This window comes from Oryx dammah, unplaced genomic scaffold (genome assembly GCF_014754425.2).
Source record: "Oryx dammah isolate SB20612 unplaced genomic scaffold, SCBI_Odam_1.1 HiC_scaffold_16, whole genome shotgun sequence".
In the NCBI taxonomy this organism is placed as follows: Eukaryota; Metazoa; Chordata; class Mammalia; order Artiodactyla; family Bovidae; genus Oryx; species Oryx dammah.
In genome coordinates, this window is record NW_024070200.1 from 60653605 (window position 1) to 60797783 (window position 144179).

Below are 144179 nucleotides of genomic sequence, written 5' to 3' on the forward strand. Positions count from 1 at the left end.
GCAAATGGAAATTATGTGGCTCTGTGACTGGCACCGTGAACACCATCACCATTGTTAGTTTGGGTAGAGAGTACCGGCTTCCTTTTTTAAAAACATCTTCTCAAGAATGGTGTCCTGGATTTCACTTAAAGGGGTTTCCTAACTTATCATTTCAATGACTGAAATGGCCAAAGCGTATCTTGTTACACTAAGTTTCCATTTTCACGTCTTGCTTTTGAAAATGCTTGTAATCATCCTTGAGCACCTGATCAACTTGAAGCAGGCATAGCCTCTTTCTACACTGAAATGAGCAAGATGAAATCCTTTCCAGTGGCATCTTGTAGCACTTTAATCGAGTATGTGTTGACCAAGGAGCGAGCTCACACGCACGTATGCACACGGGCACACAGGCGCCCATCAAAACTCCCAGCTGAGATAAAATTGCAAGCACGGCATTGATTAACCCATCAACACTTTGGAGCTGAGCAAAGAGAAAGAAACCCAGCTGGACATGGGGAGAGTCATGCAGCGGGTGTTGACAGCATCTCCTGTAAAGGATTCTTGAATCAGACGGTCCTTTCTGTTGGACATCACAAGGAGCATATGGACATGCCTTCGCCAAGCTCAAGATGCAGCCAGACACCTGGCAAAGCTGAGGCTGGCCCCCTGGATGAGGCACAAGGAAATCCATTTGCACACTCTCCTTTGCCTCCCCTTCAAGGGGCCTGGGAAACCCGGAGGGAATTCGAGGTTTATGCCAAAAGTAGACAAAATTCAGATGGTCGGTCTGCTAGCAAATGAATACTTTCTCCTACACACTGTTATTTTGGGGTGAAGGAAAGGCCAAAACAAACTCACAGGGCAGGTCCTTTTGTTCTTAATCTTATTCACTGCTACCTCCACCTACCTTTTCAGGTGATGCCAATTAACAGCTTCCATGACAATCCTGCCCACGTTATTAAGGCAGGTCCTCTCCTGGACTGGCGTTTTATTTGGGGACCCGTGGTCAATCAGTTTCTCAACAGGAACAAACTCAGCACCATCTGCCAGCTCCACTGGCCTGACTGTGAGCAGGAGGTGACATTGGACAGACGCCATCGAGGCCCTTCGTGCTCCAAGAGAGGGGCTGCCAGGTCACCCAGGGACACTGGGTCTTCCAGGTAGAGGCCGGGATGCTGCTAAACACCTTCCAGGGCACAGAGGCCCCACCACAAAGATTCATCCAGCCCCAAGCGTGAGACCAAAAAACCTGGTCTGGATCATCACCCCAGCCAGGCAGGCACTGGGCTTTTCCTTGTTCCCTGTTTCATACCCAGTGCCCGTGACACAGTGACTGGTTCACGGATGGTGCAGAAGGGAGGAAGGGAAGCAGGGAAGGGAAGGGAGGGTGAGAGGGAAGGAGGTCTCACACAGTCTCTGGGAAACCTAAGGCTGGATGAAGGGCCATTAGTCATTCTGGCTCAACGGACAGGCTGCAGTCTCCCACCCAAGAGTCTGAACTCCTCTAACATGTCCTCAACCCAAGCCCACTGACGCTATCAAGCCAGACCCCACTCCCAGACATTGGGCCGCATCACTGCTAATCAGGAGCCCCTTCTTCCAGGTCAGAGAGCTGAAAGAGGGGTGTGTCTTCCCCATGCTGGGCGCACACTCCCGGAAGCCCCAGAGTGACCTCCACCCTCATCCCGAGAACCCGCAAAGGTCTGACCACCCCATGGCCTGTGTGCAGACACTTACCCCTGCACATGCCTGTGTGCACACTAATGTTCAAGGTAACTCAATTCTACTGCCCTGCCCCAGATCTGGTGACCTAGAATGGTCTCACTGCCAGCTGCAAACAAAAGCTGGTAAACTCTGACCTCTGCCATTCCAGAGCCCATACAGTTCTCTCTTCTCCTCCCGAGTTGTCAGCGGAAAGAAGAGAAACTCAGGTGAGACACAAGGCAAGGCCCCCTCACCATGCTGCCCTCTTCCTCAGGGATCACTGTTTCCTGGGCCTCGCCAGCCCATCTGAGGTCAGCATCCCTGGTGACCACCTGGCTGATGACTGAGCAAGAAAAGGAGGAAGGGCTCTGCCCAAGGCACCGGTGTGCCCCGCTCTGCCTGCCAGGATTGATGCGACACCAGAAGCATCTCTGAATGAAACGCCCAGCCTTTCTGTGCTCATCCAGCAAGTTTTTATCTGTGGCCAGGAAACGTGCATTCTCAAAGACCAGAAACACAAGCTGTGGCCTTGAGGGGCCAGAGCACAGCCTGGTTGGGCTGGGATCCTCAAAGTCAGGTCTTCCTCCTTCCTCGGGGTGGAAGGCCCCCGGACTGACCTGGTCACTCAATTTCTGTCTCCTGAGGCCCTGACATCTCAGGCCTTACTGGTCCGGGAGGGCCTGTCCCTTCCAGGGTTCACCATTTCCTCCAGATGAGCAGCAATTTCATGACACTGGAAGACCAGCCAATCCAGACCATACACCTTCAATCACCCTATCGGCGCTCCACTCAGACCCACTCTCCAGCCGCCCCACCCACCGAAGGGCCAGGCCTCAGACGATCAGCCCACATGCCCAGGGCACTGAAATGACTCTAGCCAGCCCAAGGCCGCACACTCTGCCTCAAGCATTGCCTCTGTGGAAACCACAGTAAAGGCTGCTACCCACCCCGCCCCTTGCCCCCTCTCCTCTGGATCCACCCGGGGCTTCCCCTGTGGCCAAGGTGGGTCCTGTGCCTTCTAGTCCTCGAAAACGGTGAGCACGATCTCAGTCTGCTGCAGGACAGCGATCACATTCATTTCTGTACGTCTTCCTGGACCAGGTCCGTAGCAAGTCTGGGTACCTCGCAAACAGTGCCAAACAGCGAAAGTCAAAGGTGGCAAGGCAGCGGGAGCCCACGGATGACCGTGCCCACGTGGGCCTGGGTCCGGCAGCACACCCAGCACCTGGGCCTCCTGCTGGGTCTCTCCCCGACCCCCTGCAGAGGAGCGAGCGGAAAGGTGGCCAGGAGGCGAGAGCAGGCAAGGACACCGCACTTCGGAGACACCAACTGTGGGCAAGCACGATGCCCATTAGACACATTCTCTGACACTGGTGCCAACTTTGAACATGGAAGCAGCTCAGGAGTACTTCCAGCCCCACGATGTCAGAGGCAGAACCAAGATCTGAATTCAAGACTCAAGCATGGCTCTCCTGCCACCTCCGCAGGCATCAAGCATCAGAACAGAAGTGTCTTCTTTCCTTCCTAGACCGGCAAGGACCACACAGAAGACTGCCTGCAAGGATGTCCCTGCTGCAGCCGCGAGCCCCTGAGCCCCTGCGGCCCAGCACGCCCCATCCCTGCTCCAGAGACACTGTGCTCACCCCCGCACCCTGCAGGGATGTAACAGCTTCCAGCACCCGCTCTCCTTGAGGGGTGAGCACATCCCCTGGGCCCCAGCGTTCCCACCACCCCCCTGCCGTTTGTGACACAGCACACACTAGAGTGTTTTCAACACTGTGCAGACACCACCAGGGGGGCAGAAGGTAGGCCAGTCCCAGCCCGGATCCGCTCCTCGGTGGGGGGCTCCACCCGAGGCCCTGGCAGTCGGTGCAGAGGACGCTGCGCAGAGGGAGCCGCGGGGGCCGCCAGCCTCACTCCCTTCCGAAGCCAGGCCTTCCTGCCAGAAGCCAGGAGGCGCCTTCAGGTCTGACAACCAGAGCTGAGAAGAAAGACTTTTTCTTTTTCCAGAGCTCACACGGGAAAAGAGCCGCCTCCCGAAGCGAGAGCGTTTGCACAGAAACTGTGGACGCAAAGAGGAATTGGAAGAGGGGACTGAGGGAAGGCACTCAGGAAGGCTCTGACTTTAAATTTGCCTCCAGACACGACACCTGAGAAGGAACAGCAGCCTTACTACATTCTTCAAACAGGTCAACGTCATTAAGAAAAGAAAGAAAGAATGTGGAGACAGGACTGAAGGGCCGTGGCATAATGTTCCAGTCAGCAGAGCATCAGTCGGCACCAAAGTGTGGCCTGACAGGGATGGGGCCAGCGCGGGGCACAGGAGGAGGCCAATTCCAATTTTCTCCAGGACCCACTAGGTTCTAGAATCTTCCCTAGGCCTGAGCACAGTGGAGATCAAAATCGACAGTGTCGTGGAGCTGAGAGGGAAACAGGAGGCAGATGACAAACCAGGGAACACACAAGCAGATTCATCATCACAAACCACTGGACACTCCAAGGGAGAAGTTCAGAGAAAGATGTAAGAAAGTAAAGTGGGAGGAAGTAAACTCGGAAACGTAAATTAGATCACTTCTCAGCCTTCCCTGGGACAAACCCACTGGTCCCTGTCTTCTGCCTGCCTCTCGCCTGTAGAAAACTTTAGCCTCCTAGGCTTCCCCAAAGCCTAGGTTCCTAGCCCCAAAGTTCCAAAGGGCAAGTTTAATCAGAGAAGTGAGAAAATGCAGGAAAAAAAGGAAAACAGTAAAGCAAGGCAAAATAATAATGGTTTCATTATTAAACGAAAGTCAAAGAATTGAATTCCTCAAGGACCATAGATAATATTCTGAGCCATGTCCTTTGAGCCATTTTTCAGATATTGAAACCCCCATCAGGTGGAAGGAGTTAACTGCGTGCTGTCCACAAGCACAGTAGACCCCAGACCGGTCGGAACCAGAAAGTTGATGATGTTGACTGCCAATTACCTCACCACCAATCAGTCAGAAGAATGTCCATGAGAGGATCACAACCCGCCTCCCTCGCCCTGTCTTTAGAAACCTTTCGCTGAGAGCCTTTGGGGAGTTCAAGCCCGTGAGTGCCAGCTGCCTGGGCCGCTTGCTTGGCGCCCGCAATAAACCCTGCGCTTGCCTTCAGCCCAACCCTGTGTCGGTACATGCTCTTTACTGGACGTGGGTGAGCGGACCCGAGTTGGCTTCAGCTACATCACGAGGCGTGAGGAGCTAGGTGTCTGGGGGTGATCCTGACGGTCTCAGAGTTGTATCCGCTCCGGGGCAGAAGCCCGGGAGGGGTGGGGGCTAGAGCAGTAAGGTGAAGGGGTGCCAGCCACCAGGCTGAGACCCGCGCAGACTCCCGTGGACACGCCCGGCCCTGGCGGACTGCCTGTCCTGACACGGGGCTCCCGAGCGCCCCCGCCTGGTCTCGCCCCACCTGTGGCCCAGGTCCTCTTCCGGAGAAGACGCCCCCTCTACAGCGGCAGCTTCAGCCGTCCAGCTCAGTGCAGCCTTGGGGGGGGGGGGGCGGTGCTGAGCGATTCTGCAAGGTCCCCCCGGAGGAACCAGAGCTGCGCCTGTGAGAAGCCGAGGCGGCTCCTCAGGACCCTGGGGGGCCTCCCCCAGAGCCATGTGACCCCGGCGTGCTGGGGCCCTCTGGCTCCTCTTTGGCCTGAAGCCCGTGAGAAGAGATGAACCCCAAGAGGCCCCAACAGAGGCAGCACCCCCCTCAGTCAGGAGGCCGTTTCCAGGGACCCCTCCTGGAGCCAACGGCCGCCAGCTTTGTGTCCAGGAGGTTCTGGAGCCAAAGAGGCTGGTGGTGCAGCCTGCCTCTGCCCTTCATGTGGTGCGGCCTGACCCACCCCTCGGTGCCTCTATCTCCCCACCTGTAAATTGGGACGCAGGGCTTCCCCGGTGGCTCAGTGGTAAAGAATCTGCCTGCCAGTGCCGTTGACGAGCGTTCGATCCCTGGGTTGGGAAGATCCCCTGGAGGAGGAAATGGCACCCCACTCCAGGAATCTTGCCTGGAGAATCCTGGACAGGGGAGCCTGACGGGCTACAGTCCATGGGGTCACAAAGAGTCAGAACACGACTTAGGGACTAAATAACAACAAGACTGGGGCACACACCTCCTTCTTCATAGGGGCAGGGGTGGGCGTCACACGTGTTGGTGCTGTTGAACCGCGCCCTGTGCGTGGTAAGCATTCTACTGTTGCGGCTGCTGTTGTTCCACAGAAAGCGCCCTCCTGGGCGGCGCTGATGTGGCCCCTGGCCGCTCTGCAGCCGCGGGCGGTTCTCAGGCGCCCAGCGCCGTGTCCCGGGCTCCAGCCCCCGCGCCGGTCCTCAGCCCGGGCCCAGTCTGCCTGCCCCACGGCTCCGGCCCCATGCCTCACACTTCACGGCGTGCTTTCTCTGTGCGGAAAGGCCCTTGCCCTTCTGGGCAGTTTCTGCTTTTTACTCCCTGTCATGGCTGAGCTGATGCACACACACACAGATACACAGAGACACACACACAGAGACACACACACAGACATACAAACATGGACACAGATACACACACAGACACACAAACACACACTACTCCCTGTGTGGCTGAGTTGATGCTCACACACAGAGACAGATACACACAGACGCACATACACGGAAACACACAGAGACAAATACACAGACACACACACACCGACACACACACACAGACACACACACAGAGACACATACAGGCACAGAGACACACAGACACAGAAACACACACACTACTCCCTGTCGTGGCTGAGTTGATGCTCACACAAACACACACGAACAAGAGGGATGGGATCAGACGAGAGGCCGCCCAAGAAGCAGCAGCCCGCGTCCCGGTGCGCTTTTCTGCGCGCTCCTCTGATAATACCAGGGCCTGTGACCAAGCCCTGCCCTCCGGGCGCCGGGGGCGCGCGGGGCCTGCGGGTGGGACAGTCAAGTCCCTCGGGGCTTTGCAGCTCCGACCCACGCCCAGCGCCCCCTCCGTCCAAGGCCTCCAGGCTCATGTCCTTCCCCGGACGCCCCAGTGAAAGGGGCCCGGGCTGACGGCGCGCTGTCACTGCCCGGCGGGGCCGGGAGGGCGCGCAGCGCGGAGCCCGCGCGGAAGTGCAACAGCGCCACCTCGCGGCCGCTGGGGGCAGGCGCGGAGCTGCGCGCGCCGGAGCCGCCCGCCCCTTCCCGGGAAGTGCAGGGACGCCGCCTAGGGAGCTCAGACAACACTAGTGGCTGCCAGTGCCACATCGCTAAGAAGTAAAAGCCAATGCGTACACACGGATCGACTGTTCGGCTTCGGCGCCGATGAAGGACCCAAAAGGGTCTCTGGAGTGGGGATTGCCCAGACTTCCCGCCACGTGGAACCTCATGCGAGACCTCCCAGGTCTCGGGGCCTACTTGCCTAGCCGAGAGCCGCCAGTCCGGGGTCTGCACGCTGGGTCTGCAGCTCTGAGCAGTGCTGCCCTGGGAAGGGTGTTAGTCACTTAGTCCTGTCTGACTCTGCAACCCCATGGACTGTAACCCACCAGGCTCCTCTGTCCATGGATTGTCCAGGAAAGAATACTGCAGTGGGTTGCCATGCCCTTCTCCAGGGATCTTCCCAACCTAGGGATCGAACCTGGGTCTGTGCACATTGCAGGCAGATTCTTTACCATCTGAGCCAACAGGAAAGCCCTCAAATAAAGACTGTGTTCTTTCAAGCAAACATCATAACAAGGCACAGGTTCTCAGACCTGAGTGAGCCTCAACTTCACCTGGAGGGCTTGTCAAAACAAGGATTCCTGGCCGCGACTGGAGTCTCTGAGAACCTGCATCTCTATCGTGTTCTTTTGGTGACAGCTGATGTTGCTGTTCTAGAGCCCCACTCTGAGACCCGCTGTTGAAGCTTAATAGTTATTTACCCCGGACAGCTTCCTCCTGACATTTGGCAAGCTCCCGAGGTCTACACTTATCTTGCTCCTGGCAGAGCCCCAGGGCCTCCGTGTGGGAACTCTTTTAGGAAAGGCGGGGGAGGCGCTGGGGGGACGTGGGAGAGGAGATAAGATAGAACAGAACATCCGGGCTCTTTCCCACCCCCACCCCCATGTGCTTGCAGGCAGGAATCCACTGGCAGACAAGGCTGGGCCCAGCCCCAGACCTTCTGACTCCGGGAAGACCCTTGATTCTAACCTGTGTCCACCCAGTCAATGAAGTTAGAAGACCAACCACCAACATTCAGGGACAACTTTCGGTAAACTCTGCAAAATGTAAATTTCCCTAAGTTTTCCATAACCTTTACAGAAAGACTTGTACTGGGGGCACTTAAAGCGAAAGGCTTTTCGACAGATGGGCAGCTTCTTTGCTGGTGCAACCAGCCCGATTCCATTACAGTGTGGTTTTCTTCAGCCTGCAGGCTTGAGCACATCCGGGCATCTGCTGACACTGGAGCCAATGAGCCAGTGTTTGCATTCAGCCAATCAGAAGTAAGTAGTACTTTTAGTAACAGCCTATTGCATTCTGGTTCAGTTCAGTTCAGTTCAGTCGCTCAGTCGTGTCCGACTCTTTGCGACCCCATAAATCGCAGCACGTCAGGCCTCCCTGTCCATCACCAACTCCCGGAGTTCACTCAGATTCACGTCCATCGAGTCCGTGATGCCATCCAGCCATCTCATCCTCTGTCGTCCCCTTCTCCTCCTGCCCCCAATCCCTCCCAGCATCAGAGTCTTTTCCAATGAGTCAACTCTTCGCATGAGGTGGCCAAAGTACTGGAGTTTCAGCTTTAGCATCATTCCTTCCCAAGAAATCCCAGGTCTGATCTTCAGAATGGACTGGTTGGTAACAGCCTATTACATTCTGGTATCAGACCAGAAATGTATTCAGCCACACAGAAGCCAGCATTCCTTGAGTCCCGCCCCATCCCATTCAAGTCAAATACACCACAAAAGCATTCAGCCAGTCGGAAGTGAGCTAGTGATCTGTATCACACACACACACACACACACACACACACACACACACACCATCGCAGTAAATCAGACCACAAATGAATCGACCCAGTCAGAAATGGTCAGTGGTCTGAGCCCCTACCCAACACTGCTTATACCTGTAAATCAAGAGCTGGATCTCAGTTGATGTGGCTCTTAGTTGTATCATACATCAACCGAAGAAGCAACTTGCTTGTAACTAGGAACTATCTGTTCACTACAAATGTATGCCCACACAAAAAAGTGTGTACAAACAGGAGAAAAGTTAACCTCCCTAGAGTTGACTTATCCATTAGTACAATAGGCACCGTGCCAAGGGCCCATGAAAATGTTTTATTTTTAAATAAGAAAAAAAAAATACAGTCTGTCCTGGTTTATGCTCGTTATGCTAATACAGTAGCAAAATGGGTTTTGCGGTTTTGTCTTTTATGGAGGGAGAGACCCACGGGGGCAAAACTGACAGGTCCCATGAAAGTCACGTGTGAGGTCCTGAAGGTGTGTACAGCACTAACCATCTGTCGGTCCACGTCACCTTCCTGTTCCTTCCATTATCACAAAAGACAGTAAATTAGCAGTGTGGACTCTAGGTTTCAAGTAACCAAAAAATAGAGAGAGAAAGGGAGGAAGAAAGAAAGAGGAAAAAGGAAGGGAGAGAGAGAGGAAGGGAGAAAGAAAGACAGAAAGGGACAATTCAGACCTACCTAGGCAAAACAGGGAGACCTTTAACTCTCACGACTGAACCCCCTAGGGACAGCGCTAGCTTCAGGCAAGGCAGGATTCAGGGACTCAGTCACGGAAATCGAGTGTCTCTCCTGGTGCTCCTCTGAGCCACAAGATGGCAGCTGCCTTCCCACAGGCTTCCCGCCAGCCTCTTTGCAGTCTACTCAGATTCATTCTGTCTCGATCAACTCCTGCTCTGACTGGCTTAGGTCTGGGTCACCTGCCACATTCAAACTGCACGGGGCGTTCTACACTCAGAACAGCCAAGGTACCAGCCCAGCGGCACACACCTTACAGCTGAGAAGCCCTCACATGCATCAGTTTATGGGACCACCCAGCAAGCCCTGGGAACCAGATCTCAGTATCCCCGTTTCCCAGATGAGGAGACTGAGGCCCAGAGACACTAAACTCAGCCAAGACCACCTGTGTGCAGAGTGGCACAGAACACAAAGCCAAATCTTCAGAGAGAGGCTGGGGCAGGGGAGGGGCGTGGTGCAGGGATAGACTCTTAGACCTAAAGCTTGGGCCAAGGAAATAGAATCCCAAGGAAAGTTGGTCTCATGAGGGAAGGGTTTCAGAGACATCGGAAATTCTCCCCAACCAAGAATCTGCCCCTACCTCCACACTTTGCTTTTATTTCTTTGGATAAGATCTCTGTATTTGGCAGATTGTTCTTTATAACCACTAAAAATAGGAAACAGCCTAAATATCCAAGAAGAGGAACGTGGCCATGTAAATTGTGTTACACCTATTCCAGGAGATGTTAGGCAGACTAAAGTACGATGGTTAAAACATTGGGATAAAATAACTCAGGTAATGCTCATTTAAAAAAAAAAAAAGCAGGAAGCAAATTGCATGTACAATATTAACTACTATGGCCTTACTTTAAAGCAACGGGTCTAGAAGTATAAACACCAAAATATAGCAGTGTACCTCCGGGCATCAGTGGTCAGGGCATATACTTGGATTACTGTGATGTTGAATGGTTTGCCTTGGAAACAAACTAAGATCATTATGTCATTTTGGAGACTGCACCAAAGTACTGCATTTCAGACTCTCTTCTTGACTGTGAGGGCTACTCCTTTTCTTCTATGGGATTCTTGCCCACAGTAGTAGATATAATGATCATCTGAATTAAATTCACCCATTCATGTCCATTTTAGTTCACTGATTCCTAAAATGTCAATGTTCACTCTTGCCATCTCCTATTTAACCACTTCCAGTTCACCTTGATTCGTGGACCTAACATTCCAGGTTCCTATGCAATACTGTTCTTTACAGCATCAGACTTGACTTTCACCCCAGTCACATCCACAACCAGGCATCATTTCTTCTTCAACCCAGCCATTTAATTCTTTTTGGAGGTGTTAGACAATGCCCCAACCGCTGATGCTGAAGAAGCTGAAACTGACTAGTTCTATGAAGACCTGCAACACCTTCTAGATCTAACACTAAAAATGATGTCCTTATCATCATAGGGGACTGGAATGCAAAAGTAGGAAGTCAAGAGATGACCAGAATAACAGGCAAGTTTGGCCTTGGAGTACAAGATGAAGCAGGGCAAAGGCTAACAGCGTTTTGTTAAGAGAACATGCTGGTCACAGAAAACACCTTTTTCCAACAACCCAAGAGACAACTCTACCCATGGACATCACCAGATGGTTGATACAGAAATCAAACTGATTGTGTTGCTTGCAGCCAAAGATGGAGAAGCTCTACACAGTCAGTAAAAACAAGACCTGGAGCTGACTAGGGCTCAGATCATGAGCTCCTTATTGCAAAATTCAGACTTAAATTGAAGAAAGCGGGGAAAACCCCTAGACCATTCAGGTATAACCTAAATCAAATCCCTTAGGATTATACAGTGGAGGTGACAAATACATTCAAGGGATTATATCTGTTAGACAGAGTGCCTGAAGAACTATGGATGGAGATTCAGAACACTGTAGAGGAGGTAGTGACTAAAACCATCCCAAAGAAAAAGAAAATGCAAGAAGGCAAAGTGGCTGTCTGAGGAGGCTTTACAAATAGTTGAGGAAAGAAGAGAAGCCAAAGGCAAGGGAGAAAGAGAGAGATATACCCAAAGGAATGCAGAGTTTCAGAAAATAGCAAGGAGAGATAAGGAGGCTTTCTTAAATGAACAACACAAAGAGAGGAAAACAACAGAAAGGGAAAGACTAGAGATCTCTTCAAGAAAGTTGAGATATCAAGGGAACATTTCATGCAAGGATGGGCTCGATAAAGGACAGAAATGGTAAGGATCTAACAGAAGCAGAGGAGATTAAGAAGTGGCAAGAGTACACAGAAGAACTATACAAGAAAGGTTATAATGACCAGGACAACCACGATGGTGTGGTCACTCACGTAGAGCGGGACAGCCTGGAGTGTGAAGTCAAGTGGGCCTTAGGAAGAATTACTATGAATAAAGTTAGTGAAGGTGACAGAATTCCAGCTGAGCTATTTAAAATCCTAAAAGATGATGCTGTTAAAGTACTATGTTCAATATGTCAGCAGATTTGGAAAACTCAGCAGTGGTGACAGGACTGGAAAAGGTCAGTTTTCATTCCAATCCCCAAAAAGACCAATGCCAAAGAATGTTCAAAGTACCATATGATTGCATTCATTCCACATGCTAACGAGATTATGCTCAAAATCCTTCAAGCTAGGCTTTAGCGGTACATGAACCAATATACAAGCTGAGTTTTGAAGAGGCAAGGGAACCAGAGATCAAGTTGCCAACATGTGCTGGATCATGGAGAAAGCAAAGAAGTTCAGAAAAATATCTACTTTGGCTTCACTGACTACCCTAAAGCCTTTACCTGTCTCTTGAGAAACCTGTATGCGGGTCAAGGAGCAACAGTTAGAACTGGACGTGGAATAACAGACTGGTTCCCATTTAGAGAAGGAGTATGACAAGGCTGTATACTGTTGCCTCTCTTCTTTAACTTTTACACAGAGTACATCATGCTGGACTGGAGAAATCACAAACTGGAATCAAGATTGCCGGGAGAAATATTAACAAACTCAGATATACAGATGATACCACACTAATGGCAGAAAGTGAGGAGGAACTTCAGAGCCTCTTCATGAGGGTGAAAGAGAGTGAAAAGGCTGGCTTGAAACTTGATATTAAAAAACTAAGATCATGACATCCAGTCCCATCACTTCATGGCAAATAGAAAGGGGAAAAAGCAGAAGCAATGACAGATTTTATTTTCTTGGGCTCCAAAATCACTGTGGACAGTAACTGCAGCCATGAAATTAAAAGATGCTTGCTTCTTGGAAGGAAAGCTATGACAAAACTAGACAGCATATTAAAAAGCAGAAACATCTCTTTGCCTACCAAGGTCTGTCTAGTCAAAGCTATGGTTTTTCCAGTAGTCGTGTATGGATGTGAGAGTTGGACCACAAAGAAGGCTGAGTGCCAAGAATTGATGCTTTCAAACTGTGGTCTTGGAGAAGACTTTTGAGAGTCCCTTGGACTACAAGGAGATCAAACCAGTCAATCCTAAAGGAAATCAAGCCTGAATATTCATTGGAAGGACTGATTTTGCAGCAGAAGGTCCAATACTTTCACCTGATGCAAAGAGCCAACTCACTAGAAAAGACCCTGATGATGGGAAAGATTGAAAACAGAAGGATAAAGGGGTGTCAGAGGATGAGATGGTTAGTTAGCATCACCCACTCAATGGTCATGAATTTTAGCAAACTCTGGGAGATAGTGGAGGACAGAGGCACGTGGGGTGCTGCAGTCCATGGGGTTGCACGACTCAGCAACTGAAAAACAACCACCACTTCTGGGCAGGGTAGGAACACAACAGGATTTGACCTTCTTAAAGGCAAGGGCACCTGTTCTCCTGCAGAGCCTCAGGCTCCCCGATTGCACGGCTTTGCCCCTCAGACTCCACAAAGCTGTCTCCTAGAGCTCAGGCCTCTAACCTGGGTGTTGGATCACCCACCCTGCCCTGGGCTTCTCCAGGGGGTCACCGCCAGATGTGACAGCATCCAAGGTCTCTGGACATTCTTGCCATCTTTTCAGGCTTTCACGATTAGGAGGGTGGGGGTGGAGGGCAGGACAACTGCCTCAATTCTGCGAGGTCAGGAGCCCAGACCTTGAATTCAGGGAGCTGACAACCAGGGTGAACAGCCACAGTGGACCTTCACTTCCCGGCTGCTCCTTCAGCATGGTAACAGAAAGTCCCGAAGGCCGGACAAGGCCATCAGCCACTGCCACCTACCTTATCAGCCATGCCCCAAATACTCCTCCTCCAGCTCCTTCCTTCCTCCACCTCCCTCCCTTTCTCAATAAGCTGTTTTTAAAAAGAGAGCTTAATGGAATTTCTCCCTGTTTCTCCCAGTGCAGATGGAATGGTGCATGGAAACCGAAGGGAACAATTCCCTTTGCAGGGCGCACACCATCCGCGGCAGATGGTAGTGTTCACTCAACATTTTTCTTTCCCTCCCTTTCACAGCATCATGGAAGCACTCACTCTGAGCAACCCAGGAAGCAGGCAGGCCTCTTTCAACCTAGAGGGAGGCAGGGTGCATTTTAGTGGGTTGGTGGCTCCAAGTCTCCACCCCACCCCCACCCCGACCTCCGGCAAGTCTACCGGGTGAGTAAAGAATTCAGGAAACTTTGGCTTCTGTCTACACTCCTCGACTCACAAAAGCTAAACAATTTTTCCTTTAAAAAGGAAGAAAGAGATTTGCGCTCTCTCGAGAGTAAATCTAACCCATTGTCTGTCGTATTGCTCACTGCAATTCCAGAGCTGGGGGGCGGGGCGGTGACAAACTAGTTCCATATCGAAAATCAACAGAGGCAGGCATGAGCAGTCTGCACGGCTCTTTCTTTCCCTTGCAAAGCGCCGACTTCCCAGCTGCGATTAGAGATGCCGGCTCGGGCTGGGCTTCCTCCGCGGACTCTGCAGGCGGCAGGCTGGGTGCCCTGTCGGGAACGTACCGCCTGGGCCAAGCGGGCTTTGGTTTGTGCAAGGCTGCCATCGTGTGGCAGCTGCGGGTATTTCCCTGGGAAAACGGCCCACGCTCCGCAAGTCTAGGAACGCTGTTCTCTGCCAACGGTCAGAAGGAGGGCTCAAGATGAATAAGAGGAAAATCCAGTTCTAAGGTTCCCGTCCAGGCCTGAATCTTCTTCAGAGCATCTCACGGGCCCTTCCACGGAACTCAACTGGAAACAAGGAAGGACTTCAGTCAGGACAGATGGAAGGTCCAAGAGATAAAGCATCCATAAGACTGGCCTGGTCTTGCTGGATCATCTTCCAAGATGCCCTCAGTCTCAAAGATGGAAGCAGCCCTATGAGTCCCTGGAACCACTGTGTGTAGGGACCGGGCCGGCACAGAACAAGTGCTCAGCTAAAAGCGGTTTCGAGTGTCTCACAGACATCTCCTCCAGGCAGAACTCTCAGCTTGCTGCCCAGCTAAACAACCCTGAGACGGACCACCTGCAGATACCCAGGGCTGGAGGGCTAAGGGCGCTGCTAGTCTGCACAGGGTTTCTCAACCTAGGATGATATTTCAAGCCACATCATTCCTGGGGCTCTGGGGACTGTCCTCACGTTGCAGCATACCCGGTTTCCACCTACTAGTAGCCCTCCTCACCCAATGGTGATAACCAGAAATGCCTCCAGATGGGGCCAGTTGTCCCTCGGAGTCAAGTCAGCACCAGCTGAGAAGCACTGTCGAGGGTCTGCTAGGGTCTTACTGCTGCTGTTAACAATTACCACACATTTAGTGTCCCCAGACTGCATGGATTGATTATCATGCAGTCCCGGTGGTCAGAAGTCCAAATGGGTCTCCTTGGGCTAAAATCAAGGCATCAGCAGGGCTGTGCCCCTTCTCCAGGCTCTAAGGGAGAATCCATATCCTTGCTTCTCCCAGACCCTAGGAGCCACCTGCATTCCTTGGCTCATGGCCCCTCCCTCCAAATTAAAACCCTGGGAGGTTGGTGGAGTTTTTCTCACACTACATCCGTGTCCGACGATGCCTTTTGTAGTCAGATCTGCCTCTGTCTCCCTCTTTAAGGACGAGGTGATGACAGTGGGCCCATCTGGATAACGCACGACCATCTCCCCCTTGTGAGATCACTAACCGCGTCGGTAAAGCCCCTTTTACCTGGAAACATACCACCTAAGGGAACTTAGCCACAGGGTCTGAGGAGCCTGACATGGGCACTGGGGCGGGCTGGGGGGATGGTTACTCAACCTGCACAAGCGAATACAAATGTAATTGGCTCCAGCAGAGCTGAGAGCACAGGTCAGCAACACCGCCAGGGGGAGACGGGCCATGCCCTCGCTGAGAAGGACAGCAGCGCCCGCGTCCCAAAGCCCTGGGTGACCCAAACAAGTCTCACCTGCAAACTGAGCTGCTAGTTTTTCACAGACCCTGACTTTCCCCATGAGGGTCCTCTGATCCCCAGAAGGGAACCCACCGGAGGGAGGGGAAACAACGCCATGCCCTCCTGTGTCACAAATCCTGGTTACCAGCCACCCCCCAAGGGAAGTCATTTCTAACGGTGGGACTTCAAGCTGCATGTCAGGCCTGGGAGAGAGAAATGGCCCCACGGCCCTCTACGGCCCTACCCCACACGAGTCTAGGAAATGACAACTGTCAGCCTGGAGCCTGCCCTGCCTGAGGGGCTTGACGTGGGAACGGCATGGGGACCGTAGCTCTCACTGGGGAGACGAGACCTGAGCTCAGCTCTGTGCTGAGTACAAGGATACAAGGTCTAAGTGAAAGAAACCAAAAAGTTAATTGGCTCTGAAGTCAAAAAACAATTTCAGTTAGGCAGGGACAGGAAGGGGCTGATGGAAACTCTCTAATTGATTAGGGGGCTCCAAAGTAGAGAGAGGGGGCTTCCCCGATGGCTCAGCGGATAAAGAATCTGCCTGCAATGCGGGAGACAAAGGAGACGTGGGTTTGATCCCTGGGTCAGGAAGATCCCCTGGAGGAGAAAATGGCCACCCACTCCAGGATTCTTGCCTGGAGAATCCTGTGGACAGGGTTCCAAAGAGTCGGACATAACTGAGTGACTAAAGAGAAGCTGAGAGCCGGTAGAAAGGAGGTGTGCCCCACCCCAGCTGGGAGTTCCCAGAGGGCCCCCCATGAGCTCCAGACCGCAGGAGAGAGCCACACGGGGTCACCAGGGCCCGCCCCTCACAAAGCCACCTTGGCTTGGGTGGAAGCAAACGATTCCCCTGCGGCCAGTGAGGATGCAGGCTGAGAGGGACCTGAGTCCCAGCGCCGCCTCCCTGTGGCACCAGGGGAAGCATCAGTGGACGGCAGCAGGACCACGCAGTAGGAGACCAGGTGGATGGGAGCTCCAGAGAGCCGTGCTTCCCCTCTGGGTGGCTGCCTGAGCCAGAGACTCAGAGAGGCATGCCTGTGCGCTGGCACCATGTGGATGGCACAGACCCAGGCCCAGGGCCCGAGTGTCCTCCTCACTGAAGCCCCTGTCTGCTCTGCACAAGATCCCGGGAGGAACGCGGCACAGAGAAACGTCCTTTCAACATCTTTTAATGTAGCTTACCTGGATTTCATTATATGGGCTTTCATACTTATTTTATAAATGCAGCCTGTGTGGTTGGTTGTGTGTGTGTGTGTGTGTGTGTGTGTGTGTGTGTGTGTGTGCACGCGCACGCGCGCACACGCTCAGTCACTCAGTCCTGTTTGAAATAAAGTTACTGTACTCAATACAGTTGTTAAGTCACTAAGTCGTATCTGACTCTCTGCAACCGTGTGGACTGTAGACCACCAGGATCCTCTGTCCGTGAAACTTGCCAGGTAAGAACCCTGGATGGGGTTGCCTTCACTTCCTCCTCCAGGGATCTTCCTGATGCAGGGATCGAACTTGCAGCTCCTTCCTCGGCAGGTGGATTCTTTACTCCCGGGCCACCAGGGAAGCCCATATATAACCCTGTAAGCCCCCTACATACGAATGGGTTCCATTCCAATAATAGCATGTTCCAAAATCCAGTTTGTTCGTAAGTCCCACACGGTTAGCCTAGGTACCCAGCTAACAAAATCAACTATACAGTACTGTACTGCAATAGCTTTATAACACTTTTCACAAAAATACTACCAAAAAAAAACACAGAGAAAACATTTTTAAGCTTACAGTACAGGACCTATAAAACTACAGGAGTCAGTACAGCAGCTGGCACAGGGGCTGGCATCCAGTGAACAGGCGGGCAGAGTTACTGACGGAGCAGGCGCGGTGGTGGGAGACGGGAGAGCTGAAGGGTCCTCAGCAGCAGGAGACCGAGGCCCAGCTGAGTGTCACTGGTGCCCGTACTGATGGCACAGGTTCTGGCTGCTGGATTCGATTCCATCCACCCTCTGGAAAAACAATCCAGCGGTGTCTGGGCAGTGGCTCTCCTGTCCTCATCACAGATCACGCGGGAGCCCTGGGCTGTGTGCTGAGTGGCTGCTGCAGCCTCCTCCGAGCGGTCCACATTCGGGTCTTGCGCCTCAAAGCCAACAGTGCCTCCTCCAGTGAAGACAGCCCCCTGCCACCTCCCCGTCTCTGAAGTTCTTCGATTGCTTCTCCTTCCTCTTGTCTCTGTCCCTCCTCTAGGCCTCCAATTCCATCAGATCTTCGTTAGCAGGCGCCTCGTGCTGCCCGGCAGGTTCCGAGGCTGTCGCGGGGCGCTCCTTAGCAGCACCGGCTACGTCACTGCTGTGCCCACACTTGCTTCCCGACGTCCTGGGTTTGCAGTAAAGGTGCTGTGCTGCTGGGGTCTACACAGTGCTGTACGGGAAGGGACAGGCAGCGCAGCCAGGGGGAGAAATGCGTGTGCGTGGTGATGGACGCCAGACACGTGAATTAACGAACACGATTGGCCTTGTGAACACGTGTTCGCTGCTTTGAAAGTTCGCAACTTGACGGTTTGTAAGGAGGGGACTTAGTGTTTACACACACGTACATATCTGTATGTATATACTGATAGATATGTCTGTCTATATATACATATATATATATATATATGATCATGTTGATTTTATCTGCTTCTCTTGGTCATAAGAGAACCCAGCAAACATTCCCCAAATCAAAGCCGCCTGATTTGCAAGTGGAGAGCAGAGAAGGAATGATGATGATCAACCGAGCCAACCCCTTCCACTCGAGCTGCCCCGGGACAAATCTTCCAGAGTGTCTAGCCCTGCAGGATTTGAACAGATCCCAAGCACCCAAGGACATGCAAGGACCCAAGGTTCCGTCTGCTCAGTGTATGCTCTGTACAGCAACCCAGAGCCACCTCAGGCTGTGGACAACGGAGGCCGAGAGAGCCCACAAGCTTTGCAGCCTGCCACACACTGTCAAGAGCCTGTTAGGGAAACCAGAAGGAGAGTAGTCTTATTCAGGCTTCAGAGACAAGAGAGAGAGCAGGCCTCTGACCTTGCTGTGACCTGCCTGGATACCGCCCTGACTTCATGCCTGCCCACAACAAGCGCACCAGTTGATCCCAGTAAGCTGAGAGGCACTATTGATAAGAGAATGAGTAAGACTTGGAATTCTCCTGAGCCCTGAGGGTCTGGCCAATCCCCTGGGGGTCTGGAAAATCTCATCACTCACAAACATTGTAAAAAAAAAAAGGTTAAAGTGGAATAAGAGCTGCATTTTTGCTCACAAACTGAAGATGATATCAGTTTGTGGCCAGGAATTATAAGCAGGAACCCCCAAAACTGCAATGTGAAGTCTCGCCCCTGGGGTGGACACACTGCTAGGACCTTCCGCCAGCAGGGACTCCAGACTGCTGTCCGATGGGACTTCCCAGCGCTGTCGGAACCTTGATGCTAGTCAGCCCAGGTCAGCAACGAATGTGCTCTACTCTCCTCCACTGTTTCTACCTCTCTTTTCTTTTAATGATGGTATAGTGAAAGTAACTCAGATAATTCTCTATTAAATATTGAAATTGCTTATTTGTGCATAACGAGTGGTTTCTTTTGTTAACGACGCCTTCGAACCTGAAACAAAAGTAAAACCTCCCAGCAAGACAGGGTACCTGGTGCAGAGGTTGCCTTCTAGCAAGTCTGAAGGTGACGTTTGCTTGGTAGAAAGGAGGGCTCGGTAAGATAAGCGAGTAAGCATTAACACTCACTCATGGCAGCCTCTCCACTGCTGTGGCCATTTACAGGGCTTCTCTGACAGGAAAAGAAACTCCTCTTTCTGACTGTCTCGCTCGATGCTGACAGGGACAGAGACCCTGCTCCTCGCTGTCTGGCTGGGCGCCGGGCCTGTGGGCCTCACGTGATCGTGTCCACATGTCCCGGCTGCCCTTCCCTGGCATGGCCATGGCGATATTCTGTGCCCTGTGAGGGGGTGAGAGACACAGAGGCAGAGACAGGGAAGCGGCCGCAGAATGCCACGGCTTCTCAACGTGGAAACCCAGCCCCTCCCTCCAGAACTCCCTGCTGCTGACCATCTTCTCCTCAGAAAGAGAACTAAATCAAAATCAGAAATCTTACATTCCTTCTCACAGAAAATAGGGATTCTAGAAACCATCTCACAATGTGTTGGCCTCCCACCCAACCTGCTGGATTCATTCGTCCCTCATCCCAAAGGGCTTGTTCCCAAAGACCCTCTGGAACAAGATGCCCAATGCCGAGGTGGCTGAAAACGGAAAGTCCAGCTGAGGTCCAGTTCGGAGCAATGAGTGTCACCACCGCCGCTGGACCCTGCACCCTGAGGTGAGCTTCCGCAGGACCCTAGGTCCCCAACACGCTCCGCCCCCCTTGCGTCTGGTTTTCCTCGCTGAGTATGCTGCTAAGGTTCATCTGAGCTGTAGCACGCGTTAGCACTCCATCCCTTTTTATAGCTGAAGAATATTCCACCGCATGGATATACCTCATCTTATCTATCCCCCTACCAAGCAATGGATTTTGAATTTATTTCCAATTTTTACTATTATCAGCAATGCTGCTATGAACATGTGTGTACAAGTTTTTGTGTAGACAGTTGCCTTCAGCTCCCTTGGGTATCTACCAAGAGTGGGATTTCTGGATCTCACAGTGTGCGTCTGGGATCTCAGGACAGCTTTCTTCCAAGTAATGGCTCCTCTGTGGATTTTTCTATATTCATTATAGAGTCAAATAACTTTCTCCCCAATAACTGCCATTAGACGGGAATAAAAAGACACATGTTTATAAAACACAACCATTAGTACTGCAATGCCAAAAGTAACCCAAGGAAAAACAAACTGGACTTCATCAAAATTCAACATGCTGGGCTTCAAATGACACCACCAAGAAAGTGAAAAGACAGCCACGGAATGGGCAAAAATATTTGCAAATGATACGTGTGATCCAGACTTACATTCTTCAGCTATAAAAAGAAATGAAGTGATACACGCTACAACATGAGCGAACCTTAAAAAATTATGCTTAAATAAAAGGTGCCAATGACCGAACATTGTATGAGCCCACTTGTACAGCGTGTCCACACAGGCAACTCTACAGAGAGAGGGTAGGTTCATGGTTGTCTTGGGATGGGCAGAGGTGGAAAGGGAGAGACTGCTCACAGGTACAGAGTTTCTTTTTGAGGAACTGATTGCGGTGATGGATGTACCACTCTGTAAACATACTGAAACATGGCAGTATATGCATTAAATGAAATAAAGTTTATGAACTGTAAATTAGATCTCAATGAGCTGTTATATAATAACATGCAAGAACATGGAGAACTGAATAATATATTTTAAAAGGTGGTTTAACAAAACAACACCCCATGCATACCGCCTCGCTGATACTTATGCAGGCCCATCACACAGAAGGATTCCTGCACACAGCCCCGCACCAGCAGGGCCGTGCACTGCCAGGGAGCGGCTGCTCTGAGCCCATCACGTGTCCCTCTCATGCAGTTCGTTTGTATGTCTTCAAATGAATGACATCAACAGATGGGTTTTCCTTCCTTGGGAGGATTCCTTTATTGAGTAGTAACTTTATCAAACCCCTGAGCCATTTTGATCAGTTAATTTCCACATAAACACAAAGCACCGATGATTGATCTCAAACAGTACAATGTTCGCAGCTCACATCAATGCGTGTGGGAGGGTCCATCCAACGTCACTCACAGCAGCCCCTCGGCTGTACACCCGAGACCGCTGGATGGCTGTGCCTCCTTCCAGAGAGCCCACATGCCCTGCGGGTGGCTTCTGGCATCTCCGCACGGAGCCCTACGGTCTGCTTCTATGCAGCTGGCCTCCTCTCTCTTCCCAATGGTATAAGAGAGACATGCACACTGGAGACTCCAGGAAGGACGCTTTCAGAGAACGGCTTCCTTGGGTCCAGGGACCATGCCCCACTTCTCTGTAAGATGCAGGGTTGGCCCTGAGCACGCACACTGAATATGTGCTGTACAACAGGATGGACGGACCACGGGTGGTCAGACGGACAGACGTGAAGAGATGGTGGGTGGACAGGCAGGAGGGTAGCAGGGTCAATGGGCAGGTGAGCAGATGAGTGGAGAAATGGAGGGAGAGAGCAAGAGAGCCAGGGAGACGGATGGGAGGGTGCAGGGATGAACAGATGGATGGACAGACACGTGAGTGAGTAATAACTACCACGTCCCACCCCACGCGTCCTCGGATCACTCAGGAAGCAGCAGGTCGCCATCTCACCAGCACTCGGCACCAGGGGTCTCCTCCCCAACCTCGGGCTCCAGGATGGGCTTCCCTGTGTCCCTAAAAAACCAAAACTGTCCCTCCGCCCACCTCTTGAGGGTCCAGCAACAGAGGAACAGAAGGAAGGTGCCACCCCTCCCTCCCAAGGAGACCTGTTACCATCCACTCCCCCCGCCCCAGTTACTGAGGGCCAGCTCTGCCCTGATACTGGGGACAGGAGAGACAACTCACCCCACCCTGGGCTGACCCTAGTGGAGGCTCAGGGAGGCCCAGCAGAGACCAGGGTGTGGAGGCCACGGTTAGGGGGGATGCCTGAGCTGAGAGCAGACGTGTGTGCAGGAGGGAGCCTGACTCATCTGCCTGACTGATGTGCGTGTGTGCATGTGTGCATACGTGCATGTGTGCGTGTGTGTGTGTGCAAGAGGGAGCCTGACTGATGTGCGTGTGTGCGTGTGGGCATATGTGCGTGTGTGTGTGTGTATGTGTGTGTGTGTGTGCAGGAGGGAGCCTGACTGGTGTGCGTGTGTGCGTGTGTCTTCGTCTGTGTGCGTCTGAGGGCAGGAGGGAGTGGTGAGAGAGGAGAGGCATAGACCCTCAGCTCAGTTCAGTTCAGTTCAGTCGCTCAGTCGTGTCCAACTCTTTGCGACCCCATGAATCCTCAGCAAACCCTAAATAAGACCCTTGTGCGTCTGAAGATGGGAGGCCCTGGAGACAGAAGGCAGGGCAGGCAAGCGCAGAGGTGATGCAGGCTTCTGTGATGGCCCCAGGCGCTGCAAAGACAGTCTTAAGCCAAGGGCGTGGGGGTCACCAGTGATATGACCAGATGGACACGCCCCCAGAAGTCAGGGCAGCACTCAGCTCACCCACCCAAGACAGCTGACCGGCCTCCCCTGGAAAGAATCCTACTGATCCCGGTGAGCCCAGGCCAACGCGTGGAAAGTCCACCTCATGCTCAGGAGACGGGCTCTGGGGCCTCGTGGGGCTGCTGGGCTGCGCCACGCCCCGTGAACCGCCAGCAGCACAGCCGGGCGAGCTCGCCTGTCCTCCCTGGGGTCCGGGTGCAGGAACCCCAAGGGCGCCTGGGAACTGCTCCTGGCAGGGTTGGGCAGGTATGCAGAGAGGGGAGCCCGCTGTCCCAAGTGGGCCAGGCCGGCACCTTAACAGTCGCCTTCCTTAGCACAAGCCTGACCAGTGCAGGCACCGTCACTCCAGAAGGGCCACTGGCCCAAAGACTCCCAGGAACTTCCCCAGCAAAGCAGAAGCAGGCTGCCTGGAGCCCACCCTGAGCGCCTCCCACACAGGCCAACCGGGGGGGTTGGAGGCCCGGGTGCACCAGGCGGCCTGGCCCTGATCTCGGAGAGCGGCCGGCTAAGCTGAAGCTTCTCTGGAAAGAAAAGCGACTGCTCGGAAAGCTCTCTGGTGTCCGGGGTCTCGCCGTTACAGCAGGGCTGTGGTGAGCGAACCCCCGGGGGGTTTCTGCAGTGCTTCCTGGTGCTAAGGCAAGAGGGTCCAGTCACGTGGGCCTGGGGCAGTCTTTACCAACTCATCCTGAGCTAGAGAAACCCCATTAGGCTTAACGAACGGGCTTCTGAAGCTCTAGCGGGAATATAATCACTTGCCCCCAACAGGGCTTCGGGATTCACTGCAGCGCTTCTCAGACTTGGCATCACCTGGGCCCACACATCAATCCTGGGGTAGGAGGGTCCGTGTGGTCGTTTGTTCCTCAAAGGACAGCACAGCAGGGACACGGGGCAGCGCCCCGCGACAGGAGCCTGGAGGGACTGCAGCGCTCCAACCCGAGGGCGGGGCCGGCCTCCCCGGGGTCAGCTCGGCCTGAGGGGGTCAGGGGCGAGGCCGCATGCCGCCACCCCCACCCCCACCCCCGCCCCCGCCCCCGCCCACGAGTAGCCCGGCATCCGCCGCTGTCCGCCCCTCCTGCCCCGCCCGGCAGGCTCGCACAAGCTACCCCGCTGCTGCCTTCACTGCGTAGTCTCCATCGGTCTGCTCCTGGTCTCCGCTGATCCTCTCCTAAAACCAGAAGAGAAGCAACAGAGCGTCTCAGTTAACACTGAAAGGCCTGTTGGGGTCCTGGACTGGCTGCGCGCCGCACTGCGAGCTCAGAGCAGGCAAGCCAGGTTCAAACACCAGGCCAGCCACAGGGTGGGCCGTCGTATGTTTTCTATGTAAGATGCTCCGTGTGCAGATTTACTGATGGGAATGTATTTACTGGTGGGGCGTGCAGTCTTGGCCAGGGGAGATCAAAGAAAGAACGAGGCTAAGGAAACTCTACTTCAAAAGTTGGGAAATGCAGGTGTCCCCAGACACACACGCCCATGGGCACACCCAGGACACCCTGAACATATCCTGGTTCCTCTAACGGCTTTCAAGGTTGAAAAGAAGAAGCAGAGATCAGCGAAGAGGCACAGCCCACACTCGACTCAGTAGCCTGAGAGGGTCCTAAGCCAGCCCATCTTTCCACTGTGACTCAAGGAACATGAAGGCCCTTCTCTGCCAGAGGATGAGAATTGATGTCAGACACCGGGCAGCTTTTCCAAGACAATCCAGCGGTTTCTGGGAGATTTTCTGCCTTTGATGTTGAGTTTTCTATCCCAGAACCACCTACTTTCCAAGATAAGCAGCACTCCCCACAACGTGCAATTGTCATCTTTGGAGTTTAACATTGTTATCACTTCTCCAGGGATTCAAGAGCAGAGGTTCTTCTATGCCAACGAATGGATGTCAGCGCAATCACCTTATGAGGACAAGTGTCTGGCATGGCCTCAGGAAAATGCTCATGGAATCATATCTCTCCAAAATCTTACAAAATACTGAGTGGCAGCCGGCCACCAAGAAATACCCAGTAGCCCAACCTTGCCCACGGTTCTATCTGCCATCACTCTGGACCATCTCATAACCTCATGCCCTATTCCATTTTCTAGCATCTGGACTCAGCAGTAAAGAATCCACCTGCAATGTAGGAGACACAGGAGATGAAGGTTCGATCCCTGGGTTGGGAAGATCCCCTGGAGGAGGGCAGGGCAACCCACTCCAGTATTCTTGTCTGGAGAATCCCATGGACAGAGGAGCCTGACGGGCTGCAGTCCATGGGGTCGCAAAGAGTCGGACACAACTGAAGTGACTGAGCAGGAACATGTGGACTGGAGGAGCAGGGGAAGAAAGAAAAACACATTTGTCTACACATTTGTTCTGCCTGAAAGATACTGGTCCATCGCAGAATTTGAAATTCGTATTTTTCCATATTTCCTTAACGATGTAAAGTTACGGCTGATTCCCATGTGTTCTCTGTTTAGTCTTGGCTTCGTTGGAGCTTGTCAAGCTTAGAGAAGAGGGCCACGAAAACTCTGATTACAATGGTGTTTCCATCCACCACAGCTCAGAGATTCAGAGCATAAATCAAGGGCCCACTGCTGCAGAGGAGCCCAGAGCAGAGGTGTTCAGGAGGCTATGTGAGCACGGTCCCAGGAACAGCCCTAGAATGACACACATTTGTCACCATACCTTGTGGTCTTCTCCGTTATGGGAGAGCCTGGGTCCATCATCCTGAGAAGGCTGCCCACGAGTAGCCACGGCCTCCTTGGAATGTCCTGAGTGAGCTGCCCTCCCCAAGCAAGAGAGTGAGGTGAGCAAACGGAGTGACTCACAAGGGAGCAGACAGACAAATGATTACTAATAGAAGGGGGACCCTTTACGATCATGTAAAGCGTGTCTCCCCACCACCCAGTTCCATCCTTTTTGATCTTCACCCTGACATTTGCTACATGCCCTCCTAGGACAGGAAAACCTGCCAGGTTGTTGGAAGAGCACCTTTACTCAAGCATTTCTGAGCCAGAATTTAGATCTATTCTCCCAGCTTTTCAGGCATTATTTGGAGTCAGATTTCCTATTCTATTCCTCACCCCTCCCCTTTGCCCACTGGAATTCCTACTCACAAGAGAGACCAGACTCACACACACAGTAATTCAGCCTCCCTCTGCGTCCTACCACACCAGCACCAACTTGGAAGTGGGTAACCTTCTTATTCTAATGTGTAACCTCCCCACACCTCAAAATCCATATGTGAAGGTGTGGTGGGGGATTCAGATACCTTAGGAAAAGAATGGGCAGTTTTCTAATTGAGCTGAAAAGACAAATCGCATTTTTCAGATAAAGAATACATGGACTACATTTTACCTATATAAATAAATATGTAAAGTTTCATTTCCAGACATCATAAATGACCAAAATTTGGTTTGGGAAAATTTAATTAGAAGCATTTAAAAACACCAGCCCTCATTAGCTCTCTTTGATATGTAACGATTTTATACAACACAGTACTAGTTGCCCGTGTACCTTCCTTCACAAAAACCAGCCTTGTTCACTACTGTATCCTGATCACCTGGACAGTGAGAAATGCTGAGAAATGCTCGGTAACAGCAATCAGCTGAAGGAGGGGATGAAGCAGATCATTCATTACACGTGTTCTCCCTTCCCTGGTGTGTGAACCTTTGCTTTCCATGTGTCATGGATGCGTGTGTATGTGCTAAGTCGCTTCAGTCGTGACTGACTCTCTGCGACCCCGTGGACTGTAGCCCTCCAGGCTCCTCTGTCCATGGATTCTCCAGGCAAGAACACTGCAGTGGGTTGCCATTTCCTTCTCCAGTGTTATGGATGAAAGTATGCCAATAGGTATCAAACTTCCACTTGAATTTTATTCCTAGGCAATGAAGGTGCGATACTTTATTATTATTATTAATGAGCGCACTAATTTGGACCCCCAAGGATGAGAAACTGAGAACAGCCGCCCAGGGCAAAGGCAGAAGCCTTACCCATTACCAGCTGGGGCTGCAGACGATAACAGTGGCCGCTAGAGGGAGCCACACAACCTTTCAAAGAGCAGCGATAGCCCAAAAAGCCCTTCCGATGCGGCGCTTCTGCCCTTTGCTCCTCTCAGCATAGCTCTCCCCCATGAATGTGCTCCACGTAATGCCCGACGCTCCAGAACAAGCTGGAACAAGTTAGAGCTGCAGTCTGCAAAGCATCAGGCTTTTAGAAAAATGCCCCCACTTCCTCAGTGCAAATATTTTACATCTCTTAATGTCCATTCCCTCCAGCTTAAAAATTACATATAAATGAAAAAAAAAAAAAATTTTCCCCCTGAAGATGACAATTGAATCTACTAAAAATTCACCTGGAAAAAGAAAGCAAAAATATAACATAAAAATGAAAAAAAATTAATCTGTGTGTAATTACTTCCTGCCTCCAGCAACTTTTTTTTTTTCTAAAAAAAAAAAAAAACACGATGTATTCAGTTTCTTCTCCAGGAAAGAAACTTAGGCATGTGCAGGCTTTCAGGGAAGTCACATAAGACAGAATTCTGATCCTATTGGTCAAGTTTCAAAGACTTCATCTGTAACTGAGTGTAGAAAGAAAAAGTTTTCCCACAAACTCCTTCTCTCATAAGGTCTGCATAACCCTGAAAATATTTTCAGGGCCTTTATAAGGCACAGATGTTATCAACAGTCAAGACCATGCAAACTCTAAAAGCCCCAACAAGGCTTCAAAAATAGATTTTAAAACATCTGAAAGGAGCAGAAGTTAATTTCCCGCTGGGATGTTGTGGAATGTTGTAAAATGTCTACGCCTTACTTAGAATGTAAAAAGCCATGGCCCCACCGGGCTTCTTGCTAAAGTTCGATTCCTATGGTCCGTGAAACTGTGGGAGACCTCCTCAATAATAGTCAGGAATGAAGGGACAAAAGACAGAAGTTGAAAAACAGAACAAATCAAGAAAGTGACCCTAAGAATAATTAAAAACTAAAAATAAATGGTCTCATGAGATTTCCAGGGAAGAGAAGCTTCCAGTACCTGCACTGTTTGGTGATGGTTGGGAAACCCCAGTGGGCTAATATGTGCTGACTTCTGTGCGGAGAGAAACAGACCAAAAATTGAAAAACTGCAAGCATCTGGGCTCATCTGTGACTGCATCTGTGGCCCCCACTCGCCAACCTGGAAAAAACCTGAGTGTCAGCGCTAACTGACAAAATTGTTACAAGATGAAGCTGGTTGGCGGAAAACCTTGGCGAGTGAATTAAAATCCTGACTGCTGGCCCTGGGGGAGACAGGAGGTGTGGGTGAAACTGGGAACTAACCATGAGTGAAAAGACCATAATTCAGAGTTTTTCAAAAAATTACAGTTTCTGTAATCTAATTATAGCCATAATTATAAGAATGACCCTTCTTCCTTCTACTCCAGCATGTTTCTAGAACGTTCTCTGTGAAAGTTCATTTGCCGTTTTAAGGAGAGAGTTGGTGCATCTCGGAGTGAGCTACAGTGACAGGCCTGGCATCGGAATCCTAGCTCGCTTCCCCTGACCAGTCCACACCGGCTCCTCAGCTCTTGAAATAACCCCCAGTGGAATTCTCCTCAGAGGAAACCATCTCCCCAATTATGCGACAGTGTCCTTCCCTGCCAACCCCCTCCAGCTTGTGCTATTTCTGCATTCTGAAGGGCAGCCGCCCCTTTTTTCCCCCACTTCCAGCCAAGGAGCTGTAGTGTCCAAGCCGCAGGGCTGGGCCTGCGTGGGGGCTGCGGGCTCATTTGTGAAGCCCCACGGCTGCCTGGCCAAGCGCTTGGGACCCAGCGGGCTTCCCTTCATCTCTGACTGCGTGCCGCAGGGCAAGTCACTTAACCACCTCATTAGAATTGCAGTCACGGCCCTGCGCGGCCTCCTCCCCAGGTGCCTGGCCACCCTATTAATTTCTGCAAAGACCCATTAAGCCTCCTGGCCCAAAGGCAGCTGAGGAGCAAAACCTATCGCTATGGTCATCAATGAGCTCCCTGGCGCTCTCCCTGGTCTCCACCTCAGGGGAATCCATCTCCCAGGGGAAGAGAAGGCCTGGCCCCCAGAGCGCCCATCCCTAACGAGCTGCCTGCAGCCGCAGGGCTGGCACAGACACTGAAGGGGGCTGGGGGCCAGAAGGAGAGGGCAGCCACGCCTTCGCTCTGGCCGGTAAATCTGAACAGTTAGACCCCTCACACCCCACTGCAGCCCTGACCCCCAGCTGCCACTGAGACCCGGCCTGGGGGGTCAGCATCCCCACCTGAGACCCCCGACCCGGGCACAGACGCCATCCGCCGCCAAACCCACTGAACGCTTGTTGGAGGCGGCAGGTGTGTCCCCAACAGGGTTGCCCACCACCCAGCGCGAGACCGCAGACACAGAACGTGGGCCGCTGCCCACGTGAACCCTCCCAGCAGATGAGGGGCAGAGTCCACTCCCCCGCGAACCTCTGTGTGCCTCAGAATCTTTACAGATGACGCACTCCGCTTGCAGGAACCAGCATCTCCAAGGCACCTTCCTGCAGACTTCCTGATCCTTCCAATCGGAACAGGGGGACCCTGACTCCCAGGGAATCCGATCTGGCTACACTGAGGGAGAGCTAATATTTGAGGGTCTGGAAAGTGTGGCTCCTTCAGGAAGGGAGGCGGCAGCAGGCTGGATGCCACCACCCGGCTCTCGCTCCCTCCTTTGTCCCTGCAACAGCGACGAAGAGAGGGTCTCCCCGGTAGACTCGAGCCCAACCTGTGCCTCTGCTACCGACCCTAGAAGCAATCAGCCCACAGGGCACGGCTCCACCCCACTCACAGTCCAGATGAAGTCTTGACTGTTGAAGCTGAACCTTTAGCCAGATGTTGCCTCGCTGGCCCCAGGCTCCGGGGGGCTCCACCTCCCACAGGCGTCCCCGCTCAGCTGGGTGGGCCGCCAGGAACTTCCTGCAGACTGGAGGGAGTGCACAGAGCAGTCAGGGGGGCCGCTGGCCCTGCCCACCCTCCCCTGTGTCCCCGGCCCGGCCCACCCCCAGCTCTCTGACCCCTCTGTGCCCTCCCCTTCCTCCCACCTTCACCAACCCAGTCCAGCCTGCTCAGGGGGCCACAGTGAACACCACTCGCCAGGGGCCCTTAAACCACTGACAGTTGTCTTCTCATAGCTCTGGGCTGGAAGTTCGAGATCAAGGCGTCAGCAGGCTTGCCTTCTCCTGAGACCTCCCTTCTTGGCTTGGAGATGGTTCTTCTGACTGTGTCTTCTCCCCATCTCCCTTCTGTACCCCCTGGGCCCTATCTCCTCTTATTACAGGGGCCTTCCCTTACTTGTCCTGTTGGATCAAGGCCACCCTTAGGACCTCGTCCAACCTTAATCACCTCCTGATTGCTCCTGGCATCACTGACACAATGGACATGAGTGTGAGCAAACCCCAGGAGACAGTAGAGGACGGGGGAGCCTGGAGTGCTGCAGCCCACGCGGTCACAAAGAGTCGGACACGACTGAGGGACTCCATCTCCACATACAGCCACCCTGGGGGTTAGACTTTGGGGGGGACCCTATTCAGCCCCATAACATCACCCATCCAGTCCCCTCTGCAGACACCGTCCCTGCCTCTGAGTTCCACAGCCCTCCTCTCCCAGCGACCCTTCCCGCTCATCCACAGACGTCCGGACTCCAAACCCGCTTAAGGTTGTAGACGTCTATGCCACATCCACAGGATGAGCATTTCCACACGGCAGGGGCCCGGTTCTGCCGGCGCGGGGGGCTGCATCAGGCCCCTGGCAAGAGCACAGATGGAAACCCACAGGGCGTGATGCTAAGAAGGTGGAAGCCGAGCTGGTTGAGTGCTAGAGAGGAGGCCCTGCTCTTCTGTCTTGACAAACATAACTCCTCAACAAGAGGAAAAGCCAGTTTTAAATCTAGAATTCTTAGACTCCTGGGCATTTTGCACTTGGAGGTGGCCATGCCAAGAGAGCTGGCCCCCAGCTGGCAGCCCACCCTCTCCTCCCCGTCTAGCTCCCCGCACATTGGACAACGAGCGTGGACCCCACACCCAAGCTCCATGACACCCACCAGAATAAGGACGTGCAGATGGGTGTTACGGTCCGCCTTAGGAGCACAGGCCCAAGATGGAGTCCACTCGGGCCCTCGGCAGCCCCAGGCAAGAATCCTGGGGTTCCAGTAGCCTGAGCTGCTTTAGGAGTAGCCTGGACCCGGCTGAGAACATCCTCTTGGGCCCACAGATTCCTCATTCCATGGACAGAGGTTCAGCCTCGACAGGGCGCTAAAGCATCGGGCCCTGGGCAGCAGGCCCTCTGGGCCATTCCAAGGCAGGACTGTACAGGATAAAAGGCGGTCAAGGAGGTGTGAAGCAGCCGGCCTTGAGCCTCCAGCTGCCGCTCTGTCCACACGCTACCTGCTCACCCCCGAGCCCAGGCAGAGCAAGGGTGATGCAGAAGCAACTGAGACCCCAAGTGTGATTCGCAGTCAGCACCTTCAGAGTTTCCTTCCCTGCCAGGTGGAGATACAGGCCATGGGAGGGTCTTTGCAGTGCGGCCCCTGTCCTCTGAAGCCTGCTCCTCCCCAGGGGAACCCGGGGAGGGCTTGGAACACGCTTCCCTCAGCTCCTGGTCCCCCTGGGGCTCCTGGCTGGAAGGGCAGAGTGATGATTACCATCTTCTTGGGAGAGAACAAAAGCCCTCTGAGGACGGACAGCAGCCGTCAACGGAGTGCAAGTTTCCTGCATTCTGCTTCTCTCTGATGCTAGGTTGGTTTGGTTTTTATTATTTTCAAAATCCAGCTCTTTCTCAGGGGCTGGACAAGGTTTGCCCCTTGTGATCAAGCTTGTGGTCTCAGTGCTGAAGCAACGGGAGGTTTCTCAGAAGGAAGAGAAAACCCACAGGTCTGTCATGGTGCTAGGGCCTCTGAGGGACCTCCCGCCCCGTAACACACGGGAGTTATGCGTCCCGCTCCCCAGATGCCCCTCCCCGACGCAGCCGTCACCTTGGTACATAGCGGGCGAGATGGGCCAGCTGACGCCCAGGGCCTCGTCCTCTCGGAACGTCTGGCAGAAGTCCCGCAGCATGGCTAGCCCCAGGCCCCGCCGTCGGTGGCGCCTCCGGACAAACACGGTGTCGAAGACTGGCAGGAGGTAGCAGGTGCCCGTGCCGTCGCCGCACAGGCTGCCTGTGGGAAGGCGAGACACACGTGTGGACCCCCGGCCGGACCAGCCTGCTGGGACCCGGCGGGACCCCACTTGGCCAGGTCCCTGGTACCCCTGGAAGCAGCGCCAGCCTCACAAACTAAACGCCCGAAGACGAGACAGCAGATCACTTAAAACCACCCACTCCTCAGCTGACTGGCAGCCCAGACGCTCTCAACTGCTGCAAGCAAGGCCACTCGGCCTGAAATCACAGCGAACTCAGGGGACGAGGCAGGGTGAAGCCACGATGCACACAGACTCCTCACGCCCCTCCCTCACTGAACACAGTTCAGAGACCCCCAAAGCCAAGGAGGAACATCCGGGCAATGTCAGAGTTCCCCCTGAACCCAGGGAAATGGTCTAGGACTTGTTCCAGGGTACGGACTTGTTCAGAGTTCACCTTGACCAATTATGGCAAAGCACATTTACCACAAACAAACCAAGTCCTGTTTTCCATGGAACATGAGTGACACTGCTATTGCAGAGCAAGACGGGCTACAGCTGGCCCCTCTCCCACTTTTCCACACTGATTTAACTTGACTGCAACCAGAACTAATACCGGTATAGTTGCTGTTTCTGCAACAGCAATATGCCCTTGCAGTCAGCCACATACATCACTCTTCTCACTTCCCAACTACACGGTTGCTTGTGCTCTGAATGCCCTGGAATCTAAGAAAAGAAATATGTCACCTACTACTACTACTAAGTCGCACATATTGGAAGAGGTGGTATTTGTGCCTGCAAAAAATTCAAAGGTAAGTAATTTCCCAAAGAAACAAACAAACAAAGAGTCTAATTAGGCAGGCTGAATTACAGAAGTACACACTATAGTCATGAATTGTGTGCAAAAATGGCCACAGTTATTCCTCTTTCTACACCCACATACCTCTGCATGTGATTCTGAAGCTCCTCCCATCAAGAGATGGGGTTTATCTCCTCTCCCCTTCAATCTGGCTCACTCTGAGCAACAGAATGAAGCTGGCAAGAGCACACCAGCTCTGAGCCCGGGCCTGTTAGGGTCCAGGGCCTCTCCATTCTCTCAGATCTCTACCACTCACATGAGAACAAACCTGGGCTAGCCTGCCACCATGCAAGAAACATGGCCCAGGCACCCTCATGGTGCCAGCCAACATCTGGCTAGTCCTAAGAAACAGGTGATCAGGCAACTGTGGACACACAGGCCAACCCAGCTTAGCGCAGAAAAGCACCAACCGAAATGGGAGCTAAATAAATAGCTGGTTTTGTGCCCCAAATGAATGAATAAATAATCTATGACCAACAAGCAACCCCCAAGTCACTTGAGATGGTAATTATAAAGTATACTTTACCCTTAATGTACCTGAAATGACAGCACCAACTTGGTTGGAATTATATAACTTCCAACTTTTATAGATGATGAAAACAATGTTTCCCAAACAGCAAAGTCCTCCAAAGCTAAGAATGCTTAAAATTACATAAAGATACAATTCCACTCACAACAGCATTAAAAGAGAAGTAAATACTCAATATATTTAACGACGCATGAGCCTTAAATTACTGAAGACGACAAAACATTGTTGAGAGAAATTAAAGAAGATCTAAATAAATGAAGAGAAATTCCATGTTCAAGGACTGGATGACTCAGTACTGTTAAGTTGGCAATTCTTCCCAAGTAGATCTGTAAGTTTAGTTCTAGCAAAATCCCAGCAGGCTTTTTTTTGTGGAAATCGACAAGCTGATAGTAAAATTCACATGAAATGGGTCTCTAGGATAAACAAAACAGTTTGGGGTGGGGAGGAAGGAAAAAAGTGAAGCTGGAGGCTTTACACTACCCAATTTCAAAGCTTCTTATAAAATCAAGGTATTCAGACAGTGTGATAACGGGCCAAGTGTAAGCTACAGATGAGTAGAGCAGAAGGGCGGGTCCAGAAGTAAACGCTTATGCTTTGAATTTCTATCAAATACCAAGGTAACTCAATGTGGGGAAAAGATGGTCTTTTCAACAAATAGTGGTAGTATGACTAGACATCCATAAGCCAAATACTAATTAATTAAAAAATGAATATATAAAGCTGGGACACAACAAAGCCCAGAATTAGATCCACACAAATGGTCAACTGCTCTCAGACAAAGGAGGAAAGCAAAGTCAATAGTGGAAGAACAGTCCTTTTCAACAAACAATGCTGAAACAGTTGGACGTCACACGCAAAACCATGAATCAACCTGAAACCCTTCACAAAATGTAGCTGAAAATGGATCACAGACACAAATGTACAATGCAGAACTGTAGTTCTCCTAGAAGATAACATATGAGAAAATCTAGATGACCTTGGGTTTAGCAATAAACTTGTGCCTACAGCATCAAAGGAATGATTCATGAAAAACAATTGATAACTCAATTTCATTAAAATCAAAATTTTCTACTCTGTGAAGGATACTGTCAAGAGAATGAGACACTACAAATTGGGGGGGGGCAAATATCTTCAAAATACATATCTGATAAAGAACTATTATACAAAATATACAAAGAACTCATAAAACTCAAGAATAAAAAAACCAAGAACTTGATTAAAAAGTGAGCCAAAGACCTTCATAGACATTTCACCAAAGACGTTATGCAGATGGCAAGTAAGCATATAAGAAGATGTTCCACATCATATGTCATCAGGAAAACGCAAGTTTAAAACCAGTGAGATCTGATGAACATAGATGCAAAAATCCTCAACAAAATTCTAGCAATCAGAATCCAACAACACATTAAAAAGATCGTACACCATGACCAAGTGGGCTTTATCCCAGGGATGCAAGGATTCTTCAATATCCACAAATCAATCAATGTAATTCACCCCATTAACAAATTGAAAAATAAAAGCCATATGATTATCTCAATAGATGCAAAAAAGGCCTTTGACAAAATTCAACATCCATTTATGATAAAAACTCTCCAGAAAGCAGGAATAGAAGGAACATACCTCAACATAATAAAAGCTATATATGACAAACCCACAGCAAACATTATCCTCAATGGTAAAAAATTGAAAGCATTTCCCCTAAAGTCAGGAACAAGACAAGGGTGCCCACTTTCACCACTACTATTCAACATAGTTCTGGAAGTTTTAGCCACAGCAATCAGAGCAGAAAAAGAAATAAAAGGAATCCAAATTGGAAAAGAAGAAGTAAAACTCTCACTGTTTGCAGATGACATGATCTTCTACATAGAAAACCCTAAAGACTCTACCAGAAAATTACTAGAGATAATTAATGAATATAGTAAAGTTGCAGGATATAAAATCAACACACAGAAATCCCTTGCATTCCTATACACTAATAATGAGAAAGTAGAAAAAGAAATTAAGGAAACAATTCCATTCACCATTGCAACAAAAAGAATAAAATACTTAGGAATATATCTACCTAAAGAAACTAAAGACCTATATATAGAAAACTATAAAACACTGATGAAAGAAATCAAAGAGGACACTAATAGATGGAGAAATATACCATGCTCATGGATCGGAAGAATCAATATAGTGAAAATGAGTATACTACCCAAAGCAATTTACAAATTCAATGCAATCCCTATCAAGCTTCCAGCGATATTTTTCACAGAACTAGAACAAATAATTTCAAGATTTGTATGGAAATACAAAAAACCTCGAATAGCCAAAGCAATCTTGAGAAAGAAGAATGGAACTGGAGGAATCAACTTGCCTGACTTCAGGCTCTACTACAAAGCCACAGTCATCAAGACAGTATGGTATTGGCACAAAGACAGAAATATAGATCAATGGAACAAAATAGAAAGCCCAGAGATAAATCCACACACATATGGACACCTTATCTTTGACAAAGGAGGCAAGAATATACAATGGAGTAAAGACAATCTCTTTAACAAGTGGTGCTGGGAAAACTGGTCAACCACTTGTAAAAGAATGAAACTAGATCACTTTCTAACACTGCACACAAAGATAAACTCAAAATGGATTAAAGATCTAAATGTAAGACCAGAAACTATAAAACTCCTAGAGGAGAACATAGGCAAAACACTCTCCGACATAAACCACAGCAGGATCCTCTATGATCCACCTCCCAGAATTCTGGAAATAAAAGCAAAAATAAACAAATGGGACCTAATTAAAATTAAAAGCTTCTGCACAACAAAGGAAAATATAAGCAAAGTGAAAAGACAGCCTTCTGAATGGGAGAAAATAACAGCAAATGAAACAACTGACAAACAACTCATCTCAAAAATATACAAGCAACTCCTGCAGCTCAATTCCAGAAAAATAAACGACCCAATCAAAAAATGGGCCAAAGATCTAAATAGACATTTCTCCAAAGAAGACATATGGATGGCTAACAAACACATGAAAAGATGCTCAACATCACTCATTATTAGAGAAATGCAAATCAAAACCACAATGAGGTACCACTTCACACCAGTCAGAATGTCTGCAATCCAAAAATCTGCAAGCAATAAATGCTGGAGAGGGTGTGGAGAGAAGGGAACCCTCCTACACTGTTGGTGGGAATGCAAACTAGTACAGCCACTATGGAGAACAGTGTGGAGATTCCTTAAAAAATTGCAAATAGAACTGCCTTATGACCCAGCAATCCCACTGCTGGGCATACACACGGAGGAAACTAGAATTGAAAGAGACACATGTACCCCAATGTTCATTGCAGCACTGTTTATAATAGCCAGGACATGGAAACAACCTAGATGTCCATCAGCAGATGAATGGATAAGAAAGCAGTGGTACATATACACAATGGAGTATTACTCAGCCATTAAAAAGAATACATTTGAATCAGTTCTGATGAGATGGATGAAACTGGAGCCGATTATACAGAGTGAAGTAAGCCAGAGAGAAAAACACCAATACAGTATACTAACACATATATATGGAATTTAGAAAGATGGCAATGATGACCCTGTATGCAGGACAGCAAAAAAGACACAGAGGTGTATAGCGGGCTTTTGGACTCAGTGGGAGAGGGAGAGGGTGAGATGATTTGGGAGAATGGCATTGAAACATGTATAATATCATGTAAGAATCGAATTGCCAGTCTATGTCCAATGCAGGATATGGCACGCTTGGGGCTGGTACGCGGGGATGACCCAGAGAGATATTGTGGGAAGGGGGGTGGGAGGGGGGTTCATGTTTGGGAACGCATGTACACCCGTGGTGGATTCATGTCAATGTATGGCAAAATCAATACAGAATTGTAAAGTAAATAAAAAATAAATAAAAATAAAAAATAAAACCAGTGAGATGCGACTACATACTTAGAACAGCCAAAATCCAGAAAACTGACCCCACCAAATGCGGTGAGGATGTGGAACAAATGGACCCCTCCTTCACTGTTGGGAATGCAAATGGTACAGCCACTCTGATGACAGGCTGGTGGCTTCTTATAAAACTAAACCCACTCTCACTACAGGACCCAGCAATTGTGCTCATTTATATGTGCCTGAAGGAGTTAAAAACTTAGGTCTACACAAAAACCTGCACACAGATATTTACAGCACCTATATTCATAACTTGTGCCTACAGCATCAAAGACAGAGGAGCCTGGTGGGCTGCAGTCCATGGGGTTGCTAAGAGTCGGGCATGACTGAGCGACTTCCCTTTCACTTTTCGCTTTCATGCATTGGATAAGGAAATGGCAACCCACTCCAGTGTTGCCTGGAGAATCCCAGGGATGGGGGAGCCTGTGGGCTGCCGTCTATGGGGTCGCATAGAGTCGGACACGACTGAAGCAACTTAGCAGCAGTAGCATATTCATAACTACTAAAACTTGGAAGTGGGACTTCCCCAGTGTCCAGTGGCTAAGACTCTGTGCTCCCAATGCAGGGGGTTTAGCTTCGATCCCTGATCAGGGAACTAGATCCCACATGCTGCAACTAAGGCCCAGCACAGACAAATAAATAAAAAATAAACTTGGAAGTGACCAAGATATGCTTCAGTGGGAGAGTGGGTAAATAAACCATGGTGCATCCAGATGATGGAATATTATTCAGTGCTGATAAGAAATGCACTTTCACGCCATGAAAAGACACGGAGAATCTTATTCAGTGCAAGAAGCCAATTGGCAAAGAATGGGCTGCGTGCTTAGTCGCTCAGTCGTGTCCGACTCTCTGTGACCCCATGGACTGTAGCCCGCCAGGCTCCTCTGACTATGGGGATTCTTCAGTCAAGAATAATGGAGCAGGCTGCCATGCCCTCCTCCAGGGGGTCCTCCCAACCCAGGTCTCCTGCATTGCAGGTGGATTCTTTACCATCTAAGCCACCAGGGAAGCCCCCGAATCCTGGAGTGGGTACCCTATCCCTGGTCTCCAGGGGCTCTTCCTGACCCAGGCCATATAATTATTAACACAATTATATGATATTTTGGAAAACGTGAAACTATGAAGGCAATAAAAGTACTAGTGATTGTCAAGGGGTGGAGGGGCATGGGATGAATAGGTGGAACATGGGATTTTTAGGGCAGTGAAGCTACTCTGTATGATGCCACACGCCTTCCTACAGCTGTCAAAACCTACAGAATGTATAACATGAAGAATGAACCCTAATGTAAACTATGGACTTTAGTTAATCATGATGGATCCTTTATGGATTGACTTGTGTCTCCCCAACCCCCAGTACATCAGAATACAACTGTATTTGAAGAAAGGGCCTTTAAGAGGTGATGAACTCAAAATGAGGTCTTTAGATGGGCTCTAATCTAAGCCAGCTGGTGTCCTCCTAAGAAGAGGAAATTTGGACACGAGCGGGGTTCCAAAGAATGAGCACATGCAGAGAAAAGCCAGGAGATGACACGGTGAGCAGATGCCATCACAAGACAAAACACAGGCCTCGGAGGGAACTAATCTGCCTACACCACGACCTTGTACTTCCAGCTTCCAGAATCATGTGGAAATTAATTGCTTAAGCCACCCAATGCGGGTGCTTTGTTACAGCAGCCCTAGTGGACTAATATATGCATCAATATTGGCTTATGAAATATAACAAATGTGCCGCACAAGGCACTATGTTAATAAGAGAGGATACTCAGTGTGTGTGGAAGGGGATGGGAGCGCTCGGGACTTTCTGCTCAATTTTCCTATAAACCTAAAGACTGTTCGAAAATGTAAAGTATGCTAATTTTTTAATGTGTAAGGTATTTTTTAATGAAACTGGATCCTTACTTCACATCATATAAAAAATTAATTCAAGATGTATCTAGACATAATGTAAGAATTGGAGCTATAAAGCTTTTAGAAGAAAATCTTCATAACCTTGGGTTAGGCAAAGAGTTCTTAGTTTTGATATTAATGAACACAACCAACTGGCAAATCTGACTTCATTAAAATTAACTTTTGTGCTTCAAAAGACACCACTAAGAAAATAAAAAGGCAAGCCACTGACTGTAAGAAAATGTTTGCAAATCACATTCCTGATAAATGACATATTCAGATTATATAAAGAAATCTTAGGATTCAATAAAAAGGAAATAAACACCCAATTAAAATTGGACAGATGATCTGAACAGACATCTCTTCAAAGAAGACATACAAATTATTAATAACCAATGAATAGATATTCAATATATTAGTCACTTAAAAATGTAAATTAAAACCACAATGAAATGCCACTTTTGACCTACTAAATGGCTATAATTAATGTACTTGAGTCAGTTCTAATGAGATGGGCGAACCTAGAACCTATTATACAGAGTGAAGTAAGTCAGAAAGAGAAAGACAAAAATCATTTATTAACGCATATATACGGAATCCAGAAAGATGGTATCAATGATCCTACATGCAGGTCAACAAAGGAGACGCAGACGTAAAGAACAGACTTTTGGGCTCAGTGGGAGAGAGGATAGGATGATCTGAGAGAAAAGCGTTGCAACATTACCATATATAGAACAGACGACCTGTGCGAGTCTGATGCATGAAGCAGGGCACCCAAAGCTGTGCTCTGGGACAACTTGGAAGGATGGAGTGGGGAGGGAGGTGGGAGGGGGTTCAGGATGGGGGGACACATGTATACCTGTGACCAATTCATATTGATTTATGACAAAAACCATCACAAATATTGTAAATTATACTTTAATTAAAATTAATAATTTTGTTAAAAAGGACAAGCAAGTGTTGACAAGACATGGAGAAATTAGAAGCCTCATATGTTGCTGGGAGGATAAATAATGATATAGCAACTTTGTCAAGTAATTTGCCAGTTTCTTAAAAAATTAAAACATATGCTAACCAAATGACCCACTGATTGTACTCCTAGAATCCCACTTAAGAGAAACAAATCCATGTCCTTACGAAGATGGGTATATGAATATTTATACCAGCATTATTCGTAACAGCCAAAGCTAGAAACTATAGTGGTAAATGCATAAACAAAATGTGGTATAGTCATACCAGGAAACATTACTCAGCAATAAAAAGGAATGAAATACTAATATTTGCTACAATTTAGATGAACCTCCGGAGAAGACAATGGCACCCCACTCCAGTAGTCTTGCCTGGAAAATCCCATGGGCAGAGAAGCTTGGTAGGCTGCAGTCCATGGAGTCGCGAAGAGTCAAACACGACTGAGCGACTCCACTTTCACTTTTCACTTTCATGCACTGGAGAAGGAAATGGCAACCCACTCCAGTGTTCTTGCCTGAAGAGCCCCAGGGACGGGGGAGCCTGGTGGGCTGCCATCTATGGGGTTGCACAGAGTCGGACACGACTGAAGCGACTTAGCAGCAGCAGCAGCAGCAGATGAACCTCAAAAACACCAAGCTCAGTGAAAGAAGCCAGATGCAGAAGACCACATACTGTATCTTTCCATTTATATGAAACATCCAGGAAAGGCAAATTGACGGAGACAGAGAGCAGAACAGTGGCTCCCCAGAGCTGAGATGGAAAGAGATTGACGCCAACAGGCAACTTTGAGGGTTGATGGAAACATCCAAAATTGGGACTGTGGTGATGGTTATGCAACTCCCTATATTTGCTTTGAAAAAATCTTTGAATGGTACACTTAACATTGGCAATTCTTATGGGATGTAAAATTATACTTTAATAAAATTGACATGAAAAGATATAATAAACTGTATTAGAAAGATACAATTAAGGAAAGGAAAAAATAATAAATTCATAGTATAGAAAAGGGACAGACACCCCCTTGAGTGACCAGGGTGAATATCATCAGTAGTAACGTTGACATCCTGCACCCCAACATGTGATGTGAGCACTTGAGGAAAAGGGCACTTCACTGTGCCCCAAATCCATAAACCCTGGTGAGTCATAAGAAAATATCATATAAACCTACATTAATGCACATTCCATAACTCTCGTTATAGAGACCAGCACTCCTCAAGTGTCCAGGTCATGAAAGACAAGGAAAACCAAGAAATGGTCCCAAATGACCTGAAGATTAAAGGCAGCAAAGAATCCTAGGTCAGATCCTACAAGAGAAGAACACTGCTGGAAAAAATTAGCCAATGTTAGTTTCTCAGTTCTGACCATTCTGTCATGGTTATAAAAGAAGCTAACATTAGGTCAAGGTGACTGAAGGGTATAATGGTCTACCTTACCTTTGCAACTCTTTTGTAAAACTAAAACTATTTCAAAATAAAAATCTGAGGCAGTGCAGGGGGACACTCCACCAGCCCTCCAACATGAAGGCTCATCACGCCTTCATGCTGGTCAAATAAAACCATCACCATTCCCAAAGCCAACAAATTTGCCTTTAAATAAGAATATTAATTAACTCTAGTGAGAATATTACAGCCTGACTGTGTACTGGCTGAGGCAGTAAGCTGGTTGCACATGGATGGATTCCACTCATAGTCAGGAAACCTTGCCACACAGCACAGAACAGTTGGTAGGAACCTCAGCTATGACCTCACCCACTCTACCCACTTTATAGACAAGGCAACTGACAGGGCCAAGAAAGGTTAAAAACATGGGACTTGGCTCCTTTTTCATCAGTAACAACTGCCCAGCAGCCTCCTGTCAGCTCACAGGGAGTCTTCATGCCACAGCAAAGAAATTACAGGGAAGGAGACAAAAGGATAGAAGTGAATTAAAAAGAAAACATTTTTTAAAGAATTCAAGTGTTGCTAAAGCAGGGAAGAGGACACAATTCATAAAGCACATTAGGAATTAAAGTAGAGACATCATTACAAATGTGGCAGAAATTTAAAAGGTAGAAGAATATGATAAATAACTGCAGACTGATAGATTTGAAAACAGATGAAAAGGACAAATTTCTAAGATTGTGTGTGTGTGTGTGTGCGTGTGTGTGTGTGTGCGTGCGTGCACACAGGCACGCTAAGTCACTTCAGTAAGGTCTGACTCTGTGTGATTCTATGGACTCCTCTGTCCATGGGATTCCCCAGGCAAGAATAGTGGAGTGGGTTGCCATGCCCTCCTCCAGGGGATCTTCCCAACCCAGGGATCGAACCCTTGTCTCTTAGTCTCCTGCCTGGGCAGGTGGGTTCTTTACCACTAGCACCACCTGGGCTGGGAAGCCACCTAAGATAATACAACCCACAAAAACTGACTCATGGCAAAACAGAAAAGCTAAGCTATCCTATGACCATGGAAATCTGAACTCAGTAGCCCTCCCACACTGAACACACCAGGTCAGGTGACTTTAGAGAGTTCTGCCAACTTTTCCAGGAAAGCCTTCCAGAGCACTGAAAAGGAGAGGAGAGTATTCTCCAACTCAGTCTATGAGTACAGAGTCAACTTCTCAGAGAAAAAAACAAAAAGCAGACAGAGATCGGATAATTAAACAAATAACAGCTATTCATGAACATAAGACAAAAAAGTTTAAACCAATATTAACAAACCAAACCCAAGAGGGTAAACAACGTTACTCTAGATCAGGGGTCCTCAAACTCTGGAATCTAATGTCCGGTGATCTGAGGTGGAGCTGATGTAATAATAATAGAAATAAAATACAAAATAAATGTAATGTGCTTGAATCATCCCAAAACCATCACCCCCAACCCTGGTCCACGGAAAAACCATCTTCACAAAACTTAATGCCAAAAGGTTGGGGACTGCTGCTCTAGATCACCATGAGGAGCTGGTTTCTCTTCTCACTCCCAAGGCTGTGCTGGGGGAGATACACATGACCGAGAAGGTATTCAGGGTGAAACTACCATCCCAGGGTCCAAACACACCACCAGAGTGAGAGGGCTTTCCCATCAACAGCTTGGGAGGACCTAAAGGAGGACCCTCAGTGAGGACAAGACGAAGCCCACCAGAGAGTAAAGGAGGGGCACCAGCGGGCTAACCCCTGAACACGAGCCACAGCAGATCAAAGACAAGGAGGAAGACTGTCACTCCAGAAGAAAGGAGTAAGTCTTGGGCTTCCCTTGTGGTTCAGCTGGTAAAGAATCCGCCTGCAAAGCAGGAGACCTGGGTTCGATCCCTGAGTTGGGAAGATCCCCTGGAGAAGGGAAAGGCTACCCATTCCAGTACTCTGGCCTGGAGAATTCCATGGACTATACCGTCCATGGCATCACAAAAAGTCAGACACGACTGAGTGACATTCACTTTCACTTTCACTTTGGGAGACCCAAGACAGATTTCACAGACGATGCACTCAGGGAAGTTATAGCAGCGGACAGCCAGGAAGAAGTAGAAGAAACTGTATCTGCTTCAAAAAGAGACTGGTCAGGAAGGAAGAAGATATAAAAGACAAGTGGTAAGACAAATGCCACAGGGCTTTCCCACTGCCCAGCCGTCTTGCTACTACAGGCCTGGACAGCAGGAAAGTTAAGGTGTTGCTCTAAAAAATCCAGTTCAGGCCAAGCAGTCACAGCTGCTAGTCCAAGAGATCAGGTGCAAATTATATAGATATTTGGGATACTCCTAAACCAGGGAAACTCTAAACAGAAGCAGTAAAAATAGTGTTAACTTTTGCTAATCATTCACACTATTTTTTTCATGACAATATTTTGTCATGACATTTTTTGCATGTCTGTCATGAGCCCACTTCACAAAGTTAGAGCCAGACTCCCTGGGCACTTGGAGCAGCTGATCATCATCATAATACCAGTAAATGATCTAGACGTTCCCGAATTCTCCCCATCAAGGAGCATTACTAACGTCAATCGGGATAAAATCATTTTCCTTAAAGTATGAAACATTTAAATTTGTATTCTCTAGAACAGACACTGGCAAACTTTTTCTATAAGGACCAAGTAGAAAATACTTTAGGCTCTGGGGGCAACCACTCACCCTTGCAGTTGCAGTGCAAAATCACCCGTGGACAATTTGAACGAGCAGAGGCTCCGTTCCAATAAAGTTTTACTTACAAAAATAGGCAACAGGCAGAATTTGGCCTCTGGGCCACAGCTGCCAACACCTGCTCCAGAAAAACATTACTTTCAACAAGCAAGACTGAGTGTTTAGAATCCTATTTGTATAATAACATCTTTTCTCAAAAACAACTGAGAATAATGTATTAACATAAACCTCCCCAAAATAAGATATACTTGGAGATAAGCTCTAGTTATTGTTTTCTCTTTTAAAAGTATCATTTACTTCTATGTATTTGACTATTATAACAGGAATTTATTTAAAAGGTATGATAAAACTATATTTTTTAAATATTGAAGAAAAACTTTTTGCTTAAAGAAAGTAACCTTGGCCAAGCTGGCTTTATCCTGGGTGGTTAAACATAAGAAAATCTGTATCAGTAATTCATCTCATTTATCAATTACAAGAGAAAGAACTGCTTTGGTTTAATGTGCTGGACCCTGTACATTATCAGTTCATGCAACACAAAACGTAGAAAACAATTTTTAAGCAAAAGAAACCTACCACTGAAAAGTGCATGCCTTGGGTGACTGGATCTCAAACTCTAGAATGAAACATGAGAACCACCGGGAGGGCTTATTAAACCCTAGATGGCTGGGTCCCACTCCAGCGCGGTGCCAGAGGTCAAGGGCAGAGTCTGAGGACTCGTGTGGCCCAGGATATACAAGCAGTGCAGACTATGCCGCTGGAACATTTTGTTATGAGTGGTCCACTGTGCATCAGTGAAGGGCTGCTGGGTGGTCCTGACCGGAAGCACTCCAGCCGAGGCTGAGACCTCATCTACCGGTTCCTCTCATGGATGGTTATGGGGTGTCTGCTCAGCTATAGTTCTTCTTTACTATTCCCCTGACTGCAGCTCCAGCTAAAAAGCTGAGGCTCATGGACCGTATCAGAACCACGAAAGCCTGCCATCACAGTGGACCCACGATCCACAGGCCAGCTGGAGCAACCAGATACTCGCAGGAGGTTCTGAGTGAACTGAAACTAGGACTGTAACAGGTCCCAGTCCTTTGAGACACTGTGAGTAGAGCTGGGTAGGCATCATGGCAAGGTTATGAGGAAGCAGGAAGCATAAGTAAGTAAAGGAAACTGGCTTGCAAAGATCAGAATGGGACAATTTCTGGGTACCCATCCCAGCACAGGAAGCTAGGCTGCAATGCCATGAACGTCCCCTACCCCCTTCCAATACCCCATCCTGTAAGCCCTTCTCTGTCTTACAACAGAAACCCCCTCTCATCAGACAGCAGAGTTGGTACCTGAACCTACAGCACAATCCCACTACTCCACTTATGCTGTGTGTGCTGGGCTAAGTCGCTTCAGTCATGTCCGGCTCTTTGCAACCCCATGGACTGTCATCCACCAGGCTCCACTGTCCATGGGGATTCTCCAGGCAAGAATACTGGGCTGGGTTGCTATTTCCTCCTCCAGGGGATCCTCCTGACCCAGGGATTGAACCCAGTTCTCCTGTGGCTCCTGCATTGCCGTCAGATTCTTTACCTCTGAGCCACCAGGGAAGCCAGTGTTCTGCTGTTTATGTCTCTGCTAAAGTCCAGAAGTTGGCATGACGGGCCCACGGTTGAGGGTACAACAGGAGGAGTGGCTTGTGACATGGAGTATCAGGGGACGGGGCACAGAAGGGCCTGGTGACCAACATGTCAGCTGAGGCCACTTCAAGGCATCACAGGTCATACGCTTGTCTGGACGCCTAATCACTCCATTGAACACTTTTAAGTGCCATTCCTATTTTTACAACTTGTATCAGCATTGGGCTTTCAGGAATCTGAAATGCAAAGTGTCCTTTTTATATTTTTATACAAAAGCAAAATACTTACTAGCTCTGCCTTAAACGGGCCGACTCTCCACTTACCGGTCCAGTGTTTTCTTCCCTTGAGTGCTAAGTCTTGCATATCAATGGCTTGAGGGCCAAAGTTAAAGTAAATCCCCACTATTTTGACTATAACACAAGCTGGAATCAAGATTGCCAGGAGAAATATCAATAACCTCAGATATGCAGATGACAACACCCTTATGGCAGAAAGTGAAGAGCAGCTAAAAAGCCTCTTGACGAAAGTGAAAGAGAAGAGTGAAAAAGTTGGCTTAAAGCTCAACATTCAGAAAATGAAGATCATGGCATCCAGTCCCATCACTTCATGGGAAATAGATGGGGAAACAGTGGAAACAGAGTCAGACTTTATTTTGGGGGGCTCCAAAATCACTGCAGGTGGTGACTGTAGCCATGAAATTAAAAGACGCTCACTCCTTGGAAGAAAAGTTATGACCAACCTAGATAGTATATTCAGGAGCAGAGACATTACTTTGCCCACTAAGGTCCATCTAGTCAAGGCTGTGGTTTTTCCTGTGGTCATGTATGGATGTGAGAGTTGGACTGTGAAGAAGGCTGAGCGCCGAAGAATTGATGCTTTTGAACTGTGGTGTTGGAGAAGACTCTTGAGAGTCCCTTGGACTGCAAGGAGATCCAACAGTCCATTCTGAAGGAGATCAGCCCTGGGATTTCTTTGGAAGGAATGATGCTAAAGCTGAAACTCCAGTCCTTTGGCCACCTCATGTGAAGAGTTGACTCATTGGAAAAGACTCTGATGCTGGGAGGGATTGAGGGCAGGAGGAGAAGGGGACGACAGAAGATGAGATGGCTGGATGGCATCACTGACTCGATGGACACGAATCTGAGTGAACTCCGGGAGTTGGTGATGGACAGGGAGGCCTGGTGTGCTGCAATTCATGGGGTCACAAAGACTCAGACATGACTGAGTGACTGAACTGAACTGAAGGAGAATTTCAGCATAAAATAATGAAATGACTAAAGTGTCAATATTTTGTAAGAAAGGCAATTACAGAACCATCAAACTAGGGGAAAAACTCAAACTGGCCCATCAACAAATGTTCCCCCAAAGAGGTCTAGCTGAAAAGATCTCATTCATTCTACAACAAGGTACCCACTTGTTTCAAAACTGGATGCTTTCCTCACACTAAAGAGGCACAAACTACTAACAGACACACCAATGTGGATAACTCACAAAGGCATCACGAAAAAGTGAACACAGTCAGTCCTACAAGGTTACACATGGTAAGACCCCACTGTGCAATATTCCGGGAAAGACAAAACTACACTGATCGAGAACGTATCAGTGGTTTCCAGAGGTTATCAGTGGGGGTGAGGGGATAGAAAAGACTAGAAGAAGAAGGAGCTTTGGAGAGGGGTGAACTATTCTGTATTTTAAGTATGCTTGTCGTTATAAAATTCACAGAACTGGAAAGCCAAAATAGATGAATCTTACTGTCCAGTAATTTCTTTAATGACACTTCAAGTCACACACATACCAAAAAGAACGTGTTTAGAAACAACGTATACTCTTAAATAGGTGAAACGAGCCCGCTGTGACCCAATTCATGCAATAAATCTGCACATTTTCTTTTCCTCACAGAATGAAACTATAAACTGCAGCTTCGCTGGAACTACATTAATAGATATTCTGAATCATGTGAAATTAAAAGACGTCTTCCCCTTGAAAGAAAAGTTATGACAAACCTAGACAGCGTATTAAAAAACAGAAACATCGCTTTCCCAACAAAGGTCTGTATACTCAAGGCTATGGTTTTTCCAATAGTCATGTACGGATGTGAGAGTTGGACCATAAAGAAGGCTGAGCACCAAAGAACTGATGCTTTCAAATCATGCTGGAGAAGAGTCTTGAGAGTCCCTTGGACTTCAAGGAGATCAAATCAGTCAATCCTAAAGGAAATCAACTTTGATTTCCAGTGTTCATTGGAAAGACTGATGAAGCTCCAATACTTTAGCCACATGATGCAAAGAGCTGACTACTTGGAAAAGACTGATGCCGGAAAAGATTGGAGGCAATAAGAGAAAGGGGCAGCAGAGGATGAGGTGGTTATATAGCATCACTAACTCAATGGACATAAATTTGAGCAAACTCTGAGAGATAGTACTGGACAAGAGGAGTCTGGCTTGCTGCAGTCCATGGGGTCACAAAGAGTCAGATACGACTTATTGACAGAACAACAACAGCTGACCCATGTGAATCCAAATTAATGAAGAGAAATTGAATTGCTGCAAAGTTGTGTAGCATGCCAGGTGCTATGCCCATAATTTAGGTATCAATACAACATTACATGACTTTGTGACAAGCACTAAGGATAGGACCACAACTAAAGACACATCATTAACCGTTCTGAACTTTTGATCTATAAACTCCTGCCGTAGTCAATTAAACAACCTGTACTTGCCAGTGACTTTTTTCACAAATCATATGTGTAAAATAATAAAACATTGTAAATTATGTCTATTCATTATCTAAGTTATTTTTTGCTTAATTTACCTGCAGGTTGCTAATATCAACCATTTTTTAGTTCATCAAAGTAAATTCCTCTCTTACCTTATAGAAAGGGATGGGAAAGCAAGGAATAAAATTTTATGATTCTTCCCTGGACAGAGTCTTCATCAGATGATGGTGGTAGAATGAAATGGTCATGCAGAGTCCCATATATAATAACTATTTAAAAAATAAATTTAAAAAAATCACTCACAGATGCCATAGGGCATTCAAAAGCACACAGAAACCAGAGGGAATTTTAATTTCAAAAAATTGCAAATAAAATAGCTAAAACCTGTGTGTTTGCAGCTTACTGGCCACAGGGTATAACTCAACCCCCAAGGCTACAGAAAATATTGGTAGGAAAAACTGCAGTCTTACCAGCTAAAAGTGTCAAAGATCAAATTTCAGGACTAGGAAATTTTCAGGCAGCTAGAAATTTAAAGGCAAAGTGTCAACATGGAGCCACAGAATGAATGAAACCCTAATTCAGAGCAACTGCCAAATTCCTGGCTCATAAATAATCTACACACAAGTGAAGGAGACCCCAGGGAACCCAACCAAAAGAAGTCAGAAACCAGAGATACCCAGCCTTGAAGGATGGAACTACACAGGATCAGATCTTTATGAGTTTGATGCTTTTTTAACCAAGGACATTCCTCAGCTGGCAGAAAGCTGAAGCCAAATGGGCTTGATGAGTGAGGGTACAGACCCTAAAGGCAGCAGAAGCAAGGAAACCACAGGGGTCAACAGCATCCATGCCCAAACCTTGTCGAACCATCAACTTTGCAGGCACAGAGAAGACCTCTACAGAGCTAAGCTACAGAGGCAGCCATGAGACAAAGCACCAATACACAGTAGCAGCTACATATCAAAGGAGACAGAGCTTGTGATTTGAATCCAGGCAAGCTGACTACCTCTCAGATCAAAAATCCTCAAAAACACATACTTAAAAAGTCAGAGTTGCTGCAATGTGTCTGCAACATCTAGTCTTCAACCAACACATGCAAAGAAACAGGAAATTGTGACCTATGGTCAGGGAAAAAAAGAAAGGTGAAAGTGAAGTCGCTCAGTTGTGTCCGACTCTTTGCGACCCCATGGACTGTAGCCCACCAGGCTCCTCAGTCCGTGGGATTTTCCAGGCAGGAATACTGGAATGGGTTGCCATTTCCTTCTCCAGGGGATCTTTCTGACCCAGGAATTGAACCCGGGTCTCCCGCATTGCGGGCAGACACTTTACCATCTGAGCCACCAGGGAAGCCCGAAATTGTGAGCTATGGTCAGGGAAAAAAAGAAAGGTAATAGTCAAAAGAACCGATTTCATTTTTTTCGCCATACAGTTCAGCCCCTTTACCCATCTCACCCTCCCGCTTCTGCCCCCTCCCCTGTGGCAGCCACTACTCTGGTCTCCATATCTAACTGACCTTACTAGGTTTGGTTTGTTCATTTACTTTGGGTTTTTGTTTGTTTTCATATTATTTCCCATATGGGAAATCCCCATATGTTTTCATATTATTTCCCATATGAGAAATTCTGCAGTATTTGTCTTTCTCCATCTCACTTATTTCATTTAGAATAATGCCCTCAAGGTCTGCTCATGTTGTCAGAAAGGGCAATGTTTCATCTTTACGGCTGTATAGTATTCCATTGCACATATATGCCATGTCTGTGTCCATTCATCTGCTGACAGGCACTTAAGTTGTTACCATATCTTGGCTATTATGAAGAATGCCACGATGAACATAGGGGTGCATATATCTCTTTGAATTAGTGTTTTCACAGCCTTTGCACACCCAGATATAGAACAGCTGAATCACAGAATAGTTCTATTCTGAATTTTTCAGTAATCTCCCCGCTGTTTTCCACAGCGGCTACACCCATTTATGCTCCTACCAACAGTATATGGGCACATACAAAGGTTTCCTTTTCTCCACATCCTTGCCAACACTTGCTATTTCTTGCCTTTTTGATAACAGCTATTCCAACAGGCATGAAGTAATATCTCATTGTGGTTCTGATTTGCATTTCCTAATAATTAGTGATGTCAAACATCTTTTCATATTCCTGTTGGCCAACTGTATGTCTTCTGTAGGAAAAAAGTCTATTTCAGATATTCTGTCCTTTTTTCAAAACCAAGTTGTTTATTTTTTGGTGGTTGAATTGTATGAGTTCTTTATATATTTTGTATATTAACACCTTATAATATGTACATTTACAAGTATCTTCTCCCATTTGGTAGGTAATTTGCATTTTGTTGATGATCTCTTTCGCAGCTGTTTCTCTTGCCTGAGGAGACATATCTAGACAGGGACTGCTAAAATCAAAGTCAAACGGTGTGCTGCCTATATTTTATTCTAGAAGTTTTATGGTTTCAGGCCTTTCATTCAAATCTTTAAGACATTCTGAGTTGACCTGGGGGTATAGGGTGAGAGTGTGCAATTTCACCTATTTCCATGTTGGCTGTCCCCAACACCATTTACTGAAGAAACAATCCTTTCCTCATTGTATGTTCTTTGCTCTTTTGTTATAACTTAATAGATTTTATATGTGTGAGTTTATGTCTGGGTTCTCAATTCCATTCCATTGACCTATGTACTTTTTTCTGCAAATACCATACTGTTTTAATTGCTATACTTTGTAAACAGAGTATGGAATCAGAAAGTGTGGTCTCTGCCGCTTTGTCCTTTCTCTCGGGATGGCTTTGGCTACTTCAAGTCTTTTGTGGTTCCATATAAATTCTAGATTTTTTCGGTTTAATTTCTGTGAAAAATATTCTTGGTATTTTGATAGGGATTGCACTAAATCTGTAGATTGCTTTAAGTCATATGGACATTTTAACCATGTTAATTCTCCCAATTCACGAGCACAGAATATCTTTCCATTTATTTGTGTCTTCTTCCATTTCAGGTCTTTTACCTCCAGGTCAAATTTATTCCTAGGTATTTGATCCTTCTTGTGGCAATTATAAGTAGAATTGTTTTCTTAATTTCTCTGTCTGCTAGCTCATTGTTAGCATATATGAACATAGCACATTTCTGTATGCTGAATTTGTACCTTCCAACTTCACTGTATCTGCTGATTATGGCTAATAGTTCTTTGGTAGAATCTTAAGGGTATTCTATACATTAATATAAAATCATGTCATCCACAAAGAGTTTTACTTCTTCTTTTCTAAAATGGTACCTTTTATTTCTTTTTCTTGCCTAATTGCCCTTGCTAGGACTTCCAATACTATGTTAAATAAGAGTGGCAAGAGTCTTGTTCTGGTCTTGTTCCTGATTTTCAAGAGAGAGCTTTCAGTTTTTCATGACTGAGTGTGATATTGGCGTAAGATTACCAGATATGACCTATATTATGTTTATGTATGTCCTGGCAGTCAAGATTCTCAAGAGAAATATCAATAACCTCAGATATGCCAATGACACCACCCTTATGGCAGAAAGCGAAGAAGAACTAAAGAGCCTCTTGATGAAAGTGAAAAAGGAGAGTGAAAAAGTTGGCTTCAAACTCAACTTTCAGAAAACTAAAATCATGGCATCTGGTCCCATCACTTCATGGTAAATAGATGGGGAAACAGTGGAAACAGTTACAGACTTTATTTTGAGGGGTTCCAAAATCACTGCAGATTGTGATTGCAGCCATGAAGTTAAAAGACGCTTACTCCTTGGAAGGAAAGTCATGACCAACCTAGACAGCATATTAAAAAGCAGAGACCTTACTTTGCCAACAAAGGTCCATCTAGTCAAAGCTAGGCATGCATGGATGTGAGAGTTGGATGGTAAAGAAAGCTGAGCGCCGAAGAATTGATGCTTTTGAACTGTGGTATTGGAGAAGACTCTTGAAAGTCCCTTGGACTGCAAGGAGATCAAACCAGTCATCCTAAATGAAATCAGTCCTGAATATTCTTTGGAAGGACTGATGCTAAAGCTGAAACTCCAATACTTTGGCCAGCTGATGTGAAGAACTGACTCATTGGAAAAGACCCTGATGCTGGGAAAGATTGAAGGTGGGAGGAGAAGGGGATGACAGAGGATGAGATGGCTGGATGGCATCACCAACTCAATGGACATGAGTTCGTGTAAACTCCAGGAGTTAGTGATGGACAGGGAGGCCTGGCGTGCTGCAGTCCATGGGGTCACAAAGAGTTGGACACGACTGAGCAACTGAACTGAACTGAACTGAACTGATGTCCCTTCTACATCACTTTATTGAGAATTTTTATCATAAGAGGATGTTTAATCTTATCAACCGATTTTCTATGTCTACAGAGATAATTGTATGTTTTTTATCCTTCAAATTGTTTATAAGCTGCATCATGCTGACTGATCTGCATATGTTGAACCATTTTTTAATTTTTTTTTTTTTTACTGTATTGAGCCTTAGCTGTGGCACACAGGCTTAGTTGCCCCATGGCATGTGGGCTCTTAGTTCCTCAGCCAAGGATTGAACCTGTGTCCCTTGCATGGGAAGGTGGATTCTTAACCACTGATCTACCAGAGAAGTCCCTACATTGAACTGGTCTTGCACCTCTGGAACAGATCCCATTTGACCATGGTACACAAAGCTTCTAATGCATTATTGGAGTTTCTTTGCTAATATTTTGTTGAGGGTTTTTACAACTATGTTAATCAGAGATATTGGACTGTGTTCATCACTCTGCATGTGTGTATATACGTGTGTTGTCTTTGTCTGATTTATGTATTAGGGTGATGCTGTTCTTGCAAAGAACATCCTTCTATTACATACTTTGGAATAGTTTGGGAAAGACAGGCCTTAAAGCTTTGAATATTTGGTAGAGTTCACCTGTGAAGCTGCCTGGTTCTGAACTTCTGTTTGGTGGGAGCTTCTGACTACTGTTTCAATCTCTGTACTAGTGATCAGTCTATTCAGATTTTTTATTTATTCATGATTCAGCCTTGGACACTTGTTCAATTCTAAGAATCCGTGCATTTCTTCTAGGTTGTCCAATTTGTTGGCATGTAGCTGCTCATAATATTCTCTTGTAACCCTTGGTATTTCTGTGGTATACATTGTTATTTCTCCTCTTTCGTTTCTGATTTTATTATTTCTTTCCTTCTACTGACTTTGGGCTTTCTTTGTTCTTTTTCTTCTAGTTCCTTTCAGTGTAAGTTCAGATTGTTCATTAGGATTTTTCTTGTATCTCGAGGTAGGCCTGTTTTGCTATAAACTTCCCTCTTAGTATCACTTTTTGTACATCTTATAAATTTTGGTATGTTGTCTTTTCATCTTACTTTAATCTTCAGGTGATTTTTTATTTCTCCTTTGACTTCTTCATTGACTTAACAGTCACTCAGTAACACTTTGTTCAGTCTCCACATATCTGTGATTTTCCCAGTTCTGTTCTTGTAGTTGACTTTTAGTTTCATACCATACCATTGTAATCAGAAAAGATGCTTGATATGAGTTCAGTCTTCTTAAATTTACTGAGATTTGTTTTGTGTCCCAACATATGGCCTACCCTTGAGAAAGTTCCATGTGCCCTTGAGAAGAATGTGTATTCTGCTGCACTGGATGGAATGTTCTGTACAAATCTATCCAATCCATCTGGTCTAATGTTTCACTTAAGGCCCAGTTTCCCTGTTGATTTTTTTGTCTGGATGATTTAGCCATGGATGTAAAAGAGATGTTGAAGTCCCCCACTATTACTGTGTTGCTGTCAATTTCTCCCTTTAGGTCTGTTAACAATTCTACATATTTTATAGGTGCCCTTATGTTAAATGCACGTGTGTGTGTGTGTCAACCACTATACTGTTTTCTTGATAAACTGTCCCCCTTATCCCTTTATTTTTCCCTACCACCCATTTTGGTCTCTTGGTAATTTGTTGACTTTCAGTCTATTTTCTCTGCTGTGAGTATAGCTTCACCCGCGTTCTTTTGGCTGCCATTTCCTTGGAACATCATCTTCCAACCCTTCCCTCTTAGCCTATGTTTATTTTTAGAGCTGAAGTGAGTCTCCTGGAATCTCCAGTAACAAACTGGTTCTTGTTTTTTAATCCACACAGCCACTCTGTGTCTTCTGAGGGGTGAATTCACTCCATTTACATTCAGGGTGATTATTGATGAATGAGGACTTAGTCCTGCCATTTCATCTTCATTGCTGGTTTCTCTATATCACTGCTGGTTTCTTTTTCTTTGTGTTCCAGCCTGTCATCTTGGTTTTGTGGTTTTCTATATTTTTTCACAGTTACCTCCTTTTTTATGTTTCATGCCTCTGTTCTAGATTTATGGTTTGTGGTTACCATGAGGTTTGTCTAAAACATCTCATAGATACAATAATCCTTTTTCTGCTGATAACATCTTATCTTCATTTACCTATAGGGTTCTTGTCCTTTCCCCGCTTCTCCTTCTCTATTTTTGTTTTTTTCAAATTATCCCTTTTCATGTTGTAAGTTTTTTGCCAAATGGAAGTGGCTCTAGTTATTTTTTTTTCTGATTTTCCCCCTTTAACCTTTATGCTACAATAAAATGTTTAAAACTGATTCTGATAAACAGTTATAATTTTCTGATTCTATTCATATTTATTAACTTACTTTTCTGTCCTTTTACCTTTTTGGTTCTGGCAGAAAAACTCCTTTCAACATTTCCTGTAAGGCATATCTAGTGTTGGTGAACTCCCTCAGTTTTTATTTATCTCAGGAAGTCTTTATTTCACCTTTATATCTGAGCGATAATATTTCTGGATAAAGTATTTTCAGGTGACATTTTTTATCTTTCAGTATCTTTAAAATATCATTCTCCTTCTTCCTGGCCTGTAGATTTCCTGCTGAGAAATCTGCTGATAGCCTTTGTGGGTGTTTCTGGACATTATCATCATCCCCCTCATCTCTGTCTGCCTTTAAAATTAATTCTTCGTCATTGATTTTTGATAGTTTTAAGATAGTTTGTCTTAAAGAAGGTCTTTTTGCATTGAGGCAATTAGGTGTTCTCTTACTTTTAAGGACTTGTTTACCCAATTTCTTCTGCAGGTTTGAGAACTTCTCAGCTTTGATTTCTTTAAGGAATCTCTCTGCTCCCTTCTCCCTCTCCTCTCCTTTTGGGATACACATTACCCTCATGTTTACCCTTCCCATAAAGCTGGATAGCTCTCATAGAATGTCCTAATTTTTTAATGTCTTATTTCTCTTTCCTTTAATATTTGCATCATTTATAGATTTCTGTCTGTGAACTCATTACTTCTCTCTTCCATATGGTCTGAAATATTTCCAGTGCTTTCTAATGCATTCTTTATCTCATTTATTGAGTTCTTCAGCTCCAGAATTTCTGCTTGATTCTTTTTAGAGTCTTTAGTAATGTATTACTTCTGATCACTAATTTTATTCTTGAGCTCATTGAACTGCCTTTCTGAGTTTTGTTGTTACTCAATGAATTTCTTCATGACACCTCTTTTGAATTTTTTGTCAGTTAAATTGTGATATTCCATGACTTTAAATTTGGCTTCTGGAGAAATGTCATTTTCCTTTTGTGGTATGGTGTTACTTTGGTTCTTCACGGCACTTGATAGTATCTTTCTGCTTGATTCTGATTCAACAGGGCAGAAATTCGGTCTTTTGTTTTCCAGTAGGTGGCGCAACAGCACAAGTTTATGGTTTTCCTTACCTACTGCTGCTGCTGCTGCTAAGTCGATTCAGTCGTGTCCAACTCTGCGACCCCATAAACGGCAGCCCACCAGGCTCTCCCGTCCCTGGGATTCTCCAGGCAAGAACACTGGAGTGGGTTGCCATTTCCTTCTCCAGTGCATGAAAGTGAAAAGTGAAAGTGAAGTCTCTCAGTCGTGTGAGCAGCCTCCAATTACATTTGTGCATTGGTCCATTCTACCCTCTACCACTTCTTTCGGAGGAATGGCTCTGTATCCTCGTTATTGCTTCTTGTGTCTCCAGGGGCCACTGAGGGCTTCCTGCGGCCAATGTCACTGGCTGTGCTCTCTTCCCTGGTGCCCAGCATCCCTGAGTTGCAGACTCTGCTGCCACAGGGGAGGACACTGGCAGCAAGGAGTCTGGGTTGGACCGGCACCTCAGAGGCCAGGGTTGCTTTCCCTCACCCCCTGTTGCTCTCTGTTCTCTGGACGAGGAGCTCAGCTCCCACAGCCAGAGACCCAGGCTGCTGCTCCCTAGCTCTGCCTTCCCTCTGTGTTCCAGTCCACCCAGCTTTAAATGTACAGACGTGCAGAATTTTCCACCACACTGGTGTGTTGACCAGAGGCACTTTTGCTGAACTGCAAATGCTTTACTGGGTGTAGACTGAAGAGGAGCTTTTTATTCCACCATGTTGCTGATGTCACTCTAATATAACTGATTTTAAATAGGTCCAGATGTTGGATTTGGCAGACAAAGAACTCAAAATGACTTTACAAATATGTTCAAAGAATTAAAGTAATTCTTTAAATTAAAGGGAAAGATATGCTCAATGAATAAATAGAGAATCTCAACAGAGAAATAGAAACTATACATAATAGAAATTATACAGGTCAAACCTACAGTAACTGAAATCTTTAAATAAGCTCAACAACAGTTTGGAGATGGCAGATAAACCTGAATATAGATCAACAGAAATTATCCAACCAAAAAAGTGGAAAATGTTTGAATAAAAATAAACAAAATTTCAGAGACTACAAGACAATATGAAGCACCCCAACATACATATCACTGGAATCCCAGATAAAGAAAAAAGCATAAAAATTTGAAGAACTAATCACCAAAATCTTCCCAAATTTGGTAGGAAACTGGGTTCAGAAAGCTCAACAAAGCCCCAAAAAGAAATGAAAATAAAATCACTCCTAGAAAAATCACAGTTAAACTGCAAAAAAGCTAAAGAGAAAGACTTGAAAGCATTCAGAGAAAAATGCCATTTTAGGTGTGAAGAACAACAATAAATTAATTGCTGACTTCTCACCAAAGACTATGAAAGCCAGAAGATACTGGAACAATATATTCAATTTCTGAAGGAAAAAAGGTATCACTAACTGTTCTATAACTGGATAAACAACACTTCAAATATGTAAGTGAAATAAAGACATTTTCAATAAACAAAACCTGAGAGATTTTATTGCCATCAACTCCCTACAAGAAATTTTAAAGGAAGAACTTTAGCCTGAAGGGCAACTGGAACCTATACAAAAAAATTTTAATAGTAAATATCTGGATAAACATTTCTAAATTACATATTTTTCTTTATACCTTTAAAAGATATAACTATCTAAATTAAAATTTATAAGTCAGTAGCAACAGGTTTATAACAAACATCTAATATATCAACACAACAATAGCACTATGAAATAATAGGTACATAAAAATATACTATTGCAAGGTTTCTATATTTTACCTTAAGTAATTCAATATGCACTCTAAGTTAATCTAAGTTTAAGATGCATATGTAATCTCTAGAGCAACAACTTTTAAAAGTACAAAAATATAAAGCTAGAATGCCAAGAAAGAAATTAAAATGAAACAGTAAAAAAATCTGATTAAAACAAAATAAGACAGGAGAAGAAGAACAGAGAAAAAAAGAAACAGAAGACAGAAAACAAATTGCAACAGAGAAGATCTAAGTACAACCATATCAATAATTAAATGGAAATAGACTAATATTCCAATCAAAAGACAGAGATTATTAAAACTAGATTTAAAATCTAAGACCCAATTTCATGCTGTCAACAAAACACATGCTTTAAATATAAAGACATAAATGACTAAAAGTAAAAGGCTAGGAAGAATATATTCTATGCAAACAGTAAGCATAAGAAGATGAAGTGGCTGTATTAATAGCAGAGAAAATAAATTTCATAACAAGAGATATCACTGAAGACAAGTGGAGGGCCACTTCATAACGACAAAATGGTCAATACATCAGACAAATATAGCAATTATAATTTAGATGTGATTAATGACAAAATTCCAAAATACATGAAGTACAAAATACAGACAGAACTAAAAGAAGAAAGAGGTGAACCCACAATCACAAAGACTTTAACATACTTCCTGCAGAACTTCACAATCAGGCAAAAATATTAGTAAGAATATTGAATGACAGTATCAATCACCTTAATCTAACTAACATTTTCAAAACATGAAACCCAATACCTGCAAAATACACCCACTCTTTCAAGTCCATATGGAGTATCTGCCAAGATAAACCATATACAGGACTATAAAACAACTCTCAATAGGCTGCAAAATATTAAAATGTTACAGACTATATTATCTTATTGCAACAGAATTAAATTAAAAGTCAACAAAAAATAAAACATCTGGAAGTGCTCACAAATATCTGGAAATTAAAAACTTACTTTTAAAGAAACCATCAAAATCATAAAGTAAATTGGAAAATGGTTTGAGCTGCATTATAATGAAATTTGGTAAATGATAAATTAGGTTGCACTAAAATTTAAAACTTCTGTGCTCTGAAAAAATTATTATGCCAAAATGAAAATGTTTTCAAAATACATCTGATGAAGAACAGAGAGCGTACCATATAAAGAATACTCAATGCTTGGTAATATTAATGAGAAAACAAACAACCCAATAAAAAAATAGGCAAAAATATCTGAACAGACACTTCACCTAAGAAGATATATGACCATCAGAAAGGCACATGAAAACATGATAATATAATTAGGAAAATGCAAATTAAAATCAAAATTAGATATCAGATACCAAATTGCAGAATGACTAAAATTAACAATACAACACCAAGGACAAGCAAGCATGTGAAGTGACTGGAACTCTCAAACACTGATGGTAGTAAAGTCTATGTAACTATTCCACAGAAATACTTTTATTCTGGCTCTCCGAAAATAAGCTAATCCAGAAATAAGCAGTAAAAAAAAAAAAATGTTAATTGTCAGAAAAATACTGTTTATTTACTTAATTTTCTATTCATTTGATACTTTTTAAACTCAGTTTCTGGGTGACTAACAGTCAATTGCCACTTAAAAAAAATCAGTTCATGGGTCATGGGTGAAAACAACGAGACCTAGTAAGCAGCTTCAGAGAAAGTGAATGTAAAACTATTAGTCACTCAGTCATGTCTGACTCTTTGCGACACCATGGACTGTAGCCCATCAGACTCCTCTGTCCATGGAATTCTCCAGGCAAGAATGCTGGAGTGGGTTGCCATTTCCTTCTCCAGGGGATCTTCCTAACCAAGGGATTGAACCCAGGTCTCCCACATTGCAGGCAGATTCTTCATCGTCTGAGCCACCAAGGAGTCCCAAGCAGAGAACTTTCCATCAGATCTGTAGAATTCATGAGAAACGAACAGGAAGCAGAAATCCAAGCACCGAGTCTGATCTGCCTCAATTCAACAGCTTAATATCCTCCTTCCATGCCATAGTTCTGGGTCTGCCTTGAGATGAATGAGACATCACACCCAACCTCTGTTTGATTCTCTTGGAACAAAGTCTGGGATATCACGGAGACCAGCAGCAACAGCAGCACTGGCAAGCTCTTTCTGCCCCTCAAGCGTGGCTCACACATCAAATCCGAATCTATTAACAGTTTTCGTTACTGTTAGTAGGACATTTACAGCACAAAGGATTTTGCCACAAACTGAAGACAAGCCATTTGGTAGAAGATGACAGCAAATGAGTCGCCCGAGAAAAAGGAATTACCAAAATACTTCCTCTTTGAGGATTCTCCAGATCCCTTGGTCTATCTAAATGAATGACTAGAGAGCACAGCCACCCCAAGGAGTGAAACCGTACATCAAAATCGAAGGACAAACGGCTCTCAATGACCCACGGAGCTGACAGACACGGGTGCCTCTGCCTCTGTGATTGACTGACAAACAATGACCTACACGGCGTGTCTGCGTGAGACACAAGTTGTCTCACACCACACGGAGGGAAGGGAAAAAGTGAGAAATGCGGATCTATTCCATCCTGGACACGTGGAACAGATACACATGTGAACACAGCTCAAAACCACAATAGTAGCCTTTGTATCCCCAGGGGAAAAACACTTAACTGAGATAATAGCGTATCTGTGGTGATGTACTTGGAAATTTCATTTTTGCTAAAATTCAGAACTTTGTAAGAATTAAATGATAGGGCTTGACCAGCTGGGTCAGAGATATTGACAGAACTTTCAAAGTCAAAAGAAAGAAAGCAATGTTAAAGAAGAGCGTGATCCCTTAGACAAAATAGCACAAGTTCCACACACCCTGCTCCTCACCACCCCTAAAAACAAGTCCCAGGACTTTACCCTAACCTCGCTATCGTGGCCGACCTCCCTCTTTTCTGAGGTAATGTCTATAAATCTTGGCATCCAGTGTGCCTTTGCACCACATGTCAGCTATTAGCAATGGTGTTTTTCCTGACAGCAAACTGGTAACATTAAAGAAAAGAAACAAATAGCATTGTGCTTGCAAAGTCATTTTACAACCATTCATGGCAACAACCATTTTACAGGGGACGTGCCACCACCTGGGAACCCAAGGGCTGTAAGGGATCTTCATCCTCTAGTAAAACGAGAAATGTGGTGAAATCGAAATCCATACCTTGGGCTTATTTACATGACAGCTGAGCTAGTGACACGTCTCGCGCCAGAAGATTCTCTCCAAGGAACGTCTGTGCTCAGGGCGTCCTCCGAGCAGGCAGGCACCCGGAGCCTCCCCGCAAGCCTGAAGGGGTGGTGGCCCCACGTGGCCGCATGGCCCTCACCTTTCCTTTTGGTTGTGTAAAATCCAACAGCTGCTCCATCTCGCCACAGAATCTTAGCCTCCTCCTTCACAGAGTGAGGTAAAAAAAACATGTCATCATCATCCAAATTCCTTTCTAGTCTTCCAAAAATAACGACGTTCAGAATGAAAAGCACAATCCTTTCCCCAAATGACTGAACCTTTGAAGGAAAAACAAAAAGAAAATCTAAGTGAGACAAGTAGGGAAATTCAGACACAATAAATTCGATGCTTGGAATCAACCCACATGCCGGGGGCCAGGTGTGGGCTCCCCCACCACGCAATTCTTCTCGTGCTTGAGATCCAAACTGGGGATGACAGTTTCTCATGCAGCTTTTCTCAACCCTGGCCTTTCACACCCACCTTGGCTTCCAGGAGCAGTGGGGAGGGCCAGAAAGGCCCCCTTGGTCTCCAGAGCCACAGACGTGGAGTGTGAGGAGGCAGAGGACAGTCAGTCACATATCAGTGAAACAGGAGGTGACTTCCAGGCAAGCCATTTCAGCAGAAACCTGGATGTGTCCAGAGAGAAACCCAATCTGCCATATCTTTAACAGCAGCTCCAGAATTCTGACGCTCAGAAGGAAGGTAAATAATAGAGGGCTATCACTGGTGTGCAGTTGCTACACCAACATAAACTGATTTTCAATCACTTGTGACAGATTTTGGGTACATACTAGTGTCTCAACCCCACAAAGTTACTGGAACTCAAGGCCCAGCCCATCCTAAGGCTACATATGGAACCATCTCTCACCCATTGCAACGTCACGACAATTGAGGAAACTGTACTATGGTCAAGCTCAGGCCCACAAAAGGGCTTCATCATTAACAAGTCAAAATGACTTCCTGTCCCTGCCTGTCAGCATTCTCTGCATGCATACAGCCCGTGGCTGGCACAGTTCAGTTGCTCGGTCGTGTCCGACTTTTTGCACCCCCATGGACTGCAGCATGCCAGGCTTCCCTGTCCATCACCAACTCCAAGAGGTTGCTCAAACTCATGTCCGTTGAGTCGGTGATGCCATCCAACCATCTCATCCTCTGTTGTCCCCTTCTCCTCCTGCCTTCAGTCTTTCCCAGCATCAGAGTCTTTCCTAATGAGTCAGTTCTTTGTATCAGGTGGCCAAAATATTGGAGCGTCCGCTTCAGCATCAGTCCTTCTAATGAATATTCAAGGTTGATTTCCTTTAGGATTGACTGGTTTGATCTCCTTGCAATCCAAGGGAATCTCAAGAGTCTTCTCCAACTCCTCAGCTCAAAAGCATCAATTCTTTGGTGCTCAGCCTTCTTTATGGTCCAACTCTCACATCCATACATGACTACTGGAAAAACCATAGCTTTGACTATATGGGCCTTTGTTGGCAAAGTAATGTCTCTGCTTTTTAATATGCTGTCTAGGTTAGGTATAGCTTTTCTTCCAAAGAGCAAGTGTCTTAATTTCACGGCTGGCACAGGTGGTACAAATGAAGGCCTCCTGCACCCACAGCAGACATAACTAATCAATCCCCATTCTATGTGACTGAGCCCAGATACAGTCCAAATTCAGCCCTCTGGACAACTACAAGAAACCACTAAAATGTGGCACTTGAGGTAAAACCAAACAGCCAGTGACACAATGTCAGTATTATTAGATTTTACTCCAACAACATTCCCATATGACAGCCTAAGGGCCTGGGTGTTTATCACCGTTTCGTATGCACCACAATGAAATCAGCAAGAGTATTATTAATGCCTGGGCTGAGACTGCCACCCACATGCTACGATTGATTCTTACCAGCCATGAGGGAAATCCTGGTTTACAGGTGAGGAAACTGAAGCTCAAAGAGGGTAAGCAGTTACATTTGTTTATTTCACTGCCTTGTTCACGAGAGGACTTAAGACAGTTGGATGAGGGCTCTGCCAAAGGCGGGCCAGATCTGAAACCCCAAACCAGGACTTCTGAGTCCCAGGCCAGTGGACCTGCTGCAGCCCAGAAGGCTGCTCCCTTCTGCATTTTCATCCATTAGGGCTCTGGGAGAGGGAACTGCTGCTGCGCGCATGCTCAGTTGTGTCTGACTCTTTGCAGCCCCCTGGACTGTAGCCCACCAGGCTCCTCTGTCCATAGGATTTTCCAGACAAGAATACTGGAGTGGGTTGCCATGCCCTCCTTCAGGGGATCTTCCTGACTCTGGGATTGAACTCACTTCTCCTGCACTGCAGGCATTTTCTTTACCACTGTGCCACATGGGAAGTCCGTAAGTTTGACATAAATATGATGCTTGGTTTTATATTTAATGTGTGCTGTGCTCAGTGGCTTCAGTCGTGTCCAACTCTTTGTGACGCTATGGACTGTAGCCCACCAGGCTCTGTCCATGGGATTCTCCAGGCAAGAATACTGGAGTGGGTTTCCATTTCCTTCTCCAGAGGATCTTCCCCACTCAGGGATTGAACCTGAGTCTCCTGGATTGCAGACAGATTCTTTTACTGCTGAGCCAGCAGGGAAGCTCTTTATATTTAATCCTTGACCCTTAAATATTTATCATCATCATCATCATCAGTTGTGGTTGTGGCTTCTCGACTTAGATTTGCTGGGAGAGCTTCAGCAACTCACAGTTCATTTCAGTTTGTTTCTTCCACAAGTCAAGGGAGAAGACTGCCTCAGTGGTCTGTCAAACACTTGTATGTTTTTCAGATGCTTCAGTAATAAAAATAAATCAGCTTGCGGCCCTCTAACAAATGGCACAAAGTGCTTAGTGCCAATAAACTTATTAATTGGCCCAGAATGCAAACTATTTCACCTTCATCTGGAGCCAAATCTTAGATGAGAAAAAGATTTGCAAAAGCCACACCAGCTTAACTCTGAGAAGCCACCCCAATTTTGTATTTCAGACAGTAGCAGCCAAATCAAGTTCTGACTTTAAGAATAACTAGTTCATCACGAAACCCAACGGGTGTGATGTGGGAGGTTATATTTTTCAACTTATAAAACCAAAAAGTTCAGAGGAAAGCCAGAAGAGAAAAACAGATTGCATCTGGCATAAGGGAAATAACCAATCAAAACCTGGCAGGAGAATAAAGGAAAAAAAGAAAATGCACTTAATTTGTCCAATTTCATTACAGGGAGCGGGGTGTTGGGGGGGGATGTATGACATGTGATTCTGACTTAGAGATATTTCTGAAAACAAAAAACTAAGATCCAGTTCTAATCCCTCAATTAGGGCCACTAATGATGTTCACAGAAAGAATACTAAGGAAGTTGGGTTTCAGTTTGGTTTGGTTTGGTAATTTGTGAAAAAGAGCTGGCTAAGAAATAGAATGCAATTAAAAGGAAAGAAGTCAAGACCCCAAGTTCTATAAATTGAGAGGAACACTATCCCCACACACAGCTGGAGCAGACAGATCTTTACAACCTGGTTCATTAAGCGGAATTAACACTCGGTTTCTGTTCACAACATTAGCCACATTTTCAGAAAATGTGAGGGCTTTCCTCGTCTAAATTTAGAATTGATACACAAAGGAAGTTACCACTCTTGTTCTGGAAAAAAAACTATGTATATATATATGTATGTATAAATGTATGTATGTATGTATATTTAAAGAGAACCCAGATTGTTCCTGGAATTTAGAACACCCAGTCGCTCATGCCACCTGCTTTATCTATGGACAGTGACACACACAGCTACGTCAGGCAGCCTCACTGAGTACATCATGCTTATCTGCTGAACCTCCAGCCACCGTTAATTTACTGGAAGAAAGCCCTTTTCAAAATAATATCTATCAAATCAATTAAAACCAGACCTGAAAACGTCCTGCCATTTGTGACAATATGGATGGAACTTGAGGGCATGATGCTGAGTGAAATAAGGGGAAAAACAAACAGTGCACGACCTCACCTATACGTGTAACATTAAAGGGTCAAACTCACAGCAACAGAGGCTAGCTAGGTGGTGGTTGCCAGGGTCTGGGCGTGGGGAAAAGGGAAAGATGATCGGTAGGTTCAAACTTGCAATATTAAGATGGACAAGTTCTGGGGGTCTAATACATAGCACGGTGATTGTAGCTAATGATACCTGTATTATATACTTGAAAGTTGCCAAGAGCATAGGTCACCACACAAAAAGAAATGGCAATTAGGTGATATGATGCAGGCTTAACTAACACGGTGGTGGTAATCATTTTGCAGTGTATCAGTGTAGCAAAGCAAGACTGAGCACCTTAAACCTGTTCTTTAGTCGCTAAGTCGTATATGACTCTTTTGCGACCCCATAGACTGTAGCCCGCCAGGCTCCTCTGTCCATGGGATTTCCCAGGCCAGAATACTGGAGTGAGCTGCCATTTCCTCCTCCAGGAGATCTTCTAGACCCAAGTACTGAACCCACGTCTTGGCAGGCAATCCTCTACCATTGAGCCCTCCTTAAACTTACACAGTGTTATATGTCAATCTCATGCATGCATGCTAAGTCACTTCAGTCATGTCTGACTCTTTGTGACCCTGTGGACTGTAGCCCGTCAGGCTCCTCTGTCCATGGCATTCTCCAGGCAAGAATACTGGAGTGAGTTGCCATGCCCGTCTCCAGGGGATCTTCCCAGCCCAGGGATTGAACCCATGTCTCTTACGTCTCTTGCATTGGCAGGCAGTTTCTTTACCACTTGTGCCACCTTGTACCTCAACAAAGCTGGTGGAAGTGATAACCTTGAAACATACTTGAAAAAGATAACCCATAGAAAGGGCAGAAATATTTGCTAACAATATATGCAATAAGAGCTTGCATCTAAGAAAAACTCTTACAACTCAACAGTAAAAAGTCAATCCAATTAAAAAGTGGGCCAAGGATTTTCATAACTACTTTCCCCAAAATGGACCAAAAGCACATGAAAAGATCCTGCACATCCTTAGCCACAGGGAAACTTTACCTTTGCCATCCTTAGTCTCTATAAAACCACAGCACCTCAAAGCCCACCAGGCCTGCCATCAGAGAGGATAGAGTTTGTGTCCACTTAAATCACTTACTAGCTATGTGGCTCAGCTTCAATTTCTTTGTCTACAAACCAAATACCTTAAAGATTCTGAAGTCAGATAATCCCTGTCAAAAGTCTAGGTAATACACAGGCCAGCATCTAGCACAATATCTAACTCATAGTAAGTACCAATAAATCTACTGGAATGTAATAAAACTTAGTTCAGTCACGTCCGACTCTTTGCGACCCGTGGACTGTAGCCCACCAAGCTCCTCCGTCCACGGGATTCTCCAGGCAAGAATACTGGAGTGGGTTGACATTTCCTTCTCCAGGGGATCTTCCCGACCCAGGGATTGAACCCGGGTCTCCCACATTGCAGGCAGACGCTTTAACCTCTGCACCGCCAGGGAAGTCCCGTAAATCTACTGGAATGTAATAAAACTTCCCTACACACTAGAGAGATGATGTGGGTTAATGTTTCAGAATTAAGACAGCAGAGGCCACTCAGGAAGGCAAGAGAGATTTACCAATAGCCAGCTATCTGTTACATATAGCCATTAACACTATTTTTCTTGAAGGTGGGGTATTATAGATGAAACGGTGCCCACCAAAAAGATATTAAAGTCCTAACCCCCAGTGCTGTGAATGTGATTTATTTGGAAAAAGGATCTTGACCACATCAAGATGAGGTCCTAATCCAACATGACAGGTGTCCATATAGAAAAGGGGAATTTGGACAGAGCCAGACAGGGACAGAGGGATGAAGTTGGGAAGATAAAGGAAGAGCACCACTGGTAAGCCAAAGAAAGCTGAAGTTAGGAGACAGGCCTGGAATAGATTCTCCCTCACCGCCTTGGAAGAAACCGACCCCGCCAACACCGTGCTTTTGGACTTCCAGCCTCTGGGACTGGGAAATAACACATTTCTGTTGTTTAAACCACCCAGTCTGCTGGCACTTTGTTAGAGCAGTTCTATAAAACGAATCCACAGGGGTAGACTAACTTACTAACACAATAGTAAGTACGCTGACCTTTACAACCCGTCTCACAATATCCACTTAAGTTTGCAATGCCTCACCTGCATCAGACCTTCCCTTGAAGGATCAGAGGTCCTTAGCACATCTTCAGTGGTCCACCAGGACTGCTTCACATAAACAGCCACAACTGAAAGAGAAAGCCAAGAGAAAATGATGTGGTGCACATGGCCATCAAAGGGGCAGCTTTATCAGCTTGCAGCCACTGTCAAGATGCAAAGAAAAGTTTATGTGTGAGAAAAGAGATGATGTTTCTAGGATGAGTTGTCTGAGAGCACTCACCAGGACGGAGCGACCACTCTCACCTGAAAGGACTTCACAGGTGTCTGCAGAGATGGCCTAACGACCCCAACACAGAATGTACCCGAGGGCTACTGGGTGCAAGAGGCTACACAGTAGTACTGACAAATTCAATGGATGAGAATTACATTTTTTTTTAAAGTCCAACTATATGACCCAACTTGGAACTCCACAAATTTAGGCAAACCCAACATTATCTAAGGGCATGGAATGAGCCCTCATTATCCTGGGTGCTGGGTTTGGCACTGGCTTCTTTTACACGCTTTTCTTTCATTCTCACAATGAAATTGACGTCTGCATTCTTCTGAAGACACTGACATTCTGAGAAGGAAAGGCAACCAGCAAGGAGGGCTGAGGTCAGGTCTGGCCCTCAGACCCAGGACTCCAAGCTTAATGCTCTTTCTAAGATGGGTCAGTTGTAGATGGGGCAAATTGTGCAAGGGTGGTGGGGGTCTTTGGGAAAGAGAACTCTGGGGCTAGGACCTACAGGAGAGGGAGTGTAGAGACATCTCTCCTACCCCACTCCTGCCCCCACGTTCTGAGACAGTCACTGAGACCCGTTCCACCCGCTCTGAGTTTGGACATGGGGGATTCCCTGGTGGCTCAGACAATAAAGAATCCACCTGCAATGCAGGAGATCCAAGTTTGATCCCTGGGTCAGGAAGATCCCCTGGAGAAGGGAATGGTTACCCACTCCAGTATTCTTGCCTGGAGAATACCACGGGCAGAGGAGGCTGGCAGGCTACAGTCCATGGATTTGTAAAGAATCAGACATGACTGAGTGACTAATACCTGCTGCTTAGTAGAGGTGATCTGGAACACCCTCAGTCTCACCAGGCGCCAGCTTTCTCTTCGGAACTACCCAGGCTGATCAGCTGAGGTAGCTGACAAGTTCGGATGAGGATCAGATGTGAAACACCCAGCTCAGGGCCAGGCAGGCAGGGGCACTCAGCATCTGCTAACTGACACGCCAGTTCCTCCCTGCTCCTGCTGCAGCCGCCAGGCCCCATCGTTCCACCTGCCGCCTCCAAACAGGATCCACCGCCCCGAGCCCCGGATGCCTACTGGTCTGTCCCCAACCGTCCCCTGTCCCAGTCTCTGCTGCCAATCTTTCCATCCTAAGAGCTGCTCCAAAGGCAAATCTAGTCATGGCCTCCGCCTCTTATCTCCCAACAGGGCAGCTCTCCTTTCGTGGCTTAAAAATCACATTTTAAAACACTGAAGTCACTTTGGCTGCTTTCTGGCAAATTTTTTTTTAAAGATTGTTTTTTAAGGGAAGTTTTAGGGCTTCCCTGGGGACTCAGGGGTGAATAGTCTGCCCGCCAATGCAGGAGACATGGGTTTGCTCCCTGATCCAGGAAGACCCCAGATGCTGCAGGGCAACTAAGCCCCTGCACCATAGCTATTGAGCCTGTGCTCTGGAGCCTGGGAGCCACAACCACGGAGCCCATGTACTGCAGCTACTGAAGGCTGCATGCCCGGGAGCCCATGCTCTGCAACAGGAGAAGCCACCGCAATGAGAAGCGTGCCCACCACAATGAGAAGCCTGCCCACCACAATGAGAGAGTAACCCCCAGTCTCCGCAACCAGAGAAAAACCCTTGCAGCAACAAAGACCCAGCACAGCCAGAAATAAATAAACAAAAGTATTTTTAAAAGCAAGTTAAGTGCTTTTAAAAGAGAAGTTTTAGTTTCATGGCAAATTGAGAGGAGCGAACAGAGATTTCCCATATTCCCCTCCCCGGACACACAACCCTTGTTATCATCATCTCCCAGCAGCGTGGGCCATTTGTTACAACCGATGGACCTAAACTGACATTTCATGATCACCCGACGTTTCCATCAGGGTTCACTCCTGTACATTCTATGGGTTTGGACAAATGTGTCATCACACGTATCTATCACTACGATATCACACAGAGTATTTCCGTTGCCCTGAAAGCTCTCTGTGCTCTGCCTGCTCATCCCTTCTTACTACCTCCTACCCCTGGCAACCACTGATCTTTTTCCTGTCTCCATAGTTTTGCCTTTTCCAGAAGGCCATATAGTTGGAGTCATACAGTATGTGGCATTTTCAGATTAGTTTCTTCCTGATGCAAAGAACTGACCCATTGGAAAAGACCCTGATGCTGCGAAAGATTGAAGGTAGGAGGAGAAGGGGACAACAGAGAATGAAATGGTTGGATGGCATCACTGACTCAATGGACATGAGTTTGAATAAGCTCTGGGAGTTGGTGATGGACAGGGAAGCCGGGTGTGCCACAGTCCACAGGGTCGCAAAGAGCCAGACACAACTGATCGACTGAACTAACAGTGAAATGCGTTTAAGTTTGCTCTATGTCTGTTCATGGGGCTTCCCTCATAGCTCAGTTGGTAAAGAATCCACCTACAATGCAGGAGACCCTGGTTTGATTCCTGGGTGGGGAAGATCCCCTGGAGAAGGGATAGGCTACCCACTCCCAGTATTCTTGGGCTTCCCTTGTAGCTCAGCTGGTAAAAAATCTACCTGCAATGCAGGAGACCTGGCTTCGATCCCTGGGTTGGGAAGATCCCCTGGAGAAGGGAAAAGCTACCCACTCCAGTATTCTGGCCTGGAGAATTCCACGGACTGTATAGTCCATGGGGTCGCAAAGAGTCAGACGCGAGTGAGCAACTTTCACTTTCTCGTGTCTGCTCATGGGGCTTCCCAGGTGGCGCTAGTGGTCGAGAATCTGCCTGCCAATACGGGAGACACAAGACACTCATGTTCCATCCCTGGGTCGGGAAGATCCCCTGGAGGAGGGCACAGCAACCCACTCCAGTATTCTCACCTGAAAAATTCCATGGACAAGAGCAGCCTGGGGGGCTAAAGTCCAAGGGGGTCACAAAGAGTCAGACACGACTGAGCACAGGTCTTTTCATAAAGACACAGATATTTCATAGCTCAAAATCATTTTCAGCACTGTATTCGGTGCTAAAATATTCCATTGTCTGAATGTACCATAGTTCAGTCCTCCTCCACTATCTTTTTATACTACTTTTATTGCCATTTTTATACCTGCTTCTCAAGACAGGTATCTGAGCCTCCAGGGGTCTAGAAGCCACAAGATTAAAAAAAATACAACTTCCCAGTCAAATCTTTTTAGCTGGAGAATTGAAGAAAAATAACCCAGAGTAGAAAACAAAAGTTCCTTGAACATTTAACGTCAGGCTCAAGACTTTAAAACAAATTTTGTGAGGCAATCGAGTTAAGCTGCCACCACCTTCCTCCCTATTCCTCTCTGCTCTTGGAGGAATCGAAGACCAAATGATGACATTAGCTATTATTGAGCACTAACTCTGCACAGCCAGTTCCTTCTTTTCAAAACCCAATAGCATCTAATTCACTGTCAGTTTCATACCAGTGGTGAATTTCGTCTTCTCCAACAACAGTTACAAAAGTGATAGAGCCAACTGAAAGAGAGAAGAGCCAATTAAATGCTTGACATCTGCCTTCATTTATTCAACTAAATTCATGCTCCAAATGGCACCTACTAGAACTTTCAGGTGGCTTATAAAACCATAAGGATTATTTTCCTGCTTAACAAGGTAAATCAATAAAAGATGTTCCATTTACTAACATGGTGTATTACTTATAATACAGATGTTCAATTTACTGAGACAGTTTCAAACAGGAAATGTGTTACAACTTGCTGTTTGTGTGGTGCCTTGCAAAGTTTCACGGTGCACTGCAGAGCATTAATTAGCCACACAAGTTGTCATAGAATAGATGGAATTTTTTTTTTTTTCAAAACTAATCTTAAGCTGTTAAGTATACATAACAATGAAGGTGAAGTCTGATCAAATTTAATAGGCTTAAAATGCATTGTCTCAGAAACGACTCTTGAAAAAGAGAATCAGCCTTCCAAAGAACAGCAGCTTTTGATCAGAAAAGCCTGCGACCCAGTCAAGAGGAGACAGGCAGGAGGAACGGGGTGGAACCCTTGGAGAGCGGCTGTTCCCAGCTCAGCAAGGACAAAAGGTGGATCCTCGGGGGACAGGCAGCCGCCAGCCTCGGGGCATCACTTCCGAGACACTGGGGCCAGCAGTTTCCGAGAGGCACAAAGTAGAAACCGCACATCTGTAGTTTTAAAAGACAAATAGAATCCTGATCAGAACCCTCTGGGTCTCCACCACATAGGACCTGGGAGACTGGACCCCTGCAAATGACTGAACCGTGGTGTCAACAGTCCACAGGGCACTGTGGGTGACAGGCCAGCCTCACTGCTCTGATTTAGTGCCCATCTCCCCCCGAGTGACAGGTGACAACAAAGAAGATGCCAGTAATGGATTGTATTCTGTGACAACCCAAGGTTTCCCAAACAAGTTAAGACAGTGAGGCTGACTCCCAGCAGCCTAGCTTCATCAAGGCTCAGCAGGATGAACTGAATTCTACCAGCTGGGGCTGAGTTTCTGGACGCACAAATGGCCCAGCTCCCCAGAGGCCACTGAGTAAGTCTGCATCCTTGCCCCTGGGAATCGGTAGCCTGCAGAGAAGAGAGGGCTAAACAAGCTGCTGCAATATGGGGCAGGATGTGATAGATGCTGGAATCAAGCTGGGAGCCAGAGTCCAGAGGACCCAGAGGAAGGGTCAGTTCTGCTGAGGGGCTGAGATATTAGAAGATGCTTGTTCCTTGGAAGGATAGCTATGATCAACCTAGACAGCATATTTAAAAGCAGAGACATTACTTTGCCAACAAAGGTCCATCTAGTCAAAGCTATGGTTTTTCCAGTAGGCATGTGTGGATGTGAGAGTTGGACTATAAAGAAAGCTGAGCGCAGAAGAATTGATGCTTATGAACTGAAGTGTTGGAGAAGACTCTTGAGAGTCCCTTGGACAGCAAGGAGATCCAACCGGTCCATCCTAAAGGAAGTCATTCCTGGATATTCATTGGAAGGACTGATGCTGAAGTTGAAGTGCCAATAATTTGGCCACCTGATGCAAGGAGCTGACTCATTGGAAAAGACCCTGATACTGGGAAAGATTGAAGATGGGAGGAGAAGATGACAGAGGATGAGATGGTTGGATGGCATCACTGACTCGATGGACATGAGTTTGAGTAAACTCTGGGAGTTGGTGACGGACAGGGAGGCCTGGCATGCCACAGTCCATGGGGTCACAAAGAGTCAGACACGACTGAGTGGCTGAACTAAACTGAACTGGGAAAGTGTCCATAGGAAGTTGGCCAGATCAGGTACTAGATCGCCAGGTAAGGTGTCAGAACAGGCAGAGACGACAGGTGAGGGCAGGGTAACCCTTGAGAAGAGGCACAGAGCCAGGCAAACCCAAGGCCACACTCAGGACACCTCAAGCAGTGTGCTGGGCTAGGCTTAAACATGGGAGAGGCAGAGGGGCAAACATCGATTATAGCAAGGTTGCTGCAAACACGGCTAACATGTAGAAGCCCGTCACTTCCCTACATGCCAGCAATGGACAAGTGGAATTTGAAATTACAAACAATACCATTTATGTTCAGCTCAGTTCAGTCACTCAGTCGTGTCTGACTCTCTGTGACCCCATGGACTGTGGCATGCCAGGCCTCCCTGTCCATCACCAAATCCCAGAGTTTACTCAAACTCATGTACATGGAGTCAGTGATGCCATCCAGCCATCTCATCCTCTCTCGTCCCCTTCCCCTCCTGCCCCCAATCCCTCCCCACATCAGGGTCTTTTCCAATGAGTCAACTCTTCACATGAGGTGGCCAAAGTATTGGAGTTTCAACTTTAGCATCTGTCCTTCCAGTGAACACTCAGGACTGATCTCCTTTAGGATGGAGTGTTTGGATCTCCTTGCAGTCCAAAGGACTCTCAAGAGTCTTCTCCAACACCACAGTTCAAAAGCATCAATTCTTTGGTGCTCGGCTTTCTTCACAATCCAACTCTCACATTCATACATGACCACAGGAAAACCATAGCCTTGACTAGATGGACCTTTGTTGGCAAAGTAATATCTCTGCTTTTTAATATGCTATCTAGGTTGGTCAAAACATTCCTTCCAAGGAGTAAGCGTCTTTTAATTTCATGGCTGCAATCACCATCTGCTGTGATTTTGGAGCCCAAAAACATAAAGTCTAACACTGTTTCCACTGTTTCCCCATCTATTTCCCATAAAGTGATGGGACCAGATGCCATGATCTTAGTTTTCTGAATGTTGAGCTTTAAGCCAACTTTTTCACTCTCCTCTTTCACTTTCATCATTAGCAACCCCCCAAAATGAGATACTATACGAAATGAAATATTTACATTTAATAATCTAAGAAAATATGTATAAAAGCTATACGAGGAAAATTATTTACAAAACTGTGATGAACAAAATCAAAGAAAAACTAAAAAAGAGATATTCAGTGTTCTTGAATAGGAAGCTTCAATAGTATCAAAATGCCAGTTCTTCCCAACTTGACGTATAGATGCAATACAATCCAAACGAAAATTCCAAGAAGTTATTTTGTGGATTTCCCTGAAATGATTCTGAGGTTTACCAAGAGAGGCAAAAGATGATACTAGAAGAGAACAAACCTGGAGAATGGACACTACCCAACTTCCAGATTGCAGTAACCCAGACAGTACGGCACCAGGTGAACAGACAAATCAATGGAACAGAATGTAGAGCCCAGAAACAGACCTACATGAATGTAGTCAACTTCTACGTAGTCAGCTTTGACAGAGGAGCTGGAGAAGGAACTGGCAACCCTCTCCAGTATTCTTGCGTGCAGAATCCCATAGACAGAGGAGCCTGGAGGGCTGCAGTTCACCGGGTTGCAGAGCGTTAGACACGACTGAGTACACACGCATGACGGAAGAGCAAGTGCAACACAGGAGAACACAGATAGTCTTTCTAACAAGCGGTGCTGGAACAAACGGACGTCCACGTGCGAGAAATAAATCTCAACACATAACTTTCACTCTTCACAGACGCCACCTCTACAGACATAAACCAGTGCCAACAGGGAGACGCAACAGGAAGCACTTTGGACACGGCCCTGTGGACCCGGTGTGAGAGAAGACAGGGCTCAGCGCCAGGTGGGGCTCAGAGTCCAGCTTCTTCAGTTACTAGCTGCATGACCCCCTGCCCCACCTTGGGTCCCCCATCTGTCGCATGGAGCCCTCAACATCCTCTTAGCCTAGTCTTTACACAGTTTTGCTGAAACAGCTCATTTCACTCAGCTGCTTTACCCAAAGTGTCTGAAGCTTTTCGGTCATTTCCAAAGACTTCCTCCACCTGCTTCAGGTGTTGCTCTGGGATTCCAAAGAAGCATGAAAAGCCCTTGTTATTTGCTGGCTTTTGTCAGGGACACAATGGAAGCTCTTGCTAACACCCTGTTTCTTCCTGGGAGCTCCCTTGCCAAACTTCCTGCTCCGGTTTGCATGGGAAATGTCTGCCTTTCTTCACCACACTGACCACTACCATCCTGTCCGCCACCTCCCAGTGTGAGTGGGGACACGCTCCTACCTGCCGCGCTTGGTCCTTTTCCATCAGGGAGCGTTAGCCGACTGTCACGTGCCTTGCTTCCTCCTCCCAGGCTTGTGAGGACAACCATACCTGATCAAGGCACACACTTTCACCTGCCCAGAAGCTCCCAAGATTTTTAAACCTTTCACTTTGCCTAAGATTTCTTAATGGAGCTAAATCCTTTTTTATTTAAATATCTTTACATAAAGCAATCACCTTTTAAAAGTTGGGTGCGGGAGAGCTGGTTGCCACCCGTCACCTGGCACGGGGCGGCAGGAGGGCTGTGGCAGTGGGGAGCTCTCCTGAGAAGGACCTGAAGGAACAAGGATCGGTGACCTTGGCGGAGGACGGTGGCCTGTGTGCCCTGCTCGCTGGGCCTTCTCATCTGCCAGTACCGAGGATAGGGGAGCAGCTGGGTGGTTCAGGGCCCTCCAGAGGCCACAATCCTCAAGCACATGGTCATCCAACCCACATGCTGAGTAGCTATTGTGAACAGAGCGCGTAATAAAGCCACCAGAGGAATGCAAGTTAGACTCTGACTTAAGACACCTACAGCCTGGAGGAGGAGACAGCACCTGGGACATAAAGAACCTCCAGCCATGGAGGCCTCTAGGGCCACACCCTACAGACCATCAGCGGCCACCATGCTTCAGAGTAGGAGAGGAATATGATACTGTTACTGTTTTAAAGCAATATTCTCCAGAACCACATGTCCAAGCACCTACCAAGCACCTGGCTTTTTTCTTTTTTCTCCCCCTCAGGTGAGGCTCAGAGGGGTTAGGAAACTCAAAGTCAAGTGCCTGCAAACAGCAGTGTTGGAACTGGACATGAACCAGGTCTCACGGGTTTTACAGTGTCTGGAGAAGGCAATGGCACCCCACTCCAGTACTCTTGCCTGGAAAATCCCATGGATGGAGGAGCCTGGTAGGCTGCAGTCCATGGGGTCGTTAAGAGTCGGACATGACTGAGCAACTTCACTTTCACTTTTCACTTTCATGCATTGGAGAAGGAAATGGCAACCCACTCCAGTATTCTTGCCTGGAGAATCCCAGGGAGGTGGAGCCTGGTGGGCTGCCGTCTATGGGGTCACACAGAGTCAGACACGACTGAAGTGACTTAGCAGTAGCAGCTCTAACGACTATACTTACTCCAGGGGCAGAATGGACAGAGAGATGGATGACAGAGCCAGGACCAGGCCCTGGGAAGGCTGGCAGAGTAGGGAAGACAGAGATGAGAGGAGAGGTGAGGAGGTGGCAAGGCAAGACACGGATGAGCATGGAGAGGCCAACAGGAAAGATCTTAACGGAATGAACCTCGTTCAGCACGTTGAGACAGGAAGGAGGTGGTCATTTATTCAGCAGACACTTGACACCAGGGACCTAGGACAGAACACATTGCTCAGCAGGAGCAAGACAGGCCACCAGGCCAGGACCAAACACACCATGACCAGCAGCCCAGATGTGAGCAGCACCAGAAAACCACGCAAGGGCCGTGTCTTCATCCATTCATGCAGCTGTGAGAGAGCACCGCGTATGACAATACAGATTTACTTCTCACACTTGTGGAGGCTGGGAGCCTGAGATCATGGTCAGGTTCTGAGGAGAGCCTTCCAGGCCACAGACAGCCAACTTCTCACTGTGTCCTTACTTGGCAGAAGGGGAAAGGGAGGCCTCTGGGGTCTCTTTGATAAGGGCGCTAATCCCATTTGAAAGAGCCCCACCCTCAAGACGTAAGCACATTCCAAAAGCCCCACATCCCAACCCTATCACCTGGTTTAGGATTTCAGCATATAAATTTGGTGGGTGACACAGACATTCGGACCATAGCAAGCTGTCTGGAGGGAATGGGGCAGAGTTCCAAGAACAGGCATGAGCCAGACTAGGTTCCGACGCTGGGGTGCCTGGGGACCAGGCTGAGGTACTGGCTTTGTAATAAGTCTCTGGAGGAGTCCAGTCAATGATAGACATGATCAGAGCAGTGGTTTATGAAGAGAACATGCAGGATGGGCCCAGGTGGGAAGAATTAGCCCTTTTGAGGTTAAGAAGAACAAAAACATTGCTTGAGAAGATCACACCTGATTCAGGGCAGGTTAAGGCTGGAGCCAGGGAGGATGATGGAGGGTATGAAGATCAAGGAAAGGCTGAGCTCAGCAGTCACGCTGCCGGGAAGGGGAAGCCTGGGGGCAGGGAAGACCACCTGTGAGCCAAACTGGCCCTAAGGCAGAAGAGATGCGAGGTGGGGCTTGAGCAGAAGGAAGTGGGTGCTACACCAGGAGGCAGTGAGGATGTGGGAGAGGTGTGAGACAGCGAGGTCAGCATGGCCAGCGGGATACACAACCCAAGCTGAGCAGAGTCAGAGAAGGTCCATGCCCCACGCCATCACAGGAGCCCAGGAGGGAGGAGTTTTCATGTGTGTGCATACACAAGCTCACAGACAAACACGCACACCCCCTGCAAGCATGCTATGTCGCTTCTTTGCAACCCCTTGGACGTAGCCCGCCAGGCTCCTCTGTCCAAGGGATTCTCCAGGCAAGAATACTGGAGTGAGCTGTCATGCCATCCTCCAGGGGGTCTTCCCAACCCAGGGATCAAATCCTCACCTCTTATGTCTCCTGCATTGGCAAGTGGGTTGTTTTTACCTCTAGTGCCACGTGGGAAGCCCACACACCCCTTACCTCCCCACAATAACTGCCAGTTGTTCACGGACTGGCCCCTGGTTCCCACTTCTTCAGTCACAGCTGAAGGAGCTTCAGGCGGGTCTGCCTGCTGTCCCCCAGCCTCCTCCCTCGGTTGCTCCTCGAGTCTAAGCCACCACAGACCTGTTACAAATCTAAGAAATATGTAGTTACCCCAAAATAGAGCACAGTTAAACCAAAGTGACAGGCCATCTTCCCGAAAGCAAAATACACGTAGGAAAAAAAAATGCTGAAAAGTCCTGGCAGAGGACAGCATATAAACACATTCCAAGGCATTGCATGACTTTTATGCAACATTGACTGGGCCAGTCAATAATTTGAGGGGAGGGGGAAAGTACACGAGTTGACATGGCAACTGTCACATCGCATTACTCAGGCTACCATTTCCATACAGACGTCTTCCTTAAAGGAAAACACTTCCCCACACGCCCTGTGAACTTGGGCGCCTCTCTGCCAGGGAGAAGGGAACATCTGGTTGGCCTTGTATCTGCATCAGCCTCCCTGTGGGTCTCAGGCCCTTCTTGCCTTCAGCAATTTGGTTTCCATGAGTGGAGATTTTAAATCAAGGAAGATGGAGTGAGATGGGGGTGCCTGGATGCTGAGGCCCAGCTGGACTGCAGGGTGTTGGAGGCAGAAAGAAACCCACTCTGGAGCTAGTCTATCTAGGAAAGGCATCTTCAAAATCACAGGCTGCACCCAGGCCAGCACAGCACATTTCTCAGGCCTGGGAAGCAGAGAGAAATGCAGACAGCCCAAGCTGTAGCAGTAAAACCCTCAGATGACTCAAAGAAACACCTCCCAGCCCAGACAATGGCTCCATCCTTGACACTCAGAATATTTTCCTTGGAGCGTCCCTGTTTTCCAAATACCATCAGTCCCTTGGTAAGAATGACATGTCTCTGTTTGTGGGATGCTGTTTTCCCCTACACTGACATCCAGCTCACAGTAAGTGCCATAAATTAACAGGGAATAAAGAAGGAAATCCCAAACAATAGCCAACATGTGTTCCCAAAACCCAGTGCTGTCACTGCAAATAGATCTTCAATCTGCACCCGTCACAGCCCAAGGAAAACAGAACTCCTGCGATTTCCAGCACAGAGCTCTCTTAGCTTCTGTGAAGTCAGGTCCTGCTCAACCTGGGGGCTACCTGACGCCCACCATGCTTGCCCAGCCACACAGGCACCTTAGCCACCAGGCGGAGCAGGTACTTAAATTGAGGCTGAATTTCTGAGGCTCTTTTCCCCCAAACTGTCAAGCCCATGTAAGTGGGATGACCCTTTGTAGAAGGCGGGAGGATGGGACCCATTTCAAGTTGATGCCTACCTCCACATTATCCAAAACACAAGCATAAAGGCATAAAAATTCATCATCCATGGAATCATAGGAAGCTGTACCAAGGAGGCTGCTCACCAGGTGGTCCATGGACCCTTGAGTCTGCGGGGGGTCATCACACTTCCAAGCCAGGAAAACTGCGATTACTTCTCCGCATACCAAGTCAGCAAGCCTCTCCTCCACTCCCACCATATTAGCCTGCTTTTTGCCAGAGAGACAAAAATCACTTCACTGACTCACGTCTGTAGGCTCACTCTGCACACAGAGCTGGGTTTGGCCCCATCCTTCCCACTGGCCGGGAGGCCTGACGTCTCCCTTAAGGTACCCAGCGAACCAGGAGCTGCTCTGGCCGGGTCCCCTTTCCCTGAAGTTCAGAGATTCACGGTTCCTCCCCCACTCCCACTTCCCTGGTGACTCAGATAGTAAAGAATCTGCCTGCAATGCGGAAGACCTGGGCTCGATCCCTGGGTTGGGAAGATCCCCTGGAGAAGCGCATGGCAACCCACTCCAGTATCCTTGCCTGGGAAATTCCGTGGACAGAGGAGCCTGGTGGGCTATAGTCAGTGGGGTTGCAGAGAGTCAGAGACAGCCTTCACTTTCTTATCCACACTCCCATCTTATGGCCTTCCCCCGCAGCTCCTGCTCACAGTCTGTGAGGCCTGCTCAGGGGTGAGGAACGTCCCAGAAAGACCCTTCCGTTCCTACAGAAGTTCCCTGGGCCTCTCGGGGCACACCTCACTCCCCGCCCCCGACCACCCTTGGTGACCCACCACCCACCTGCCCCAAACGCAGCCCAGACAAGGCCTGGCCCTGGGCCGGCCGTGTCGCAATCCCCGCCCAGCCCACGACAGCCACCAGGAAGGCGGCTCCTCAGCGGCTCTGGTTTCAACTGAATGTTTGCCTTGGCTCTTGCTGTCACTGCAGGCCTAGAATGGGCATGCTTTTCCAGGAAAAAATCATCATTTTTTGATTCCCTGCTTGTTTTTCTCAGGGTGCACATGACATGCAATCACCAAAAACCGTAAATAAATTCGCAGCAATTTGAAGGATGAGTGTTATGCTTGGTCACAAAATGTCCTGGAGGCGAGCTGGGGGGAGCGATGTTCCAATCAGGGAAGCCAGCATGTGGTAACAAACACAAACATCCTCCCCGCCACCCGCCCTCCCGCCCCACTCTCCTTCTCCTCAAGGACCCTGCTTTCCATTTCTCAGCCTTGCTGCCTCCCCTGCAATTCACTCCGCTCCCTCCAGGAAGAAAGAGCCAAGAAAGGCTTCAGAGCGGTGTGCAGCTGGGACCCAGCCCAAGCCCAGACCCTGCCTCCAATCTGACAGCCCCCAGACCCTGCAGAGGAGCTCAGGTTGCCTCACCCCAAGCTTTTCCTTCCATATCACCCAGCCCCGTGGGCACTATCACTGATTCAGGCTGGAGCCCAGTCTCCTGGATTCCCCCCCTGCCCGCTCCAGTCCATCCCAAATCCTGTCGTTTCCACCGGGTGAGCCCTCAGCCCCCTCCTCTGGGCGCCCCCAGACTCCTGGACCCCCAACACTTGTCCCCCCTTCTCTCCACCCTCTCTTCTGATCATGACTAACACATTCCTCGAAGAGCTGAGATCCAAAGGTAGGACGCTTCCTCCCGCCCCGGTCCCTACCCGGCCTCCACAACACCACAGGGCATTTTACCCACTCCCCCACCAGTCAGGGGCCACGAGCGTAGAGAAGGCTTTAAGAAAAGTGAAAAGCAGTGAAACTGTTAGTCGCACAGTCATGTCCAACTCTTTTGACCCCATGGACTGTAGCCCGCCAGGCTCCCCGTCCATGGAATTCTCCAGGCAAGAACACTGGAGTGGGCAGCCATTTCCTTCTCCAGGGAATTTTTCCTGATCCAGGGTGCTAACCCAGGTCTTCTGCATTGCAGGCAGATTCTTTACTGTCTGAGGTACCCGGATCTCCCAGGCTTTATGAACATAAATTTCAAAACATTCAGAGAAGGGGGTCGGTGAGACTCAGGGCCAGAGTTGCAAGGTGGGGCACTACCTGGGATGAGGGGGGCCTGCCTCCTGGATCCCCGGTGACTCTGTGGGTGCTGCTTCAGGCCCCGAGTGCCCAGCCCTGCAGGGCAGAGGAGTGGCTGTGTGCCCACTGCATGCCCACCAGCCAGCTGGATGCCGGGAGAGAAGAGAGTCCCACAGAGCAGGCAGTGAAGAACTTCTCAGGCTTCCTACCTTCTACTTTGGCCAGACGGGCACTTCCCTGACAAGGACTCCATACTCCTCCTACACTTCGCAATACTTAGTTCAGTTCAGTCGCTCAGTCGTGTCCGACTCTTTGCGACCCCATGAATCGCAGCACGCCAGGCCTCCCTGTCCACCACCAACTCCCGGAGTTCACCCAGACTCACGTCCATCGAGTCAGTGATGCCATCCAGCCATCTCATCCTCAATACTCAAGAGTCCCCTTATTCTGGAAACTTCTGTAGTATTGTGGCATTGCATCTCTTACATGTGAATCAATTATAAACTGCCATTTTTAATCAGCCTCTGGACATTCTTTGTCCTGCCTTCTAATCATCAACTACTAACTTTTATACAGGAGGGAAAAAGCCAACAAACAAACAGATATTGTCAGGAGAGCTGGAAAAAAAATCTGACAAGTTTCCTGACAAGGAAAACAGGAAGAGATCATCTAAGAAAAGTATCCGTGTGGCCTAGGAGCCTGCAGAGAGCTTCCATCAGAAAGAGCAAACACTAAAATGATGAACGTTGAGAGTGGAAAAGGCCCCCACGGCCAAGGTCCCCAGGCCCAGCGCAGTCCTGTAAGATCAAAGTATGAAAAGGCGAGCAGGGAGGAAGTTCAGGCAGGCTGGGAAGACATTCAAGGAAACAGGAGAGCTCCCTGGGGTGGCTGGCCAGACAGAAGAGAGAGCCTGAGGCAGAAACACACCTTAGCCAGAGGCGCTAAGGGCCACAGAGAAGCCTCTTCATTGGAAAGGTGACAACGGTGGTTTAGTCGCATGCGACCCCATGGACTGTAGCCTGCCAGGCTCCTCTGTCCATGGAATTCTCCAGGCAAGAATACTGAAGTAGGTAGCCATTTCCTTCTCCAGGGGATCTTCCTGACTCAGGGATCAAACCCAGGTTTCCTGCATTGCAGGCAGATTCTTTACCAGCTGAGCCACAGTTCAGTTCAGTTCAGTCACTCAGTCATGTCTGACTCTTTGTGACCCCATGAATCACAGCACGCCAGCCCTCCCTGTCCATCACCAATTCCCGGAGTTCACTCAGACTCATGTCCATCGAGTCAGCGATGCCATCCAACCATCTCATCCTCGGTCGTCCCCTTCTCCTCCTGCCCCCAATCCCTCCCAGCATCAGAGTATTTTCCAAGGAGTCAACTCTTTGCGTGAGGTGGCCAAAGTACTGGAGCCTCAGCTTTAGCATCATTCCTTCCAAAGAAATTCCAGGGCTGATCTCCTTCAGAATGGACTGGGTGGATCTCCTTGCAGTCCAAGGGACTCTCAAGAGTCTTCTCCAACACCACAGTTCAAAAGCATCAATTCTTCAGCGCTCAGCCTTCTTCACAGTCCAACTCTCACATCCATAAATGACCACAGGAAAAACCATAGCCTTGACTAGACAGACCTTAGTTGGTAAAGTAATGTCTCTGCTTTTGAATATGCTATCTAGGTTGCTCATAACTTTTCTTCCAAGGAGTAAGCGTCTTTTAATTTCATGGCTGCAATCACCATCTGCTGTGATTTTGGAGCCCCAAAAAATGAAGTCTGACACTGTTTCCACTGTTTCCCCATCTATTTGCCATGAAGTGATGGGACTGGATGCCATGATCTTCGTTTTCTGAATGTTGAGCTTTGAGCCAACTTTTTCACTCTCCTCTTTCACTTTCATCAAGAGGCTTTTTAGTTCCTCTTCACTTTCTGCCATAAGGGTGGTGTCGTCTACATATCTGAGGTTACTGATATTTCTCCCAGCAATCTTGATTCCAGCTTGTGCTTCTTCCAGCCCAGCATTTCTCATGATGTACTCTGCATAGAAGTTAAATAAGCAGGGTGACAATATACAGCCTTGACGTACTCCTTTTCCTATTTGAAACCAGTCTGTTGTTCCATGTCCAGTTCTAATTGTTGCTTCCTAACCTGCATACAGATTTCTCAAGAGGCAGGACAGGTGGTCTGGTATTCCCATCTCTCTCAGAATTTCCCACAGTTTATTGTGATCCACACAGTCAAAGACTTTGGCATAGTCAATAAAGCAGAAATAGATGTTTTTCTGGAACTCTCTTGCTTTTTCCATGATCCAGCAGATGTTGGCAATTTGATCTCTGGTTCCTCTGCCTTTTCTAAAACCAGCTTGAACATCAGGGAGTTCACGGTTCACGTATTGCTGAAGCCTGGCTTGGAGAATTTTGAGCATTACTTTACTAGTGAGTGAGATGAGTGCAATTGTGCGGTAGTTTGAGCATTCTTTAGCATTGCCTTTCTTTGGAATTGGAATGAAAACTGACCTTGTCCAGTCCTGTGGCCACTGATGAGTTTTCCAAATTTGCTAGCATATTGAGTGCAGCACTTTCACAGCATCATCGTTCAGGATTTGAAATAGCTCAACTGGAATTCCATCACCTCCACTAGCTTTGTTCGTAGTGATGCTTTCTAAGGCCCACTTGACTTCACATTCCAGGATGTCTGGCTCTAGGTGAGTGATCACACCATCATGATTATCTGGGTCATGAAGATCTTTCTTTGTACAGTTCTTCTGTATATTCTTGCCACCTCTTCTTAATATCTTCTGCTTCTGTTAGGTCCATACCATTTCTGTCCTTTATCAAGCCCATCTTTGCATGAAATGTTCCCTTGGTATCTCTAACTTTCTTGAAGAGATCTCTAGTCTTTCCCATTCTGTTCCTCTATTTCTTTGCATTGATTGCTGAAGAAGGCTTTCTTATCTCTTCTTGCTATTCTCTGGAACTCTGCATTCAGATGGTTATATCTTTCCTTTTCTCCTTTGCTTTTCGCCTCTCTTCTTTTCACAGCTACTTGTAAGGCCTCCCCAGACAGCCATTTTGCTTTTTTGCATTTCTTTTCCATGGGGATGGTCTTGATCCCTGTCTCCCGTACAATGTCACGAACCTCATTCCATAGTTCATCAGGCACTCTGTCTATCAGATCTAGGCCCTTAAATCTATCTCTCACTTCCACTGTATAATAATAAGGGATTTGATTTAGGTCATACCTGAATGGTCTAGCGGTTTTCCCTACTTTCTTCAATTTAAGTCTGAATTTGGCAATAAGGAGTTCATGATCTGAGCCACAGTCAGCTCCTCCTCTTGTTTTTGTTGACTGTGTAGACCTTCTCCATCTTTGGCTGCAAAGAATAGAATCAATCTGATTTCAGTGTTGACCATCTGGTGATGTCCATGTGTAGTCCTCTCTTGTGTTGTTGGAAGAGGGTGTTTGTTATAACCAGTGCGTTCTCTTGGCAAAACTTTATTAGTCTTTGCCCTGCTTCATTCCACATTCCAAGGCCAAATTTGCCTGTTATTCCAGGTGTTTCTTGACTTCCTACTTTTGCATTCCAGTCCCCTCTAATGAAAAGGACATATTTTTTGGGTGTTAGGTCTAAAAGGTCTTGTAGGTCTTCACAGAACCATTCAACTTCAGCTTCTTCAGTGTTACTGGTTGGGACATAGACTTGGATTACCATGATATTGAATGGTTTGCCTTGGAAACGAACATAAATCATTCTGTCGTTTTTGAGATTGCATCCAAGTACTGCATTTCGGACTCTTTTGTTGACCATGATGGCTACTCCATTTCTTCTGAGGGTTCCTGCCCCGCAGTAGTAGATATAATGGTCATCTGAGTTAAATTCACCCATTCCAGTCCATTTTAGTTCACTGATTCCTAGAATGTCGACGTTCACCCTTGCCATCTCTTGTTTGACCACTTCCAATTTGCCTTGATTCATGGACCTGACATTCCAGGTTCCTATGCAATATTGCTCTTTACAGCATCGGACCTTGCTTCTATCACTAGTCACATCCACAGCTGGGTATTGTTTTTACTTTGGCTCCATCCCTTCATTCTTTCTGGAGTTATTTCTCCACTGATCTCCAGTAGTGTGTTGTGTACCTACTGACCTGGGGAGTATCTCTTTCAGTATCCTATCATTTTGACTTTTCATACTGTTCATGGGGTTCTCAAAGCAAGAATACTGAAGTGGTTTGCCATTCCCTTCTCCAGTGGACCACATTCTGTCAGACCTCTCCACCATGACCCACCCATCTTGGGTTGCCCCACGGGCATGGCTTGGTTTCACTGAGTTAGACAAGGCTGTGGTCCTAGTGTGATTAGACTGACTAGTTTTCTGTGAGTATGGTTTCAGTGTGTCTGCCCTCTGATGCCCTCTTGCAACACCTACCATCTTACTTGGGTTTCTCTTACCTTGGGCGTGGGGTATCTCTCCACAGCTGCTCCAGCAAAGCACAGCTGCTGCTCCTTACCTTGGATGAGGGGTATCTCCTCACCACCACCCTTCCTGACCTTCAACGTGGGATAGCTCCTCTAGGCCCTCCTGTGCCTGCGCAGCCATCGCTCCTTGGAGGTGGGGTTGCCCCTCCTGGCCTCGGACGCGGGGTGGCTCCTCTCGGCCGTTCCTGCGCTGTCACAGCCTGGCACTCTTGGCCACTGCCCCTGACCTCAGACGTGGGGTAACTCCTCTTGGCCGCTGCCTGTCGAGCATGGGGTCCTCCCGGCTTCTGCCCCCGACCTCAGACTTGGGGTAACTCCTCTTGGCCGCTGCCTGTCGAGCATGGGGTCCTCCCAGCTTCCGCCCCTGACCTCAGACGTGGGGTAGCTCCTGTCGGCCACGCTTAGTGCGCCAGTCACAGCCTCCCGTGCTCAGTGTGCCACAAGGGAAGCCCAAAAACACTGGAGTGGGTAGCCTATCCCTTCTCCAGCGAATCTTCCTGACCCAGGAGTCGAACCGGGGTCTCCTATATTACAGGTGGATTCTTTACCAACTGAGCTATCAGGGAAGCCCCAAGAGCAGGGAAGGTGTCACTCACTGTATCAATGAGGTGATTTTTGGACCCACCCGAGGATGGAACCCGGGCTTCCCTGGCGGCTCAGATGGTAAGCAACCTGCCTGCAGTGCGGGAAACGTGGGCTCGATCCCTGGGTCGGGAGGGTCCCCTGGGGAAGGATATGGCCACCTGCTTCAGCATTCTTGCCTGGAGAACCCCATGGACAGAGGAGCCTGGCAGACTACAGTCCAAAGGGTCACAAAGACTCAGACACAACTGAGTGACTAATACACACACAAGGATCACAAGGATGGGACCTGGTTGCCAGGAGAACCAACCGTGTGATTAGGGAGCTTGAATTTTTGGTCCCATCCCCCAACGTCCAGGGGGAGAAAGCTTAGAAGTTTAGTCAATTGCCAAGGGTTGGTGATTTAATCTGTCATGACTATGTAATGAAGTTCCTAAAAAACTCCAGAAGGACTGGGTTCAGAGAGGTTCTGGGCTGGTAAACACGTGGAGGCATAGAATCATGCTAACCTCTGGCTTATAACCAGTCAGTCAGAAGAACTGCATGGGCTTGAGCCTGGCACCTAAAGTGGGGAGCAGGGCAGTCTGGTAGGACCGAAACCCTAACCTATAGACTTTGGTGGTCTCTCTAGGTAGTGCCCGAATTGAGTTGAACAGAAGAACATCCAGCTGGGGTCTGGAGACCTACTTGATGCTGTGGGAAACCACCCACTTCCACACCCTGGAAACTGGATCTCAAAACACATTTCATCCAAACAGACATTTTCCAAAGACATACAGATGGCCAACATGTACATGAAAAAGTGCTCAACATCATTAATAATCAGGGAAATACAAACCAGAACCATAAGGAAATATCACCTCCCATCTGTTAGAATTGTTATTATCCAAAAGTCAAGAGATCATGAGTGTTGGTGAGGATGTGCAGAAAAGGGAACTTTATGCACAGTTGGTGGAGATGTAAATTTGTGCAGTCATGATGAAAAACAGTATGGGGGGGGGAATTTTTTCAAACAGAACTACCCCATGATTCAGCAATCCCAATTCTGGGTATTAATCTAAAGAAAAAAAAAAAAAAACTTGAAAAGATAAATGCACATCAGGTCAGTTCAGTTCAGTCACTCAGTCATGTCCAACTCTTTGCGACCCTATGAATCACAGCACGCCAGCCCTCCCTGTCCATCACCAATTCCCGGAGTTCACTCAGACTCACGTCCATCGAGTCAGTGATGCTATCCAGACATCTCATCCTCGGTCGTCCCCTTCTCCTCCTGCCCCCAATCCCTCCCAACATCAGAGTCTTTTCCAATGAGTCAACTCTTCGCGTGAGGTGGCCAAAGTACTGGAGTTTCAGCTTTAGCATCATTCCTTCCAAAGGAATCCCAGGGCTGATCTCCTTCAGAATGGACTGGGTGGATCTCCTTGCAGTCCAAGGGACTCTCAAGAGTTTTCTCCAACACCACAGTTCAGAAGTATCAATTATTTGGCACTCAGCCTTCTTCACAGTCCAACTCTCACATCCATACATGACCACAGGAAAAACCATAGCCTTGACTAGACGGACCTTAGTCAGCAAAGTAATGTCTCTGCTTTTGAATATACTTTCTAGGTTGGTCATAACTTTTCTTCCAAGGAGTAAGCGTCTTTTAATTTCATGGCTGCAATCACCATCTGCAGTGATCTTGGAGCCCCCCCCAAAAAAAGTCTGACACTGTTTCCACTGTTTCCCCATCTATTTTCCATGAAATGATGGGACCAGATGCCATGATCTTCGTTTTCTGAATGTTGAGCTTTAAGCCAACTTTTTCACTCTCCTCTTTCACTTTCATCAAGAGGCTCTTTAGTTCCTCTTCACTTTCTGCCATAAATGCACATACATCTACACAAAAGCATTTCTAACAATTTTCACAGCAGCATTACTCACAATGGTCAAAAGGTGGAACCAGTCCAAACATCCGTCAGTCAGTAAACAGATAAACAAAAGGTGGCAAATCCATACAGTGAAATAATGTTCAGCCTGAAAAAGTAAAAGCAGTACTAAAACATGCTAAAGCATGGATGACCCTGAAGGCATTATGAATGAAGAAAGTCAGACGCACAGGTCCACACACTGCATGAGTCCATTCCAGGGAAATGTCCAGAATAGGCAGATCTGCAGAAACAGAAGAGATCGCCTGAGGCTGAGGCGGGTAGAGAAGTTGGGTCAGTTTCTTTTAATGGTAAGGAAAATTAAGTGTGGTGAGAGATGCACAACTCTGTGAATACACTAAAAACCACTGAACTGTATGCTTTAAATGGGTAATTGTATGATACGTGAACTACAGCTCCATAAATCTCTGTGTGTGTATACATACATATATATAGGAATAAAAATAGTCCTTCCTGTGGATTCAAAACAACTACACAAACACTGGAGGACAAAGCCACGTCTTGATAAGTTTGCATTAAAATCCCAGGGGCTGGTTATGCCCGGTAATGAGCTGTCAGCTGGAGGTGTCAGCTTTGGGCTGGTTCTGCTAAAATGCTGAGGTAAACGAAGGCTAATTTCGTGGAAACAGAATGTCCAAGGAAAATGAGGCATGGTCTCACCAGCCACCCCTCTCCTCCCAGTTCTCTGGCGCCGGTTTCCCAGGTGGCTCCTGGGAATCTTGATACAGGACAGATGCTGACTCAGCAGGGTGGGAGGGAGGGGGAGGGGCACAAGCTCCTGCATTTCTAACAAGTTCCCCGGTGGACACCTGGCTGCTGGGCCACGGACCACCACCCCCAACCCCCAGCAGGAAGACAGGAAACCGAAGCCCAGAGGTGCTAAATAGCTTAACCCAGGCCACCCACTCATAAAGGGCAGAAGATCCACATCAAAGAAGCAGCATGAGTGTGGCTGTCTCAAAGGGAGACGTGGGAGGCACAGTAGCTGGCCGCAAGCCTGGGGAGACCTGCCGTCTGGGATGGCTGTGCCCACCTGCCTGGATGGCCCCTCTGGGGGCGGTAGGCCCATGAGGAGACATCGGACACATCGGTGTGGGCTCCTTAAGGAGAACATCCTAATGGAGCTGTCCCCAGAGCAGAGCAGGCTCTCCCAGGGCACAGAAGCCCCAGATGAGAAGCCAGAGCCCCGGACCACACCTTCGTGATTCTGGTCTATCTCTAGTCCATCTTCTGTGTGCTCAGTCGCCCAGTCGTGTCCGACTCTTCACAACCCTATAGACTGTAGTCCATCAGGCTCCTCTGTACCACCATCTTAGCCCTACCATAAAAGAGGCATCATGTGCTATGATGATAAAAACAAATCTTATTATGACGAATCTTTAAATTCCAGCTAAGGGTACTCTGCTGGGAGACCTATTTTCCTTCTTTTTTTTTTTTAAAGGAAATTAACAAGTGTTCTAAGTGTTACAGCCATGTTAATAGGAAACAGAAACTCTTTCCTTGATATGTTTAAGACAGAAATAAAATTCAAAAGATCATCCTTTTTCTCCTTCTGGAATTCAGCAGTACCACTTAAATCATCTTGGAAAGCACTGGGTCTAACGATCTAAATGCCCTTTCGACCTACAGCTTCTGGACCCCTGCCTCCCTTCTCTAAAGCTAAACAGCGCTAGTTTCCTCAAGCCTTGTTCAAATGGTTTCAAGCCCTCTCATCCCCCTGTTGCTCTCCACAGATAAGCACCAGTTTGTTTCAGCCGCAGCTTGAGCAGCACCAAAGAGAATGGGCTGTAATTGAGCAGGAACATCATTCTTCCATTAAGACAGCCCCGGTCCCTTCTGCTTCCCAGCAGCCCCCCACTGCAGCGCCTGGCCCCCCTGCGCTCCCAAGGATGAGAATCGCCACCTGTTTCCTTTCCTCCGCGTGGTGTAGAAATGCAGCCTCCCTAGCCCATTCTTTATCTCTGGTTGCTTGGGGACAGACTGCATGATATTCATCCAATGAGGCAGTTTGGGATTAGCAAAAAGAACAATGGTTTTACCGTTAAGAGTGGTTCCAAAACAAACTAGATGGCCTTAGTGTGAGGTCGCCTTCCTCTCAAGGTTTGCAAGCAGAATCTGCCAAGGAGGTAATTCAGCTGCCAAAGTCTGGCCGGCAGTTGACGGGAAGGCCTCCCATTCTACAACCCTGTGCCTCTACAGCGCAATACTCAAAGACAGAGAAGAACATGCAAAGATGCTCCATGATGGAAGAATATTTCTAAGCCCACACCTGCTCTCTGCCCTGGATAGTCCAAAGCATCAGATTTTCTGCCACACATCATTTCACCCTCACAGCTACTCTGTGAAGTAGCTAAGGTGTCCCCATTTTGCAAATGAGGCTCAGAGAGGCCAAACCATTTATCTGGGTCACCTAGTCAGTTGGCAGAGCCAGGATACCAAGTCTATTGAGTCTGATATACCACAGTCCACGTTCATCTCATTCTCTACAGGTCCCGGGAAGATATGAGAGGAGCAAAAGCCCATCAGCTGAGGGAATCTGGAATGCTAGGATGAGCAATTTTGATTCAATATGAGAGGGAAGAAAAGACAACTTTTTTGATGAGAGGAGTTATTTTTTTTAATCTTTGTAAACACTTAATAATATAAAAATAAGAAGAGGTGTGAAACAGGGGAAATAAATGAAAGCTAGGGTGCTGTTTCCAAAACAAACTAGGTGCAGAAGCAGCTCAGGAAGGGAGGCTCCTGGCAGCCTTTGGCTGTGTCCCCTCGGGGACAGAAACCAGCCTCTGATTAGAGAAACAGTCGAGCATGAGCGCAGCAGGAAGCGGCCGGACAGATGGGATGCGGGCACGCGCCTCTCAGACCACCTTCACGGAAAGCATGTCCTCAGGTTCTTACAGGAGAAAGCTGGAAGGCTGCGATACCGGCAGACCTCCTTCCACTGCACTGCACTTTACTGTGCTTCACTTTATTGCATTTTTTTTTTAACAACAAATCAAAGGTTTTGTGACCACCTTCAGCCAGTGTCGTTTTCCCAACAGTAATTGCTCACTTGATGTCTTTATGTCACATTTTGGTCATTCTCACAATATTTTAAATTCTTTCATTATCATTACATTTGTTATGATGATCTGTGATCAGTGATTTTTGATATTACTTATTACAAAAAGATTACTATGACTTGCTGAAGGCTCAGATGATAGTCAGCTTTTTTTTAGCAATAACGTATTTTTAATTAAGATGTGTACATTTTTTAGACACAATGCTACTGTACACTTAATAGACAATAGTATAAGCATAATTTTTCTATGCACTGGGAAACCAAAGAATCTGTGGGACTCATTTTATTGCAATATTCGTTTTACTGCAGTGGTCTGGAATCTCCATAAGGTCTCCAAGGCCTGCTTATACTCACATCTTCACAGTATTCCGCCATGAACATTAAGTGCTTGCCACCAGGGAATTCACAACTCCAGGATGTCTTTCATTTGCTCACAGGGTTATCAGAAGTTACTGTGATAATTAACTCATACACAGTCTCATCAAACAGCTCTGATCCCTTTAGCTTCCATCTAACCACACAAACAGGCTTCCCAGGTGGCGCTAGTGGTAATGAACCCACCCGCCAATGCAGGAGACAGAAGAGACTCGAGTTCCATCCCTGCGTTGGGAAGATCCCCTGGAGGAGGGAACAGCAACCCACTCCAGTATTCTTGCCTGGAGAATCCCATGGACAGAGGAGCCTGGCGGGCTACAGTCCAAAGGGTCACAAAGAGTCAGACCCGACTGAAGCAACTTAGCATGCACATAGGCAACCACTCACACGCACAAACACACAGACCTTCATGAATGTCACTGGAAAATTACAAAGGAACTAGGGCTAGCCTTCTCGAAGGTCACAGCATAGCACATGGCTGAAGCAGCCCGTGTGTCAAGTGGCAAGAGGCTCTGTGGTACCACTGGCTGCTTGGGAGTCCACATGTCTCAAGCCACAGAGGGGCATTTACGCATGACGCCCGCTTCTAAATACCAGAGTAAAGAGCCCAAGGTGTGGATAACACCTGAGTGCTTTTTGGAAATGATGCAAAACTTCAGCAACCATCACAGAGCCCAGCAGCAGGAAAACATTTGGAAACTTTATTTAAAGCTCTATGAAATATAAAGAAAGGTCCAGAGTGAGATTTCTCGGAGCTCATGAATATTTATTATAATACATTCTCGAAAACAACCGAAAAATTAAGTACAATGGAAATAGGAAACAGATTTATGAGTCAGTCATATGTTTTTACATTATGCAAATGCAGTTAAAGACCTTTAACCAGAATATTGTTAAATGTCAGAAAAAGGCAGAGGAGAGGGCTGCTGATATTTGGACATCCTCTTAAAAATTGGCAAACGATATTTTCAGAGTGTTTTGACAATCTGTGGGCACCTCCTGTTACTTTCACTAACCTGGTGCATTCAAGGCAAAGTCAGAGTCCTGGGGTTATCCCAGCCCCCTTGTTCAAGGACTTGGCCAAACAGGAATAGGAAGTGTGCTAACCCTTGACCAGAAAGCTCTCACACACAGTTCAGCCAACCCTAGCCCTGAAGCAAGGAGGAGGCTTCACCAACATGCCCAAAACTCCAAGACAGCTAACTAAGCACACTTGTGTCTCAGGATTAGTAATGAGAGAAGCATTCACGACAGATATGTGCTGAATAACGTTCTCCGGTCAAGGATGTCACTTTGGGCTTTATGACACCTGTGGAACAGGGCATCCTCTGACTACAGACCTTAGATGTACCCACAGGGTGAAAGGCGAAAGTTCATCCCCAGGGGAGCTTGAGAGTTGGAGGCCCCTTTGCAAAGTGTAGTTGAAGATCCCTAACCCCAAACTTTCAGCAGACACCACATCTTTGAAGGAGGGGTAACTCACTAAGGGTTGGTTTGGTTTTTTAAATTTCTTATTAGGAAAACAATATATGGTAACTGCAGGAAATCTGTAAAAACACATTAAAATATAATAAGGGAGTAAATTTCTAAATAGGATTGACCTTATATTGGGGCTCCCCTGGTGTCAGAGAGGAGGAGCTTTGCTTCCAGGTTGCTGGTGGCCTGGGCTCCAGGCAGACTGATGGGCTGGAACCCTCTCCCACCTCATACTGCTCACTGTCAGCGGCCCCAGACCCTGCCCCATGCAGCCAAGAACAGCCATCTATGCGAGCTCAGAGCACTCACCCAAGAAGCTGAAATCGGTCACAAACAGGTGCTTCATGATACAGAGAGAGAATAAATGTGCTACTGATTACATAAATTTCACCACCAGAAACAAAACCCCACCAGATCATCACCTTGCCAAAACCCCGTACCCTGCACCAGCAGACCATTGGAGGCCGCGTCTCCGCATCCAGTCTGGCAGGGATAAGAATGGTCCTTGAGCTTCCCTGGTGGCTGAGTGATAAAGAATCTACCTGCCAATGCAGGAGATGCGGGTTTAATCCCCGGTCCAGGAAGATCCCACATGCTGAGAAGCAACTGAGCCCGTGCACCACAACTACTGAGCCTGTGAGCTTCCTCTAGAGCTCGGGAATCACAACTACAGAAGTCTGCACACCCCAGAATCCATGCTCAGCCACAAGATAAGCCACCGCAACAAGACAGTAGCCCCTGCTCACTGCAGCTAGAGAAAGCCCACAAAGACCCAGCAACAAAGACCCAGCAGAGTCAAAAATAAGAAGAAAGAAGATTTAAAAAAAAAAATTGTCCTGCACTTCACAGGGCTGAGGTTACAATCCAGGCTGTGCACGCAATACTGTTATTAATAACGAGAACAGCGAGTGTGACACTCAGAAGCAGCTCTGAATACCGTCACTCTGGGCCAGAAGGTGTCTGGTGTCTTTAATACAAAAATCAATACATGTATCAATAAACAGAAACCCATGACACCCTCATGGATCTCTAAAAGGCGAAAATAAATCACTTCCACCTTGACGTTCTAAGTCCAGCCAAAGAGTAGAACCATCACTTCTGAGGTATTTGATTCCATCCATTGTAAACAAATCAGAATTCTCGTGTGTTAAATTCATTAATAACTACTAACCTGTCTTTGTGTCCCGGGGATTAACCAAGACCAAGATTTTGTGTTGAGGTTCATCACGGTGCACGGTGCAAAAGCAAACAGACGAAGCTTCAAGTTTAACCTGAAAAAAATAACAAAATCACCACTTGGTTCTGTCATCACAGTAAGGGCACAAGAGACTGCTGAACAGTTAAGCTGGCACACCGCTCTTTCAAATAACACTGTGGCACAGAGGGTCCTCTGACAGGACGGAGGCAGCACAGACATGGAACCTCAGGCACTCGGAGCTAAACGCAAGCGCAGCCTGACAAGGCCCTTCCTCCTTCTCCCCCAGCAGACCCACTCATCCCCTCCCTCACCGGGTTGTCTGCTCAGGCCTCGCGGCCTTTCCTTCCATCCCCTCTGGCCCCAGCAGCCTTCCCACCCAAATCCCTCCTGGGGCTCCACCTTCGAAAGCTGGTGGCCACGTGAGGCCACGCCTGCCAGGCTGACCTCAAGGACAGTCCTGTGGCCACTCTGTGCAAACAGCCTGGACAAGCCTGGGAACTGACATGAAAGTCACTCAGTCGTGTCTGACTCTTTGCAACCCCATGGACTATACAGTCCATGGAACTCTCCAGACCAGAATACTGGAGAGGGTAGCCTTTCCCTCCTCCAGGGGATCTTCCCAGCCCAGGGATCGAACCCAGGTGTCCCACGTTGCAGGCAGATGCTTTACCCCCTGAGCCACCAGGGAAGACAAGCCTGTGCCCACTCGTAGTGCCAGGCTGCCTGCTGCCCTGGCCCAGGTCCCTGCAAGCAGCCTGGAGAAGCCCACACCCTCTCTGGGAACCCAGGCTCTCCTCTGGCTCTGAGGCACCCAGGGGGTGAAGATCCTCAGCGCCTCCTGACCCTGAGGGACTCCAAGCAGGGTCTCTGACACTGGGCTGCCTTCTCTCAAGTACCCACGTGCCCAGGCCTGTCTTGGCCATCAAACCCACAGGCCTCAGCTCGCTAAGCAAAAGGACAACGCATTCCATGGCAAAGTCTGTTTTGAAAACCAAGGAGAGTGGAAAAGAATGAGGAAAGGATGTGTAGGCTGAGGGAGGCAGGCAGGCTGCCTGTAAAAGTTTACAGCAGACCTCCACGGTTTCAGAGGACTGCTTCTTAAATCCTGAGACCTGTCATCATTTTGGAGCCTGCTTGTGTTCAAGTCACCGGAACAAAGACTGCCTGAGCTGGCCCCTCAGACTCACGCAGCGTCAGCCGTTACAAGGCCATTAGAAATAATATATACAAAGCATCATATCGACATGGAAAGATGCTTATTATATACAATATTGTATTCCCAGTGTGCTCTGCATGTTAAAAAGGCATGCCCAGAAACAAAATCCAACAGAAACACTCCAAAGTGTCCACAGCAGTTAACATGGGTGATTTTATTTTCTTTGTTCTTGACTGTAGTTCCCAAATAGTATACACTGAGCATACACTGTTCTATAACCAGGAGAAATCAATAAGCATTATTGTATTTTAAATAAGATAAGACAATTTCAAGACTGAAAACAGAGTTAATTATGAAAAGAAAAGGTTCTGGGCAGGACCAGTGTGATGCAGTATGGTACATCCTTATCTTGTCTTGTCTTGTTTTGCTTGAAAAAAGTTCTCTGGGATCAAAAAGAAAAGTTAAATTTGCTAAAAGCAATGAGAAGATCCATAATCATCACAAATCAGACTATCTCAAAACCTGCTAAAGCGGTAGGAAATAGCTACCCTTTCTTAATTAATTCCTAAAATGGTAGGAAACCAAATGATTATTTTCAGGACTCTTCTTTTGTTTTAGAAGGAGGAGAAGCAACTTGGTGGAAAGACATTTCAGCACTTCTATCACATTAAAACAACTTAATTCTAGTAACGATCTTATTTTATTATGATTTTTGCTAATAATAACACTAAAATTATTCACTTTGTGAGCATACTACATATTAGAGTTTGTTTTGTTGTGTAAGTAATGTTGTAACCCATACATAAGCATGAAATAAAAGCAGATGAGTGAAAGTGCATCCTAAAGTACCTAAGGGCTAACTCCTGCATTTCACCACACTTCTCAGATTACCCAGCATGCCCCATACTCTGTCCAGTAGTCCTCAGCCCACCAGCCCCCTGCTCCCCAAGAGTAAGCCCCCCCAAGAGTGAGCCCCTAGCCGTGACTGAGCGCCTACTCGCCTTCCGGCACAGCTGTCGCTAGGCGGCGCTGAAAGCGTGTGCGTACAGCCACCTCCCTCGCAGATCCAGAATAAGGAATCACCCTTGGGAGCTAGATTCTTCCAGGAGTTGATTACAAACAAGCATCTCTGAAATCTCAAGGAAGCCATACTATGTAAACTGTACAAGCCATTGTTTTAATTAAGTCTTGAACAACTTCAGTATAGCAAAATAAAACCCTGTCTTCCTCAACTAACTTTGCCTGCCAGACAGCAACAACTCCTGGTATAAGTGAATTTTTATTTGTATAAAACAAGAAAATCTTGCCTCTTTCAACAAACCAGCCTCAAATCTGAAAAGCAGGTAACCAATTTAGGTACAGTCCAAGATTCACATATTCTTTTTACTTACTCAGTGGGGGAAAGGTCTTAAAAATAGCACAATTATTAAATTTCACCCACAACCCCACCATCCTGTTTTCATTTCTAATTTCTTCCAGTCCATATTCAAAGCATAATTTTATCAGTGCTAAAAATCATAATTGGTACAACTTCATTCCAAATCACACACTTTTAGGACTTAAACCTTAGAGACTAGAGGTCAGTCAATCCCCTCATTTACAAATGGGAAAACTGAGGCCAGCCAGACAATACACACAGCATCTCATTTAATCCTCAGAACAATAGTATGAAGTAAGCACAGTTATTGTCCCAAATTCTGAGATGAGAACAGCAAGACCAGAGAGGTAAAGTCACTTGCTCAAGGTCACACAGCTCCTAAGTGGTAGCCATGAGATTCACAGCAGATTGTCCTGTTGACTGCCTTGTAGATCTGGACTTACCCTCATGATTCTAAAATCTCAATCCAGGATTCCTTTTGCTTCTCACAGTGGAATCATTCTAGTATTCACTCCAGAAGGATTTTTTTTTTTAATCTGCAATACTCTTTCACTAACATCCTCCTTTCTAATAAGTTAGATTATACAGAACTCTCCACCAATGAGAAGATCACACATACCTGCTCCCCAGTGGGAAGAGAGAAAACCTCTGGTGAGGGCCCCACTCCTTCCCCAAGCATGGCATAGTAAGCCAGAGTCGCTTCCTGATGCCCAGCAGGGTCGTCTTCCAAAATATCCACGGGGTAAATGCCCACTGGGGGATAAAGAAGGCAAAAAAATGACATGAGCTCCACTCTTTCATTGAGATAAAGGTCACTTACTTCTTGAATATGAAAAAGAAAAAAAAGCAGCCAATTGAAACTTGCTCTAAAAATTACATTCATCTATTTTTTTTAAGTGTAAAAGAAAAAAGCAGTATAGCAGCAAAAATCAAAAGAAAATAGAAGATAGCCCTGATGCTGGGGATGGCACCCACCCCCAGAAGACATGAGGTTCAGTGTGAACCCTCTTGGATCACTGCAGAAACTTTCTTTATATCCTCAAATTATAAAATGGGTTTCCTGAGTATTTTCCAGTGGGATCAGCCGCCATGGCCACATGTACCCTGAGACTGGACCCCAGCGGGTGAGAACCTTGATAACTTGGACAAAATCCAGCCTGAGTAATTATTTTGCCAGCTTACATTTGCTTTGAAGTTGGTTTGTCAGTTCTCCTTAAACTGAGCTGCTCAACTGTAAGAGTTTAAATGTACTAGTTAGTATGAACTAGGAAACTACATGTGCAAACCAATAGGCCGTACAAAGACTATTGCAGATTAATTTGTAAGTTATCTCCTGTCTCTACTCAGCATCTCTTTCTTATCACCACACTTTTACAGGAAAACTATATCCTGGAATAATCATACACACTGAGTGTCTATAGTTCCTCTCAGAACTACCAGTTGGTTTTCCCCTCTGACCAGCGCATCCCTCCTGCGGTCCCCCTCCTCTGACGCGCCTCTGGGCCTCCCGTGGTGGGAAGGGTGTCAGAGTAGCTGTCTTCTTCTCCTCTTTCTCCTCCCCTCTCCCCCTCCTCTGCCTCCTCAAGAGAGATAAGCCTGCACATAAACACCCACTGAAATACCAGCTTCCCACTCTCTCTCAGAATCTCCATTCCTTCTGCCAGCCACTTTTCAGGGAACAGAGACTGCTCTCAGCAGCAAAAAGTTTCATGGCTCCAATTCACCAAGTTTGCCTCTGATGACTTATACTGCCATTGACTGGGGGGAGTGCTCGTAGAAAACAGAGGCTGTCAAGAGCAGGGCTGGACCAGGCCTCAGCCTTGGCCCGACTCTTCCTGGGGAAAATGTCACTGGCACACACAGAGTGGTGAAAAGATAAGGAAAAACACTCTACCACTATCCATTTTAAGTATTTGAGTGTGAAACACATACCCCAAAAATTACAACTATAAATATACTGATGCAAATGTTTCAAATAAAGAGGTGAAGAATTAACAGTCCATTCAGTGATGACGAACAAGGCAGTGATGAAGCTGTGGGTCTCCTTCTAAACAAGGTTGTGCCTCTAGGCAGCAGAGATATCCTGCTATGGAAGGCACACACTGGGGTGTGTGTGTGCATTTGTGTGTGTATGAGCGTGTTTTCTCTCTACACACACACACACACACACACATTCAAGGAGGCCCAGGTTCCTTCTCACTACGGTGGGCCAGGAAGCCCCTAGCAACGGATCAGACATGGCGGCCAGGCAGAACCAATATACACCCCCACTCCCACTCCTCACTGGGCACTCTGGACATTTCAGCTCAAAGCTGACAGATCCAAGCCACGCTGGATGGCTCCTTACTGGGGGACCCCTTCAAACCTGTCACCAAAGCCTCGGCCTGCAGCACCTCTCTCCAATGGTGCTGCTGCCGTCAGTTCAAGGCATCAGCATCTCGTAATGATAACCTCTGGCCTCACCTCTCCCCTCTGCCCATCCTTCCTCTGTCTGCCCTCAATAAAAACACTGCAGCCAGTCCCTGGCACCAGGTGACAGCAGGCTGCTGAGTCCTCCCTGCCTCTGATTTCACTGAGTCCAGCCTGACTCCCATTTATGGCTGAGAAAACTGAGGCCTGCAGAGGTGACCAGCTGGCTAGTCAGCGGCAACACCAGGACGGAGAGGCCTGTCTAATCTCAGAGTGTGTAAAACAGTCCGGTGACTTGGTGACATCGTCCAGACAGCCTCCTCTGCCAGCCTCACAGGCCTTGGCGGGCCCCCTCCCGCCTTGCCATCCTGAAGGCCCATCTCAAGCTCCAGCACTCCTGGGGTGCTCCTGGAGCCCCAGATGCAAGGGCTCTGAGAGCCCCTGAGTCTGTGTGTGAGTCCAGCTGGGGACCTGAGGCGCCCTGGCTGCCCCGCCCTGCCCCACCCTGCAGGGCCTTGCACACCCGAACTTTCACAGCTTTTCACAGCCGTCAACAGGGGACCCGAAGACCCTCGCAGACCCTCAGAACACTGGTTCTCTCTTCTCCCAGCCCTGCCTAACCCCCCAATACGGGCTTCTCCCTACCGAAGCATTTTTAAGCCCACACACTTCAGAAATGTGGGTGGTTGTTTAGCTGAGCTCTCTGTTCAGACTGCTATTCATCCAGTTGATCCCATGGCTTCCCACAGGTATGACAGACGATTCCACGCACATCCTGGTACATGAAGGAAAAAGCACAGGCAAGTGGGCTGCTTCAGCCCCGGGCACCCGACTCAGGCCGCGTGGTTCTCCCACGAACGCGGTTTCAATCCACTGCCTTTCTCCAGACGCCCCCAGGAACACCGTCTGAAGGAGCAAGGGGAAATCCCACTTGGCCTGTCCTCTCTGGGGCCAGCCCGCGTCTTGGGAGAGGGGTGTGTCCGACGGGTCTTCGGTCCACTCCGGTGAGGTTGAGGGCCGCCAGAAGAGCCTTACGGATGCCCCCTGACCACCCCCATCCCCGTCCACACACACACACACACACACGCACACAAGCTGAGACCCCTGGCAACAGGGGAACAGGAGCACAGTGTAATCGCCCAGCTTTTCTGGAGAGGCTCAGGAAGGGGTACCTCACCCGAGACCCCCAGGCCCAGAGGCTCTGCTGGCTTGCCCCTGAGGCTGTCACAGCTTTCCCGGCATTGGCTCTGGCCGCATGTGGTCAGGAGAAATGCAGTGAACATCTTTTGCTCCTTGAGGAGCATGAAATCATCCCCCGGCCGGGTGTGCTGCCAGAGTTGGGAAAGCCCCTCAAAGAACCCGGGGGCACCCTGGTCCCTTAGGGCACTACTGCTTTGCAGCCCAGGGACAGGCCCCGGGGGGGTCTTTTCCACAGAAACCCAGCAAAGTCAATCTGTCGGATGGCATGAGCATGGGGCTGCATGGGCCTGCCTCTAGGAAAACACTAACCCTCTGAAAAAGGAATATCCAAACATCTCAATACCCACAGCAACATGGCCCCCACACTAGGTTCCCCTTTCAGACCTCTAAGCTGGGCCAGACCCTTGCACCTCGAGAAGGAAGAAGCACCCCGAGCCAGCCAGGGACAGCGGGGAGCTGTGATCCTCCAGCCTTTGGGGCTTTAATTCCTTCTCTTCTCTCTGGGGAGACTGCCCCATCTGAAAGGTTCGGGCAGATTTCCTCTTACATGGAAAATGCTTGGGTGAGCTTTCTGGAAAACTGGGTGGGAGCAAAAACCGGAGCTGCTTAAGGCAGGAGAGGGGAGAGGGCCTCCAATGCCAGGTGGGCAGGGAGACCCCTCCCCAACCCAGGAGCTACACACACACAAGCACACAAAGGCACACAAAGGCACACACAAGTGCACACAAACACTCACAGGCACACACAGGCCCACACACACAGGGACAAACACAGGCAAACACACACAGACACACAGACACACAGGCACACACAGGCACACGCAAACACGGGCTAGTGATCCTCCTCACACAGGGAGAAAGGAAGCCCCTCACCCAGCCTCCCCCCGAAGGGCACTCCCAGCAGGCAGGGGGCTGCGAGGAGTAAACAAGTCTGAGTGCTTTCCGAAGGCACTCAGGCAGCCCGGCCGGCCGCCCAGCTGCTGAGGGAAGGCAGACCCAGGCAGGGGCTTCCAGATGCAAAAGGCTAAGAGGCTTTAATGGTTTGAACCCAACAGGAAATATTTTTCCAAACCCAAAAGAATGTAATCTTTTCAGTGCAATGCAAAATGCTTTCATGAAAAAAGGCACACAGTTGAAATGATAATTAGGTGCAGGCCGTAAAGAAATTGAAATCCCCAAACCAACCCCGCGTGTAAGAATTCACTCTAAGCACATGTTGGCTCTGGTCACCCGAAAAACAAAAGCAGAGGTCTGTCTTAAAGCATTCTTCCAGGGAAAATGCCGAAGTCATTCAGAATCTTCATACCAAAGCTTGAGCTTCCAGGGCTGGTAAGGGGCCTGCACACTCTTCTGAGCCACTGCCCGTCTCCCACTGCTGACCCATCGCCACGGCCCCCAGTCCTAGCATTCAGAGCTTTTCTAGCATTTCTTGGTCCTCTCAATGTAAACACCAACGCCAACTAATGAAGACTTTGAAAAGGATCAACGCTCTGCACCTATCTACCGATTCAGTATCACTTGCAGAATATTCTCTCCAAACACCACCTCACACCAAAGATTAGGAAAATTCTTCCATTTTAGGAAAGTGCAATTTTTCTCATATGGGTCTACAATTAAGAGAAACATTAATAAGAAGATTCTAAATTCTGCTAACCCCACTCTTGAAGAATTCTGACTTTATTGAGAGCCCCCGTCAGTAACCGCATGGCGTATGTCACTGGAAAAAACTGGCTGGGACTTGTCATTCTTGAACTACAGAAAGAACAATTCTTGCTCATGATTATATGTGAAAACAATTTTAAGGATGCAAAATTAGAGTCTGATACTTTTGTTTTTAACAATTGGCTAAGAGCAGATATCCCTTGCACAGAATTTTTTTTCTTTCTTTCCTTTTTCACATAAGCAGGCTGGTTGTTTCCGTCCAAAGTAGTTTGCTTCTAAAAGGAAATTATTAGAAGAAGGAAACCTTATTACAGGAGAAATCTGCTGAGGGGCAGAGAGCTCAGCTCCTCCATGCCAACCAGAGAGGGGGCATCTGACAAGAAGTGTCTGCACCCAGGTGTTCAGCAGGGTAGTGCCTAAAGGAGAAGCTTTCCAAATGCTACCTGCATGGCTCAGAATACAGCAGCAGGAATTTGGCAGGGTCCCTGATTCCCAGTGAGGCATGCACCTCAAAAATGCACTTCCAAGCTGTCTGCTTTAAGGAAGTTCAGTATTCACAAATGCAAACTTCATCCTGACCCTCCACAGCACGCCTCAAAACTGAGAACTACTTTTAACTTGAAGTATGATTACATTTAATTTTTAAAGAGAGCCATTGCTCACAGTGAGAAATATCCACAGTTATGTGAGGTAGTGTCTAGGGTTTATTTAATATCAAAGAATCCAAGGTTCCTGACTTCCCTTGTATCCTGCCAGCATTTTCACACATATATTCTCTGGAACACTAGCTTCACAAGATATGCTGTGGAAGAAGGTTTCTGAGACCAGCAAGTTGGGGAAAGGGGACCTGCTGTGATGCTCAGAGCTCACTACTGGGGGTTCTATGCACCTATCAGCAATCAGGACGTTTAGAAACCTTGCAGCAATGGGATTTTCTTAATCCAGCGTTTATCTCCCAAACTTACTTAACTAGGGACCCCTGCTCCAGAACACTAACAGATGACAAATGACACTTTAGAGAAGAATGAGGTGACATGATATCAGGGCCAGACAACCCATCACTCTTAGAGGGCAAACATGCCAATGTCTGCAGCCCAAGGGCCACAGGCAAGGGGAGCTTGGTGTCAGCAGAGCAATCCTCCACTTGGAGGAGGAGAGAACAGAAGGTGAAGCAAATACACACTTGGATATTTTTGTTGGTTTTTGAAGAGCAGCTGATTGCCAGAATATTCTTAGCAAAGAATTGAAAAAAAAAAAGTTGGAAGACAGAATGTAGAATATGTTAGAATTTCTGAGCAGATGAGCAAAGTTGTCAGGGAACAGAGGCAGCACTGAGAAAGGTCTGCAGGTGGTAGGTAGCAGGGTAGGTTTCATCGCTGGGAATTGACAGGGAGCCTGTTGCTCTGTTATCACAGATTTAGTATTGGCCAACTTGCAACTTGTCACTGCCTTGGCTGAGAATACATGGCTTGTCCCACCCAAATCTAAGATGGTAAAATATGCAGATGACTTTGTGTGCCGCCCACACGAAGATTTATGTAATCCTAATTGCTTTTAATATGAAGGTCTCATAATCTGAGCATTGGTGCATCTTATTCTTAGGCGAATGATACAAAGATAAAACTGTTTTTCCCTCTGAATCATTCAAAAGGAGATGCGGTGGGTCTGAAACAGACTGTTCCCTTTGCATTCAAAGAGGTGTCACTTTGGGGGACAAATGTGGAGCCCTACGGGGGCAGACAGGAGAAAATAGCATCTCAAATGTCTCACAAATGGTAACAGAAGAGGGGGCCTCACCTGATATAGCTACAGGAAGCTCAGGTCCACCTTGACCCTGAACTTGAGCCCTTCCACCCATCGTGGTCAGCATTACGGTGCCCTATTTGTCTAACCTTTACCAGGAAGGAAGAGGGTTCTGGCACATACTCAGGAAAACATGGAAAGCCTGATGCTTTGTATCCTGAATTTAATTGACCAGGAACTTGTAAAAACACCAAACTCCAGTGTCAGTAATACCACCACAACACGTGGCAGTCCTGAGCTGGTGGGGAAATGCGGTGGGGGAGGGGACAGCTGTCCAGCATGGAAGCAGAACCCTAAACCACACAGCACATGACGAGAGGAAAAAAACAACTCATCACCAGCACGCTTTTACCCAGTAGTCACAGAATACCATTTCTCAGAACCCACCGAAAAACTGTGACTGTTAGAGGACTTTATAAACTTTCATCCAGAAGTCACACATCCCTATACGTCCATCTATTACACTGCTAACAATAATATTTCTAAAGAAGACAAAAATTGGGTCTCTATCTGTCATGCTCAGCCCTGTGCAAAGCAACAAGGAGAAATGAAAGTAGAATCCTCAGTCTCCATGACTCAGTTCTAGATTAAGCTGGAGCCTCTGTTTTTAAATACTCAGCCTTATCACCCAGACTGCTACACATGGAGAATGGGGAAGAATGGGATGGCCTTAAACCTAGACAGTGTGCCACTTAGTGAAGGCACAGTTACATCCCAATATTTGGGAATCTGTTGAGAATGCTACATTTTTTAAATCGGAGTATAATTGCTTTACAATGTTGTGTTCATTTCTGCTGTCCAGCAAAGTTAATCAGCTATATGCGTCCCCTGTCTTTTGGATTTCCTTCCCATTTATGTCACTACAGAGTATTGAGTGGCGTTCCCTCTGCTATACAGTCAGTTCTCATTAGTTACCTATTTTGTACATAGTAGTATAGACATGTCAGTCCCAATATATCCACGTGTTTGTTCTCTGCATCTGTCTCTATTTCTGGAGAAAGCTACATTTTTATAAAGGCATTGGTCTTTTCTGTGCAAAACTGAGAAGTAGATGAAGAGGTACCTGCTGAACAGAAATATCTGCATCCAGGTGAGGACTAGCACAATTTTAAACAGAAGAATCTGTATCCAGGTGAGGACTAGCTCAATTTTAAACAGAAAACATATAAAAGAAAGTTAACATTCTACCTTCTGTGGATAAACAACTTTCTCAAGTACTGGTTGGGAAAGAAAGCATTAAAAAAAAAAAAGTGGTGTGTTCTTACACTAAAACATACCCTTTTATACCTTATACTTGAACAGTTTTTTCCAGTTAACAAAAGGGCTATAGCACTTCCTCATTTGTTTGAAATTTACATCAGCTCCTTGAAGTTAAGAAAAAGGAAAAAATTAAACCCGTTTTTCAGATATGGAAACACACTCAGAAATGGAAAGTTAGTAATGGGGCTGAGACTCAAACCCAGATCTTGAGATTTCCAGCAGGGCCTTTACCAATTTGTGTACTTCCTAAATTATATCATGTTGAGGACCACACATTGTGTACCAGGACAAATGACAGCAAGTGCTCAGTATAGCACTGTTTAAAATACTTGCCTTTTAAAAGCTGAATAATATTCTGCTTTATACACACACACACACACACACACCCCATTTTGCTTATCCATTCATCTGTTGATGTTCACTTGGGTTGCTTCCACCTTTGGGCTATTGTGAATAAAGCTGCCATGAATATGGATTTAGAAATATCTCTTTCAGTCCCTGCTTTCACGTCTTTTGGGTATATACTCAGAAGTGGAATTATTGGATCATATGCTGGTTCTATGTTTAACTTTTTGAAGAAATGCCACACTCCACAGTGGCTGTACCATTTTACATTCCCACTAGCAATACTCAAGGGTTCCAATTTCTCCACATTCTCACCCAACATTTGTTATTTTCTGCTTTTTCTGATAACAGCCATCCAAATGGGTGTGAAGTCGTATCTCACTGTGGTTTTCATTTGTATTAGTCATGAGGAGCATCTTTTCATGTGCTAACTGGCCATTTGTTGGTGCTGTTGTTTTAAATATTTCTTTCTCTCTTTGGCTGTGTTGAATCTTAGTTGTGGCATGCAGGATCTTTCATTGCAGTGCAGAGACTCTAAAGTGCACAGACTCAACAGTTGTAATGCACAGGCTTTGTTGCCCTGTGGCATGTGGGATCTTGATTCCCCAACCAGGGATTGAACCAATGTCTTCTGCATTGCTAGGTTGATTCTTAACCACTGGACCACCAGAGAATTCCCTTACCAGCCATTTCTATGTCTTTGGAGAAATGTCCATTCAACTCTTTTGTCCATATATTAATAATTTTAACAACTATTTTTAAAGCTTGTAAGAATTAGAAAGAGTGACATGAATTCACAAAGAGATAAGTGGCAAGGCCAACGTGGTCTAAACGGGCTAACCTACACAGGATTACTCCAGCATCTGCATTACAGAAAAATGATGCCACCTTTGCCCACTGTCCAGCCAGGCCACATCCCCAAGAAAGGTGGCAGCACTAGGAGCTGGCTTCAGTGAAAAGACAACAGGCTGTTTGTCATTTATACTTTAAGGCTTAGAGGAAAAAAAAAACATTACCCGTTTTTAAAAATACAATAATAGTAGTAATGACTGTCACAGTGGTAGTAGTAGAATAGTAGTGATGCCCTGAGGCCTCTATGATATCTGCTGCCAGAATCCCTGCCCAAGGGTGACCTCAGCTTAGACCAAGCTCTTCCTGATACCTATGGTCCTAGGAAGAGATCTAATCAGACCCAGATCACATTCATTACCAACCCTACAGCAAAGATTTGAAAAAACTTTCTTCTATAATGCTACTTTATAAATATATAATATAAAACTGGGCCATCACTTAGGAAATTTCATATTGCCAGACACCATGCTAAGTGCTAGTCAACACAATGGTAAAAAATCAGAAGTGGCCTCTGCTCTTATAGGACTTACAGCCTGGTCAGGAAACATAAAAACACCCCCATGGCATGGAGGGAGGCGAGTGACAAAGGAGGTGGGAGACAGGACAGAACGACCAGGGATGGTCTTTCTAAGGAGGTAACCATTAAGCAGCAGGATGGAAGAACAAAACGCTGGCCTCACGCTGAGCAAGACCAAGGGCCACCCAGACCAAAGGAGCAGCCCATGCAGAAGGAAGAAAGGAGCAGGGGGCAAGCGCTCAAGGGCGGCCAGCGTGCCTGCAGCGTGCCTGGTCAAGGGAAGAAGGGTAAGGTCACGGGAAGCAGGCAGGCAGAGGCCAGGGTAACAGGACTCTGGCCAAATTCCAGACTTTAAGTTTCAAGAAAAATGCGGTAGGAGGCTGCTGAAGGGTCCCCGATGGGGCATAACTGGAGTGTGTGTTTATTGCCTCTGCCAGGTCATACTGCAGCAGGAAACCAAATCGGAGGCAGTGCAAGCTGAGACAGATGATGTCAATGGCTTAGACCAATGATGACAGTGAAGACAGTGAGAGGACATGAGCTGGATGTGGCAGTGGACACGGCAGAATTTGCTGCTAGATGGATGGGAGGTGAGGGGCCAGGCTTTCTACTTTAGCCTCACCACTTCATGTAAGTCAGTGCAGTTCAACTAGTGGCTTCCACATTGTGACACATTTATAAACTAACATTGGAAACAATCTAATTGCTGTTAAGATCCTAGCTCTTTCCAAAGTGGGAAATTGATGAACCTACTAACAGAAGAACAAGCTGTACATTATTCTAAAATACTAAATATTTTCCTTGAGATATTACAAACTGAACTGGTATTAAAACACTGATGAACTGCCTACAGTGAGGTTTGGGCATGAGGGCAAGAGCTCTGGGGTCATTTAGACCTGATTTCAAAAATCTCTAATGTATGATGAAATAAACTGCCACAAAAGAGTCAGCACAAACTATAGGTTCAGACTCACAAAGACTGCAAATATTGAAATTATTTAATACAGAAGATAGAGATGTGAAATATCTTTTTAAAAGTTTAAATATGGAATGTAAAGGGCCAAGATTTGTTAATTGCCCAATAAGATTCAAGAGGGAAAGAAAATAGAGCTTCTAGAAATTTATGTCTGAAATAGCCAATGAACTGAAAATATATATCTGAAGAAATTATGCAGAATGCAGCACAAAAAGACAGAACAAGTGGAAAATATGAAAGGCAGGTTAAGGGAGATGGAGAGTAGAATGATGAGGTCCATCCAGCAACAATGTAACTGTTGTCATATTGGACAATGTAGAAACAATGAAGTTTCAGAAGGAGAAAAAATAATAAGGAAAAATCAAGATTTGATGAAATTTGATTTAAATTTCTCCAGATTTAATGAAAGACACCAATCCTCTGACTCTGGAATCCCAACCAACCCTAAAGCAGGGAAAATAAAGACAACTCTCCTCCTAAACATACTGTAGTCAAGTAGCAAAACAGCAACACAAAAAGATCAAAGTAGCCAGAGGGAAAGACAGATCCTCCCAAGAAAAGGCCAACTCCACTGACAGCGGTCTTCTTGGTGGCAACTATGGAAGCCAGGAGACAATGGAAGAACATTTTTAAAGTGAGAGAGCAAATAACTTTCATCCTACATCCAGCAGAAGTAACTTTCAACAATGTGGGTGAAATAAAAAACATTTAGAAAAACAAAATATGAATTTACTACCAGCATATCTTCCCTAAAGTTATTTCTAAAAGGGTGCTTATCAACAGAAAAGAAACTGACCTCAAGAGGAAATTAGTCAAGAAGGAATGGGAGCAAACAAAATGAGAAACATGTGGATAAAACCCAAGCCAATGCTGATCATACCAAACAAAAACATCTAATTTAAGGAGATTAAAAAAAAAATCATAATAGAACTAAGGTGCTACACAAAAAAAGAAAAGAAACTGGAAAGGAATTGGAGTGAAGTTATTCAAAGTAATTGGAGTGAAGTTATATGACTTCAGAGAAAGTTTAAAACTGATTAATTTCAGGATTAGTTAGAAATAGCATGCATATTAAAATGTCTGTTAGCCCCTAAAAGAACAGAAATATAAATATTAAATTTCAAAATAGGAGAGAAGGAAAAAAATGGAATTAGGGCCAGGGTGGGGGAAATTTCAATTTCAAAAAAAGGAAAGAAATGAAAACAAGATGATCTGTCAATATTCACATTTAACTCTTATGATTAAAAGCATATTCATCAACAAATAACCAAACTATGCTTTTGCACAAGGACAGATTTTTATTAATGCTTTTAGCAGGCTTTTTTTAAATATTTTTACTCAGTTATCATGTATTCTGGAAAAACACAGAACAATTATTTTCCTTCCGCAGAGCTTACAATAATGATTTTCCAAGACATTCTAATAGCCCAAATGTGAGCTATACACATGCATTACAGGAACTACTCACTAGGAAACATGAAGGTAAGAATGAATGAGCACGTGTAACTCCCTGTTTGGGCCTATATGCCTCTACCCACATACAACACTTGGCAAACCTGATCCCCTAAGCAGCATCTCACAGAGCACAGTGGGCGGGGAGACAGCACTGTGAGCAGAAGTCACTGCAAGGCTGGCATCATCACAGCTCTGACTTCTCAAGCACTTACAATGAAATACTCAGGGACTCTCATTAGGGGTTATTTCAGCACAGTGCAGTGGAGAAACGAATACAGCTTTCTCCCTCTGTGGAATTTGCGAGTAGTGGTTAGAGACTCGGTTTCCAAGGAAAACACATTTGTCTCAATTTCTGCAAGACAAGGAAACCAAGCGTTCTAGGAAGGTTTGGGCCTTGAGAGCCCCCAACACACACATGGACAGGAGCTCCCCCTCTGCCCTCCCTGGGAGCCCCCAGCCCTCAGCCTCAAGCCATTCCCAGTGGCCCCTTCGCTGCCCAGCTTCAGAGGAGCAAAGAAACATCAAAATCATTCTATGCCTTGACAGACAATAGGTGTTGGTTTAAGTAGAAAACAAAGCTGCTGTGTGGGAACAAGGAATGCATAATGTCTGCTGGGAGAGCAGTCCCAGTGACTCAGAGAAGCAGGGAGAAAGACAAGCCTGGATTTCCACAGAACAGTGGCCTTTGGATACACACTCTGTGTGTCCCACCCCCTCAGAGGTTTGCTGATGGCTGGCCTTGAAAAGAAAGCCCACAGCAGAGGATGGGTGCACCATAAGGCGTGGAATTTGTAAACCACAGCTGTTAAAGCCAAACAAGCATTATTCCAAGGCCCTAGACCTTCAGTTGCTACTGACAGTCACTTAAACCCCCAACAATAACCCTGACTTTAAAAGTCACATGGTGCCAGGAGCCTCTGATCAACAAGTGTGCTTGAATTTTGCCCTAAAATTGTGTTCTGTGCCACACAACACAGCAGAAAGCACAGCCATTTGCTATAATCCTCTGTTTGGAATTTCCCAGGGCTGAGCTACAAATAAGAATGTCATCAGAGGAGGTAGGAGCCAGCTGCTGGCAGGGACCCTGCTAAGGCTAGGCAGGCAGTCTCCAGATTAGGGTTTCAAAGGTCAGAAAGACAACACTTCAGCGCCCGCCCCCCTTCCCACCTCCCAGTCCCAGTCCTGGCCGCCCGGCCATTCACTCGATTCTGCCAGGCCACGGCAGGAGCCGGAAGTTAGGACACCAGCCATTTCTGGCCTGGGCTCATATAGCAGAGATCCCCATTTAATGCACATAAAATATCCCTTGATGTTTAGAGGTGGAGGTGAACACGGCCCATCAATACGATGGACACAATTACAGGGCAAAGAATCACAGCCAACAGACAGGGACACACAAAATGTCCAGGCATCAGGATGATTCACTGAGAGCCAGGCCTTCCCAGTGAGAGCAAGACCCCTGGAAAGACATCCCCCGGGGGATGGGCTGACCAGCGGCGCTCAACCCCAGGGGTGGCGGGGCAGCACGCACCATCAGACATCCTAATATAACAAATCTGCAAAATCCCCCTGGCAACCCTCCCTACAGCCAGGGAACCAACAAAGGCCTTCACCAGCATCTGAAAAGAGATGATTCCTCCATCCGAGGCTCACGGGGCTCCATCCATGTGCCAGCAGCCATCGGGGCAGGAGGACAGAAAAATCAGCAAGGTCCTACCCTCCGCAGAATGATAGTCTGGTTACAGGGACAGGAGGTGGGCAACTCACTGCATGGCAGCGCAGACTTCTAAAGACCGTCTCATCCTCTGCCTTCCCTCTCGATGAAGCAATGGAGACTTGCCCCAGGACACAAAAGCAGTGACACCAACAGGATTCCCAGGGCCCAGTCCAGCCCTCTGCCACAACCCCCAGGGAAGACTTCCCCCCTGGGAACTGAGACACCCCTCCCCACCCCACCCCCACCCCCGTCTGCCAGATCCCTGTTCCTCTGAAAGGACACCTCTGCTGCTGCTGCTGCTGCTGCTGCTGCTGCTGCTGCTGCTAAGTCACTCCAGTCATGTCTGACTCTGTGCGAACCCATAGATGGCAGCCCACCAGGCTCCCCTGTCCCTGGGATTCTCCAGGCAAGAACACTGGAGTGGGTTGCCATTTCCTTTTCCAATGCATGAAAGTGAAAAGTGAGAGTGAAGTTACTCAGTCGTGTCCGACTCTTAGCGACCCCATGGACTGCAGCCCACCAGGCTCCTCCGTCCATGGGATTTTCCAGGCAAGAGTACTGGAGTGGGGTGCCGTTGCCTTTTCCGGAGGACACCTCTATACTTCTACATTTTGGGTCTGATGAATATTTGACCAAAATATTCATCAACATGGCTGATGAATATTTTAAAATTATTTTGAAGTGTTTTGCTAACATGAGTTCATCTCCAAGGAACTGGCTCATGGAATATCACTTTCCTGAGCCTCCACTTTGGTTTTAGGGTGAGGGAGGGGAGCAGACATCATCCCCATGAGAGGTCCCTTTCTCTGGGAGTCAAACCACCACCAATTTAAACCCCAACACTGCCACTTACTAGCCAGGTGACTAGGCAAATGACTTCTCTCTGTGCCTCAGCTTCCTCACCAGTAAAATGGGATAAACTTAGTATCTACCTTTACTATTTACTATAGGGATCAACTGGGCTTCCCTGGTAGCTCAGCTGGTAAAAATCCGCCTGCAATGCAGGAGACCCTGGTTCCATTCCTGGTTCAGGAAGTTCCCCTGGAGAAGGGATAGGCTACCCACTCCAGTATTCTTGGGCTTCCCTGGTGACAAAGACCGTAAAGAATCCGCTTGCAATGCGAGAGACCTGGTTTCGATGCCTGGGTTGGGAAGATCCACTGTTGGCATGGCAACCCCCTCCAGTATTCCAGCCTGGAGAATCCCATGGACAGAGGAGCCTGACGGGCTACAGTCTATAGGGTCACAAATAGTTGGACATGACTAAGCCCAGCACAGCACAGGAGGACCAATTAAGGTAGCTCTTGGAAAGGGCTTACAGCAATACCTGGCAGGCAGAAACGTGCTTCTAAGGCTTTGGTTTACCAAAAATGCCTTCAGGTCTCCTCCACCAAGAACTCGAGGGAACAGTCACCTCCCTGCACTCATAACCACCTCCTCAGCCTGCTCCCTCTTCTTTTCCTGAAAACATTTCAGAAACAGCAGCTGTGCCTGGCAGCCCTCAGGATCCCTGAACTCGGATCCCCTTCCCTGGGGCCTCCCCTTCCCAGCCCCTCTTCTGAGCCCTGCAGTCAGCCCCTGCCCGCCTCCCTCAGCCCCGGGCCCTCCCCACGGCCCCATCTCAGGTTTCCAGAGCTTCTCCCTCCCTGAGCCTAACCCTCCCCGGGGAGATGCGGTCCCCAGACCTCCATCTGCTCTGCTCCCTCCTCTCAGCAACAGGGGTCCCCGACAGAGCGCAGGGCCAGCACTGGCCTTTCTAGATTCCTTGCCTTCTCCAGAGTCAGTGTCTGACTAAGTCTTCTGTGCCTCCAACCGGAAGACTGTCCAGCACCTAACTTTTCTAAACTGGAACTCAAAACTGACTTCCCAAATGGAGATCGTACAACAGATGATTCTCACAAACACTTCAATTATTTGTGTAAACTTGGATGTGCTGAGTAGCTTTAGTCGTGTTTGACTCTTCATGACCAACCCTATGGACTGTAGCCCGCCCGGCTCCTCTGCCTATGGGATTCTCCAGGCAGGAACACTGGAGTGGGCTGCCATTCCCTTCTCCAAGAGATCTTCCCAACCCAGGGATCGAACCCGCATCTCCTGGGTCTCCTGCATCGGCAAGCAGGTTCTTTACCACTAGCAAAACCTGGGCAGCCCCGTAAATGGAGGGTGGGGGGCAAAAACAAAACGCCTTGTCTGAGTCTACTGAAACTTTCGCCAGGGACCCAGCAGTCCACTGTGATGAATGCAAGGTCTCATCTTGTCCTCATGAGGCGGTTGAAGATCTTGTTTTGCAGATGAAGGAAGTTCAAGGTAAAAGATAAGAGGAGTAACAGGACTGGGTTGTGTCTGACTGTCTCCTTTCTTATACTCCAAGCTAAAATGACAGCAACAGATGGTCTGTTGGAACCCAAGAAGGCCCTCAGTATCAGGGAAATTAAAAACACATACAAATGTTGAGAGAGAGAGAGAGAGACTGCATGTGTGGTCCTGGGATATGTCTTGAGTTATTGACGGTAACCCCCACCCCAGACACACCTTTACTGAGGAACCTCATCTAGATACAGAGGCAATTCTCATGGGAACGTCACACGCCCTTTCCCTAGCTCTTCATGCTAGAACTAAGTGGGGACCGGTGTACAGCCTTATCTGAAAGCAGCAACTCTCAGTCTCATGCCTCCTTGCTAAAAGAAAAAGGATTCATTCCCACATAGGCATGGCAGGCTGAAGCCCTTTTTGGAAACGGGCTATCAGAGCTCGGGCATGGATTCAGCTATGTAGAACTCCCATCCATCAGAATCTAGCACATGTGGGAATGAAAAAGGTGCCACTGCTGTCTGTCATCTGGGCCATCAGCAACCATGAAAGCCACAGCAAATGCTGACATAAATACAGGAAAATCCTGAAGCCGTTTAGGCCAACTGCGCTTTTCCAGAAGATGAAATAACCATTACTTTTCCCATTAAAATGGAGTAAAGCTGGGTAGAATAAGCAGGTCTAAGGCACTCGCTGGGAGGAACTCTCTGACTCACGGCACCACTCTGAGAGGGAGGGGAGGGGAGAAAGTCAAACTGAGCTTTTTGTGCAGACAGGCTAAGTGTTTAAAGTACATGAGTTATTTCTGTACAGTAAGTCCCCAACTGGGCAAAGTCTTCTCCATTTTGCAGGTGAGAAAGGTGATATCAAAGGAACAAGACACATTCTCTTCTTGCCCCAGTTCTTAGTCAGGCAACAGCACTCACTATCAACCAACCTTCCAGGAAGCACTACAGAAAAAAATCACTCCTCCTTCTCCCTCTAAACCTAGAGACAAAACCCTTCTCAATCTCTAGACCAAGACAAACTTTTCACTGGGAATGTCACTGATTCATACAAGCGGTGGTGGCCACTGTCCGTCCTTAACTCCCTCACTTGAAATCAGGGGAAAAACAACCCAGTCACAGCTTTGGAATGCAAGTTATAAAAACAAGTAATTCACCACCACTAGCTTCTAATAAAAGGCAAGGAGCCTCTATGAGACTGAGTTTTCTTTTACAGAGATGTGTGGTGGGAGAAAGTGACCAGTCTGCCTTCTGACTGCACGTGGGCGCAGGGCTGGTGGGAGGGCGGGACAGGACAATCGAGGAGGCCTTGAGCACTAGCCAGGGAACCCTTCCTGCTGCGGGTCCCCGAGGAGACGGGAAGGGTGCAGAAGAGCATCCACCGCCCCTGTCTGTGCCTGCTCCCATCCACACTCTCCTTTCTTTGCAAGGCCGCAGGAAACGCTTCCAGGTATTTGTCCTGCTGCTGCTGCTGCTGCTGCTGTCACTTCAGTCATGTCCGACTCTGTGCGACCCCATAGACGGCAGCCCACCAGGCTCCCCCGTCCCTGAGATGCAACAGGCAAGAACACTGGAGTGGGTTGCCATTTCCTTCCCCAATGCATGAAAGTGAAAAGTGAAAGTGAAGTCGCTCAGTCGTGTCCGACTCTTCGTGACCCCATGGACTGCAGCCTACCAGGCTCCTGCGTCCATGGGATTTGCCAGGCAAGAGTACTGGAGTGGGTTGCCATTGCCTTCTCCGGGTATTTGTCCTAGGTGCTTTCAAATTTAGAAGTTCCACGGTTTCGCCGGGTTCTCCGGAGAGGGGGCGGGCTCCCGGGCGCGCCCGCCACCCCAGGCCTCCTGCTGGCCGGCTGGGCCGGGGCCGAAACTGACAGTCCCCGAGCGGGGGCCACAGGGGCGCCGGCCGCCACCAGAGACGCTCTATGGAGCCCTCCCACCGTGACCTTCCTAGGCCCCCGAGGTTAAGGGAAGGCAGAGAGCTCGTCAGACCCGCGGGTCCCCGGCGGCCGGGGATCCTAGGAAGGGTCGGGAGGGCGGTGACCGAGAACCCTTGGGGGGTGCGCCTCCGGTCGGTGGGCGCTAGGGCCCCGCGCGCCGAGCCCCCGACCTCCCGGACCGCCCGCTGTCTCGCTGCGCGGCCGCCACAGGTGCGCGGCTTGCGGCGCCCTGCCGCCGACTCCGGGGAAAGTTTCCCTGGTCGCGCGCAGCGCGCGGTGTACGGTCTCGCTCTGCAGCGCCTGGGCCCGGAGCGCTCGGACCAGCCCAGACACTGAAACCCGATACGCGGGGTGGAGCCCACGAAGGAGGCCGGCGAAGTAGGCGGGCGGGCCGGCGGCCGGGCTGCCCCCGCGCCCCTTACCTGCGGCTCTGCGGGCGGCCTCCGCGTCCATGCTCCCGGGCGCGCCCTGCGCCCCGCCCCGGCCCAGTCCCGAGGGGTGCCCCGCACCGGGACCCGCGGAGGCCCCGGCCGCGCCCTGAGTTGCCCAGGTCCCCATGGCCCCCGCCCCCTGCCCCCGGGGCTATCGACCTGCAACCTGTCTCTGGGGACCCTGGCTCCCTACACAGTTTGCACAGCGAGTTTGCCCCACTCATCAACACCTCCGAGGAGCAGTGAGTAGTTAGTATCCCTCTGGGGCTTCCCTGGTGGCTCAGATGGTAAAGAATCCGCCTGCATTCCGGGAGACCTGGGTTCGATCCCTGCGTTGGGAAGATCCGCTGGAGAAGGGAAAGGCTACCCACTCCAGCATCCTTATCTGGAGAATTCCAAGGACAGAGGAGCCTGGCAGGCCCCAGTCCACGGGGTCCCAAAGACTGGGGCAGGACTGAGCGACTTTCACCGTCACACACTAACTATTCCTGTTGGAAAAGAAGCTGTTCGCAGCCTCACGTCCTCACCAGGGCCCCTGGGTCCGGCACCCCACTCTCTGGGCCCCTTCCCCCTTACTTCTACTATTTCTATTTCTGTGGACAAGAATCCCTGGTTTTATACCTTTTTGAAAATGTATACAGTTGAAAGGACGCTCAAAGACAACGAATGAGGCTCAAAGCCAGGGCATCAGGTAATTTTTCCTGCCCATTTTTCTGTTTCTTTCCTAACAACTGTAAAGGGCTTTTTCTGATAACTAATACTTTTATTTATTAAATATTCAAGCTTGTACTCAAGAGAGCCAAATTCAATGAGAAGCAATTGCTTCTCTACTATTTCTACTTGGCCTGTTTCAGGGTGTTTTTTGTCAGGGTGATTTTAAAACCCCAATGGCCTTGGGACCCAAAGGCCTGTGGCCAGTCAGCTGGCACCTCCCCTCTTTGGCTGGCAGCTCTGGAGTTTGCCCTTGGCCTGGCTCCCTCCAGCTCCATCCTCAGCCTTTCTGGTTCTCTGCCCCAGGATGAGTCTAGAGTTCATTTCCCTGCTTTCTCCCTGCACCCCAGCAAACACTGGCTCAGGGAGCCTCTTAGCTACTCCCCACGGTGCAACCCTACCTTTGGAGCAACCCACCTGAGGAAGACCAAGGGATCCCCAAGCAGAAGATGAAAAATGGCCCCAGTTTCACCTCCGTTGCATATCACTGCAGTATCTGATGTGTCCAGAGCTGGAGGCTTCCCTTAGAGACGCCCTGACTCGTCTCTTGCAACTGTGAGATTTCATTTTCTACAATGATGAAAACACAGAGCTTCTTGAGTGATAGCATTTCAGACACTTATCTCCTCCAAACACCTCCTTGTTTTCATTCAATGCACATTTGTTAGGTTCCTACTATGGGCCTTATGAGGCTTCCTAGGTGGCATTAGTGATAAAGAACCCACCTGCCATCACGGGAGATGTAAAAGACATGGGGTTGATCCCAGGATTGGGAAGATTCCCTGGAGAAGGAATAGGCTACCCACTCCAGTATTCTTGGGCTTCCCTGGTGGCTCAGATGGTAAAGAATTTGCCTGCAATGTGGGAGACCTGGGTTTGATCTCTGGGTTGGGAAGATCGCCTGGAAGAGGGCATGGCAACCCACTCCAGTATTCTTGTCTGGAGAATCCCCATGGACAGAGGAGTCCGGCGGCTACAGTCCACAGGGTCACAAAGAGTCGGACACAACTGAAGCAACTTAGGGCCTATACTGTTCTAGATTCTAGGGATTCAGCCATGAAAAAAAATGGACAAAACCTTGCCCTCACAGAGGCTAGTTTATGGGCAAGAGTGGACAGGAAGATAAAGAGAACAGAATAGTATATTAAATAAGAGCTAAGGGGAAAAAAATAGAGAAAGGGGATGGGAAGAGGGAAAAACCAAGAAGAAAATGGGCAATGTGGGAAGTGAAAATGGCCAAGGCTACAGCAAGTACAAAGTCCCTGAGGTGGGAAGAAATCTCTTTTTCAGCCCCTGGGCCTGGTGGAGCCCCCTGATAAATCAAGGATGCTACTTAAGCTGTTGGCACATGGGCTAAAGATTTATTAATCCCTACTGCAAAACATACAGTGTTTGTTTGAACAAAACATGTTCAAAGGCCTTGATACCTTTTTTTAAAGTTTTTGTGTTGTTTTTTTAAATTACTTACACGGTTACTTACTGAATTCCTGTTACTTTTTTTAAAAAGAAAGAGCTGTAAACTGAAAAGTTCCCTGCTTCTCAGCTGCTTATTCAACTTCCGTCCCAAAGTTAGAGCTTAGTCAACTACTTCTTTTCCTTTATAGTTTCTGAGTGTTCTGTCTTGCTTGGGTAGGCTGAGACCACCCCCAAATTAGAAATAAACCCTTCTACATTTGCTTTCAGTGTTTGTGCTGTTTGGGGTCTTTAGATTTGAACTTTAAATCCAATGATAATTTATTTATGTATGTAGCATAAGGAATACATCTCACTATAGCCAATTGTTCCAACACCATCGAGTGGTCCATTCTTTCCTCCACTAATTTTAATTACTTCCTTAACCATTTATTTATATATATTATGACTCTTGCTTTATTACCCTTTTTACTATTTCTACAATAGCACACTGTTTGAATTGCCAGAGCTTTATCATATATTTAAATATGCAAGAGGACAAACTTTCCCTGATCAAATATTAGAATCAACTAATTAAGGAGATTGAGGTTTGATGGAGATTGTGCCTAGTTTTGAACACTGACTTGCAGAATATTAACAGCTTCAAAGTTTTGAGTCTTTTCATCAAAGAACATAGCACACCTTGGCTTAGTCAGGTCTTTTATTTTACTCTTTTTTTTTTTTTTTTTTGGTACCAAAGTTCTACAGTTCTTATAAATGGATCTCATATATTTCTTGATAGGTTTATTCCTATATATTTCTGATATTTGTTGGCTATTTTTAATGGCTCTTTCTTTTCTTCAATTACATTTACTAATTGGTATTGCTCATATATTAAAAAAATTGTTAGCTTGGGTAAATGCCAGTCTCATATCCAGCCAGTTTTATGAGATCCAGTAGTTTTTAAAATCAATTATCACAGAATTCCTAGGTAGACAATCAGATAGTCTGTAAATAAGTTGTTGATTTCTAAACCATCCTCAAACCTACTTAGCCACATGGCACTCACTTTTGACACCAAAATTGCCCTTGACTCTAACAAAGAAAAATGAAAAATATTGTGTTTATATGTAAACTGGAAAATAGGGGCCTGAGGCATGCTTTCAGTATGGTCTTCCCTTCGTTCCAGGAGGTTGTTAAGCACGCTGCTTCGTCCTTCAAATGGCCTCAGTCATCTACACAGGAATTTCCTCAGTGTTAAGCATACAACTGTTCTAGCCATTCCCAAGGTATTTGTGAAATTTGAAAGAAAAATCCAGTATTTAAACAATAGGGCTAGCGAGGTTTTGGATTTTAATAAGAAACCAACTGCTGTAGCCACAGTTGTTACTTTTCAGTCAAGAGAATGTAGTCCTTAAAAAAAAGAAAAAGAAAAAAAAATCAAGACTTAGCAAAAATCAAAGGAAAAATACAAGACAGAGGGAAACTACCCACAGACCTTTCTCCTATAAAATGTAAGAAAACTGTTTGAGGATGGTTTAGAAATCAACAACTTATTTACAGACTACCTGATTGTCTACCTAGGAATTCTGTGATAATTGATTTTAAAAACTACTGGATCTCATAAAACTGGCTGGATATGAGACTGGCATTTACCCAAGCTAACAATTTTTTTTATATACGAGCAATACCAATTAGTAAATGTAATTGAAGAAAAGAAAGAGATTTACAGTAAAATAGATTTACAGTCTATCACAGCAGACTGTCAGAAATTTTAAAGCACTAGTTTTTAAGCTATTAATTCAAATTTCATAGGTGAAGTTACAAAAACTATTATTTTTCAAACCAGTTTCCCATGGAACACTAAGATAATCCCAGCATTGCTATATGGTCTCTAACATACCAATTTCCTAATTGCTTCGAAACAGTTTTAAATCGTTGTTTCAGAATGTTATAAAAGTCTCAAATTTTTTATATTTAAATAAGTAAATGTCATAAGCATTTGAGAGTGAGGCTTTAGTAGGAAGGTTAAAAACATAAACACATGGCATCTGAACTCTCCCCCAAAATGAAGCACAGCTTCAGGATTCTTTCTTACCTGAGTGGTGGAGCCAAATCTTGCCCGGCACAACCAGCAGTTACACACAGATGAGTGAGAAAAAATATCAGTTGATAACTGCTTCAGAGAGCTAATTCCACAGCAGTTAAAAATCATAAATGGTACCATTTTTGAAAACAAAGCTGTCTACCATATTCATTCAGAATGCTCCTCTAATTTAACACCTGGTGAAGCTAATGAAAAAAGAGAAAGCAATGGGCTTTTGATGGAACATTCTGAATTACTTAATCCCTGTTTTAATTTTAATTAAAACCTGCTCACTTTACTGAAAATGTGTTCATGCATACCACAAGGTCACTTTACCCCCAGCTGTGTCATGCTCTGTATAGGAGAAAAACTGTATTCTAGGGCAGCGTTGGGCAAACTACAACATACAGCCCCTACCCGGCCCACTGCCTATTTTTGTGCAGCTTGTGGGCTAGAATAATTTTTACATCTGTAAATAGTTGAAAAAAAGTAAAAGGAGAATAACAGTTTGTGACACACATTAAAATTTCAGCGTCCATAGATAATCACTGGTACACTGCCACACCCACCATTTGCATATTATCTGTTCAGTTCAGTTCAGTTGCTCAGTTGTGTCTGACTCTTTGCGACCCCATGAATCGCAGCACGCCAGGCCTCCCTGTCCATCACCAATTCCCGGAGTTCACTCAGACTCACTTCCATCGAGTCCGTGATGCCATCCAGCCATCTCATCCTCTGTCGTCCCCTTCTCCTCCTGCCCCCAATCCCTCCCAGCATCAGGGTCTTTTCCAATGAGTCAACTCTTCGCATGAGGTGGCCAAAGTACTGGAGCTTCAGCTTCAGCATCATTCCTTCCAAAGAACACCCAGGGCTGATCTCCTTCAGAATGGACTGGTTGGAGCTCCTTGCAGTCCAAGGGACTCTCAAGAGTCTTCTCCAACACCACAGTTCAAACGCATCAATTCTTTGGCGCTCAGCCTTCTTCACAATCCAACTCTCACATCCATACATGACCACAGGAAAAACCATAGCCTTGACTAGACAGACCTTAGTCGGCAAAGTAATGTCTCTGCTTTTGAATATGCTATCTAGGTTGGTCATAACTTTTCTTCCAAGGAGTAAGCGTCTTTTAATTTCATGGCTGCAGTCACCATCTGCTGTGATTCTGGAGCCCAAAAAAATAAAGTCTGACACTGTTTCCACTGTTTCCCCATCTATTTCCCAGGAAGTGATGGGACCGGATGCCATGATCTTCATTTTCTGAATGCTGAGCTTTAAGCCAACTTTTTCGCTCTCCTCTTTCACTTTCATCAAGAGGCTTTTTAGTTCCTCTTCACTTTCTGCCATAAGGGTGTTGTCATCTGCATATCTGAGGTGATTGATATTTCTCCTGACAATCTTGATTCCAGCTTGTGTTTCTTCCACTCCAGCATTTCTCATGATGTTCTCTGCATATAAGTTAAATAAACAGGGTGACAATATACAGGCTTGGCGTACTCCTTTTCCTATTTGGAACCAGTCTGTTGTTCCATGTCCAGTTCTAACTGCTGCTTCCTGACCTGTGGCTGCTGGAAATACCATGTGGTCCACAAGCTTAAAATATTTACCATCTAGCTCTATAGAAACTGTGTGTCCACCCCTGCTGGATTATTAAGATGAAAAAGAAAAATGGTAGGGAAGGTTGAGTCCCAAAGGCTACCTTAAAAGAGTGACATTTTTCAAACTGCTTTGACAAGAGGCGGTTTGGCTATCAGTTCTGGTAAAGCATCTGCCTGCAATGCAGGAGACCCTGGTTCGATCCCTGGGTTGGGAAGATCTTCTGGAGAAGGAAACGGCAACCCACTCCAGTACTCTTGCCTGGAGAATCCCATGGACGGAGGAGCCTGGTAGGCTACTGTCCATGGGGTCACAAAGAGTTGGACATGACTGAGTGACTTCACTTTCACTTTTCACTTTCTTTCTAATGTATTGTGGAAGAATAAGGCTTCCCTGGTGGCTCAGATGGTAAAGCGATGGTAGAGTAAGTAGCTGATTTGGAAGCAGTGATGTTTGACAGAGGAGAGTTATTTATTATTAAATTATCATCATTATTATTATCTTAACCACCAGTGCTTCTTGCTGATTTATTTTCTTCACCTCTTAAGAGGAATTTGACCAGTTTGATTGCATCTCATTTATGTCAAGTGTACAAAATATGTTGTGAGAGTTGTCTGTGTCAGAGACAATAAACAAACCTTTTAAATCCTTCTTGCTTAAGCAGGAAGTCACAACTTGACAATAAGAAAATTAAAACAAACCTCAGAGCATTGTATGTTTGGTTCAAAATGAGAAGTATTTTAGGTCTTGGGATAGTGTCATCTTGGCAAACCTGTGTGTCCTCCCTGGTGAGAACACCTGCATATTGCTGCTTGCTTTCTGGTTTACTGAGAGAGGGTCACACCTTGTTCTCTTAATCCCAGAGTCAAATATGATTACAAGGATTTTCCTCTCGGGAATCTAACTTGTAAGGAAGATCACTGTGCTTTTTGTTAAACAAGACAGCTCTCTTTAGTTGCCTTATTCATTCTCAGGCTTACTATATTTCATCGTTCGAAAGATTGTGTTTGACATTGGTGACTGTTAGGGACCATTTGTTTTATAGTGAAAAAAGTGCAGATGTCAGACCTTAAATCCATACTTCTCTGAATTGTTCTCATTTTTGAGAGTCAGAATGTGTGTGTGTTTTTCTCCTGAAGGAGGATGAATACAACCAGACATGTCACTGTGGCTAAGTCAAAATGTATTTCTCTCATTTTCTTGTTTATTGATTATAAAATTAGAGAAAATGTTAGGATATAAGAAAATAAGTGAATTATAGGAAAGTGAAAATTCCAGGACACATTTCAGTTGCAGTTAAAATAGGAATGGTTCATGTCAAATCCTGGAAAATAAAAATTGCAGCCTCATTATCAGAAAAGTAGAGAAAAGTAGCATGGTGTTAAAAATGGGCAGTCTTAACAGCTAAGGAGTCTATTTTGAGGCAGGATGAGTTGATATTAGTAAACACAAGTTAGATACCCAGACCTCGTTAGTTGTGTTGATATCAGAGTTTGACCTTAGCAGTAATGAACTTTACAAATGTGGGCATTTTCAGTGATTTAATCTCTTCGTTTATAAGTGATGGACAAACCCTTCTGATAGAAGGACTAGTTGAGTGACATGAACTAGGGGATGGGTTTATCAGAGGTGGGGGTGGGAGGTGGGGAGGTAGAGAAAACATCAACAGTGAGAATATGAGAAATTGGTTATTACTTTAAACTTGGATTTTAGTATTATCTGTGTTAATCTCAGAATAAGGTGACATGCAAAGCCCTCTGTATTTCCTGCAAAACAAGGTCGCCCTAGCTTCCCAGAGCAGGCAGGGAAAGGCCACTGGGGGCAAATGCCTCTTCCCACCTGTTGTCTGCTGTAAATAAGCCTGCAGCCCACACCAGGGGCCAATTAAAAGGAACGTCCCATCAGTTCAGTGACCCAGGAAGGCAGCAGGTGGAGTCTAGTTTGTTGGAGTGATCCCAATTAAGTAGGGGTGGAGGTGTACTTTTTTTTAAATCAGGGGACCAATTAAGATGAAACCTCAAAGTCACACCCTCTATTAGGGAATATTCTGAACTTGGGGAAGCAGTGTGATGCTGGGGGACATGGTGTTTTACTGGCTTCCCCTGGATGGAGACTGTGATGGCCTCACTCAGATGTGGAAAAAGAATTATGGTTTCTTTGTTCTTTTTTTTTTTTTGGCTACACACAGCATGTAAAATCTTATTCCCCAACCAGGACTGAACCTGTGCCCCTTACATTGGAAGGGCAGAGTCTTAACCACTGGGCCTCCAGGGAAGTCCTAGAATTATGGGTTTTGTATCTCTTGTTAGAAAGCTTTTGTTAAAAAAAATAATAAGTATTTTTAATTTTAAAAAAGTTTTTTTTTAAGTAGTTTATTCTGAAAGGTCAAGAAGTTTCATGTTTCGTGACATGGCTTCTTCAATAGAGGAATTAGCCCCAAGTGTTAGATCTTTTGGTTGAATGAATGAATGAATGAATGAAGTCGCTCAGTTGTGTCTGACTCTTTGGGACCCCAAGGATTGTAGCCTACCAGGCTTCTCTGTCCATGGGATTCTGCAGGCAAGAGTACTGGAGTGGGTTGCCTTTTCCTTTTCCAGGGGAATCTTCCCGACCCAGGGATCGAACCCGGGTCTCCCGCATTCCAGGCAGACGCTTTAACCGCTGAGGTTGCTGCTGCTGCAGCTAAGTCGCTTCAGTCGTGTCCGACTCTATGCGACCCCATAGACGGCAGCCCACCAGGCTCCTCTGTCCCTGGGATTCTCCAGGCAAGAACACTGGAGTGGGTTGCCATTTCCTTCTCCATGCATGAAAGTGAAAAGTGAAAGTGAAGTCACTGAGTCGTGTCCAACTCTCAGCGACCCCATGGACTGCAGCCCACCAGGCTCCTCCGTCCATGGGATTTTCCAGGCAAGAGTACTGGAGTGGGGTGCCATTGCCTTCTCCAACCGCTGAGGTTACTCGGACCCAATTTAGGAGGAGTGGGGACTGTCTCTAGAACCAGGAGGCAAGCCCACACATTTCGCCGGGCATGTAGCTAGTCCGGTGCGCTACTGGGCGCTGATCGCAGTCGGAATGGGGGGTGGTGAGACCCCAGCCAGGGAAGCCGGCGCAGACTTTCCAGCTAAGTGAGCCTCTGCCCCCAGGGCTGTGGGAGGGCTGGCGACAGTGCTCGGCGCTCTCTACCCAGGAAACAGTGCTGTGACCGTTCCCTTTTTGCAGAAATGAGAAAAGGGTGGGGAGAGATTAACTGGCCTGAGGACCCACAGCTTATAGATGGCAGGTGCTTTCAACCATCACTTTTAACCATAAGCTTCATCTGTGGTTTTGGCTTGTTTCTTTTTCCGTTTTTTTCTCACATATTCTGGAGAATGTTTCAAGAGTTACCACATTTAATCAAGCCATGGTCTAAACAAACACCTTGTAAGTGTCCCCAACACCATGACTTGCTGGGGCTAACGGGTGGCAGCAGCTTTTAGCTCCCGCCCAATCCCAGTCCCAGGCAAACTGGGACAGCTGGTCGCCAGACTCGCGTCTGAACACAGCAACCAACAAAGCGACCCAGAGCCAGGTGGCTGGAAAGACCGTGGTGCCGCTCTGACACTCTGCCTTCCTGTTGCTGCAGGCCCCGCGCGCCCGGAGCCGGCTGTGTCTGCTTTCAACAGGCATTGTTTACGCCCTCCTCCCACCCCTAGAGCCTTCAGCCTTTCAGGGGCCCCCAAACGCTGCAGGGTGGTCGGTCCCCATCCATCCAAGCCAGAGGCCAACAGCCCCGGGGCCGGCCTCTGACCCGCGCAGGCGCACAAGCGCGCTCCCCACTCTGCTTCCATGGATTCCAGGTCCAGCTGCGTGGTGGTGACCGGTAAGGCGACTTTCCTGCTTTCCACTTGCTGCTGCCTTTAGCCTGACCGTGGAATGCGCACTTGCCTGATCCTAATCATAAATAGTTCCCTCGTGGGGGGCGCGGGGGAAGAGTGGCAACTGGTGGTGCCAATAATTCCAGATGACTTCCTGCTATGCTCTGTTAAAAACAACAACCAGGGGACGGAGAGGCTTTTCTGCTTCTGTCGTGTCATTCACTTCAAATAACCCTTGAGTGGCATACACAGTGGTGCCCACATGTGGCTTAGACCTTTGTCCTTCAGCCCACGGGGGTGGGGAAGTGGAGGCTGGGGCCCCTGTGGCATCTACTAGGGTGCAGCTGCTAATAGGCAAAAGGAAGGGGAGCAGGGAACCCAGAAAGAAGGGGGCCGTGACCACCCCAAGAGGGGCACTTAGCTCCCCCGCAAACTGGAGACTTTCCAGCCACTCAGGGAACTCTCAGCACCCTCTGAGAGCCACCAGTTAGACTTTGAACCCCAGAAGGAATGGTAGCCACCCACTCCTACCTTTTACCAGCACATTCGAAATCCACCCCAGACACCCCGAGGCATTGTCACAGCTGGTGCCTGGAGGGCTTGTTTTCTTCACACAGCTCTTTATTTTTAGTCAGTCACATTTGGCACATTTGAAGTTTTCTGAATTGTGTGGATGAAGGAGACAAGAGACAGGGTTCCTGTGTGTGGAGGAAATTGAACGTTACCTATCTGAATATTTTCAGACTATAATCAAACTCCTGTTAACCTTCGGAGAAAAAGAAAGTTCTTTCGAAAACCTTTTATCTCCCTTGTTCTCATTTGTGTTATTTTGGGTATTAGAGGTTGGTTCAAATTACCCTTGAATTCCTAAGGACATTATAACCTGATAAACGTGATACTTGTCACAAATGAAATCTGAATGCTGGAGCACCAGGGTCCTAGACTCACATCAACGGCCCCTGCCCCTGTCCTGTCCGCCTGAGATTTGCTGGCAAACTCTAGATTGTTTAATGGTACCTGATCATCAGTGGTGATTTGGGAATGCCCACTGGCTTCCAGAACGTGGCCTTCCTTTATTAAAAATGCTCTGAGCTGCCAGGGGCGGTCTTTTCATTTAATTGGATTTGCTTCACATGTAAATCTCGCCAAGACATTGGCACGTAGACAGATGGTGAGGGAACAAGAGCTCTGACAAACTGCCTCAAGACCAAGGCCTTCGGACTGGCACCACACAGCACCAGTGGGAGACAGAAAGCCTGCCTCCCTCCAAAGGGCTGCTCTTGATTCCAGGAGATTTCTCCAGCCACTTTTCACAAGTTCCACCCAAGGGCTTGCCAAGTGTAAAGTGTAAGCCTTGACCATGCAAAACAAAAGCTTCGACCTTCATTTGCTGAGTTGTTTTGCCTAATTTAAAACAGATAAGGGTTGATCTGAATACACTGATCTGAATGTGATTCTAAAGCAGCATGTGATTTGGCGGGGACTAAAAATGTCACTGCATTTTTAGTATTCCTACAGCCATCCCAGAAGGTACTTGGTTTCCCAGTGGTTTTTCCTTAATCTCAACATTTTCCTGTATTTTTTGCTTGGCAACTTCAGTCTTATCTATTCTATAGGATTCAGTCAAAGTCAGAAAACACTGCTAGATTTCCTGGGACATCCTGTCCCAAACTTTCCTCTTCCCTGAGAAAGTTTTACCCTTTGTGAGTGAAGTTGTGAGTGCTCTATACCCAGAGGTCCCCCAGCTTCAGAGGCACAGTCTTCTCCAGAACTGGCTTCTGCAGGGGTGGGGATAGGGGCGGGGTTCCAGAGGTTGGTAGTTAATCATAGCCCCTCCCCATCTCGGAATCATGATTTGAGAAATGCATCCCAGGAATTAGATTGCTAGAACTCAAAGCCTCACCTGGTAAAGCTGAGCTAGAGAATGCTACTTCTACCTGCAGCCCACCGCCCCCACCCTGCAGTGAGTCCCTCCTCAGTCATAGACCCATCTGCCAGCTGCTGACTTTCCCTACAGGGCCAGGCAGGAACCACTGAGCTCTGAACATGGGCCGCACTGCAGGAGAGATGAGGGGAGAGGCCCCAGGGGCCTGGCCCCTCCTCCTGGCACCATCCTAGGGGGGTGTGTGATGGTTAATTTCCTGGGTCAACCTGACTGGGCCACGGAGTGCCCAGACCCCTGGTTAAACATTCTTTCTGGATGTGTCTAAGAGGGTATTTCTGGAGGAGCTTAGCGTTTAAATCAGTGGGCTCAGGAAAGCAGTGCCCTCCCCAGTGTGGGTGGGCATCATCTAATCTATTAAGGGCCTGCATAGAATAAAAAGCCCAGGAAGGTTGAATTCCCTCTGTCTGAAGGCATGGACTGGTACATCAGTCTTCTCCTGCCCTCCAACGGGTGCTCCTGGTTCTCGGACCTTCTACATCAGACTGAAATTTGCTCCACTGGCTTTCCTGGGTCTACAGCTTGCAGATGGCAGACAGATCTGGGGAATTCTCAGTCTTCATAATCACGTGAGCCAATACCTTATAATAAATCCCCCCATATATATATATACACACACATATACATACATACCTGTACACGCCTCTCAGTTTCTGGAGAGAGAAATAGGGCCTGAAGTACAGGTGAAATCTCAACATGGAAAAGAAAGGGCCAAAAAAAAAAAAAGAAAAAGAAAAGAAAGGGCAGGACCCCTGACCGACAGGCTCAGTGCTCAAGTAGGGGGTTGGGGCTGAGAAATGGCGGCATCAAATGATCAGAGAGAATAGGGCAGACCAAGGATCTAGTTGGAGCCCATCCCATGCTACTGGGCGAGACAGTGAAAAAGGATTTAGCATTTGCTGAGCACCTACTAGATTCTGGAGCTAATACATGCCATACTCAGCATCGTTTAATCGGTCCCAGGAGGTACGTACCTGAACCACCATGAAGGTGAGCACTTGGCACCACTTCCTGTACTCCAGGCAGTATTGCAGATGTTCCTCTTTATTGATTTATTCACTCTATTAGATTAGTATGATTAATGCCCATTTTACAGATGAGAAAGCCAAGGCACTGAAGCTGAGTAACTTGCTCAATATCACCACACTGCCAAGTGGTGGGGCTGAGGTGAGATGCAACAGCAGAAGCCTGAACCCAGCAACTGAGGTCTCCAGCAACTCCTGGCTGTCGTCGGGCTGTGGCCTGAGCTTTGATGGGGCCACTGGATGGTGTGGATGCCATAAAAAGGAGCAGCAATCATAGTGAGAGGGTGAGAGAGTCTCTCCCCAGGCCAGCAGAAACCTTTCCTAAGCTAGTCCCAGAGGGAGCTTGCTGTCCTCTCCAAAGCAAAATTCTACTTAATTTCCTTTCATTAGAGATCATAATAAATTGCAGTTAAATGACGTAATCATACACAGTGTAGATAAGTGTTCCCAGTTCAAGGAACAAGCCCTTCTGCCCACAAGCCTCATCCCGCTCTCGCTACTTCCCCGTGTAAAGGCCTCCCCAGCCTCTTCCATGGGGCTTCCTCGCCCAGGCTCACTCCCTGCAACTCCTCTGCCTCTACCCCGGTTAAGTCCTTGCTCACCCCCACTTCCTCCTGGAGACTTCCCCAATCACCTCTACTCCAGCTGCTCTTTCCCCCTGTGAAGTAGTCTGATCCTAGTTGTTCAAAGCCTTGCTAGTCCAAGTGTGGTGAGGGCCAGTAGCCTTAGTACCCCCGGGGAGCTTGTTAGGAACTCAGAATCTCCAGCATCACCCTAGACCTGCCCAATCAGATTCTATATTTTAATAAGATATACATGCACATTAGCATTTGAGAAACTCTGGACCAAATCATACTTCTTTTTAAATTTTGAAATAATTATAGATTCACAGGAATTTGCAAAGAAATGTATAGAATGGTCCCCTAGAGCCAGACCCCTAATGTTAACATCTTCAGTATCAAAGCTAAGATACTGACCTTGGTATAACTCTGTGTGCATGTGTGTGTGCACACATGTGCACAGCTCTATGCAGTTTTATCCCATGCTTAGCTTCGTGTAACCACCAGCATCAAGATAAATAACAGAACCAAAATCACAAGGTTTCCTTGAATTATACCTTTAGAACCACACTCACCGTTTCCCCTGTCTCTGACTCCTGGTAACCACTATTCTGTTCTTCATCTACTGCTACTGCTGCTGCTAAGTCACTTCAGTTGTGTCCGACTCTGTGCGACCCCATAGACGGCAGCCCACCAGGCTCCCCTGTCCCTGAGATTCTCCAGGCAAGAACACTGGAGTGGCTTGCCATTTTCTTCTCCGATGCATGAAAGTGAAAAGTGAAAGTGAAGTCGCTCAGTCGTGTCTGACTCTTGGCGACCCCATGGACTGCAGCCCACCAGGCTCCTCCGTCCATGGGATTTTCCAGGCAAGAGTACTGGAGTGGGGTGTCATTGCCTTCTCCATCTCTATAATTAATTTTATAGATGTAAATTATGATTTACAAGTGTTATATAGGTAGAATCATACAATATGTATCATTTTGAGACTTTTTTTTTCATGTAGCATAATTCCCTTGAGCTTCATCCAAGTTGTGTATACCAATAATTCCTTCATTTTTAAAGCAGTTTTAGTAGCTTTATTGAGATGTAACTCACATGCTATACAATTTACTCGTGTAAAGCATACAGCTCAATGGCTTTTAGTGAAGTCACAGTTATGCACTTAACACCACAATCAGTTTTAGAACATTTTCATTACCCTGAAAAGATACTCGACCCCCTGATCCTCATCCCTACTCCCCCACTACACACACACACACACTCACTCACTCCCTCACTCCCTCACTCACTCTCAGTCTTTACAGGCGGCCGACGCGGACATCTCACGTAAATGGAGTGGTACGCTTTCGTAACTGGCCTCGGTCACTGAGCCTGATGTTTTCAAGGCTCGTCCATGCTGCCGTGTGGCCATAGCACTTCATTTACTTTTATTGACAGCTGATGTGCCATCGTATGGCTAATACCGGTTTTGTTTATTCATCATCAGCCGATGGACACCTGGGTTGCTTCCACTTTTGTATTTTCACTGCTCAGCAGTATTCTGTGATCTGGATGAACCAGCTTATTTAACCATTCACTCGTTGAAAGACATTGGGGTGATTTCTAGCTATGGGCTATTACAAATAAAGCTGCAGTGAACATCTGTGTACAAGTTTCTGTGTAAAAGTAAGGTTTTATTTCTCTGGGGTAAATATGCAGCAGAGAAAGTCCTTGGGAGTCCACTTTCAGTTTTAAAAGAACCTGTCAAACTATTTCCCAGTGGCCACACCATTTTACCTTCCCACCAACAATGTTTGTGTGACCTAGTTCCTATTCATCCTCGTCGGCTTTTGGTATTACAGTGTTTCTATCTTAGCCTCTCTGATAGAGATGTATTGACACCTCAGTGTGACTTTAACTTGCATTTCTCTGACGGCTAACGACGTTGAACAGCTTTCATGTGCTTATTTGCCACCTGAATATCCTCTTCAGGGAAATGTGTCTTCTTGTCTTTCCCCTTTTTCTAATTGGACTGTCTTTGAAAGTTGAGTTTAAAGAGTTCTTTATACATTCTGCATACAGTGCCTTTATCAGACGCGTGATTCGCAGCTGTCTACAGCGAGTCTTTTCATCCTGTCAGCAGGATCTTTTGCAGAGCAAAAGATTTTCATTTGGATGAGGTCCACGTTCTCAGTTTTTACTTTTGTGGATCATGCGCTTGGTATCAAGTCTAAGAACTCTTTGCCTAATACTCGGTCCCAAGATTTTCACCACTAAGCCCCCAAAAGTTTTATTATCTTACTATGTTTGAGTCCACGATCATGTGGAATTAATTTTTGTATACAGTGCAGGCTGAGGGATCCATTTTTTTGGGTGGGTATCCCATGTTTCCAGCCCTGTCTGTTGAAAGGCTATTCCATCTCCACTGAGTTGCTCTTGTATCTTTGATCGCAAACAACTGGGCGTCCTCACATGGGTGTGTTTCTGGGCTCTACACAGCATACATCTTAACTGGACATATGTGCACACACCTCTGGAGCCCTCCTACTTAGTGGTGGATCAGCTCCACGTTCCTTTTGGGCTCCCCCACAACACCTCACATAAGAGGACTTGGGGAAACACTCCCAGATTGGTAAGGTTGCAAGCCTCCACAGGAAAGGGGTGCATGGAGCCCCCACTGGTCCTTGATGGCCCCAGGAGCCACAAGAGGTCCCCAAGGAGGTGGGGGGAACAACGCAGAAGCAGACACCTCAGCCCAAGCCTGGCCTGAGCAAACCAGCCTGTCCTTGGTTCCAGGTTTCGGGCCCTTCCGGCAGCACTTGGTGAATTCCAGCTGGGAAGCGGTGAAGGTAAACTCCCTGCAAGCCCAGACCCAGGAACTCAGAGCCCAGCTGGTTCCTTCTGTGGTTCCGAGAAAACCCAGCTTATAGTCCCCTTGGTGACCAGATCCACATGGGAGGGGAGAGCACACACACTGGGTGCCCTGGGACATGGGCTAGGCTTCAGTACTTGGGTGTGACTCACCTGCTCCCAGGGGGCCCATCGAGCTCAGCAGTAAAAAAAACAGGCTAAAAGGATGCCCTGGGAGTGGCGGGGAGTGGCCCAGGCAGGCTCTGCTGCCCTGAGAACTGAAGATACCTTTTGGCTGCAGGGTCTCAGGAAAGTCACAGCCCCCAGCCTCAGTGTCATTCACGAAATGGGGGAATACTAGTGCTGACCTCAGGGTGGTTCTCAGGAATAAAAGAGGGAAGTGTGCTCAGCAAAGAAGCATGTAAGTCTATAAAGGTAACTTTATCAAGCATAGCACTTGGCGCATGGTAAGAGCTTAATACGTGGTTATTAGTATAAACAACATGGCTTAATTTTTAAGAAAGTAATCAGAAGAAAGTGCATCCTCGGACAGGATGTGAAGGGCGGTCTTGTCTGTAGAGCAGACCTTTCCTCCCTGAACCAATTGCTTCACTTGTACCCATCTCCATATGGTGTCACTTAGAGGCTCAGAGCATAGCCAGCTATTTATTCACACTTGACCATCAATTTCATGCCTCTGTTGGATCAAGCCAAAGGTGGAGTCTTGAGTCTATTCTCAGAGTTTTCCAGTCAAGCTGAAAATGTAGCAAAACCATTTGAATCATGCATTGTCAGCCACTGTAGCATTGATTTTCTAGCCTGTCTGCACAGATGCAGTCAAGGAAACTCTCCACTCTTGAGTTAGAACTTGGGCTTTTTTCAACCAGCAAAAAACCTCAGAGAACCCCAGGCTCACTGCCAAGCCTCACTGCTGCACATAACATGCCAGAAAGGCTAGGTCAGGGCTTTATGAGTTTCTGGGTGTTTGCAGCCAATTCCTCGAAAAACAAGACTTTTTCTGCTAAATCCCAAATGGGTCCTGAGCCCTTCTGTTTGCAGTCATGAGAATGGAAAAGAGCCAGGCTGCCAGGATTCACCTCCCTTTGGGCTCCAAAATCACTGCAGATGGTGACTGCAGCCATGAAATTAAAAGACGCTTACTCCTTGGAAGAAAAGTTATGACCAACCTAGATAGCATATTCAAAAGCAGAGACGTTACTTTGCCGACTAACGTCCGTCTAATCAAGGCTATGGTTTTTCCTGTGGTCATGTATGGATGTGAGAGTTGGACTGTGAAGAAGGCTGAGCGCCGAAGAATTGATGCTTTTGCACTGTGGTGTTGGAGAAGACTCTTGAGGGTCCCTTGGACTGCAAGGAGATCCAACCAGTCCATTCTGAAGGAGATCAACCCTGGGATTTCTTTGGAAGGAATGATGCTAAAGCTGAAACTCCAGTATTTTGGCCACCTCATGCAAAGAGTTGACTCATTGGAAAAGACTCTGATGCTGGGAAGGATTGGGGGCAGGAGGAGAAGGGGACGACAGAGGATGAGATGGCTGGATGGCATCACAGACTCGATGGACATGAGTCTGAGTGAACTCCGGGAGATGGTGATGAACAGGGAGGCCTGGTGTGCTGCGATTCATGGGGTCGCAAAGAGTCGGACACAACTGAGCGACTGAACTGTGCCAACAGTTGCAAGGAAAGTCACTCAACTTTTCTGTGCCTCAATTTTCTTATCTATAAAATGGAAAGGTTGTAATGACTATAGGAATTAATACATGTAAAGCCCTCAGAGCATGACAGAGTAACTACTAATGCTCCCAAATATCATTATTACTAAGAAGCTACTCTACAAGTCAGTTTTATCAGTTGTGGGCTAATGGAATCTGAGTTTGGAGATCCACACAGGAAATCGAATGAGGGTAGAGATTTTTTGGTACATTTAAGATTCACCAATAAAGCTGGAGAAGCAGGGCAGAAGGGCAGAAACAGAAGCAGGCTAGGGGTTTCCAGGAAGGGGAAGCACAATGGCAAACTAGGTGTTCTGAAGGGCCCTTCACTTGCAGATGAACTAGGTAAGAGAACTTGTGTGCCTTGCTGGGCACACAGTAGTAAAGGAAAGCTCTTGTACATATACATCATACCATCACACAGATATATCACACATACCCCAGGCTGCAGCCTATAGGAGTGAGTGGTCAGCACCCACAACACAAAAAAGGCAGGAAGGGTATGTGCCATTATCAGTATTGTCATTAGCAAAGGGGTTAGAATGAAACCAAAACTTTCTGTAAGCTGGACCCTTGAAGGGGCACCCAGATTCCCAACAAAGTATATGCAATTTCTCTTGACTTTTTAAAACCTCATATTTTCTACAAACAAGTAAGTTAGGGACTTCCCTAGAGGCTCAGTTGATAAAGAATCTTCCCTCAGTGAAGGAGACTCAGGTTTGATCCCTGGGTCAGGAAGATCCCCTGGAGAAGGAAATGGCAACCCACTCCAGTATTCTTGCCTGGGAAATCCCATAGACAGAGGAGCTTGGCAGGCTGCAGTCCACAGTCCATGGGGTCGCAAGAGTCAGACCCAACTTAGCAATTAAACCACCACTGCCGCCGCCACCCAAAATAAGCTCAGCATTTATTTCCAATCAAAGATCAGCAAATATGCAAAGAAACAAACTACCCTGAGTAAGAATGAGCAAAAGCAGATTTAGAACCTGAAGAATCAGGTTCTAGATCATTCTTCTAGATATTATCAGAAAATAGCATAATTGTATATGGAATGTTTGAAACAATAATGATAGAATCACAAAAAGCTAGCAAAAAGACTATCAGAAGATTAGGCAAATTGAAAAAGGGAGTAATAGAGCTTAAAAAAAAATTTTTAATACAACTGTAGAAGTGAAGAGTTTAACAGATGACTTAAAACACAGTTTCAAATTATGCTAAGTACAAGATGCCAGTCACAAAAAATATATAATATTTGTGAAATTATTATAATGAAAACAATAATAAATGGCTGATATGGGCTTCCCTGGTGGCTCAGATGTTAAAGAATCTACCTGTAGTGCAGGAGACCCGGATTCCATCCTTGGGTCGGGAAGATCCCCTGAAGAAGGTAATGGCTACCTACTCCAGTATTCTTACCTGAAAAATCCCATGGACAGAGGAATCTGGTGGGCCATGGGGTTGCAAAGAGTTGGACATGACTGAGTGACTAACACTGTCACTTTTACTTTTTCAAGCAAAAATAAAAGACTGAACTAAAAATAAAGGACTGAACTAAAATATAGGACAATGAAGGCATAGAAGTCAAGAGGAGTGATTGAGCCTTCTAAGGCCCATGCCTAGACAGGCATCCTGATGGCAAACCAAATTCAGACTTCGTCAGTTCCGTTCAGTTCAGTCGCTCAGTCGTGTCCGACTCTTTGCAACCCCATGAATCGCAGCACACCAGGCCTCCCTGTTCATCACCGTCTCCCGGAGTTCACTCAGACTCATGTCCATCGAGTCTGTGATGCCATCCAGCCATCTCATCCTCTGTCGTCCCCTTATCCTCCTGCCCCCAATCCCTCCCAACATCAGAGTCTTTTCCAATGAGTCAACTCTTCGCATGAGGTGGCCAAAGTACTGGAGCCTCAGCTTAGCATCATTCCTTCCAAAGAAATCCCAGGGTTGATCTCCTTCAGAATGGACTGGTTGGAGCTCCTTGCAGTCCAAGGGACCCTCAAGAGTCTTCTCCAACACCACAGTCCAAACGCATCAATTTTCGGCGCTCAGCCTTCTTCACAGTCCAACTCTCACATCCATACGTGACCACAGGAAAAACCATAGCCTTGACTAGATGGACCTTAGTCGGCAAAGTAATGTCTCTGCTTTTGAATATACTATCTAGGTTGGTCATAACTTTTCTTCCAAGGAGTAAGCGTCTTTTAATTTCATGGCTGCAGTCACCATCTGCAGTGATTCTGGAGCCCCCAAAAATAAAGTCTGACACTGTTTCTACTGTTTCCCCACCTATTTCCCATGAAGTGATGGGACCGGATGCCATGATCTTCGTTTTCTGAATGTTGAGCTTTAGGCCAACTTTTTCACTCTCCTCCTTCACTTTTATCAAGAGGCTTTTTAGTTCCTCTTCACTTTCTGCCATAAGGGTGTTGTCATCTGCATATCTGAGGTTATTGATATTTCTCCCGACAATCTTGATTCCAGCTTGTGTTTCTTCCAGTCCAGCATTGCTCATGATGTACTCTGCATAGAAGTTAAATAAGCAGGGTGACAATATACAGCCTTGACGTACTCCTTTTCCTATTTGGAACCAGTCTGTTGTTCCATGTCCAGTTCTAATTGTTGCTTCCTGACCTGCATACAGATTTCTCAAGAGGCAGGTTAGGTGGTCTGGTATTCCCATCTCTCTCAGAATTTTCCACAGTTTATTGTGATCCACAGTCAAAGGCTTTGGCATAGTCAATAAAGCAGAAATAGATGTTTTTCTGGAACTCTCTTGCTTTTTCCATGATCCAGCAGATGTTGGCAATTTGATCTCTGGTTCCTCTGCCTTTTCTAAAACCAGCTTGAACATGAAGGAGTTCACGGTTCACGTATTGCTGAAGCCTGGCTTGGAGAGTTTTGAGCATTACTTTGCTAGCCTGTGAGATGAGTGCAATTGTGCGGTAGTTTGAGCATTCTTTGGCATTGCCTTTCTTTGGGACTGGAATGAAAACTGACCTTTTCCAGTCCTGTGGCCACTGCTGAGTTTTCCAAATTTGCTAGCATATTGAGTGCAGCACTTTCACAGCATCATCTTTCAGGATTTGAAATAGCTCAACTTGAATTCCATCACCTCCACTAGCTTTGTTCATAGTGATGCTTTCTAAGGCCCACTTGACTTCACATTCCAGGATGTCTGGCTCTAGGTGAGTGATCACACCATCGTGATTATCTGGGTCGTGAAGATCTTTTTTGTACAGTTCTTCCATGTATTCTTGCCACCTCTCCTTAATATCTTCTGCTTCTGTTAGGTCCAGACCATTTCTGTCCTTTATCGAGCCCATCTTTGAGTTTTATATATATATATATATATATACAGTTGATTTACAATGTTGTCTTAGTTTCAGGTATACAGCAATATATTCAGTTATATATATACGTGTGTGTGTGTGTGTTATATACTCTTTTTCGGATTCTTTTCTATTATAATTATATTGAATATAGTTTCCTGTGCTGTATAGTAGGCTCTTATTTATCTATTTGTTAATCCCAAACTCCTAATTTATCCTTCCTCCTTTCCCCTTTAGTAACTATAAATTTTGTGTGTGTGTCTGTGCATTTTTTCTATTTTATAAATGAGTTCATTTGTATCACTTTTTAGATTCCACATAGAAGTGACAGCATATATTTGTCTTTCTCTGTCTGACTTCACGTAGTATGATAATCTCTAGTTCCATCCATGTTGCTGCAAATCAGTCCAGTTCAGTTGCTCAGTCGTGTCCAACTCTTTGTGATCCCATGACTGCAGCACGCCAGGCCTCCCTGTCCATCACCAGCTCCTGGAGCTTGCTCAGACTCATGTCCGTTGAGTTGGTGATGCCATCCAACCATCTCATCCTCTGTCATCCCCTTCTCCTCCTGCCTTCAATCTTTCCCAGCATCAGGGTCTTTTCCAGTGAATCAGTTCTTTGCATCAGGTGGTCAAAATATTGGAGTTTCAGCTTCAGCATCATTCCTTCCAATGAACACCCAGGACTGATCTCCTTTAGACGGACTGGTTGGACCTCCTTGCAGTCCAAGGGGCTCTCAAGAGTCTTCTCCAACACCGCAGTTCAAAGGCATCACTTCTTCGGCACTCAGCTTTCTTCACAGTCCAACTCTCACATCCATACATGGCTGCTGGAAAAACCATAGCCTTGACTAGACGGACCTTTGTTGGCAAAGTAATGTCTCTGCAAATGGCATTATTTAATTCTCTGTTATGGCTGAGTAATAGTCCATCGTGTATGTTTACCACGTCTTCTTACTATTCATCTGTTGATGGACACTTAGGTTCTTTCCATGTCTTGGTTATTATAAATAGTCCTGCTCTGAATGTTGGAGTGCACCTATCTTTTTAATTAAAGTTTCTGTCCCTTCCAGATATAAGCCCAGTAGTGGGGTTGCTGGATGATGTGTTAGCTCTGTTTTTACTTTTTAAAGGAACCTCCATATTGTTCTCCTAGTGGCTGCACCAGTTTACATTCCCACCGATACTGTAAGAGGCTTTCCATTTCTTCATACCCTCTCTAGCATTTATTATTTGCAGACTTTTTTATGATGAGCATTCTGACTGGTGTAAGGTGGTACTTCATTGTAGTTTTGACTTGCATTTCTCTAATAATTAACAATGTGGAGCATCTGTTCATGTACCTGTTGGCCCCAGCTGTATGTGTTCTTTGTAGAAATGTCTATTTAGGTCTTCTGCCCATTTCTTGCGGAGAAGGCAGTGTCACCCCACTCCAATACTCTTGCCTGGAAAATCCCATGGATGGCAGAGCCTGGTAGGCTGCAGTCCATGGGGTCGCTAAGAGTCAGACATGACTAAGCAACTTCCCTTTCACTTTTCACTTTCATGCATTGGAGAAGGAAATGGCAACCCACTCCAGTGTTCTTGCCTGGAGAGTCGCAGGGACGGAGGAGCCTGGTGGGCTTCCGTCTACGGGGTCACGCAGAGTCAGATACGACTGAAGCAACTTAGCAGCAGCAGCAGCCGCCCATTTCTTGATTGAGTTGTTTTTTCTTTTATATTGAACTGTTTGCATAATTTGGAAATTAATCCCTTGTTGGTTGCATCTCCCATTCTGTAGGCTGTCTTTTCATTTTGTTTATGATTTCCTTTGCTGTGCAAAAGCTTTTAAGTTTAGTCATTTTAAAATTTATTTTATTAACATTATGAGATGAATTCAAAAAGAAAATTGGTACAATTTATGTCAGCGTTTTCTGCTTATGTTTTCCTCTAGGAGTTTTATAGTATCTGATCTTACATTTAGGTCTTTAATCCATTTTCATTTTATTTTTGTACATGGCATTAGAGACTGTTCTAGTTTCCCTGTTTCAGATCTAATTTCCCACTGTCAGATCTTCCCATTGAAGAGATTGTCTTTTCTCCATTGTATATTCTTGCCTCCTTTGTCATAGATCGAGTGACCACAAGTACAGAGATTGTTTCTGGGATTTCTATCTTGTTCCCTTGATCAATGTGTCCGTTTTTGTGCCAATACCATACTGTTTTGATTACTGTATTTATAGTATAGTCTGAAGTAAGAATGTGTGATTACTCCAACTCCATTCTTCCTTCTCAAGATTATTTTGACTATTGAGGGTCTTTTGTGTTTTCATATGGATTTTTTTAAAAAATTGTTTTTGTTCTGGTTCGGTGAAAAATGCCCTTGGTAATTTGATAGGGATTGCATTGAATCTAGATTGCTTTAGGAAGAATGGTCATTTTAACAATATTGTATCTTTCAACTCAAGAACATGGCATATCTTTCCATCAAGTTGGGTCATCTTCAGTTTCTTTAATCACCATCTTATAGTTTTCTGAGTATAGGTCTTTTGCCGCCTTAGGTAGTTTTATTCCTAGGCATTTTATTCTTTTTGATGTGGTGGTAGATGGAATTGTTTTTAGCTTTTCACCATTGATTATGATGTTAGTTGTGGGTTTGTCATACATGACCTTTATTATGTTGAGGTATGCTCCCTCTCTGCCCATGCTCTAGAGAATTTTTATCATAAATGGATGTTGAATTTTATCAAAAGTGTATTCTGCATCTACTGAGATCATCATATGATTTTTATTCTTCAGTTTGTTAATGTGGAATATCACATTGTTTGATTTGCAGACATTGAAAAACCCTACCATATTTGGAATAAATTCATGTATATATATTTATAATTTGATAGGGTATGCATTGAATTGCATTGCATTGTATATGTGTATATACGGCAAAATTTCAAGAATAACTATGAAGAGTAGAAAAAATTGTGACTTTCAAGAGAACACAGAAACAAAACAGAATATGAAAAACAAATGAATAAAACTTTAATCAAAGGGGCCAGAAATCACCCATAGAAAATCTGCTGAATACTAATTATTATAGCTTGTCCCAATGACACTGGCTGCTGCATACTCCCACTGGCATTATTGTTGCCCTGGGAAGCTGGAAGTTTCTTCTATCAGAGAGATTTGCTGATTCAAAGTCAAAGATGAGTGCATCTGGCCTCAATGAGATTGATCTTTCCAGCATTTGTGAGGGGGGCTGGGTCCTGCCTTCCACCAAGACCCTAATTTTATGGGTCACCCCAATCAGAGGAAGGCCAAAGAAATAATAATGTTGATGTATACGTAAAATATTATGTCAGCTCTTCTCAGTTCAGCATATATATGTATATATGCAGTTCCTGATTTGGAAGACAGTTGCACTCATCTCACACACTAGCAAAATAATGCTCAAAATTCTCCAAGCCAAGCTTCAACAGTACATGAATCATGTACTTCCAGATGTTCAAGCTGGATTTAGAAAAGGCAGAGGAACCTTAGATCAAATTGCCAGCATCCATTGGATCATATAAAAAGCAAGAGAGTTCCAGAAAAACATCTACTTCTGCTTTATTGATTCCAAAGCCTTTGACTGTGTGGATCACAAGAAACTGTGGAAAATTCTTAAAGAGATGGGAATACCAGACCACCTTAACTGCATCCTGAGAAATCTGTATGCAGGTCAAGAAGCTACAGTTAGAACCAGACATGGAACAATAAACTGGTTCCAAATTGAGAAAAGAATATGTCAAGGCTGTATATTATCACCATACCTTTTTAACTTATATGCAGAATACATCATGAGAAGTGCCGGGATGGATGAAGCACAAACTGGAATCAAGATGATTGCCAGGAAAAATATCCAATAACTTCAGGTACACAGATGACACCACCCTTATGGCAGAAAGCAAAGAAGAACTAAAGAGCCTCTTGATGAAAGTGAAAGAGGAGAGTGAAAAAGTTGGCTTAAAACTCAACTTTCAGAAAACTAAGATCATGGCATCCGGTCCCATCATGTCATGGCAAATAGATGGGGAAACAATGGAAACAGTGACAGACTTAATTTTGGGGGGCTCCAGAATCACTGCAGATGGTGACTGCAGCCATGAAATTAAAAGACATTTGCTGCTTGGAAGAAAAGCTATGACCAACCTAGACAGCATATTAAAAAGCAGAGACATTACTTTGCCAACAAAGGCCTGTCTAGTCAAAGCTATGGTTTTTCCAGTAGTCATGTATAGATGTGAGAGTTGGACTATAAAGAAAGCTGAGAACTGAAAAACTGACACTTTTGAACTGTGGTGTTGGAGAAGACTCTTGAGAGTCCCTTGGACTGCAAGGAGATCCAACCCATCTATCCTAAAGGAGATCAGTCCTGAATATTCATTGGAAGGACTGAAACTCCAGTACTCTGGCCACCCGACGCGAAGAACTGACTCATTGGAAAAGACCCTGATGCTGGGAAAGATTGAAGGCAGGAGGAGAAGGGGACAACAGAGGATGAGATGGTTGGATGGCATCACCGACTCAACGGACATGAGTTTGAATAAACTCTGGGATTTGGTGATGGACAGGGAAGTCTGGCATGCTGCAGTTCATGGGGTCACAGAGTCGGATATAACTGAGCAACTGAACTGACTGACTGACTACCAATACGTGAGTCTCTTCCTGTTCCTATCCACCCCAGCTAGGTGTGTGTGTGTGCGTGCTAAGTCACTTCAGTCATGTCCAACTCTGCACGACACTGTGGACTGTAAGGCTCCTCTGTCCATGGGATTCTCCAGGCAAGAATACTGGAGTGGGTTTCCCTGCCCTTCTCCAGGGGATCTTCCTGACACACATGGGATCCAACCCACGTCTCTTATGTCTCCTGCATTGGCAGTTGGGTTCTTTACCACCAGCTCCACTTGGGAAGCCCCAGGCAGGTGTACTGCACTATAGTTCTGACACTAACCCCCTGGAGTACACACAGACTTCCACAGATTAAGGGCAAAGTCCTCCACAAGACTACCCTCCCTTCAGATACCAGCTGCATTTCAAGGGTCCCCAAGTCATTTGTTCTTCTGACTATAAATTTGGGAATTCTCATGACCTCTACAGTTTTGTTAATTTGCTAGAATAAGATGCACAAGTCAGGAAAGCACTAGACTTACATTTTTTTAAATAAAGGGTACATATAGGGTAAGGTCTGGATGGCTCCCAAATGCAGAAGTTACTCCTTTTACTCGCTTGCTCCTCTTACTATGGAGTCAGAGCGAGCTGCCTTCTAGCACATCAATACATTTATCAACCAGGAAACTCCACTGAACTTCCATATGCAGAGTCTTTATTGGAATTTCATTGTGTAGGCAAGGTTGATTAAATCACTGGCTGTGTGATTGAACTACGTCACCCCTCCCTGAAGGTCAAGCAACTAGAAGTCCCCACCAGCTCATCAAGTGGTTGGTTCTTCTGGTGACCAGATTCCATCCTGCAGCCATCAAGAGGCTACCATGAGTCACCGTATCAGCATAACAGACACTCCTGATGCTCTGGAAATTATGAGCGTTTTGCTGCTGTGTGCCTGGAACTGGGGACAAAGATCAGATATACTTTTCTTTTATGTCACAGTTCCCTAGAGGGGTTCCTGTGTAAGGAGAGGAGGTGGCTCATGAATAAGATAATTATAACTCAAAGCAGATTCTGAGAAGGGCTCCACTATGAGACTCTGAAGAGGGAAAGATTAATTTCATTCTAGAGAACATACAAAAGAAAGGCCCTAAAGCAAAGGGAGAAAAAGCTGCACCCCTGGGGAGGGGGGTGGTCACTGCGAAGGCCATCTGGTGGAAGCCGCAGGGAAAGACAGGGTGACTTCTGACAAAAGGGAGTATATTTTCCAACCCTCCATCCTCTGGGCGCCCCAAGACACTTCATGCAGAGTGGCTTGCTGAATTCTTCCTGCAGTCCAAAGAAGTTGATACCGTTATTACCTTTTGCAGGTGAGGAAATGGGTGCTCAGAGAGGTTGACGATCAAACCCACGTGCCATGAAGTGGCCAAGCCTAGAATCCAGTCTCAGGTGATTCTAAGTAAAGTCCAGGTTCAGGCCACTTGCCTTACTCTTCACCTGGGGGAAAACAATACTCAGTTCAGAAGAAGACCTCTTCTAGCCCAAGAAAGGCTTTTAGGAAATTCACTGGCCGTCTAGTGATTAGGACTTGGCACTTTCACTGCCCGGGCCCAAGTTCAATCCCTGGTCGGGGAACTAAGATCCCACAAGCCATGAGATCTTTTTTTTTTTTTTTTTTGGATGGGAAAAAAAAAACACAAAAAACAAAAAACCAGCATGGCTTTTAAGCTTTCCAGAACTCAAGAAATCAAGACCCACTACCCAGTGAGCCAGGGGTGAGCAAGTGAGGCTCACTGAAGTGCCTCAGCCCGGTGTCCACGTCTTCATGGCTGACTCTCTGCTGTGAGCTCATCTTGACCGTCTCTGAAGCTCTCCCATCGGTGCCTGAGACACAGACAGGTGATGAGCTGCTTGGTCTTCTTGCTCACAGTGAGACCACAGGGTTGATGTGCAGAAGAGAAACCTCCATACCAGCTGGTGAGAAAGCAAAGCTGAGCTCAGCTTTGGGGCCATCTGCCACCCATTTGCCTTCTCCACGGGTCCCTGCTACCCACCTGCGGTTTCTGCCTTCCCTTTCTTTCTGGGGTTTTTCTCCAGGGCAGAGGTCCTTGCAGTCTCTTTAAGGGCTACTTCACCCTCAGCCCTTGGACCACTGTTTCTTCCTGCACCATCTAGGGTTATTCAGTGTCCTCCACTATTGTGTGTGTGCAGACTCCACTCAGTATTAAACCCTCTGAATCTGGGAGTATCCAGTGAAAGTGCCAGCATATAGCCAGCATATACATGCTTTGATGGGCTAAATGATGCAAGAGGACACACCACTCCCTGAGTCAGTACAAGCAGCACACTGTCCGGGGGCACTACAGTCCCTAACCCCACAAAGGGCCTGGCCTGAAGCGAGCCTTCCAGTTGCTCTGAGTTGACTAGATACATGAATGGTTGTCAGTCGTTTCTGTCCTCCTGCATTCTCCCACAAAAAGTCAACCTTGTCAATACTGTGGCTCTGTCTCACGAGTCCTTACTCGATGCCTGGCATCGTAGGTGGGGGTATATGGAATGACAGAGAGAGGAAAAGGGTGCCGTCCTACACTCATGTCATTTTGTCTCCAAGACAGATAAGCTACTAAATAATAACTTGAGTGAATTTTTGTTGTGGTTTCACTTAAATGGGAGATTGTTTCTAAAAAGAAGGAAAATACAGAAAAAATAATATAAAATGCTGAAAGTTCCTGATGAACAAAGATATCTGTTATAAACTCCCAGAAAGGTGACTTAATGCTACTTAACCAACAGCATGTACCAAAGACTTTAACATTAGACTGGCCTGTACAGGGCACCCTGCTCTTCCCAGTGGTAAAT

General features: G+C 46.7%; 2 protein-coding genes and 1 long non-coding RNA gene across 8 annotated transcripts in view; 1 reads left to right on the forward strand and 2 right to left on the reverse strand.

Annotated features, from left to right (window-relative positions):
- Positions 1 to 23920: 23920 nt before the first annotated feature.
- On the reverse strand, positions 23921 to 29767 carry LOC120875253. Its single transcript, XR_005723900.1, has 3 exons — positions 29643 to 29767; positions 25516 to 25610; positions 23921 to 24024 (listed from the first exon to the last, which is right to left on the reverse strand). It is a non-coding gene; the product is annotated as an uncharacterized LOC120875253 (long non-coding RNA).
- Positions 29768 to 30473: 706 nt separating this feature from the next.
- Positions 30474 to 115771, reverse strand: LOC120875374 (protein FAM169B-like). Its single transcript, XM_040257134.1, has 7 exons — positions 115384 to 115771; positions 97383 to 97516; positions 94203 to 94302; positions 67378 to 67463; positions 61352 to 61529; positions 31824 to 32006; positions 30474 to 30520 (listed from the first exon to the last, which is right to left on the reverse strand). The coding sequence occupies exons 1-7, from the start codon at positions 115769 to 115771 to the stop codon at positions 30474 to 30476; spliced, it is 1116 nt and encodes a 371-aa protein (XP_040113068.1).
- A 9175-nt stretch (positions 115772 to 124946) lies between these two features.
- The window catches only part of PGPEP1L (pyroglutamyl-peptidase I like), a 69392-nt gene continuing 50159 nt past the window's right edge, over positions 124947 to 144179 (forward strand). The window contains exons 1-2 of one of the 6 annotated variants that reach the window (XM_040257003.1): positions 124947 to 125288; positions 131586 to 131638. In XM_040257003.1, coding sequence (XP_040112937.1) covers positions 125255 to 125288; positions 131586 to 131638 — 87 coding nt within the window. In that variant the 5' untranslated portion in view covers positions 124947 to 125254. The remainder of the gene's footprint in view (positions 125289 to 131585; positions 131639 to 144179) is intronic. The other 5 variants (XM_040257002.1, XM_040257006.1, XM_040257007.1 and 2 more) reach the window with 5 other exon arrangements.

Bases quoted from the DNA above. Each gene is read 5' to 3' on its own strand.
- LOC120875374 (XM_040257134.1), bottom strand. From the start codon at position 115,771: ATGGGGACCTGGGCAACTCAGGGCGCGGCCGGGGCCTCCGCGGGTCCC. The intron at 67,464-94,202 runs GTTAGTAGTTAT...TTTCTCTTTCAG, and splicing joins TCCCCGGGACACAAAGACAG to TTGTGGCTGTTTATGTGAAG. The intron at 30,521-31,823 runs GTGACGGCTGCG...GATGTGGCATAG, and splicing joins CTCGCCCGCTATGTACCAAG to ACGTCTACAACCTTAAGCGG.